This window comes from Ochotona princeps, chromosome 2 (genome assembly GCF_030435755.1).
Source record: "Ochotona princeps isolate mOchPri1 chromosome 2, mOchPri1.hap1, whole genome shotgun sequence".
Classification (NCBI taxonomy): Eukaryota; Metazoa; Chordata; class Mammalia; order Lagomorpha; family Ochotonidae; genus Ochotona; species Ochotona princeps.
The window spans coordinates 95952691-96096869 of record NC_080833.1 but is presented as its reverse complement, the minus strand read 5'-3'; the positions used below and the strand labels follow the sequence as shown (position 1 = coordinate 96096869).

The window sequence follows — 144179 nt, the reverse complement described above, 5'->3', positions numbered from 1 at the left end:
CAGGTGCAGGGTCCCAAGGCTTTGGGCCATCCTCGACTGCTTTCCCAGGCCACAAGCAGGGAGCTGGATGGGAAGTGGAGCAGCTGGGACATACACTGGAGCCCATATGGGATTTAGTGCTTGCAGGTGGAGGTTTAACCTATTGAACCATTGTGTCCCCTACCCCTACCTTGGATAGATTACTAAAAGAACATGTGATGTGCATGTATTATGTATGCTTTGATTTTTTTAAATTGCTAGCCCAAGGCATTGGTGTGTGTGGTAGACCTTGGAGAAATGACAGGGGTCTGTATTGTGGAAAGACAAACAGCTCAAAACTGAGCTTGGGGGCTGGTGCTCTGGCATTACACACTAAGCTTCTGCCTATGGCGCTGGTTCCAATCCCAGCTGCTCTATTTCTGATCCAGCTTCCTGCTAATGTGCATGGGAAAGAGAGTGGAGGATGACCCGCAGTACTTGTGGACGCCAGCACTCACGTGGGAGACCAGAAGAAGCGAAGCAGCTGGGACACAAGCTAGAGCTCTGATGTGAGACACTGGTGTTGCAAGCTGCAGCTTAACCCACCTCGCCGCCGGTGAAGCTGGAGATGCTGTTCAGAGTTTCCTAATTCACAGAAAAAAGTCAAGATGTTTAACCTCCCAGATACAGTGCTGATTCTAGCTGGGGGAAACAGGCACGGGTCGGGCGCAGAAAGAAAGCAGAATTGAGCACCAGAGTCTGGACTCCCCCTCTCTCTTCCAAGAGCCTGGCCAGACAAGCTGAGATCCCCATGTTCTTGGACAGTTCGGATGGGGAGTGAAAGGCCGCCAGAGAGACAGATCATGGACTCCCCACCCTTACAGGCTTTGTGATCTCAGGTACTCAGAGAAAAATGCATGATCACATGTAGAAGGCAGGCTAGGAATCCGCCATCCTGATTATACAACCCCAAATTGCGAGATGGCATCAGCCCAGGCCTACTGGGTCAGGACACATGCTCCTTCATCTGCATGCACACACACACACACACACACACACACACAAATCTCTCTCTCTCTCTCTCTCACACACACACACACACACACACACACCAAGGAGTCTGGGCCATCATCTCCTGGTACATGCAGCTGGCTCTGATCAGATTTCCCTTTTCGTTCCTGTCTGATTATGGCAGGAATCCTGGATGCTGTTAGCATTTCCCATTTTCCTCTCCAAGAACTCCTAACCAAGCCATTTTGTTGTGGTGCAGTGCGTTTAAATAACTGCTTGCATAGCTGGCATTCCACACAGAGACCAGTTGTAGCCCTGGCTTCTTCACTTCCCATCCAGCTCCTTGCTAATGCACCTGAGAAAGCAGTGGAGAATGGCCCAAGTGTTTGGGCTCCTGTGCCCACAAGGAAGATCCAGTTGGGGTCTTGGCTCCTGCCTTCAGCCTAGTCTAGTCCTGGATGTTATAGGCATTTGGGGAGTAAATCAGCAGATGGAAGATCTCTCTGTGTGTCTCTAATAAAATGAAACAAACAAACAAATAAACAAACCCGAACACTGCAGCTCTCTAGGGGAAAATTACCTGCTGTCATTTACCTAACACTGCTAACACTACTACCGCTCTCCGGGCTGCATCGCCCTGAGCCTGCACTCAGGCTCCACCTTCACTCCCCAAACAACACCTAAGATCCACTGGAGGGCATTGAGGAGAAGCCTGTCAGATGCATGGAGGATCACAGGAAGAACTCACACTGAAGTGAAGAGGGAAACCTGAAGTGAGGCCCCCCTGCTCGCCAGGCCACTAGTACTCACTCTGCCCAGGCTGGCTTCTTGGGCCTGTGATATGTAACTGACCGTCACATTGGACCTCACTCTTTTTTTGTTTTTTAAGATTTATTTATTTTTTTATTGCAAAGTCAGATATATAGAGAGAGGAGGAGAGACAGAGAAGAAGATCTTCCATCCGATGGTTCACTCCTCACATGACTGCAGTGGCCGGTGCTGCGCTGATCCAAAGCCAGGAGCCAGGAACTTCCTCCAGGTCTCCCACACGGATGCAGGGTTCCAAGGTGTTGGGCCATCCTTGACTGCTTTCTCAGGCCACAAGCAGGGAGCTGGATGGGAAATGGGGCCGCCGGGATTAGAACTCGCGCCTATTTGGGATCCCTGCACGTTCAAAGTGAGGACGTTAGCAGCTAGGCCGCGGCACCGGGCCCTGGACCTCACTGTTAAAATGGACTTCTGGGGAGCTAGAACATTGGCTCAACTAGCTAATCACCCATCTCCAAGTCCCAGAACCCCATATGGTACCAGCTCATGTCCTGGTTGCTCCAATTCCCATCCAGGTCCCTTAGGGCCTGGGAAAGCAGCAGAAGATGACCCACTGCCTTGGGCCCTAGTCCACATGTGGGAGGCTCAGAAGAAGTTCCTAGCTCCTAACTGCAGATGGACTCAGCTGTGACTGTTGTGACTATTTAGGGAGTGAACTAGCAGTTCGAAGATGTTTCTCTCTGTCTCTCCTTCCCTCTGGTAATCTGCCTTTCCAATAAAAAATAACAAATATTTGAATTTTTTTTTTTAATCTTCAAAAAAGAAAAAGATGATGTAGCCAGCAAAACTGCTGTGGTGCTAGTAATCCATGTAGGCTAATTGTCAAGTCCCAGCTGTTCCACTTAGAATCCAGCTCCCTGCCAATACGCCTAGGGCAATCAGTGGAAGCTAACCCAAGTGCTTGGGCCCTTGCCATATACATGGAAGACCCCAAGAAGCTCCTGGCTCCTGGCTTCCACCCAGTTCAGCACTGGCTGTTGTGGCCATCTGGGGAATGAAACAGTGGATGGAAGATTTCTCTAGCTCCCCTTTACTTTGTGTAACTCTGACTTTCAAAATAAATAAGTCTCCAAAAGGGGGGGGGGGCTTAGTTTAATATCCTGCTCTTACCCCCTTGGGGTTCTTAATTATTTTTCCCTTTTGTTGATTTCATTTAAAAGGCAGAGGTACAGAGAGGAGGACAGACAGGGGGAGATCTTCCATGGAAGTGCAGCCACTGGGATCCAAATGTGGTGCCTATATGGGGTGTCGGTGCCGCAGTCAGAGACTTAGCCTACTACACCATGGCGCCAGCCCGAGGTTCTTCATTTTTGAACACAGGCACTGTATGCGTTTATGTTTTGCACTGGGACTTGCAAATTATATAGCTGCTCTGTCTTCTAAGCATCCCTCTTTGTTACTTCACTTATGCCTGCCTTTAGGTGCAAAAACCAGACCATGTTTCCACCAGCCCAGCTGCCCACAATCCTGTCCTTTTTACTTGGGTTTAAGGTTAGGGTTAGGATCAGAAGTCTGTGAAACTGCTCCCACAGAGGGCCACCAAGTGAATGACTCACAGGCAATGAAATTGTCCTTCAAATACAGTAACCTCAAAGCAGTGTCTGAGATGCTTTGATTTTCATACGGATAGCCATTACATATTTTGCATCATACAGGCAAAAATCACTCCAGTGAGATTATCCAAAGAAGCAGGCACTTGGTGCCACTGGATAGACTAAAAAGCAAGCCAGCACATTTGTGTTCGGAGGTGTTTGGGTTGGAGGGCTCATCCTCACATAGATAGGTCACCCCCTATCTGAGCATGCTTGGGGAAAATGTTAGGGTATTTCATGAAACCAGAACATTCTGAAAAACTGGCTCTTTAGCCCTCTCTGCTTGCTCTCTCACCTCCACCCTCCAGTCTGCCCCCCAGCTCTTTGAGAGCGGTTGAAGTAATTTTCCAGATCTCCCAGCGGGAGTCCAGCCCCTCTCACTGAAGTCCCCAGGGAGGGGGCAGGGGGCATGACAGCGCTGAGTGGCCAGCTACAGTTGGGAGCTGGCTGGGGGAGGAGCCCAGGAAAGAGGTCGCAGGAAATGGGTCAGTGCCCACGGCTGGCAGGAGCAACTGCTGCGCCTGGGCTTTTCTTCTGGGAACAAATCTTTGCTCTCTTCACCAATGACCCACGTGAACAACATTCCCCGCTGCAATCAAGTGGGGCAATAAAGTTGGAAAGAAGAGCTGACTCCACAGCTGTGGAGTGAGTCGCCTGGCAGCAGAAGCAAGCCCCAAAGCCATGATGCTTTCACCGAGAGGGCCTGAGGAAAGGAGATAAACACGAGGACAGAACGAAATTCTGAGCCTGACCACGCGTCCCTCGGTGCCTGCGCACCAAAGATGCCTTTACTATTTTTTTTTCTCCTGTACCCCTCTTGGGTTACTCTTTCTGCTCCAGGTGAGGGGCAACAGGCAGACAGGCATGCGCCGAGAGGGGCTGCAGAGCTGGGGATCCTGGGAGATCTTGGCAGAACCCCAGTGTTTGATGGATGAGTCCTGGCGACGCCGCCGGCTGCGCTGGCTGCGTCCTCCTTTCCTGCAAACAAGATTCCGACACGATCCTGATACACTCGCAAAGCGTTGACTCTATCTTGGACTACGACAAGGCCTCGTCTCCACCAGGGCCCCAGGACCTCTTCCTCTCCCCTCCACTCACTCCTTGGCAAACGGCGGGCCCAGAGCGTTATTTACGGATCGGCAGCAGAGGGCGATCTGGCCCCGAGAGTGACCCGGTCAACTCCCCGCCGCCGCCCAGTGCCCTGGTTGCTAATGACTTGCAGCTTTATCCGCCTAAAGCTGAACTTTTCACAAAGGGGTATTGTCACGGAGCGCTTTCCTTTTGGTTCTGGAGGGCTCCGCTGCCTCAGCTAACCCCGGCCCCCTCCCTCCGGCCTTCATCCTGCTCTCTTTCCTCCTCCTCCCCCTCCCCCCAGCGGCAGGAAATGAACAAGGTCCACGGTGGAGCAAAAAAAACAAATCCCATGGCCCTGCTGAGGGAAACCCCAGGAAAATGAGCCAACGGCTTTCGGAGCTGCGGGAATTGCGGGCAGCTATGTATCCTATATTAGCCAAACTTTTCAAACTTTTGCCTATGAAAAAAATCACCTGGCAGACTACAGGGAGGAAAAAAAAAAGCTTCCTGGGCATGTCACCCAGAAATCCTAATTCAGTAGGGCATCCCCTCCGCTTGCAGAGAATGTCTAAACCCAGCGTTGTGAGCACGAGGCTCCCTCACGTTGACTCTGTTCTCCATCCAGTGGACGGGAGTTGGACACCACTGCATACAAAGGAAGGCCTTCCTGCCCCATCCTCCCCGTTGTGCCCAGAGCGCCGCAGAACCTCCGAAGTCACAGAGGCTGGTGGGCACGAGCTGGCAAGGATGACCTCAGCCTCTGTGTGTGAGAGGAGTTGCATGGCTATGGGGATTTGGGTGCAGCTGGATGAGGAGAGAAAGGCAGAAGCAAGCCTTGGCAGCAGACCAATGCTTGCATAGCAGGAGTCTTGCCCTTGTTCCATAACCTTGCTAGGTGGGTCCCAGCCCTTCCCAGGGGCAGCTTAGGGAAATCTCTGCCCTGACCCGCCAGACCCAATAACACGGCACTGATAAAGTCCTGGGAAGAATTTCATGAACCCCATCCCCTGAAAGCCCTCTGGGCCAGCAATACCCCACAAGACGAAGCAGCGGGCCATACCAGTGACTAGGAAAACTCCGGTCGGAATGCAAACTGGGCTCTCCGTTCTTTCCTGAGAGGCCAGCCTTGCTGGGAGGTGTTTTCATTAAATTTGGCTAGCACGCTTATTGCTACTCTCTCACGTCAGAAAGTCTTGTCTTGGGTGGAAGACAGAACCTCTTGGAACGTCTCCCCAGCCCCCGCTGGGATGGCCATCCTACTGCATGCAAATGAAGACGCTCCACCTCACCCTGTCTCCAACCCCTCAAGTCCCAAAGATCCTGACCCCTGCCCAGCACCTGCCAATCCCCACCAACTTTCTGAGTCACAGAGGCTGGTGCCATGAGCTGGTTTCCTCCAAGATCACCCAAGACACTAAGGTGGATTTACAGAGAGCCACACCCTTCTGTCGATGTGCCAAAAGCTAATAAGCCAAGGAGCAAGGGTGGTAATGGGCTGAACGTTGGTGCCCCTCCCCCCTCCCATTGCAGCTGCATCCCCAGCATGATAGGATTAATTAGCTGAGCTTTTAGGATGGACTTAGAAAAAGTGCTTCCGGAAGGAACTGGCCCCTATGGGAAATGCAATCTACTGAGACTTCACCTTGCCTTCCCAGCCTCCGTAACTGTGAGCAGTAAGTTTCTGCCGTTTGTGAATGACCCGGTCTGTGGTGATTTGAACTGCAGCCGGGAAAGAAGAAGATAGATGCTGGAAACACTTGTCACTCTCATGCCTCTATGACACAGCTGACTTCTGTAGGCTTGTCCTGTTTTCTACTCTGTTTCCCTAGAGGGCATGACATCAAAGTCAGCAATGTTTGAGCACCTGCTTTGACCATGGCTGCATTAGACACTGGGGTTGTTAAATACAAATTACAGGAAACCATGGTTTGTTGCCAAGCTCCTGGTCTAGGTCCCAGCAAGCTGGGCTAAAAAAATTGAAATGGAGGACCTGGTGTGGTAGCCTAGTAGCTAAATCCTTGCCTTGCATGAACCAGAGTTCCATATGGGCATTAATTTGTGTCCTGGCTGCTCCACTTCCCATCCAGCACCCTGCTGGAGGCCTGGGATGGCAGCAGAGAATAGCCCAAGGCCTTGGGACCCTGTACCTGCATGGGAGATCCAGAAAAGGCTCCTGGCTCCTGGTGTTAGATGGGCTTGACTATGACTGTGCAGCTACTTGGGGAGAGAATCAATGGGTGGAAGATCTTTGTTTCTCCTCTCCGTAAATCTGACTTTCCAATAAAAAATAAATCTCTAAAAAAAAAAAAAAACAAGAAGGTGGAGTCACTCACACAATAACACATCCAATCAACAGAAACAGTCTCTGTAAAAACAGCATAAGAGATATTCAGAATAAAACCTGACCGATCTAAGCTCAGGAACAATAGCTTTTAAAAAATATATGTTTAGAAGATGGTACACTGGCTCAACAGGCTATTCCTCCACCTGCAAGTGCCAACATCCCATGTGGGTGCTGGTTCATGTCCTGGCTGCTCCATCCAGCTCCCTTCCTATGGCCTGAGAAAGCAGCGAAAAATGGTCACAAGCCTGGGATCTTGCACCTGCATGAAGCTCTTTGGCTCCAGGTTTAGGGAGTGAACCAGGGGATGGAAGACCTTTCTCTGCCTCTCCTTCTCTCTGTAAATATATATGTATTTTAAAATGAATGTTTATTAATTTATATTTACTTGAAAAGCACAGTGACTGAGAGGGAGGAATACATCTACCCTGGCTGGTTCACACTTAAATGTCCACACCAACCAGGGCTGGATCTGGTTGAAGTAAGACAAACAAACAAAAAATCTGAAACTCCATCCATCCCTCCACCTGGTGTGGCAGAGACCCAGGCACTCAGACCATTGTCTCTGCTTCCCAGGATGCACGAGCAGGAAGCTGGAGTGGATGCAGACTAACTAGGACTCGGACCAGCACGCCAACGTGGGATGCAGTCATCCCAAGGCAAGGCTTAACCTGCTGTGCCACGATGCCTGTCAGCCCCACAATGTTCAGTGTTTCCAAGCAACCAAATTGAATTTCAAGCAATTTGTATTCCATGGTGGTATGTTTCCATTTATTGGGATCGTGCCTTAGCTTCGTCAGTGAGCTTTAAGTGAATGAGAAGGAATTTCTCACAGGTTGAAAATTACTTTTCTGAGAATATGACTGGTTAAAAGCACTGTCCCTGAAAAGAAGTTTACTGATTGTTTTTTTTGGGGGGTGGGGTGGGGGAGGTAAGGAACGCGGATATGAAAACGCAGGATTATCCAAGATTGCTCTAGGTAGATAAGACAAAGCAGACCCTATGTGCAATACTACCCTGTTAAACAGACCCAGTGGGTGGAATTCAGGAGGCCTCCTTAGAGGGATCTCCCTCAGTGCTTGTCCTGTATGGTTTGTAGGTTTTTTGTTACAATGTTACCATGCTATCTATCTGACTTTCTGAGAAATCAGAATTAAAACAATAACAGCTCAATATCCCCAACAGGCCAGTATCAATTGACATGATAAAGGATTCTTAGATAACTGAGATAGATGAATGGTAGCCAATCAAGTTTTTTTTTTTTTCTGTTGTTCTATCCCACTTACAAGAAAAGTAATTTTGGAAAGACCAATCTGCTGCCTGTCCCTTATTTCTGTTTGCCTCAGTCTTTCTCGGGCTCAGCCCTCAGAAGACACTGCTATGTGTATGTATGGAATGCAGGGTTGCCCAATTCTACAATCAAAGACAAGAGCAGGGGACAAGCACTTGAGCTGCCCTCGGCTGCCTCCCAGGAGGTGCATTAGCAGCAAGCTGGATCCACAGCAGAGACAGGCCTCCATTCCAGATACTCAGATGTGGGCTGTGGGCAGGCCAAGTGGCGGCTCAGCCATGCCACACCCCTCCCCGGGTTGTCATGCTCCTAGCCCCAACAGCTCTTCCTGTTTAAATCATCAAAGTGTTATAACAGAGGTTAATCCTTTAGTGGCTTCAGTGCTGTATTCCAACTAGAGATTGTATCCTGTAACATTGCCCTTTAATGTCCATGCAATTTAAAACACACTTGGGCAGATTGATACACTGTTGTTATCCGCTTGCTGGCCCTGCTTCAGCTGCTTTTTCACCTCCTACTCCTTGTGTAGATGACTCAGCAGGTTCTTCCAATTCCGCATTTTTAACTCTTCTCAAAGACCCTCAATACATTCTTCTACTGTTTTTTGTTTGTTTGTTTGTTTGTTTTAATCAGGTATATTGGTCAATTCTTCTCTACCAAGTTGGCTTGCTGTGTCAATGATTTCCCTAACTTCTCCATTCATCCCCAGGCAGCCTTTAAAAGTCACGGCTTCATTCCATACATTCGCTCTAGCAGGCACTTAACAGTTTCTGGTTTTAAAATCATTCATAGCAGCTTGAGCTATGTTATTTCAGAAACAATAGGGAATGATACTCACTGCTACATCATGTCCACGTTAGGATATGTGGGAAGCAGGCAGTTTGATCCAGTACTGAAGACACCAGTTGGGATACCTGCACCCCACAGGAGTGCCTGGGTTCATGTGGCAGCTCTGCCTTCTGATTTGAGCTTCCCGCTAGAGTGCGCATTGGGAAGTCCCAGGTAATGGCCCCAGGGTTGGGTCCCTGCCAGCCTGAGGAGACTTGTATTGAATTCCTGGCTCCTGGCTAGGTCCCAGCTGCCATAAGCATTTGGGGAGTGAATCAGGAGATTGGAACTCCCTATGTCTCTCTCTGCTTGTGTATCTTAAATAGACAAATAAAATTTAAGGAGCCAACATTCCGGTGTAGTGGATTAAGTTGCCTGTCGGCAACGCCCGCGTCGCCGCGTACCCCAAGCCGAGCGGAGGGGCTAGGGTTACAAAAAGACAACACACAAGACAACACAAGACAACACGCAGTGGGTCACTCTTGTACACAGAATGCCAAGTTTATTCCAAGTATCCTGCATCTTTTATAGTCTGCTTAGTCCCTCCCAGTATTATCCCAATGTTCAAGCAACACCTTAGCTCCCCTGGGGGCATCTTAACAAAAGGGAAGTAAGGAAGAGGGAACTTGCAGTCAAGCCAGGGGCTAAATGCATTAGGCCAAGATTTCCCACTGTGTTACCTCTTAGAAACAAGCTAAGCTGTGGAGTTAACCCTTGGGAGACCGGGGCCTACAGTTGCCATCTGTAATGCCAGCAATGCACATGGGCACCTTTTTTGAGTCCCAGCTGCTCTTTTCTCGATCTAGCTCCCTACTAATGGCCTGGAAAAGCAGTTAACTGATGGCCCAAGCACTTGGACTCCTGTATTGTGAATCAGTGGATGGAAGAGTCTCTTCTCTTTCTGTAACTCTGCCTTTCAAATAAAATAATTCAATATTTAAATAAATAAATAAGTCTTGGGCCCGGCGGCGTGGCCTAGCGGCTAAAGTCCTCGCCTTGAACGCGCTGGGATCCCATATGGGTGCCGGTTCTAATCCCGGCAGCTCCACTTCCCATCCAGCTCCCTGCTTGTGGCCTGGGAAAGCAGTCGAGGACGGCCCAAAGCCTTGGGACCCTGCACCCGCGTGGGAGACCCGGAAGAGGTTCCTGGTTCCCAGCATCAGATCGGCACAGCACCGGCCGTTGTGCTCACTTGGGGAATGAAACATCGGATGGAAGATCTTCCTCTCTGTCTCTCCTCCTCTCTGTATATCCGGCTTTCCGATAATAATAAAATCTTTAAAAATAAATAAATAAATAAGTCTTTTTTGTTTTTTAAAGCTAGAAAGTTACAGAGAGGGAGAGACTGAGATCTTCCATCTGCTGGTTTACTCCCCATATGGCCGCAACAGCAAGAGCTTGGCTGGTCTGAAGTCAGGAGCCAGAGGCTTCCTCTGGATCGCCCATGTCATGCAGCAGATACAGAAAGAGAAGAGACGCTTCCGTCCACTGATTCACTTCCCAGATGGCCACAGCGGCGGGAGTCGGGAGGTGGGAAGGCAGCTTGAGATGCTTCCGTTTCATACTGGAGTGTGCTCGATCATCCTGACTTCTCTGTTTCCCATCTATTTCCCTGCTACTGCATCCTGGGAGGGAGACAGCAGACAGTGGCTCAAGTAGGTAGATCCTGTTTATCCATATGAGAGACCAGGATAAAACTTCTGGCTCTGGGTTTTGGGGTTTGGCCCACTCTGTACAAGTACTTGGAGAGTAAATCAGTAGGTAGAAGATCTGTGTGTGTGAGAGACAGAGTGATTCTTTTAAATAAATTTTGTATTAAAAAAAAAAAGAAAGATTCTGGTCTCCCACACTGGAGCGTCTGGGGTTGACTTGTGGTTCTAGCTCCTGATGCCAATCTCCTGTCCATTCAGAAAGCTGGTTCAGGTCTTTGGGTTCTGTGGGAGCCCTGGACTGTGTCCTCAGCTCCTGGTCCCAGCCCCGCACCTCCCCAGCCACTGAGGCTTTTGAAAAATAAACCAAAGGATAGGGACACTATCTGATTCTCTTTCTCTCTCAGATAAAGAAACCAAAACTTAGGCATTGTTTATTTCTGGAATTTTTACTTAATGTCTTTAGACCACAATTCACTACGGGTAACTGAAAGCTCAGAAAGCAGCAGTCAGCAGATAAGGGGCAGCCGAGCCTGCTGCGTGCACTGCACTGTACAAGATAAACAAGATGAGCAGAAGCATAGAGGGCCAAGAAGACGAGTGTATGAGAGAGAGAAAGCACCGCCAGAGACTCTAGACTGACTCCGAAGGGCCCTGAAAAAGCCACGGGTGGTGTGGATGTGCTGGGCGAGCAGCAAAGGGCAGGGCTCAGTTAGTGCTACCACATCCTACCTGGCCTTTCTTCTAGTCAGACAGCCTGTGCAGGGGCGGGATGAGGGTGTGGGGAAGGGCAACATGCAGGTGTCAAGGGAGCCGATAGAGCTGAGACTGGTTAGTAAAGCAAATCTTCATAAAAGAGAGAGAAAATTAAATAGTTTGCAGATATAAGCATTTCAATCTTTTTGTAAAGATTTGTTTTATTTTTATTGGAAAGGAAGAGCTACGGCGAGAAGAGGAGACACGGGGGTCGTCATCCGCCGAATCACTCCCCAAATTGCTAAGACAGCAGTGATGAGCCAATCTGAAGCCAGGAGGCAAAAGCGTCTTCAGGTTCTCCCATATGGATGCAGGAACTCAAGGGCTTGAGTCGTCTTCTGTTGCCTTCCCGGGCCACAAACAAGGAGGTGGATAAGAACTGGAGCATCAGGGGTACAAACTGGAGCCCATAGGGGATGGTAGCAAAGCAGGTGGAGGCCTAGCCTAGGATGCCACGGTGCCAGCCCCCAAAGATACAATTCTAAGAATATAATCATACTTTTCTTCCTCCATATTTCTGTCCTCCTTCCTTCCTGATTTATTTTTCTTTTAATTTCTGAGATAACATTTTTCATTTCCCTGATAGTCAAAAGCTTAATTCTCCACTAAATGAAAAGTTCAAACAGGAAAAATGGAAAAGCCACCGTGAAGCAGCAATATAAACAAAAATAGTAAATGAAAACAAACAAAAATACATAATCAAATCAAAAGATGTCACTTTCATTCACATACATTAAAATGTTGGGCCTAGTGCGGTAGCCTAGTGGTTAAATTCTCGCCTTGCACTCCTGGGATCCCATATGAGGGCCAGTTTGTTTCCCAGCTGCTCCATTTTCCATCCAGCTCTCTGCTTGTGGCCTGGGAAAGCAATCGAGGACGGCCCAAAGCTTTGGGACCCTGTGCTCATGTGGGAGACCCAGAAGAAGCTCCTGGCTTCTGGCTTAGGATCAGCACAGGTTCAGCCATTGTGACTACTTGGGGAGTGTACCAGTGGATGAAAGACCTGTCTCTTCTTCACTCAGTAAATCTGACTTTCCAATAAAAATAAATTAAAATCTTTTTAAAAAGTTTTTTTAAAAGATTTATTTATTTATTTATTTTTATTTGAAAGGAGGATATACAGAAAGGAGAGACAGAGAGGAAGATCTTCCGACTGATGAGTCACTTGATCCGAAGCCAGAAGCCAGGAACCTCTTCCGGGTCTCCCACACGGGTGCAGGGTCCCAAGGCTTTGGGCCATCCTCGACTGCTTTCCCAGGCCACAAGCAGGGAGCTGGATGGGAAGTGGAGCTGCCGGGATTAGCTAAGCTTTGGCTGTTGTGGCTGCTTGGGAGTGAATCATCGAACAGAAGATCTTCCTCTCTGTCTCTACTCCTCTCTGTATATCTGACTTTCCAATAAAAATAAAATGAAAATCTTAAAAATAAATAAATGAATAAAAGTATCTGCAAATTTTTTTTTTTTTTTTAAAGATTTTATTATTACTGAAAAGCCGGATATACAGACAGGAGGAGAGACAGAGAGGAAGATCTTCCATCCGATGTTTCACTCCCCAAGTGAGCCGCAACGGGCCGGTACGCGCCAAACCGATGCCAGGAACCAGGAACTTCTTCCAGGTCTCCCACGCGGGTGCAGGGTCCCAGTGCTCTGGGCCGTCCTCGACTGCTTTCCCAGGCCACAAGCAGGGAGCTGGATGGGAAGTGGAGCTGCCTGGATTAGAACCGGCGCCCATATGGGATCCCGGGGCTTTCAAGGCGAGGACTTTAGCCGCTAGACCACGCCGCCGGGCCCTGCAAATTTAAAATGTACAAAGGAATTCATGATTAAAGAAACAAAGAAAGAAACAAACAGAACAGGGCCCAGTGTGATAGCGTAGTGGTTAAACTCCTCGCCTTGAACGTCAGGTTCCCATATGGTCCCTGGTTCTAATCCTGGATGTCCCACTTCCCATCCAGCTCCCTGCCTGTGACCTGGAATGCAGTCGAGGATCGTCTAAAGCCTTGGAACCCTGCACCCACGTGGGAGACCCGGAATTGGCTCCTGGCTCCTGGCTTCGGATTGGCTCAGCACCAACCACTGTGGTAGCTTGGGGAGTGAAGCATCGGACAGAAGATCTTCCTCTCTGTCTCCTCCACTCTGCATATCTGACTTTCCAATAAAAATAAATACATCTTTTAAAAAAACAACAACAACAGAAGAACAAAACAGCATTAAAAGACTCAGCAGGCTGCATGCCTGCCCTTCCTCCCTTGCAGCGCCCTGGGCCCGCAGTGCTACTTCTTTCCCCACTATTGCAGCTTTTTAATTTATGTAAAGTACCTTTAACCGTGCCTGGCCCTGGAAGCCATTCTCATGTACCTGAGCACTCATTGAACAGCTAAGTAAGAATGTAAGGCAGAGAGGGCAAGCTAGAGGGACAAGCTCAACGGACTCACTTCGCTGGTCAGGGGCAAAGGAGAATCCTGGCATCCTGGCAGAGAGCCCGCACACCTAGAGATTCCTGGACAGGCTTGTCTAGGCAGTGACATCATTTCTTCCATGGGCCTTGAGAAAATCCATTCTTGCGAGGTTCTTGGAAGGCCAGTGGGCACCATTCACTAAGGTCTCGTGTCTTCTATCCTTAGGGCTGAGCTTCCCTTGTAGGAGAGGAAATCAGGTGCCTCTTGGTTCACTTTAAAAATATTTATTTATTTATTTACTTTTCTTTGAAAGGCAGATTATAGAGAGAAGGAGAGCTAGAGAGAGAAAGATATTCTATCCACTTCTTCACTCCCCAAATGACTGCAATGGCTATGACCCAGTTGAACCAAAGCCAGGAGCCAGGAGCTTCCTGCGGGTCTCCCATGTTGGTGCAGGGACCTAGGCTTTGGGCTGTCCTCGACTGCTTTCCCAGACCATAAGCCAGGAGCTGGTTGAGAAGTGGTGCATCCAGGACACAAACTGGTGCCTATATGGGATCTTGGCACTCAAAAGTTGAGGCTTTAGCCATGAAGCCATCACACTGGGCCCAACAAAATAATTATCAAATGTATGTTGATTGTGAAACTTCTCATTAAGTGTACAAGTAATATATGACAAATTATCAGATTCACTTTGTATTATTTCTTCAGGACTGGGGTTTTTCAATCATTTTAAACTTGGGATCCTCCTTGGGCCCGGCGCGGTAGCCTAGCAGCAGTTAAAGTCCTCGCCTTGAATGTCCCGGGATCCCATATGGGCACTGGTTCTAATCCCAGCAGCCCCGTTTCCCATCCAGCTCCCTGCTTGTGGCCTGGGAAAGCAGTCAAGGACTACCCAAAACCCTGGGACTCTGCGCCCGCGTGGCAGACCTGGAAGAGGTTCCAGGTTCCTGGCTTTAGACTGGCTCAGCTCCAGCCACTGCGGCCGCTTGGGGAGTGAACCATCGGACGGAAGATCTTCCTCTCTCTCTCTCCTCCTCTCTGTATATCTGACTTTGCAATATAAATAAATAGATCTGCGCCTGGCGGCCTAGCGGCCTAGCGGCTAAAGTCCTCGCCTTGAACGTGCTGGGATCCCATATGGGCGCCGGTTCTAAATCCGGCTGCTCCACTTCCCATCCAGCTCCCTGCTTGTGGCCTGGGAAAGCAGTTGATGATGGCCCAATGCATTGGGACCCTGCACCCGCGTGGGAGACCTGAAAGAGGGTCCAGGTTCCTGGCATCGGATTGGCGCACACCGGCCTGTTGCGGCTCACTTGGGGAGTGAATCATCAGAGGGAAGATCTTCCTCTCTGTCTCTCCTCCTCTTTGTATATCTGACTTTGTAATAAAAATGAATCTTTTTAAAAAAAAAAAGTTAAAAAAAAAAAAAAAGAAATAGATCTTTAAAAAAACAAAGTTGGGATCCTCAAATTTGAAGGTATGGAGTGTATTCATTTCTACTTTAGCAAACAAAGGACCCTCTCCAGATCTTGCTGGTGCTCTGCACCGGCATTAGCACGCACTCCTGACGCCTGTTGCTTGTATTCTCTGATCTGGTCCACAAGGGGTTTCTGCACAGGACCAAGCTGTTACGCTGAGGTTCCTGCGCAGGTGCACTGAGACTGCAGAGCGGATGAGGGAGGAGAACCGGAAGAGCGTCGGGCTCATGGTGACCGTGCGGTACTTGCACACAGCCCCAAGCCGCCAGAGTCGCTGCTGCTACCACCGCTCCCCCAACACATTTTTAATTTAAAAATCCTTCCTTTTCTTCAGGTGAACTGAGGCAATGGTTGGGATTAAAATGTATGTCTTTTTAAAAGATTTGTTTATTTATTTATTTATTTTATTGGAAAGGCAGGTCAGATTTACAGAGGAGAGACAGAAAAGATCTTCCGTCTGCTGATTCACTCCCCAAGTGGCTGCCATGGCTGGAAATGTGCTGATCCAAAGCCAGGAGCCGGGAGCTTCTTCCGGGTCTCCCACACGGGTGCAGGGTCCCGTCCTCGACCGCTTTCCCAGGCCACAAGCAGGGAGCTGGGTGGGAAGCAGAATAGCTAGGACTCGAACCAGTTCTTACATGAGATGCTGGCACTATCAAGTGGAAGATGGAAGTGGAAGTGACTGTTAAGCCAAGGCCTTGACCCCACAATGTATGTTTTCAGTTGGCACTGATGTGTTCCCTTAGTGGACTTATGGCTGTCCCTCTTCCCACAAGCCACTCCCCTCCCACAACACACACTAACCCCACATCCCAGATGTAGGCCGCTCAGCTCTTTGAGCGTCAGGAACCTGTGCAGCCGACCACCCACTAAATCTGTGTAGAAAGAGCTGTGAGTGAGACTCCTGGGGTGGTCATGAGGTCTGACACCTGCTCCAGGAAGATGGTGGGGCAAGGGGTGGAGGTGAGGGAGTGAGAATCAGCAGGTTGGGGAGGTGAGGCGGGGCAGGGGGCCATGCCGGAGGGAACGGCGTCAGGAAAACATCACATTCTTGCTAAGTCTGCGAAATCAAGGCAGCGGAAAGATTAAGCCCTGATTGTTGGACTGGACAGAACTCTGTCCTCCTTGGGGAGCCTCCGTCTCCCCTCTTCTCGTGTTCTCTCACTTCCACCACTTCTGTTCCATGGTTGACTGCCATTTTGAACTTTTCAAATGTCTTTTCTTCAACTCCTTGCCTGTCCTGCTCCCTACTCTTTTAGGTGGTTACCTTGAAGTCCTTCTGCAAAAATTTACATGGATTGAGATGAAAGAGGCCTTCTTTATCATCTGACTCCCCCACCCACCCCCATCTGTAAGAAGTACCTTTAACCCCAGGCCTGCAGTACAAGTTGTTGAAGTAAAACCACAGGCCATTGTTTTGCACTAAGTGCTTGCACTAGGCTCCCCTGACAGACAGTGCTAAAAAACAAAAAATGGAGTCACCCAGGTGAAAATTCCATGTCACCAACCCTGTTTATCGACTTTCAAAGAACTCAAAATTGGAGAGATAACAGTCAACTATTGTAAACAGGATGGCTTCAATGGGCCTGATAATGAAGTTAATCTTACACAAAACTAACTTGAAATGGCATGATAACAGCTAAGCAGCTACTTTGCTATTGTTCTGTCTGTCCCCACCTTGCACAGAAGGTAGCTGGATTCTGTATTTGTTTCCTCTCCAACTATAAGGCCAACTTCTCCCTCTCGGGTCACCAGAGCCCTTACTCAGCTTTATGCGATGAAGTGTTGCTGAATTCTAGAATCACAAATAAAGCCAATTAGAACCCTAAATTGTGGCAATTTTGTCTTTTTTAATAAGCAAAGCCTAAACCAAGTCTCATGGAGTTATCACAAATTATATACTCTGATGTTAATGTTTTAAAAAGATGAAAGAGTTAACACAGAGAGAAGACAAAGTGAGAGGGAGAGAGCTCTTCTATCTATTGGTTTATTCTCCAAGTAGCTGCAACAGTTGGGGCTGGGCCAGTCCAGAGCCAGAAGCCAGGAACTTCATCACAATTGCTCACACAGGGGGCAGGGACTTAAGCACTTGAGCTGTCTTCTGCTGCCTTTCCTAGGCACATTAGCAGGGAGCTGGACTGCAAGTGCAGCAGCTGGTACATGATCTGTCACATGATGTTACATGGGATGCTGACCTCACAGGAAGTGGCTTAACCTTCTCTGTCACAATGTTGGCCCCTAACTTTGATTTTAAGATGCCAGTTCTAACAAACCAAATCGATGACATGGCCTACTAATGGGTGACAGCATGTATGTATGCGTTTGAGGTAGTTTATTTATTTTTGTCTTAATTGAAAGGCAAAGAGAGAGAGAGAGAGAGAGAGAGAGAGAGAGAGATCTTCTACTCACAGATTCATCCCCCCGCATGCTAAAAACCACCAGAGCTGAGCCGTGGCAAAGTCAGGAATTAGGGGTTAAATCTGGGTCCCTCATGTTGGCGCAGTGACCTCTTGCCTCCCAGTGAATTAGCAGGAAGCTCATTTTTTTTTTTTTTAATTGGAATGGCAGATTTACAGAGAGAAGGAAATACAGAGAAAGATCTTCATTTTCTGGTTCACTTCCCAGGTAGCCACAATGGCCAGAGTTGATCTGAGGCCAGGAACCAGGAGCCAGGAGCTTCTTCTGGGCCTCCCACGCGGTTCCAGGGTCCCATGACTTTGGGCAATCCTAGACTGGTTTCCCAGGCCACAAGCAGGGAGCTGGATGGGAAGTGGAGCAGCCAGGATGCAAACCGGTTCCCATATGGGATCCCGCCATATGCAAGGTGAGGACTTTAGTCACTAGTCTACTGTGCAAGGCCAAGGAAGCTTGATACTTATTGGAAAGGCAGATTTACAGAGAGAAAGGGAGATAGAGATAGATTGTCTATTTACTGGTTCACTCCCCAAATTGTTGCAACAGCCAGAGCTGAGCCAATCTGAAGCTAGGAACCAAGAACCTCCTCCAGGTCTCCCACATAGGTATAGGGTCCCAAGGCTTTCCCAGGTTATGAGCAGGGATCTGAATGGGAAGTGAAGCACTCGGTATACAAACTGTTGCCCATATGAGATTGCAGCACTTGTTTTTTTTTTTTGAAATATTTTATTTTTTATTACAAAGTCAGATATACAGAGAGGAGGAGAGACAGAGGGAAAGATCTTCCGTCCGATGATTCACTCCCCAAGTGAGCCGCAACGGCTGGTGCTATGCCGATCCGAAGTCGGAAACCAGGAGCTTCCTCCAGGTCTCCCACGCGGGTGCAGGGTCCCAAAGCATTGGGCCGTCCTCGACTGCTTTCCCAGGCCACAAGCAGGCAGCTGGATGGGAAGGGGAGCTCCCGGGATTAGAACCAGCGCCCATATGGGATCCCGGGGCGTTCAAGGTGAGGACTTTAGCTGCTAGGCCACGTTGCTGGGCCCCAGAGATTGCGGCACTTGTAAGGAGAGAATTAGTCAACTGAGCCACTGTGTCAGGCCCAAGAGGCTTGATTGGAAATGGAAGAGCTGGGCCTTGAACCAGGAGCTCTGACATTGATGCAGGTGTTCCAAGCGGTGACTTTTTTTGTTTTTGGAAGACTTCTCTCTATTTATTTTTCTATGCAGTTACATCTTGTTTAGCATTAACAGTCATAAATTGATAAAGTTTTTTGGGGAGAATCTTAAACCACAATTTAAACTTTGCAGTATATAGTGATTAAGCACAGTTTTACAGAACTTTGCATTTTAACAATTGAAGAATAGAAAAGTTTTAAGCAGGTGAGCAGGGAAATTCCCAACAACCTAGTGAGTGAAGAAGAGTTTAACTCTACATTCTACCTAGGAAAGTCCAGGAGAAGCAAACGGGGAGCCTGACCAGTAAGTACAGGCTGAGTGATTATAGGCTAGTTGACCTTTTCCCTGGCTGTTCCAGACTTTCGATGTCAGTGTCTCTCTATCTGAAAAGCCAAATGGGAAGCCTGATCGATAAGGTACAAGCTGAGTGATTATCAACTAGCCAAACTTTATTAGCCTCTGTCTATCTGAACTAATTTTGGGGCTCACAAGCAACCCTGATGGTCGGTGTGGGAGAGGGTTGGGAGCCAAGGCAAGCAGTGACTTATTAACTGAACCCCACAGGTCACATTTTAAAGCAAAACACATAGGCTGATGATGTGGGTGCTTTTTGAGTCCCAGCTGCTGCCCCACTCTGGTCCAGATCCCTGCCACCATACCTAGGAAAGCAACAGAAGATGGCCCAAGTTCTTGGGCCCCTGACACCCATGTGGGAGACCCAGATGAAGTTCCTAATTTCTGGCTTCAGCCCATCCCCGCCCTCGCTATTGTAGCAATTTTGGGAGTAAACAAGCTGTTGGAAGACTCTTTCCTCCACTACCACTTCCCTCCATTTGTCTCTGTAATTCTGCCTTTCAAATAAATAACAAAACATACACTCATTTTATAAATGAGCAAGCTGGGTCAAGGTCTGACAAGGATTGTGTACAACAGGTTAAGTGTCAGCTTATGACACCAGTGTCTCATAGCAGACGCTGGTTCAGCTGTTACACTTCAGATCCAGCTGCCTGCTGGAAGGGGAAGGGAAGGAAGGCAACCTGATTTCCAAGGAAGGAAGGGGAAGATGACTTGAGTTTTTTAGTTTTTTTCACCCATGTGGGAGACTAACACTGAGTTCCTAGTTTCTGGCTCAATGCAGTACCAGCTGTTGCGGCCATTTGGGAAGTGAACAGCAGACATGAGATCTCTCTCTGTCTCTCCTCTCTCTCTTTGCCTTTCAAATAGATGAATTATTAATTAATTAATTAACTAATTAACTTAAAATATGAAGTCAAGGGGCTGACGTTGTGGCACAGTAGGTCAAGCTTTAGCCTGTGGTGCCAGCATCCCATATAGTTGCTGCTTTGTATCCTGACTGCACTGCTTCCCGTCTAGTTCCATGTTTGTGGCCTGGGAAAGCATCTCAGGATGGCTCAACTCTTTGGGTCCCTAAATCCACATGGAAGACCCAGAAAGTACTGGCTCCTAGCTTTATATTGGCCCAGCTTTGGCCACTGAAACTATTTGGGATGTGAACCAGCAGATGGAAGATCTTTCTCTGTGTGTGTCTCTCCTTCTCTCTGGTAATTTTGCCTTGCAAATAAAAACAAAATAAAACTTTAAAATTTTAAAATAAGTATGTCTTTATTTATCTGTTTAAAACACGGCATTGCAGAAATTTAGAGACAGAGATCTTCCTTCTGCTGATTCACCCCAGAAATGGCTGCAACAGCATGGGTGGTCCAGACTAAAGCCAGGAGCCTAGATTTCCAGCTAGGTCTCCAGCATGGATGACAGGGGCCTAAGATCTTGGGCCATCTGCTGCTGTTTTATCAGGTGTATTAGCAGAGAGCTAGATCAGAAGTACAACAGTTGGAACCTGAACTAGGGTCATTATGAGATGCAGGTGTTGCAGGCAATGGTTTAACTTGCTATGCCACAACTGTGACCCCCCTAAACATTTTAAAGTCAGTCTTGGGGGCTTTTTTTTTTTTTTTTTACAGATGACAAAAGGAAGGAAGGAAAAGAGAGGAAGAAAGAAAAAAAGAGAAAAACATCTCTTGAGAAATACTTGCTCTGGAATGAGCCTCCTTGGAGTTTCGGGCCTGCAGGCAGCCCCAGGGTTGTAGGGAGTGTGGTGGAAAGGCTTCTTGGAGAGGAAGTGTCAAGCAGAGATCCTGCCCAGGGATGGTCTTGCTGCTGTGTTGAATTAGCAGAGAGTTCCTGACCAATGTTAGGGAAATCTGCCAAACGGTTGTACATTTTCAACTCCTATATCTGTGATATGCTCGAATTGGAGAAAGGTATCTGACCACCCCCAGCTGACCAAACCTGTTTCCCAAGTGTCCCTCTCTGTGGGGCCGACAGACAGCCCACATCTACCTGATACCTTCGAATGCTGAAATACATTGTAATGAAATCAGGTTGCCTAGTTTGATTAGATTCACTTTGAAACCCAAAGGCTCCCCCAAAAACTTGCAAGTGGTAATGTGAGGGAATGGCACTCCCCCAAACTTGCAGGTGGTACTGTGACAAACACAAACAGCTTACAGCAGCAGAGCAAGCACATCCCATCCCCCCTGCCTTTCCCTCATGAGCCACACCCCCAAACCTGGCTTGGTTAGAGAGCTGGAGCCTTTGTTTAGATATGCCCTGATGCTTTGGCTAGGCCTTGGGCCTCTGGCAAAGAAAACAAAACAAAACAAAAAAACAGGAAAGGGGACCAGGAGCTTGGAAGGGGAGAGTAGTGGCGGGGGTGGGGTGGAGTGGAGAACCAGACCCCTCCTGGAAGATCAGGCCTCCAACCAGAAGATCTTGGAATGAGGACTCAAAAACAGAAATAAACAACATCCATGCCTTTAGATCCAATTTGAACTAAAGTCGCTGGGTTCATTCTCCATGATTTTTCTGTTGAAAACGATTACCTTCTAAGTCTAAAAGTGCTGATGGAGATGATGTTAGAAAAAGGGATTGAAAAATCCTGACACTGTGGTGGCTTGATCAGCACCCCATCTTCTCAGAGGAGCCGTGGACTCAGCAAGGCGAGGATCTGTTGTTTGGCTCCCACTTTATCTCAACTGAAAGTATCTGAGGTCTTGCTTGGTTTATTTCAACCAGACCTGAATGTCATAAAGGAATTATGTGAATTATGCGAGTTGTGTAATTCTGGAGCCTCAAAGCAATACACAAAGGTAGCTCTCAAGACCTTCAACAATGACTATTAGGCAACACCAGGGAGTTTTTAAAACTCCCCTCTCACTTACTTAGCCACCCAGGTGGGGAGAAGCAACAGGAGTTGGAACTCAAATGCATTTCTTATGATCTTTCTTCACCACCACAGTGCCTTTCCGAGGGAACCAAGAAAGGTTGCCAGTCAGGTGGCTGAAGGCTGCAAGGTTATGCTTAGAGCCAGAGAACATGCACGCAGCTCTCTTCTCTCTTTTTCTTTCTCCACCATCCCTTCTTCCCTCTCAGGGTACTGGAGTACTCTGCTTTATCCTCCTTTTCTGAACTCCCTTCCCATCAAAAGGAGCTTTCACAAAAAAGCAATTAACAGCATTCTGACAGAAAGGGAGTGGGGTGATCTCCAACAAGGGTCCTAAAATGTCACTATCCCTCGGGACCACCATTCTGGAGGTTCTGGGAGGCGCCAGTGAAGATGTGAGGACTGAGGGTACCCTGGCATTTTTTTTAAGGGGGTAGAAAAAGGTCATACATATTCTTGATTAAATATAGAATATTTACCAAATTACTATTGAAAATGATTTTTGTTATATTCTATAACATATTGTATTCAATCATGTACCTGTTTTTGAAAATTAAGTTGTACCTAATTTGTAATGTAATAAATAATTTGTAATGTAATAAATACTTCTTTTTAAAAAGATTTATTTATTTTTATTGGAAAGGTATATGTACAGAGAGCAGGAAATACAGAAAAATCTTTCATCGCTGGTTCACTGCCCCAAGTGGCAGAAGCAGTTAGAGCTAAGCTGATCCAAAGCCAAGAGCCAGGAACCAGGAGCTTCTTCCAGGTCTCTCATGCGGGTGTAGAGTTCCAAGGCTTTGGGCCATCTTCTACTGCTCTCCCAGGCCATAAGCAGGGAGCTGAATGGGAAGTGGAGCAGCAGCCAGGACATGAACCAGCGCCCATATGGGATCCCGGCAGATGTAAAGTGAGGATTTGGCCACTAGGCTATTGTGCTGGACCCATAAATACTCCTGTAAGAAGTGATTTACCTATGTATCTTCAAATACACCTTTAATTATTTTTTAATAATAAATTCCTACATTTGGCTACCCTGGATTTTGTCAGGACTGCCAGCAAGGACATGTGATAGGTTTGGTTGCCTTAAAGCAAGAAGAATCAATACATTTAGAAATGATATTTGTTTGGTAGGCTAAAACCTTTAGAAGCATTGGGATCCATCCTCTCCCTCCTCCAGTGAAAAGTTTTGGCGTTTGACATTTGACCTCTGAATACAAAACCTAAAATCACAGGGACAAACCTAACATCCAGGACCACTGTGTTACAGAAAAGGGTGTGAATGGAAGAATTGAAGATATGTTGGTTTGATTTTAGATTCTTCTTTTGCAGGGGGGAGAATGATTTATTTTACTTGAAAGTCAAGTTATATAGAGAGAAACGGAAAGACACACAGAGTTCACCACCCAAATGATAGCAATAGCAGGAGCTGAGCTAATCCGAAGCAAAGATCCAGGAGCTTCTTCTGGGTCTCCTATGCAGGTACAGTGTCCCAAGGCTTTGGGCCGTCCTCTACTGCTTTCCCAGGGCACAGGCAGGGACCTGAATTGGAAGTGGAATAACTGGGACTTGAACTGGCAGCCATATGAGATGTCAATGGCACAAGTGGAGGATTAGTCCGACATGCCACCATGCCAGCCCCGATAGCTAGAGTCTTCAGATGCAATCAGCAGTTTATCGTGGTTCAAGAATAACAATAACAGTTGAATTTTTGAAAGATTAATTTTATTTTTATTGGAAAGTCAGATATATGAAGGAGAGACAGAGAGGAAGATCGTCCATCTGATGGTTCACTTCCCAAATGGCCACAACAGCCATAGCTGAACCAATCCAAAGCCAGGAGCCTCTTCCGGATCTCTCATGTGGGTGCAGGGTACCAAAGCTTTGGGCCATCCTCAACTGCTTTCCCAGGCCACAAGCAGGCGGCTGGATGGGAAGTGGAGCTGCCGGGATTAGAACCAGCTCCTATATGGGATCCCAGGGCGTGCAAGGTGAGGACTTTAGCTGCTAGGCCACCACGCCAAATTTTTAAAGCAAAGAAAAAGAGAGTGACATGGAAACTGGTCGTCTGCTGGGCTAGGCTCAAGCCAGGAGCCACAGTTCAGTCTGGGCTTTCCACATGGGTGCAGAGACCCATGTACTTGAGACATTACTTGTTGCCTTCCAGAGTACATTGGCAGGAAGCTGAGCTCCATGAAGCAGCTGGGACTTGAACCAGGCACTCCAATACGGATCAGGAATCCCAGCAGCCCCTTGACTGCTGTACCAAATATCTGCCCCCAAAAGAACACACTTTAACAGCAGAAAATCCTGACAATTGCCAGACATGAGCTATTTGTTGACCAAATTATTGGACTTTTCTGTGTATCAGTTTCTTAATTTTTAAAACAATAGTGGCTATTTCATAAAAGAGACAACTGCATGCAATAAGATAATGCATTTCAAGGCTTGTTCTTGACCTATAGCAGCTATTTGACAAGTGCGGTCAAGTTTTTTAAAGGATATGTGTCGCAGGAACATACATCTCATTCCTCACCTGCCTGCCAAGGAAACCCCTTTTATCTTCTGAGTTAACTGGATGTTTCAGATGTTGCTGAAAACGCTGGAACAAAAGCGGAGCCAACAACCCTTGGCTGGGAGCGGAGGTCCTGTGTCAGTCCATGCATCCTGAGTGAGGCCCACGGGGAGGCCGGAGGCAGTGTGTAGGCCCCTGGGCCTCAGCCACGGAAAGGGGGAAAGAGGGAGGAAAACAAAGGCCCTATTCTCAGGAAACTCACCCTCTGAAGGGGAGCCAGGCAGTTTTCATTCTCTCCATCTGGAATGTCCTCTGGTCTCTTTCCATCTGAAAGGTCACTCTCCCTTTGAATACTTGGTGAGAAAAGGAGACCCATGGGAAGCACACTTGCTTTAGTGCAAATCCTGAATCTGCAGGTGTGGGTCCTGCACCTTCTGAACAGCAGTGTGATGCACAGGTTCTGTGTGGGTGACCTCACCGGTCAAGGAAGACTTTAGGGTGCTCTGCCATCACCCTCATGAAAGCATGTAGGTTTTTATCCCTCCAATCTGTCCCTCCACCACCACCACACAGCTACCATACTGATTGCCCTTATGATTACGTGAATCATGTCCCTGCTCAACTAGAACACTAGTGACACTCCATTACCTAGAGAATGAGTGCAGACCCAGCCTCCTGGGGAAGAATCCAGCTTATCACCTATTGTTTCTCAGCAGGTGCCACATGGCTGTCCCCTGAACACATCCTGGACTCTGGCTGTTTACACATTTCTTTATTCTGTGCTTCTAGAATGTCCTATTGTTTCCTCCTTTCCCAAATGCTGCTTCTCCCTTTGAAGCTTCCTTCCCCTAATCTCCTCCTCCCCTCAGCATTCCCTCACCTGAAATTGAAGAATCTTAAATTTGTTGCTGCCTGGGGTTATGGTTCTTAGTAAATTTGTCTTTGACCAGTTATCAGATTGTAAACTACTGTAGGGCAGGTACAAACTCTTATTATTCCAGTATCTTCCCTCCTGGGGTGGGTATGGTGAAGGTGGGTCACTTGTTGCATGAAATCTAATCTGGGTTACCACCCACTGTTCTTTCACTTATTCTCTTCACAGCACCCCTCCAAGTTGGGACAGGAAGGATCCTTCCTATTTCATCCTGAAGCAGTAAAGTGAGGCTTGGAGAATAAAAACTATTTGTGCAGGGGGGTTGTTTCAGAGAGCAATATGGAAATTTCTAGACAAGAGCAACCTTAGTGATGACTCAACTACGCGTTCACTGTCATCTGGAAGGCTGTGGTGACAGGCCCTGAATAGCAACTGCAGTTCTCAGGCTAGCTTGAATGCATGTGGATAACTCTCTCCTGAGAGAGGATATAAAAAAGAAAAGGAGGTTTCATCCCCAGAGAAATTGACTGCAAGGCAAGGTCACACACAACTTGAATATGCAGTGTTTTTCTTCTCCGAGGATGCCCAGGACAGCTGGTCTCTGCTGCTTCTCCTCCTATAGCTTGCTTTACTTGAAGGGCAAGGTGGCGGGGTTGGGGGGGTAAATATAGCAGCAGTATTTCTGATGCAACCTTGTCTGACCTCGCCTGGACCTGCCCTTGGCACCATTGCCCTGTAGAATGGGAGGGAGAAGGGGAGCAAACGCGTCCCTGCTGCTTGCTGTGTGTCCCAGAAGCTCACACTCCAAGCCCTGATGAGGGCTCTGGGGGCAGTGACCAGCCTGAAGAACAAAAACCCGGATAGGAAGGATGCTAGCGGACTTGTCAGCACTCCAGGGCTGGGCTGTCCAGCAGGAGGGCCAGCGCCAGGGCCCGTTAGTCAACACCATTCACGGAGGCAAAGGTGGCCACATGCCCTGTATTGGAAACCACGGGCAGCTCAGATGGCAGCTGTGCCTGCTGCATTTTGAAAAGGTTCAGGTCAAAAATGATTTGTAGGTTACCGAATCCTAATTTCTCTGTCCTCTTTTCAGAGTTTCTTTTTCTCTTTAAGAGGACAATTTAAGGATGGCAATAATGAACCTTTCATTAGGAAAAACAAAATGTCCTGGAATATACATCAGAATGATCTCTGATGGCTCACTCTGGTGGGAAGGATGGAGAATGAAGTGAGGGGCCAGAGGTTGGGAGAATCAGAGTAGAGAGTGGCTGTTAAGGTTTTGCTCTGTATTGTTGATTCTTTCTTAATAAGGGTGATCTAGAAAGTTCCACATAAAAGTGTTCTGCCTCTCTAAGATGGACTATGTCAATCAGTGGATTCTTCAGCGACCTCATCGTGCTTGGAATGGTGAGACTGGCAGCAATTCATAACTGTTGAACTATCAAAACCACTTGAGCAAGACCCTCCGAGCATGCCCCACATCAGGGACCTGGGATGGGTGGGAGACTGGGTGGGGCTTTTCCCTTTATCTCCCCCTTTACCCCAGATACATGACAAAAACAATGTGGAAATAATAGTCTTACCCACTTTCCTGTAGCTCTTGAACCTTTTTGCCCTAATTATGTAAAGAATGTCAAAAATAAAGAAAAAAATATGAAAAAAAAAGTGTTCTGCCTAGGGAAGACACATGTGTGCAGAGAAACGAGACCTGAAATTGTGACCCTATTGTTGCCAGGTAAATGTCTGTGTCTTCGTAGGTGTACTGCAGTTATCTCATTCCCAGTGTCTAGCGTGTCCTAGTGTATCTTTTCTCTTAATTTTGTGCTCATAATGTAAATTTTTTAAAAGGTCATTATTTATGTTATAGAAGGATACCCACCACCACCACCATCAATGCCTGGTATATGGAATTAAAGTGAAGACCACTTGAATGTAAAAAATGTTTGAGGGGAAGGCATTCCTGACACAGTGGGGTGAGGTGCTGCATGGGGCACTCCCACTCTGTATCAGCACACAGGTTTGAGTCCTGGCTAATGCACTTCCAATCCAGCTTCATGCTGGGAGACAAGAAATGGAGGCTCACGTACTACTGGAAGACCCAGATGGAATTCCTGGCTTTTGGCTTCTGCTGGCTTTAGGCAAGATATTGTTGGAATGTGTGGAGTGAACCAGATGATGGAAGATCTCTCTGTGTCATTCTCCTTAAGTTCATGAAACTAAATTAAACGTTTAAAAATAATTTCGCAACCCATGCATAGCTTTTATCCCATAATATACACTTTCTATAAATATTTTGAGGACTTGTTTGTGTTTTTTTCTTAAACTGTCATTCATTATCTTTTAAAAAATATTTATCTGGGGCCTGGCACTATAGTGTAGCGGCTAAAGTCCTCACACTGAATGCGCCAGAATCCTATATGGGTGCTAGTTCTAATCCCGGCAGCCCTGCTTCCCATCCAGCTCCCTGCCTGTGGCCTGGGAAAGCAGTCGAGGACGGCCCAAAGATTTGTCCCCCTGCACCTGTGTGGGAGAACCGGAAGAAGCTCTTGGTTCCTGGCTTCAGATCGGCGCAGCACTGGCCATTGCGGTCACTTGGGAAGTGAATCATCGGACAGAAGATCTTCCTCTCTGTCTCTCCTCCTCTCTATATATCTGACTTTGTAATAAAAAATAAATAAATCTTTGAAGAAAAAAAAAGTTAATCTGTTTGAAAGGCAGAGGGACAGAGAGAGAGCCAGAGAGATTTTTCCATATACTAATTCACTCCTCAAATTCCTGTAGTAACTGGGGCTGGGCCTGGACAAATTTAGAAGCCAGTAACTCCATGTGGGGTTCCTGGTGGATGGCAGAAACCCAAGCACTTGAGTCATCACTTGTGGCTTCCCAGAGTATGCATTTAGCAGGAAGCTGGATCCAAAATGGGGAGGGGATATGAACCCAGGAACCCCAGCGTGGGATGCCTAACTTGCCGCACCACAGTCCCACTCCTCTTGTTTCTTTAAGGAGGTGAAAAATTGAGAGAATTGTGCAGGTGTCCCTGGCATGCACGCTGTACACTCCTCTGACTGTCACTCAGCCAAGTGAGCAGAGATATGCTGTGCTGGGGGTAGAACTCCACTGAGTCCCTCACCCAGGGCCTGTGACAGGCTGGTGGCTCTATCCTTGCCTGAGGAAGAGGCTAGGGTCCACACTGGACACTTGCGGTTTACAAGCATGGGGTCTGGGAAAGTTCATGCTAGAGTTTGCCTTTCAGTACTGTACATGTAAGGAGCGACTCAAATAGCAATCCCAAGACTGACCCTGCCATCCTGGACCCAGTGGCCACATCGAATACCTGCTTGAATATCTGCTTACTCAGCACTACCTTAAATACCCTAGGTCTTGTATCCTTAAGGTCCACTTGCGTGAGTAAGCTGCGTGCTCCATCAATCCCCTTAGGCCTTTATCCCTGACCCGTATACTCACCCACCTGGAGGCTATAAAGGTGCCTCTACCCTTTGTTCTCTTTCTCACTCTCTCTACTTCCTCTTTCTCCCTGCCACATGCTCATTCCCCCACTGAAATAAAGACCTCTCCTGTGGTTCACTTACTGTGTGTCTTGGGTTTGTGGTGGGGAAAAAAAGAAAAAGCTAACAGCACAGCAATGGCTGAGGTCCAGCTTCGGAGGTGTCAGCTGACGGCCAAATGGTGTGTGGTGTCTCCAGGTCCCTCTTCCAGCAGCACCATCACAATTTCTCTATAGGGCTGCCCTGGTGATCTCATTCACTCCTGATCACCTCCCCAGCGCCCTGCCTCTGAACTCCAAGGCTGGCTGCAGTTGCTACCCTTTGAATGCCACACAATGGGAGTTGGATGGCTACCACGGGAACTCTTGGGAGACATACCGACACCACAGTCCTCACCACTTCTCATCTCAAGCGAGGACATGGAGGCCCAGGAGGCGTCACTTAATAACTGGCTACAGAGTGCTAAGCAGGAGCACGCAGCAATCGAACACTTCCAGCCGTCCACAGCTACCTCTGGCTCGATTCCAAACTAATTAAAAGACTATAATTGCTAGTTTGTAGGTTAACTGTCTTCTCTCTTCTCCTTTCTTAATGTGGCCGGTTTGGAACTTTTATTTCAGATCTGGCACAGTAGCCTAATGACTAAATTCTCACATTGCAGCCACCCAGGATCTCATATGGGCACCAGTTCATGTTCTGGCTGCTCTACTTCCCATCCAGCTCCCTACTTTAGAGGAGACAGAAAATGCACTAAAATCTTTCAAATCAAAGTATTGGGAGGGGGTGGGAAATGGTATTTGTAGTGCAGCAGGTAAAGCCACAGTCCGCAATGGCAACATCCCCCTATGGGTCTGAGCTGCTCCATTTCCCATCCAGTTCTTTGTTAATGACCTGGAAAAAACAGGGGAATTGCTTGGATCCCTGTCACCCAGGTGGGAAACAAGTATGGAGTTCCAGGCGCTTGGCTTCAGCTTGGTCCAGTCCCAGCCTTTGCAATCATTTGGAGAGATGAAATAGCTCTCCCTTTCTGCGTCTCCCTCTGTCTCTGTAACTCTAACTTTATAAATAACTAAACAGATACTTTTTAAAAGATTTATTTATTTTTATTGGAAAGGCAGAGTTACAGAGGGGAGAGACAAAGAGAAAGATCTTTCATCTGCTGGTTCACTCCCCAAATGGCTGCAATGGTCAGAGCTGAGCTGATCTGAAACCAGGAGCCAGGAGCTTCTTTCAGGCCTCTCACTGGGGTGCAGCGTTCCAAGGCTTTGGGTAGTCCTCTACTGCTTTTCCAGGCCACAGGTATGGAGCTGAAAGCGAGGTAGAGCAGCCAGGATATGAACCAGCGCCCAAATGGGATCCTGGCACATGCAAGTTAGGACTTTAGTCACTAGACTATGGCTCTCGCCTCTACCCCTCCCCCCACTTTTTTCAGTATTAAGCTAAAGCCATTCTGACTTCTCACAGAGCACAGTATTTGACCAGTAAGTGTGGTTTACTATTATCATTATTACCGTTACTACTTTCATCAATGTCGTCATGAACATCCTTGTCTGTTTCGCCTTCCATTGTCAGTGAGTTTCAAAGGCTAGAGCATGCGCCAGCATTACGGCACTAATTGCAACAGCAGCCTTCCATATCAGAGTTTCAATTCAAGTCCTGGCTCCTCTGCTTCTGGTCCAGCTCCTTGCTACTGTGCGTAGGAAGGTAACAAAAGACGACCTAAGTGCTTGGTGGTCCCTGAGACCCACATAGAGTTCTTGGCTTTTGGCTTCAGGCTGTCAGATCTGGTTGTTTTGGCCATCTGGGAGAGTGAACCAGTAGGTAAAACAGATCTCTGTGTTGTTCTTTTAAATAAACAGGAACAGCTTGCCTAATCCCGGCGGAGCCTTACACAGCTCTCCTCTGGAACACAAGCGCCCTTTACAGAGGTCAGAGACACAGGACCACATGCTTTGCTTCCTGTTTACAGTTCTGTCAATCACTAGGAGAGGCAGAGGATCCGCATCCTAAGCAGAATTTTACGGCGGGTCACTCACCTTGCCCAATTCACCAAGTGAAACTCCAGAGTCCCGGGAAACTGAAGGTCCAGAAGGAAGAGAAGGTCCAGCAGAAGAGAGCGCATGTCCTAGACCCACCTTCACAGCCTCTGTGCCAGGAAACACCACCTGCGTTTTTATAGCCGCTGATATCCCCAGCGCCAGCAGCAGGCCCCAAATGACACAATAACAGACAGGAAAGCGCCAGAGGTGAGGCACCCCTTTGACCCCTGCTGCAGTCCATGTCTCAGGAGACCAAATTCCCAAGCGTTCACTGCCCTGCAGAAGGTCATGCAGCTGGTAAACAGCAGGGCTGGCTCACCACCATCATTCCCACGGCAGGCCCGAATCAAGCATGGTCTGTTTTCACAAGGTAGTTGGTTTGCTGAGGGGAAGAAAACAGGAGCTCAGGCCTCAGTGGATCTGCTTGGATTCCGTCAGGGGGACTTGGACTGGGGGGCTAGGGGACAGTGAGAGGGAGCATTCTAAACTGAAAGTGAAGCGCACAGTTGAATGTTGTGGGCTGTGGAGCTGATTTACATTCCTTAAGCTGAGCACTCAGGAATCGGGCCTAGGGCAGTAGCACCTAGCCTTTGCAGACTCATTGGCGTCCTATTGTCCTGTTGATGGGCTTGGGGGAAAGAGGAGGTAATATGGTAATAAAGAGGCTTGTGGAGGACGGCTCGAGAGAGTCGGGTCCCGGCACTTGTAACACCATCATGGTCTCCGGGTGTCGGTGCTTTTCGCTCGGACATTCGCCGTGCCTACTACGCCGGCTCAGCTAGCCGCGACAGTTGAATGTGCCAAGAAGTAAGAATCCCAAGGCCTGCCCCCTGTGTAGACCTGAACTCAATTTTAAATTTCTCTTCTAGATCTCACCTATAACATTATTGGAATAAACACTACATCCCTGAATACAAAATCCAAAAAGTAGAAAAAATAAAACATGCAAAGTCACTTTCCCTCACTCTGGCATCTCTTCCCCACCCCCACTGATTATTTAGAGATGCTTGACTCCTGAAGAAAGAAGGGTCTAGGCTCCCATAATGTGCTCTTGACAGGAGTGGGGAGAGTCTAATGCTTGGTCCAAAACATGTCTCTTCCAGCTTGGTACCAGTTACCAGCAGGAAATCCCCCTGGTCACCCCTGCAAGCAAAGATGGGAGCATTCCTTCCAGAACTATCCTGGAAAAGTGTAACTGTCAAACTCAATAATGCTGCCTAAAGGCCTTACAAAAAAAAAAAAAAAAGATTTATTTATTTATTTTTTTATTGGAAAGGAAGATATACAGAGAGGAGGAGAGACAGAGAGGAAGATCTTCCCCCCGATAGTTCACTCTTCAAGCAGCCGCAACGGCTGGAGCTGAGCCAATCCGAAGTGAGGAGCCAGAAACTCTTCCGGAGGGTGCAGCATCCCAAGGTTTTGGGCCGTCCTCGACTGCTTTCCCAGGCCACAAGCAGGGAGCTGGATGGGAAGTGGAGCTGCCGGGATTAGAACCGGTGCCCACATGGGATGCCGGGGCTTTTAAGGTGAGGACTTTAGCCGCTAGGCCACACCGCCGGGCCCCCTAAAGGCCTTTTAAAGAATTATCCACTTGACAGACAGAGAGAGACATTTTCCATCTGCTGGTTTACTCCACAAATGGCTGCAATGGCCAGGCCTGGGCTAGGCTAAAGCCATTCAGATATCCCACACGGGAGGCAGGGACACAGGTTCTTGGGCTACCATCTGCTGCTTTCCCAATTGCATTAGCAGGGAGCTGGACTGGAAGCAGAGCATCTACAACTTGAAACATCATACTGATGTCTGATACTGCTGTTGCCAATAGCAGTTTAACCTGCCATGCCACAATATTGTATTGCCCCTGAATGTATTTTTGTTCATCAAGTTCATTATTAGCCTCTGTCCTTCCTCGAAGGAGACGCTCAGGCACCTGCCACCAAGGCTAATCTGATTTCAGGATTTCATCTTATTTTTACTTTTGTTTCCATCTTGTTCCTTTTGTGACACACTTAGTGAATCATTGTTAGGTTGAAATCAACAGTTAGAAATGGAATCCTCCTAAAGATCAGGTGCTGGCTTGGTGAGCTTACCTGGGTGGCAATGTTCTATGTCACATGAAGAAGCCAGGTTGAGGGTGAGGGGGATGGAGCCTTGATGGATTCTACCTGCATGCTTTCCATATAATAAGCTATAACCTTGAAGAAAAAAAAATAGTGTTAGTATATAAATATAAGGTAACATGAGAAAAAGTTAGAGAAAACAATCTAATTTTAAACTGGGACTAGAGTTATTAACGCCACTTAGCCTTTGATTTCAGGGTTTTAACTGTGAAAAATTTTCCCATAAACTCCCTAATTGGCATAAGTCAGGTTGACACACAATAGGTTTTGCTTAGAAATGCAATGTTAAAAAGTTGTTGTCGCTTTGAGCATTCAGCATAGCAGAGAATATGCTGGCTTGGACATTCATTTTCCATGATTGAGTGCTTGGGTTCAAGTCCCGGCTCCAGGCCCTGCGAACATGGATCCTGGGAAGGCAGTGGTGATGACACAAATACTTGAGCATGAACCAGCAGGCGGGAGCTCCCTCTCCTCTCTTTCTCAAATAAAAAAATTTTTAACTTGAAGTAAAAAGAAAAAGAATGTATACAGTCAAGTGACTTCCTCTGTTTTTCAATGTCTTGTCACTAATCCCTTAGGAATAAAATTCAGGGACAAGCACTGTGGGTTACCATCTTAGGCAACCACCTGCAACGCTGGCATCCCACATGAGCACTGCTTTACTGTCCATCTAGCTCCCTGTGAATGTGCAGGGTCCAAAGGCTGTGTGTCATGCTCCACTGTTTGCCCAAGTCACAATCAGGGAGCTGATGGGAAGTTGAGCAGCCTGAACTCAAACCAGTGCCCATATGGGACGCTGGCACTTGGAGATGGAGGATCAGCCAATTGAGCCATCACACTGGAACTAGTAGACTTCCAATAAACACTTCTTATTGAATGATACTGCAAATGGCTAGTATTTTAGCTAGTTGAACAACTTTACCCAGATAATATGTATTAGGGTATGTAGGCTAACCTGAAGAGAGATCCTTCTAGTTGGCTTACATAAGTCTGGTCCTGTTTAAATAGCTAAATGTCAGTGGAATGTTCTAATCATCCATATTTCTGATGACACAAGCTTGGGAGCCCTCATGACTTACATACTAGATGAGAGGTTTCGGAGTCACAAGAATCTAAAAGCCCATTAACAACAGAATGGCTATTGCTTCCACTACATCATTCCCACAGCAAGCTGTATAGCACAGCAACAACAACAAGTGAACTACTGTTGTGGGAAACTCCAAGAAGCCTCTCGAAGATAACATTCAGGGCAATAAGCCAGAAACACATCACAATAGACTATATGGTTCAATTTGTGCATATTTCAGAACCAAGCAGAATTCTCCTGTGGTCTGCAGGTTCAGGGCTGTGGTCCTCTTTAGGAAGGAGAAAAAACACCAAGGACTAGGAGGGAGCATTAAGGCCTCGGAGGTACCGGTAACATCTGCATCTTGACCTGGGTGGTGGTTATACGAATGTGCCTATTTTGGGTGTGCGTTATACATCCACGTTAAAGAGTGATGATTTCTGATTTCAAAGAAAAGAATAATTAGGATTCTCAGGATTATACTTGCTGTTGGATTATACTTAACTGTCATTCACTTAGGCTAAATAATCTTAATTATAGATAAGTAAATTTCTTTGATATCTTGTTTTAGATTTTCTTTTTATAAGAGAGGCTGATGAAGAGGCAACACTATTGCTGCAAAAATATGTGCTACAGGGCATGTTCGTGTGTTGCTTAAAATACAGCGTTACAGTCTTTTCTGAGAGCAATTTAGCAATGGCTGCTATTTTAAAAATGCATTTACCCCTTGACCCAGCAGTCTCAGCCGTAGGAATGCATCCTATTGATATAAAACAACTGGTTGTTGGGGCCCAACAAGGTAGCTTATTGGATGGAGTCCTCGCCTTGCACTCACCAGGATCCCTTGTGGGTGCCCGTTCATATCCCAGCTGCTCCACTTCCCATCCAGCTCCCTGATTGTGGCCTGGGAAAGCAGTCGAGGACAGTCCAAAGCCTTGGGACCCTGCACCCGCGTGGGAGACCTGGAAGAGGTTCCTGGTTCCTGGTTTCAGATCACCTCAACTCTGCCTGTGGCAGCCACCTGGGTAGAAATCAGCAAAGGGAAGATCTTCCTCTCTGTCCTTCCTCCTCTCTGTATATCTGCCTTTCCAATAAAGATAAATAAATCTTTTTTAAAAATCTGTTTGTCTTTTTTTTTAATAAAAGAGAATCTACTGGAATCTACTGGAACGTAAACTGCATAGAACATATGTAAAGGGAATATTTATGGCAGCAGTGTTTGAGTGGTAACACTCACTCCCCCACAGACAAAATCGTAACTACTTGTGTATGTCCATCATGTAAAAAATCAAATTGTAAATGCTACTGTATATGCATCAACGGAGTAACAGTTGTAAAAGTTAGAGAATACATCTGCATTTTAGAACATCCATTAAAAAATAGACTTAATTAAATTTTTTTTTTAAATTCACATGGCAGAGTTACAGAAAGAAGGACAGAGAGATCTTCCATCCACTGATTCACTCCCTAAACAGCTGCAATGGCTGGAACTTGGCCAGTCTGAAGCCAGGAGCCAGGAACTTCTTCTGGATCTCCCAGGACTTGGGCCATCTTTCACTGCTTTCCCAGGCACAATAGGAGGAAACTGGATCAGAAGTAGAGCAGTCAGGACTTGAACCAAGCCCATTTGGGATGCCAGTGCTGCAGACAGAGGCTTAACCAACCATACCACAATACCAGCCTAAGGAATTGAATTTTTTTTTACATGAGAAACTGTTTTGGGTAAAAGAAGCAAAATAATCATTTTAAAATTTTTGATTGGCAAGGAAGATATACAGAGAGAAGATATAGAGAGAAAGTTCTTCTGTCTTCTGTATCACTCCCCCAAGTGGCCGCAATGACCAATGCTGAGCTGGTCCGAAGCCAGGAGCCAGGAGCTTCTTCCTGCTCTCCCACGTGGGTGCAGGGTCCCAAGGCTTTTGGGCTATCTATTGCTTTTTTGGGCCATAACCAGGGAGCTGGATTGGAAATGGAGCAGCCGGGATATGGACTGGCACCCATATGGAATTTGGACTGATGCAAGGTGAGGATTTAGCCACTAGGTTATCACACAGGGTCTAAAATAGTCACTTTTAAAATGACAACAAAATGTGTATTAAATGTATGTATATTTCTGTTTTCTACTTGTGACTGCATGAACATGAAGAAAAATGGCAACGATTGGGTTGATAAATTGGTTATGGGGAGTTGACATTGTTGGTGGAAGAAAAGAAGGAAAGAAAGTAGAATCAAGGAAAAAGAAAGAAAAATAAAATAAAAACCAGAGGAATTTTTAAAAAAGATTTATTTATTTTTATTACAAAGTCAGATATACAGAAAGGAGGAGAGACAGAGAGGAAGATCTTCCCTCCAGTGTTCACTCCCCAAGTGACTGCAATGGCTGGAGCTGAGCCAATCCAAAGCCAGGAGCCCAGATCCTCCTCCAGGTCTGCCGCACGGGTGCGGAGTCCCAAGGCTTTGGGCCATCCTCAACTGCTTTCCCAGGCCACAAGGCAGGGAGCTGGATGGGAAGTGGAGCTGCTGGGATTAGAACTGGATGGGAAACAGGCCGCCGGGATCAGAACTGGTGTCCATATGGGATCCCAAGCACATTCAAGGCGAGGACTTTAACCGCTACGCTATCACACCGGGCCCCAGAAGAATTTTTTAATAAGCTGTATTGAGTCAAAAAACTCATATCACAGGTAAAAATAAAATGCCGTCCTTGGGTCATTAAAGGAACATATTATGTCTAAACCAAATGATGTAATAATCGCAGGTGTATTTATACTGCTCAGACTAGACCCAATATTAATTTCTGGACACCACATGAAAAATGAAACAATTACATTCCTAATCTAACACCAAAAGAAATTATCTTGTTGTAGGAGAAATGCATCATCCTCACCCCCATGCAATGATCACTCAATGGTTAAATCCTCACCTTGCAAGAGCCAGGATCCCATATGGGTGCTGGTGCATGTCCCAGCTGCTCCACTTCCCATCCAATACCCTGCTTGTAGCCTGGTAAAACAATCAAGGATGGCCCAAAGTCTTGGGGCCTTGCACCTGTGTGGGAGACCCTGAGGAGGCTCCTGGCTTCAGATCAGCTCAGTTTTCGTCATTTCGGCCATTTGGGAGTAAACCATTAGATGGAAAATCTTTCCCTCTGTCTTTCCTTGTCTTTGTAAATCTGCCGTCCTAACAAAAATATATAAAATCTAAAGAGAGAGCAAAAGAGAGAGAGAAATGGCTTAGGTAAACCTGGATTCCAATGTATTTTTAGTCATTTACTTAGTTGTGTGAACTTGACCCTGTTTTTCTCAACTGTGCAGCAGGGATCATTTTAATTGCTATCTTTCCAGGCTACAGTGGGGTAGTTAGGTACACACAATAGGCACTGGGACCTAGAAGAAACTGAAAAGTAATTAATATCATTAATACTAAAGTGGATCAATCGCTCTGAAGATCAGAATTGACCTGTAAGTCAGAAGGAGAAAAACTAGAAGCATAGTCTTACCTTCTAGGTGCTAACCCCTGTTAACTTTTGGGTGTTTGGGAAGCTGCATACTCTGATGCGATAAACCATTATGAAACCTGGCGACAGCTTCGGCATGAGGTAGCAGCTCACAGCTTGTGAAGAAGGCTTGTTGTGTTGAAAGGCAATAGACAGAGCTATCGGCAGAAGCCAGAGTCCTGTGAGAGCTGTCCAGCAGTGGCATGGGCTACTTGCAACCACAAGGAGCTCTTTGTTGCTACAAATGACCACTCTGGCTGCTAGTCATTTGTCAGAAAAGTTATGGAAGAGTGGAAGAATGGGCAGGTTGAATGACCACCAGAACTCTGCCCGACTGGAACAGTTGATCTCTATGAAAACACTTGCTGGATGGATCCAGACCTCGTCCAACGCCGGCCCACCTAGCACAGCCTGTGTGGTTCTTACTGCACTGTGGTGAGCATGCTTCCTCATGGATTCCGTGAACATTACTAGAAATTCCTAGCATGGAGCAGGTGCAGGAGCATGGGGTAAGCTGAGGACATGCAAGGCCACCAAGAATCCCCTTCCCTGTGGAGACAGAAATCAAAGCAAGGGGTGGGCCTGGAGGGAGTTCACAGCTCATCTCTCTGGGTATTGTTTGTCTGCTTTCTTTTTATTATTCAGGGTTTCTTCCTGGGAAAAATTCCTGACCTGGCAAAAATTCACAGTAATTACTCAGGAGAAAGGAAAAAAAAGAAACAAACCAACAAAAAATACATTAACGTGGTTTGAGAGGGGGACTCTAAGAACGTGATGTTGGTGGTAGAGAAGACGAAGGTCTGTGGAAGGCCCACCCACGCGCTTTTGATGTCTGATCAGTTAGTATCTTATTATTCTTCCTGCTATAGATGCAGCTGCAATTTATGTAACAGGATGTTTAAAAAGATTAAAGAGAAGCATAGTGGGGTTCTGAAGCGATAAAGAGGCCCTAGAATATGTATTTATGGACGTTTTGAATATAAGTTCCTGTACATTCTTAGAACAAACCATCTATTTGTTTTTCTTCGTTTTAAAGAAACAAGTAAAATTTGAATTTCAACATGGCTGCTTCCTGCCAGCCGGTGATATAGAACTAATGCAGCAAAGCGAGCAAACAATGCAGTGAAGACACATTGGTGGTGACTCCATTTCTGGCCCAGGCTGGCTCTTCATTGGCTTTGCGCTTTGAGTCCAAAATACTGTACCTACGTATTCCACAGGTGTCTGGAATTTATTGGAAATTGATGTGTTCTTCAGAAAATGGACTCTGCTATTATTCATGCTAGAGAGTCATGTGGAATTCATGACTGCAATCACTCAAGAGGAAGATGAACGTTAAAAACTATGGATAATAATTTGCCAGGGAAGTTGTCTCAACTGGAGTTGAAGGAACTTAAATGGACACTGGGCTGAGGCATGCTCCGTGGGTTAATCAGACACACAGCAGTGACTCACTCATGAGTATTCAGGACTTTCTGCCGTGGGTGCTGCTACTTTATCTAACATCAAAAGCTGGCAATGGGTATCCAACAGAAAGGTTTTATGGCTGTATGCTCAGAATTTCTGAAGTTAGTCATGATTTCCTGTTAGGTTTGAGTGTTTTGCTTAGCAATCTAGGTTCATGCTTTGTAAAGACTTGCTCGTTTTCATGTTCCCTCCCTCTCTATCTGTTTCTCTCCCTCTGTGTGTGTGTGTGTGAGTGTAATGTTTTTCTCTGAACTGTCTTCTGTTTGAGTAATAGTTGTAGATATTATGCTCCTTTCTCCTGAGTTCTTAAATATCTCGTTGCTAAAAGAAGACAGTCTCTGTTATAGCCACAGCACAATTACGGAGATTATAATTAAATCAATATAGATTCAATAGTATTTTCTAATCTACAGACCTCATTCAAGTTTTGTCTTAATAGTATTCATTTATCCATTGCAGTTACAAAAAATTGCAGCTCATTCATTGCGCTCAGTTGTCACGTATATTTAGTACATTTTTTAAAGATTTATTTGTTTTTATTGAAAGTCAGATTTACAGAGAGAAGGAGAGAAAAAGATCTTCCGTCCACTGGTTCAATCCCCACGTGGCCACAATAGCTGGAGCTGAACCGGTCTGAAACCAGGAGCCAGGGGCTTCTTATAGGGTGCCATGGCTTTGGGCCATCCCCTACTGCTTTCCCAGGCCACAAACCAGGAGCTGGAAGGGAAGTGGAGCAGATAGGATATGAACCAGCACCCGTATGAGATTTGCGCGCATGCAAGGCAAGGATGTTAACCACTGGGTTACCACATGGGGCATTTAGTATATATATATATTTTTAAGAAGATTTATGTATTTTAAAGGCAGAGTGACAAAGAGAGAAAGAGACACACAGCAATGTCTTGCATGTGCTGCTTTTGTCTCCAAACACCCACAGCAGCCAGAACGGGCCTGGCTGAAGCCAAGTATCTGTAACCCCATTCAGGTCTGCTATGGAGATGGCAGGGCTCAAGCAGATGGGCCATCATCGAACGCCTCTCACGGTGTGTATCAGTAGGAGACTGGATTGTAGAGCCCTGCAGACGCACCCGCAAAGCAGCAGAATATGGCCCACATACGTTCATGTTTACACCCGTGTGGGGACCTGGTTCACTCTGAGGAGTGAATCAGTAGCTGGAAACACTCGCTATCTCTCCCCCTTCATTCTTCTCTCTTTCTCTCTCTCTCTCTCTCTTCCTCTCTCTCTCTCTCCTTGTCACTGTGCCTTTCAAATGAAAATAAAGAACTCTGAAATAAAATTATAGCCCCTAGTTTTTGTGTCCATTGATGATTCTTGACTGAATCAATTATTACTATGATGGTTATGAAATGATGATTCTTTTTATAAAAAAGATTAATTTTATTTATTTGAAAGGCAGAATGACAGAAAGAGATCTTCCATCTTCTGCTTCACTCTCCAGAATTCTGCTATGTCACCATCAAAGTTGGTGGCTTGGGCCTGGCACGGTAACCTAGTGGCTGAAGTCCTTGCCTTGCATACACCAGGATTCCATATGGACGCTGGTTCGTGTCCTGGCCAACCTGCTTCCAATCCAGCTCTCTGCTTGTGACCTGGGAAAGCAATCAAGGATGGTCCAAATCCTTAGGACCCTGCACCTGCGTGGGAGACCCGGAAGAAGCTCCTGGACTCCTGGCTTCGGATTACCTGAGCTCCTGCCATTGTAGCCACTTGGGGAGTAAATCAATGGACAGAAGCTCTTCCTTTCTCTTCCTCTCTGTATATCTGACTTTCCAAAATAAATAAACATAAACAAACAAACAAACAAACAAACAAATAAATCCGGGTCTCCCATGAAGGTACAGGGTCCCAATGCTTTGGGTCATCCTTGACTACTTTCCCAGGCCATTACGAGGGAGCTAGATGAGAAGCCCATATGGGATCCCGGTGTGTGTAAGGCTAGGACTTTAGCCACTAGGCTACTGCACTGGGCCCATGGACTCATATATTTTCAATTTATTGTATGTATTATAATTTGCTGTTGGCAGTATTTATATGTCAAATTGTCCCTTTTTTGGTTTGTGGAAGTTCACTTAAATTGTCCATTGGATCTAAAAATGCTTTGAGTTTCCTAACTTTATGACACCATAAGTTATTCCAGACTTATCTTGTGTTTTCTGAGCACTAATTCTGAAATCAGTCATGAAGCCCTGGTTCCATTAAGTATATATATATACATATATATATATGTATATATATATTTAAAAGATACGTTTATTTATCTGAAAGTCAGAGTTACAGAGAGGAAGACACACACACACACACACAGGTCATCCATTCACTGATTTACTCCCCAAGTAGCTGCAATGTCTAAGGCTGGGCCATCTTGAAGCCAGGAGCCAGGTACTTCTTCCGGGTCTCCCACATAGAAAGCAGGAACTCAGACATTAGGGTCATCTTCTGCTGCTTTTCCAAGGCTCATTACCAGAGAGCTGGATTGAAAGTAGGACAGCCAGGACTTGAACTGGTGCCCATGTGGGATGCCAGCATCATAGGTGGGGACTATACCCACAACACCACAATACTGACCCTGAGAACAGTATTTTTTTTTAAGCGTATTTATTTATTTGAAGAAACACAGTGAGAGAGGAAAAGACAGGGAGAGAGAAAGATCTTCCATATGCTTGTTCATTCCCCTGACAGCCACAATGACTGCAACTAGGCTAGGCCAAACTTAGGACCCAAGAGCCGCTTCCGGGTTTCCCACATGGTGACAAGGATCCAAGCATTGGTGCCATCTACCATTGTTTTTCTGTGTGTATTAGCAGAGTACTGGATCAGAAGTGGAGCAGCTGGGACTTGAACCAGCACCCATATGGAATGCTGATGTTGCAGGCAGTGGTGTAGTTTGCTGTGCCACAAATGTTGGCCCCAAGAACAGTGTGGATTTCTTTTTCTCTCTCTCTCTTTTAAAGATTTATTTCTTTTTATTGCAAAGTCAGACATACAGAGAGGAGGAGAGACAAAGAGGAAGATCCTCCCTCTGATGATTCAGTTTCCAAGTGACTGCAACGGCCGGAGCTGTACCGATCTAAAGCCAGAGGCCAGGAGCCTCCTCCAGGTCTCCCACACGGGCACAGAGTCCCAAGACTTTGGGCTGTCCTCGATTGCCATCCCAGGCCACAAACAGGGAGCTGGATGGGAAGCAGGGCTGCCGGGACCAGAACTGGCGCCCATATGGGATCCCAGCACATTCAAAGTGAGGACCTAGCCACTAGGTCACTGCGCCAGACCCTCTTTTTTTCTTCCTTTTTTTTTCTAAAGATTTACTCATTTTTATTCGAAAGACAGATTTATAAAGAGAAGATGAGACTGAGAGAGAGATATGTTCCATCTGCTGATTCACTCCCCAGATGACTGCGATGGTCAGAGCTGAGCTGAACCAAAGGCAGGAGCAAGGCGTTTCTTCGAGGTCACCCATGTGTGCGCAGGGTCCCAAGAACTTGAGCCATCCTTTACTGCTTTTCCATGTCATAAACAGAGAGCTGCATGGGAAGTGAAGCAGCCACTATGAACCAGCACCTATGTGGGATTCTGGCACTTGCAGGGGCAGGATTAGCCAATGGAGCCATTGTACTGAGCCCCCTTTTCTTTTTTGACATATCTGGATTCTGAGTGCTGGATGTTCTAATTTGCACCACAGTATCACTGCATGCAGGTCCTCTCAGGGTAGCTCCCACAACCCATGCTTGCATTGGTATTTCCAAATCTGACCCAGTACTACAGCATCCATTCTAACCTTTCCCCATCCCTACTGTGAGAAATCCGTGGGAGCACACACTTCCCCACAGCACCCCACTACGGTTACATGTACTTTTTCTCCACTTTCTCTTCAGGGGAGTCCCCATCTTTATGGAGCCAAAATGTACGCATGCGCGCGCGCGCACACACACACACACACACACACACACACACAGATTAGGACAAAAACACTCGAAGCCACTGATGTCCAGGGCACTCAGCCAGTGTGCACTCACGTGTGCTGCTGCCTGCTTCTTTCAGGGCCACATGCTGGCTGCTTCACCTGCCATGCCTTCATTAGAAAGTCCAACTGGCCAAATCCCCCTTCGCCCAACTTCATTGCAAACACACCATCGGCCCATCTGAGGCTCAATGAGTCATAGTGTTTTATGGAAACGACTTTCTAGGAGTTCACTGGCCCTCTTATATTATTATAGCCTCTGAACCTTAGGAGTTCACACATGTTTGATCTGCGTCCAGATTCTCCTCTCCCTTCCTACTTTGCCTTAGGGTCAGTTCTTCTCAATCCTAAACCAACACCAAACCTTGGCAGGCCGGCCCTGCAGGCATGTCTGAACATCAGAGTATGTTGGCTTAACTTCTCACGGCATCTCCACACCCATTTCTTATTCTCTTAAGCTTCCATGAGTAAACAGTTAATTTGGAAATGAAGATGGAGGATTATATCACAGTAGAAGCACGGAGAGGACCGCAGCCCCACTTCTAGTGATCTGATCCAAGAGAAAGAATTGGGATTCAAGAAAAAAAAAAAAAAAACTTTATGATCTTCCTGACTGGCAAGGAGAGACAGAAGTCCGCAGAACTGTCCATATGAGGGCTGTCCTGAGACAGTGACATTGATCCAGGATGCCCACTAAAGCGCCACCCACCCGGATGTAGATGTTAAGTTCTTCTGCCAGGGTCTTCACCTGCACCTAATATATTGTTCTCATGTTCCTCTTACTTCCATTGTAGGCATCTGAATGTTAGCAAAGCCATCTCTGGCTTTGAGACTGGAGGGCATCAACTTATTTGACCTAGAGTAAGTCCAAGCATTAGTAACCATGTGGCCATTAATATTCTCCCTTAATTACTGAGCTAATAACTAACTAATCATACACCAGTTGTGTTTGAACATTTTATTACTAAATGGATAATTAATAATATAGAGTTACTTTATTTGAGTTGAGATAAAAATCTCCTATTTATAAGACAAACATGCATGATTACATGCAAGACAGATAATACTGAATTTAAGCCAGTGTATATTAAATTTTAAGCACTGCATGCACTAATAGGCTGTCTGTTGTGGTTATCAACTAGAGTGTAAGAAAGCTTCATAAGGGACAGCTTTGATTTCCTTCATTGCTCTATTCCCACATATAGTAGGTGCTCAACAAATATTTGCTGAACTAGTGTCTGTGTTGTGGCATATAGCAGTTAAGCTGCCATGTGCAAGGCCAGCATACCATATTGGAGTGGTGGCTCAAGTCCCAGGGGCTCTGTTTTCCATTCCAGCTTCCTTTAATGTACCTGGGTAGGCAGTGGAGGATGGCCCAAGTACTCGAGTGTTTGGGAGACCAGGATGAAGTCCGTCACTCAGATTTCAGCCTGGCTCAGGTCTGGCTGTTGTAGTCATTTGGGAGAGTGAATCAAAGATAAAACACGGGTTTCTCTTCTCTCCCTTCTGAATAAATAAATAAGCTTTAAAAAAAAAAAATCTGTTGACTAGGGTCCAGCGCAGTAGCCTGGTAGATAAAGTCCTCGCCTTGTATGCACCAGGATTCTACATGGGCTCCGGTTTGTATCCTGGTGGCCCTGCTTCCCATTCAGCTCCCTGCTTGTGGTCTGGGAAAGCAATGGAGGACAGTCCAAAGCCTTGGGACTTGCGTGACAGACCGGAAAGGGTCTCCAGACTTTTGACTTTGGGTCGGTTCAGCTCCGGCCATTGTGGCCACTTGGGGAGTGATTCAGTAGATGGAAGATTTCCTCTCTGTCTTTCCCTCTCTCTGTTTATCTGACTTTCCAATAATAAAGGAACACATCTTTTTAAAAAAATCTGTTGAATAAATGAAAATATTAGGTGGCATAATAGGAAACTAAAATTTATTCAACTAGGAAAAGGTGTTGTGAAACAATAGGTTTGGGCCTGGCGGCGTGGCCTAGTGGCTAAAGTCCTCGCCCTGAATGTGCTGGGATCCCATATGGGCACCGGTTGTAATCCCGGCAGCTCCACTTCCCATCCAGCTCTCTGCTTGTGGCCTGGGAAAGCAGTTGAGGACGGGCCAAGGCTTTGGGACCCTGCACCCGTGTGGGAGACCTGGAGGAGGTTCCTGGTTCCCAGCTTCAGATCAGCACAGTACCAGCCATTGCACTCACTTGGGGAGTGAATCATCAGACGGAAGATCTTCCTCTCTGTCTTTCCTCCTCTCTGTATATCTGACTTTGTAATAAAATAAATAAATAAATAAATCTTTAAAAAAAAAAAAGAAACAATAGGTTAAATTACTGCTTGGGACACCCACATCTCATATTGACAGCCCTATTCAAGTTCTGGCTTTTTTGATTCAGCTTCCTGCTATTGCACATCCTAAGGAGGTGTAGATGACGGTTCAAGTGCACGAATCCCTGCCAAGAATCTAGACCTCTCACTCCTGGCTTCAGCCTCACCCAGTCCTAGCTATTGCAGGCATTTGGGAAGTGAACCAGCAGATGGAAGATCTCTCTCAGTCACTCTCTCTCTCTCTCTCTCTACATATATATATATATCTTTCAAATAAAAAAAATCTTTAAACTTATTTTTTTGCTGGCAGTGATAACCTCTCCATGCAAAAAGGCTCCCACAAAGGCTCTCCCCCATCCCTTCCTAGAAGAAAAGAGGAGGTGTCTGTTGCAGGACTGCCATTCCTGCTGTATGGATGTGAAGTGCTCCAGTGCCATGCAATCGTTAGTTGTTAGCCTTGAACAGGTTGGAGTTCTGGGTGCTGGCTGCTCTACCGTCCTCTGCCAGCCCACGAAAGCAAATCAGGGCTGACAAAACAATGTTCCTTCAGAAGGAAGTAGCACCAGAAGGACCCCGATTCAAGAGAAGTAGGACATCTTCCCAATAAACACATTTTGAATAATAAAAAAAAAAAAGACAGTTTAAAGAGGATGGCATTGTGGCATGGCTCATTACACCAACTCTTTTGATGCCAGCATCTTTATTAGAGCATTGGTTCAAGTCCTGGCCACTCGACGTCTGATGCAGCTCCCTGCTAATGTGTCTGGGTAAGCAGCAGGGCATGGTGTGAGGACTTGGGCCCCTGTCCCCCAAGTGGGAGACCTAGATGTAGTCCCAGGGTCCTGGCTTGCACCAGGCCCAGCCTTAGCCGTTGAACAGCTAGGAGCCGGGAACTCAGTCTGGGTGACCCACACAGGTGGCAGGGTGTCATGCACTGAAGCCATTCCAGGATGTATCTTAGCAACCCACTAGATTGGCGGCAGAGATGCCAGAACTCAAACCTGGAACTCCAGTATGGGATGTAGGTTATTCCAAATGACAACTCAACTGCTATCTCAAATACCTGCCCCTGCATGGACACTTTTCAGAAGAAAGAAGTACCTCTCCTACTTGCAATGATGAGACTTACCAAGGCCTCCCGCATGGAGAGCCAGCATACCGGCTGGACTGCTCCAGGGGTTGCAACACCAAAGGCTGCAACTGGTCTGCAGGAGCTCTTTGAGGTGGTTGGTGTTTTTTCTGACAGAGTAACTCAGACTCTGAGAATGAACGACTGGGAAGGGAGGAAGAGAACATGACTGAGACGAGACAAACCTGTGGACAAGGGTGGGCTTTGCAAAGTCAGGTGGGTGCTCACAAGGCAAAGGTTAAAGAAGGCAGGCCTACCAGACCCGACTATAAAGGAGCAAGATTATCAATTGAGTTATCCATCAGGCAGCCTCCTGGGAAGGGTATCATGTCATGATAGCTTTCCTGGAATGATCAGAGGAATCATTTAGTAGGAATTACACTGGCACACCAAAAAAAAAAAGTACGTTTTGATCCTTAATATTGCTAATCTTATTTTTCTTGCCAGTCCTTGAATTCTGATGAAGGTTTGGGGTCAAGGGGTGGGTGGTGGTCAAGGGACTCATTTTGCTGGGTTCCCATGTAGTCCTTTATGGGTGAAAGTTCACAAGGCTAAACCATTGTGATGTAGGAAATTGAAGAGTGGAGTATGGACTTCATTCTTGAAGCCATCAGTCCATGTGACCATGAGTCAAAGTTTATAGTTAATGACACTAAGTGGAAGTCTTGACAGGACCTTTAGGAAGGCCACTTAAATCAAGTTCCTGCCTAGTAAATGCATTCTGAGTTAGTTGAACAATGACAGAATAGCTTGCATTCAGTTTCATCCTCCTACTCTGTACTGTTATTTCCTGACATTACCCTGGCCATTCACTAAATCTCAAAGCCCAGTGCTGCCCTGTGCAGTGGAGGTGTTGAGAATAAAGCAAGGAAACTGAAGAGAAGTGGGTTCTGCCTCCCATTAACTCTTATGCTGTATACCAATTAAAAATAAAAGATGCATTTCATTTATTAGAGAGTTAAAGCTACACAGAGAGAGTGAGCAAGTCAGAGATTTTCCATCTACTCGTCCACTCCCCAAATGGCCACAACAGCCTGGAATTCCATCTGGTTCTCCCACTTGGGGGTATGAGACCAAGCAGTTAGGTTATTGTCCACTGCCTTCTCAGGGGCCTTAGGAGAAAGCTGGATCATAAGTGGAACAGCTGGGACTTGAACCAGTACACATATGGGATGCCAGCACCATAGGTGATGGCTTAGCCCACTGCACCACAACACTAGGCCTGCTATCTACCCATTGCAGGGAACAATATACTGTAAGAAAACTTGTCTAAGAGAAGAGGACAGTGATTTGCAATGAAGGGCACAGGGACCCATTATGGAGTCTGCATCTGATGAAGAGTATATGATGTAGTGGACACATGAGATGAGCATGTAGTTTCTACCCAGCAAAGGGACATCTTAGAGGGGGCATAAACCAGCACACCCTCCTTTTATCTCCACCAAGTACAGCAGGGAGAGGAATAGGTTATTCTATCAGTAATCGCAAGTCTTTTGGTTTTCTGTGTGCATTAAGATCATACAAAGGATATGACTTACTTTGTTTGGTTCTTGATTTATTTGAAGGCACAGTCACAGAGAAAGAGAATGAGAGAGAGAGAGAGAAAGAGAGAGATTTAGCTTCCATTAGCTGGTTCACTTCCCCAGATGACTGCTTAGGCCAGGGCTGACAAGCCAAACCCAAGATTCAGAAGCTTCTTTCAGGTCTCTCATGTGGGTTCAAACACTTGGGCCATCTTTCACTGCTTTCTTCAGGCCATTAGCAGGGAAGTTGATTGGAAGCTGCTGGGAAACAAGCTCGTGTCTATGTGGCATATCAGCATTACAGGCAGTAACTTTGCGTGCTATGCCACACTGCCGGGAGGGTAAGACCTGTCATGAGGAGGTGGAAGATGACACCAAGATGACACTTGGCCTTGCCTAAAATAGCTTTGTACATGTTAACAGAGCTTATAAGACTAGCAAAAGTCAGATTTTCCAAAATAAAAAATTTCTGAAGGTCACAATCTGTGGGATAACAGACTTGGGAGATAAGACATGTGAAATCTGGAACTTCGAAAATCATGGTGCACATATGGCTGTCCCATATACATATATATATGTATATATATGTAAAACATATACATATATAAAATACATATATGTGAATATACAATTGCCTGCTCACGCTTCAAATAGTCATTGCTAATGTTCTTCTGTCTTCAGAGTGAAGGTTAAGAAGTAAACTTTGAATCAAAGCACATGTCAGGTTGTGCTACCTTTTCCTTTTCAATTCAATTCTGGTTGGCTTTTACAGTAACATGTAGCAAGATGGACCCAGAGTCGGGGTGGGAAGGTTTCTCCTATTGTTCCTTTCTTTTTTGTAATCATTAAAGTTAATTTGGGAGGTTATTTGCCAAGTCTAGACCAACCCTCTTAAAATATGTTCCCATTTTTTTCTGGAGCTAGATAAATGCTCAATTGTGGAAGCCATCACCTTCTGGTTGGCTCTTCTCATATGAAGGAGCAATGATTCACCTATCCCGAGAGGCAGCCACACTGCATCCACATCCTGCACACCCTCCCATGAAGGCAACCAGCCAAGGTGCGCTGGGGCGCCAGCTCCGACTGGTAGGGGAGTCCTCCTTCTACTCTGAGAAGTTTCCATTGTTTCAGCCTCATGAACTTTCACCTACAGAGTCCTTCTTTGAACGGTCTGATCAAAAACAAGGTCTTTAAATATTTTTTTTAAGGTTGTTTACTTATAGCTAAACCTTTAGACAGGAGGCCAACTCTCAGTGGTCAGTTTCAAATAGGTTACCTTTGGACCCAAGATTTTTTTTTTTTTTTAAGTCTGCAACTTTCAAATAGACATGTGCGGGATGCCTATGTGCTTGATTTTATCTGTTCTTCTGAAGTGTTTCCTCTTTCTCAGGGAACACCTTACGGGAACACTGTGGGTTTAGGAGAGTAATTTGAAGGAAAAGTCTTTGTCTTCTGGAAGTGAGGAGTGCAGTTGAGCAGGTGGTGACTGTCAGACTGGAGCTGGAATGGCCATGTCTGCACGTGGGAGGAGGGGAAGGAAGGATATGGAAAATCAGTAAGCTGGGTTCATGTGTGTTACCTGCTTAGCAGCTTCCCTTGACAATTACCGATGCATGTTTGCCTGCACCTCTGGCACTGTAGGATCCAGCATAAAGCTATAAGGTGACGTATTTGTGATCTTGAAAGTCTCTTCCTCATGTTTTCTGAATGTTCCTCTCCTGGGTGTCTCTCTGCAAATGAAGTTCAGGTGCTAGTTTTTGTCCAAATGGTCCTTCATGATTTAAGGAGAACAAAGATTTGCTGAACAAAATGAGTCATGAAACAAAGAGAAGAGCTTTGTAAAGTTAGGTTTGAAAATTATTACTTTTAAAAATTACTTTTATTTTCGATGATTTTTACAGTTGATTAGGATGATAAGGGTCAAGGACTACAGGAAGGTGGGTGAGATCACCATTTCCACATTCTCTTTTTTTTTCACTTTCTTATATCTGGAGGAACGAGGGAGATAAGGGGAGAAGCCACACCCAGCCTCCCAACCATCCCGGGGTCTCCAATGTAGGGCACACTCTGAGGGTCTTGCTCAAGAGGTTTCGGCAGTCCAACAGTTCTGAATTAGTGCCAATTTCGCCACTCCAAGCATGATGAAATCTCTCCAGAATCCACTGGTTGACATAGTCCACCTTAGAGTCTCCATTTGATCAGATATTCACTGCCAACACTTGGCTGAGGTAGTTGATCAATTTGTTTTGTTGCTCCTCCCCCTATTGTGGTACCAGGTGTTCTCTGCAGACTCCAACATACTGCCAAATCCTCCGTGTGCACTCAGACATGCTATCCACTGCTCTAAGCCACAGAGGAGGCCCAGGTCAGACACATGCATTCTACTGTCAGACCATGGATCCCGCAGTTCTCTCCATGGTTGGAGCTCTGAGCCCAGCAATTCAGCTGGGGGGATCCCCAAAGAAACTTAACCTGACTCTTGTGTGTGCTTGCCAATACTGGATTCGGCACAGTCTGTCGCCCAAATCAGCCTATGGACACACTGGTAGTTGCAATCGCTGGGTCAATTCTGCCTGTAGCCCTGTCTTCTACACAAACCAATGGGTGTTGTAGTCCAGCCCGACCCTGCCCACCACACACTCAGCCCTCATGCAAACTAGTGGGAGCTATACAGTCTAGTCAGAGTGACACACAATAACCCCCACCAGGCCCGCCCCCTGCCCTGGTTCCCGTGCTTGTCAGTATGTACAGCAGACTGGTCCAGTCTGGCCCACATCCCATTCAGCTCTCATACATGCCAATGGGCCTTGAAGCCTAGTTCAACCCAACCAGTCCCACTGTCCAAGCCCACATGTGCTGGTGGGTGTCACTCTCTGTCTAGCTGTGCTTGCCCCTGTCCTGGTTCTCATGCTCACCAGTGAAAATGGCAACCCAAGAGGGAGGTACCCACTATTCCCTGCTGGGTCCACTCCCACTCCTGAATCCTGCACTCTCCAGGTGGTTCTACAGTTTGACTTGACAGAATTAGCCCCCGTGCTAGCATCTGTCAGCTGATGTGGTGGCAAAGCCCAACCAACCCTCAGCCACTCTGGCTTGTGCATACATCAGTAGGAACAGTCAACCTAGCCTGGCTTTCTCCTGATCCAGCTCCATGTGGCCCACAGGTGTTGTAGCCCTGCCCGGCCTGATCTTCCCCCAACCCAACTCATGCTCTCCAGTGGAAGTGGTGGCCCATCAAGGGAGCCCCATGTAGCCACACTACCGGCTTTGCTCCCTCCCTCACTGGGTCTCACGTGTGCTGGTTGGGTGCTGCGGCCCAGTCTAGCATGGCCTGCCTCACCTTGGCATTTGCCAATGGGTGCTGTAGCCTGGCTGGGCCCAGCCCACCCCCAATTCCAGCTCACACTGGTGGGGGCTATAGTCTAGCCCAGCCCAGCCAGCCCCCAGTCCTGGCCCTCATGTGAACTGGCATGTGTTGAGACCCAACCCGACCCGACCTGACCCGGCCTGATCTTCACTCCATTTTGGTGCTCAGATTCTCCAGTGGGTTATGTGAACTGGTCCAGCCTGGTTCACCCCTGACCTGTGCCAAATGTATGCTTATGGGTACCATTTCCTGGCCTGGTATGGACTGTTCCCTATTGTAGTTCTTGCGCTCACCTGAGGGACTGTGTCCCAACAGAGGAGTTCCCTAAACTCCTCCATCAGAACCTCTTCCAATGCAAGATCTCGTACCCATCGGGGTCCATGGGCCAGTCCTACTTAGTCTACCGCTTTTCCTAACAGGATATTTTATATCACATCACTGGTAAAACTGGCAGATCCAATGGTTTTCATGATACCACATTCTTAAATAGGTAATGTTTCCAGAAAATCCAAGTATTTGGAATAGATCCTAAGTGGCAAAGAGCACTCAGGCACCAAAAAGCACCTGTTGCTGTTGTTGTTGTTGTGTTTTAAGATTTATTTATTTAGGGGGCAGTGCGTTATGGTTAGACTCTGCCTTGCATGTGCCAGGATCCCATATGGGCTCCGGTTCATGTCCCAGCAGCTCCACTTCCCATCCAGCTCCCTGCTTGTGGCCTGGGAAAGCAGTTGAGGACGGCCCAAAGCCTTGGGACCCTGTATCCGTGTGGGAGCCCCAGAAAGAAGCTCCTGGTTCTTGGCTTCAGATCGGCTTAGATCCAGCTGTTCTGGCCACTTAAGTAGTGAACCAGTGGACAGATCTTTCTGTCTTTCCTTCTCTCTGTAAATCTGCCTTTCCAATAAAAAGGAATTATTATTATTATTATTATTATTATTATTGATGATGTTTACATAGTTGATCAGGGTGGTAAGGGTCAAGGATCAGGGGAAAGTGGCTAAGACCATTATTTACAAATTTAATTTTTCTTCTTCCGTATGTGGGGGAGAGGGGAGAAGGGGAGACACTACTCCCAGCCTCCCATCGGCCTCAGCAACCCGAGGATGGGGAATGACCAGCTGATGTTATCCAGTGTTCCCTGATGTGGAGCATGTTTCAAGGGTTCAGCTCAAGTGATTTTGATAGTTCTGAAATGCTATTGATCTTGTAGATCCAAGGATGATGCTATCCTTCCAAGGTCCATTGGCTGACATAGTACAGCTCACAGTCTCCGTTTGTCCAGAATTTTGCTGTCACGCTTCACTGGAGTAGTTGACCAACTTGTTTTGCCTTCCTTCCTCTGCTATGGTACCAGATGTCCTCTGCAGGCTCTAATGATCTGATATTTCCTCTATGTGATTCTGGGTATTCCATCCATTGCTCCACCAAAGCCACTGAGGAGGCCCTGTTATGACATATGCTTTCCACTGTCAGATCTCAGGGCCTGGCACTCTCCCCATGGTTGGAGTTCTGAGTCCAGCAGTTTCGTTGTGGGGACTCTCAAATCTTGTCCAAGGTGATCTCAGACCTATCTCTTGTGCATGTCCACCTCTACGGTGTCTGGCTCATTTTGTCACCCACATCAGCCTACATCTACACTGGTAGTTACAACTGCTAGATCAGATCTATCTCCAGCCCCATCTCTTATGCAAAATGATGGGTGCTGTGGCCCAGCCCAAACCTGCCCTCCACACACTCAGCCCTCATGTACACCATCAGGAGCTGTAGCCAATCAGCAACCCCCAATAACACACACTGGGCTGGCCCCCAGCTCTGTTTCTATGTCTGCCAGCATATGCAGTAGACTGGTCCGGTCTGTCCCACATTTCATTCAGCTCACATACACATCACTGCGCATTAAAGCCTAACTCAACCCAACTGACTCCACCCTCCAGCCCACGCTCATGCCAGCAGCTGCCACAGCCTGTCTAGCTTGACCTGTCCCCAGTCCTAGTTTTCATGCTCACCAGTGAAAGTTTCAGTCCATCAGAGAGATGCCACCATTTCCCTACTAGACCCACTCCGTGCCCCAGATCTTGCATTCTCCACGTGGTTCTGCAGTTTAGCTTGACAGGACTTGCCCCCAGTCTTAGCACTTGCCAGCTGATGCTGTGGGAAAGCCCAACAAGCCTGCCCTTACTCTGGCTTATACATGCACCAGTGTATACAATTGGCAGCCCAGTCTAGCTCTCTCCTTAACCCCGTTCACATGCATGCCAACAGGTGTTATAGCCTTGCCCAGCCTCGTTTGCCCCCAGTCCTAGCTCTCAGGCTCACCAGCTGGAGCTGTGGCCCAACAGGGGAGTCCCCACCACTCCCCTATCGGGGTTGCAGTCCTCCCTCTGCCGTGCTCCCTGGGTCTCACGTGTGCTGGTGCTAGAGGCCAGTGTGGCATGGCTCTCCTCACTTTGGCATTTGCCAGCAGATACTGTAGCCTGGCCAGGCTCGGTCTGCCCCCTATTCCAGCTCACACTGGCAGGTGCTGCTGCCCAACCCAGCCCAGCCATCCCTCAGTCCTGGCCCTAATGTGAACTGGCTAGTGCTACAGCCTGACTCAGCCTGTCTTGCACCCTGTCCTGGTTCTCAGATCTGCTGGTGGGTTTTATGAACCGGGCTAGCCCGGCCTTCTCCAAGACCTGACTCACATGTATGCTGACGGGTACTGTAACTTGGCCTACTTACATAAATAAATCTCAATAATAATAATAGCAACAATAATAAAAAAGATCTCTTCCTGTTTCTCTGCCTCCCAAATAAAAAGAGTCTTTTAAAAACATTTATTTACTTATTTGAAAGTCAGAGTTACATAGAGAGGGAGAAACAAAGATCTTCCATTCACTGATTTATACCCCAGTTAGTTATAATGACTAGGCTTGGACCTAAGCCTAGAGCTTTATTGGATTCTCCTACATGGGTAGCAGAGGCCAAAGCACTTGGATCATCTTCTGTTGGTTTTCCTAGGCTGCTAGCAGGGAGCTAGATCAGAAGTGAAATAGCTGGGACACAAACTAACGCTTACATGGGATTCCAGCATCACAGGCGGCGGCTTTACCCACTACTTCATAATGCATGTCCTAAAGCACCCGTCTTTTATGTTTGTGTCAACCATGCCCTACGGAACCAATTTTGCCTAAAGCTCTCTCAACTGTCCTGAGCGAATCAGGATGGTTGGTCCTCCCAGCCTCAGCACAGACAGGCACCTTGCAGCACTTACCAAGCATCTACATGTGCTAGTTACCACATGAAGAGCCTGACATGCTGCTTTATTTTCCCCCAAGCAATCCGGAGAAGTAGAGATTTTGACATTCCCAATTTGCAGGTGAAAAGATCAAGGCACAGAAGGATTAGGCAGTTTGCTTAAGTATAAACAGAAGAAAGGAAGCACATCAAGTCTGTCTAACTCCAGATTAGGACTCAAACACAGTTCTGATCTGTTGGTCTCTATATAAAGACAGAACCCTCACCAAGCCTGATAACTTTAGAAATGTGAGTATGGGGTTGGGGCTGTAGTGTAGAGAGTCAATCTGCCTCCTGTGATGTCGGTATTCCATATGGGCATTGGAGCAAGTCTTAGCTGCTCCATTTCCAACCCAGTTTCCTGCTAATATACTTGGGAAAGCAACAGAGAATGACTGCTTCTCCACCCTGTTGGCTTAGAAATATAGTCTACTAACACATAGGTTGGGGATACTTCTCCCATAGCAGACTCAAGCCCCAACGGTTGGTACTCAAAACCAGAACACTGTTATTCATAAAATTATAGACAGAAGTAGAGGGAGGTGTGGGTGTCTGGCACAGTGAGGTGAGCCACCACTTGGGACTTCTGCATCCCATAGCAGAATGCTGGGTTCAATCCCACCTGTGGCTTCCAAACTACTTGCTAAATGCATCCTAGGAGGCAGCCGAGGATGTATCAAGTTCTTGAGTTCCTGTCATCCACAGGGGAGACCTGGCTGACGCTCCTGGCTCGTGGCTTCAGCCTGGTGCAGCTCTGGCTAAGACAGGGCATTGAGGGAATGAACCAGCAGATGGAAGACTTTTCTGTCACTCTGCCTTTTAAATAAATAAATCTTTTTTTTTTCAAAGATTCATTTTTTTTTTTATTACAAAGTCAGATATACAGAGAGGAGGAGAGACAGAGAGGAAGATCTTCCCTCTGTCCAATGATTCACTCTCCAAGTGACCACAACGGCTGGTGCTGCACCGATCTGAAGCCAGGAACCTGGAACCTCTTCCAGGTCTCCCATGCAGATGCAGGGTCCCAAGGTTTTGGGCCATCCTCGACTGCTTTCCCAGGCCACAAGCAGGGAGCTGGATGGGAAGTGGAGCTGCTGGGATTAGAACCGGTGCCCACATGGGATCCGGGCACGTTCAAGGCAAGGACTTAAGCTGCTAGGCCACTGCGCCAGGCCCTCAAATAAATAAATCTAAACAAGAAAGAAAGAAAGAAAGAAAGAAAGAAAGAAAAGAAAAGGAAAGGAAAGGAAAGGAAAGGAAAGGAAAGGAAAGGAAAGGAAAGGAAAGGAAAGGAAAGGAAAGGAAAGGAAAGGAAAGGAAAGGAAAGGAAAGGAAAAAGGAAAGAAAAGAATTCTAGAAGCTAAGGACCAAAGCATTGGAGTCCTGTGGCCAGCAGTTGGGAAGTGAGGTGGTAAGAGCAGAGTGCTGGCAGTGCATCAGACACAAAGGCCGTCATAGGCACCGAAACTGCTGTTCACCTTCCCCCAAATTGGAAGAGGCCGGTGCACCCCCTCATTGACAAACACTTGAATAAACACCCCAGCATTGACCTTTGAGACCCTCTTTCCTCCTAAGCCTACAGGAGGAAGCTTACAAGGCCCTGCGCCTGTTTTCTTGAATTTAGGTTGATTTCCTACCTCCCGACCCTGCCGCCCAACCCCCAGGATACAGCGTAATCTTACTGGCAAGGGAGCTATTCTTCCTCTTTGCTAAAACTTTGCATAATTATGCTTTGATTCAGCATGCATTGAACTTAGGGTTTTCACGTGAAAGGGTGACTTCGTTCCAAGTTCTTGCGGGGGGGTGGTCCTCTCATTGAGGCCCCAGAGCTCAGGCAGCAGCCTTGGGAGACAGAACCCCTCTGGTGGCTGTTGCTTGTTCACTTCTGATTGGCTCTCGGGCTTCAGCAACGGAGACTGTCGCCATCCAATTTTCGCCTGTCTACTGCAAACGAAAGGATAACAAACACTGTTTCTGTAGCTACCGAAGAGACAGGCCATGCAGAGAAAGATTTACAAAGCTCTGCAGACGCCGTGGCTGTGCCAGCGTTGGGGGAGTCGGCGCACACAGCGTGAGGCAACTTTGCTCTTGGCACTCTGCCTTGGAGCCAGGCGGGTTCCAGCAGCAGCAGCGGTTCTGACTTTCCCGGGCGAGGCTTTCAGAATGCCTGATAGTCTCTTGCTGATAACGGACAGGGCAAGAGAAGGTTAGAAGTCCTACCAGCTGGGGCAGCCAAGGCCACAAGGACATTTACCCCTTGTCCCTTGAGCCTCAGCGTTAACTCCAGAGTTTAAGGTCAAGCACAGGCTGTGCATGGCCTGTAGGGACACAGGACACCTTGCACAGCAGATGAGTGAGAAAGAACGGAGAGGACCAGCTCCTTGCTTCTCCTCCACGGTCAGGGGCATATTTTCTCAGCACTAACGGGAAAGAATGAAGAGAACTGAATCCCCTATCTCATTTTTCTTTCTTTCTTTTTTATGTTTAAGATTTATTTATTTATTTATTTATTTATTTATTTATTAAGATTTATTTTATTTTTATTACAAAGTCAGATATACTGAGAGGAGGAGAGATAGAGTGGGAGTGGAGCTGCCGGGATTAGAACCAGCAGCCATATGGGATCAAGGCGAGGACCTTAGCCACTAGGCCACGCTGCGGAGCCCAAGATTTATTTATTTTTATTGGAAAGGCAGGTATACGGAGAGGAGGAGAGACAGACAGGAAGATCTTTTGTCTGCTGATTGACTCCCCACCTAGTCACAATGGCCAGAGCTGAGCCGATCTGAAGCCAGGAGCCAGAAGCTTCTTCCAGGTTTCCCATTTGGGTGCAGGGTCCTAAGGCTTTGGGCCTTCCTTTACTGCTTTCCCAGACCACAAGTAGGGAGCTTGATGGGAAGCAGAGCTGCTGGGATACGAACTGGTGTCCATACGGAAGGCGAGAAACAGATCTTTCATCTGCCGGCTCACTTCCCAAATGGCCACAATGGCCAGAGCTGGGCCCATCTGAAGCTAGGAGCCAGGAGCCTCTCTTGGGTCTCCCATGTAGATTTAGGGTCCTATGGGCTTGGGCCAACCTCTGTTGCTTTCCCAGGCCATAAGCAGAGAACTGGATCAAAACTGGAGCAGCCGGGACACGATCTGGTGTGCATAAGGGATACTGACACTACAGCTGGAGGATTAGTCTGCAGGTCACAACACCAACCCCTATTTTGCAAAGCCCACTACTCCTCCTGGCAATGTTCTGTATGAGGTAGATCCAAGCTCTTGGGCCAGAACACAGAATACTGGGTGCATTGACTGTACCCACAGCCTCTTTCTGGCAAAATCTCTACGTGTTGCCAGCAGAGAAGCAGAGGGCTGTTCAAGGACCAATACACCACAGCTACTGATTGTCTTCCTGAAGGTTAATCGGGGTTCAGGGTTGCCCTGGCCCCTTGCTCAAGACACCAAGCGATCTTACCAGGCCTCTCTCTCTCCCCATCACTGCCACGTGGAATTCAAGCTTTCCCACCCGTGTTCAAGTATTCACTGGAAAGGATGACCTGGCCTTTTTCTGACTCCAGATTCTTGTAAGAGGTTTGGTTTCTGCACATTCCCCACTGTGCACTCCTGATGTCAGAATGGGCCGTACCCGTGGAGGTCAATTCCAGCTCTGTCTCCTATATCTTTGGCTTGGCTCAAGCCTCAGTTCCTTCCACGGCAGAATGTAAACGCAGGGTGATGGCCAAAATAGGCAGTCAGGGAAGAACACCAGCATTCCTGTTGCGCCTGCTCAGCCTCTCAGCCATCTGCTAGGCAGGAACCCTCTCAAGGTTACCGCTGGGGGCCGGGGAAGGTTTTCTTCCTCACCTGCCCCGCAACCCCGTTGGAGAACAGGGTGAGCCAGGAGCAGGGTCCTTGACAGTGCAAGGCCAACTGCTGCGGCTGAAGGTCAGAGAGCGTGATTGTCTTCTGTGGACTCCATTCCGGATACTGTGCCTGCCAGCTACGCCCTGGGGCTGCCTGCACTGGGCTCTGGACAAGCGCATCCCAACAAGGCTGCATGATCTTCCATAGGTTATCACTGACCAACAGGAGAGGTGCGGTTTATGGCTGCCACAAGGAACTGCTATTGTTCTTGTATTAGAGGTATCTTTTCCCGAAGATTTGTTAACTATTTGAAAGGCAGAGTGACACAGAGGGAGAGATAGAGAAAAAGAGAAAATTCCCATCTGCTGGTTTTTATTACCCAAATGACCACAACAGTCAGGGCCTGTCCAGGCTACAGCCAGAAGCCAGAAACTCCATCTGGTCCTCTCACATGGGTGGCAGGGGCACAAACACTTGGGTCAGTTTTTCACTGCTTTCCCAGATGCATTAGCAGGGAGCTGGATCAGAGGTGGAGCAGCCAGGACTTGAACCAGTGCCCATACGGGAATGCCAGTCTTGCTGGCAGTGGCTTAACCTGACATGCCACAACACCAGCCCCACTAACATTATTTTTGACACATGGCAAGCTACTATACAGAGCTGAAAGACCTTAACAAAGCCATGCCATGGTGGCAGGCTGCCATTTCAGCAAGGTTTGATTGATTGGCAAGTCTGTTTGAACACCCGCATGTGCATCATTTGAAAATGTGAAAGGGAACAAAGAGAAATGAGAAAATGGAATCTGTTCTCTGCAAGGCTGCAGTTTGTTGGAGACATGGGTACAAACAAAAACTACCAGAATAGAAAGTGAGCACGGACAGGCTAGCTACAGTTACGGCCTCCCAAAGCAGAGGTCACCAGGCAGGGGTGCTTGCTCTCCCAGGGTAGCCCGAGTCTGGTTTTGCCTGGGAAGCCAACACCAAGGTTAATAAAGGTAGCTGTAACACAGCCAACTCTGGAGTCAATAAAACAACTGCCACACGCTAAGCATCACCTAGTGAATGCTTCGTTGTGCCCCACGTGTGCAGAACAGGAGCTCAGTGTAGTATCGCTTTCTTTTCAACCAATCTCCTGTCAATTCGTGACTCAGGTTCACTGCCAAGCACTTCCCTATAATAGCAGGGGGAGTGGAAGTGCATCTCTTCCCTGTTCCTTAGGGCAACTCGCACAAGAACAAACAGGGTTCACTACCAAGAATAAAGCTGACTCATACTCTTCGGCTTTTTCTCCTTTTAGAACACATTGATTGAAGACTTGGAAGGAGCTGACATTCATGCTCCTGGGGCAACAGATGAGGTTGGCAGGGGAGGGAGACTTGGGAGGGAACTTGAGGTGAAGGAACAGGAGGCGGGAGCGAATGAGCTGCTTTTGACAGCGTCAGTCTCTTTCTCTGACACCAGGGCTCTTCCCAGAAGGTGGCATTCCAGGCAGGGAGGTGAGGATGAAAAGATGTCCTATTCGGGCTCAGCCCCTGAGCAAGTGGCAACAACATGAATAGTGTCTTTGTGAGGGGGATCGGTTCAAGATTCCCAGAGCCCAGGACATTTCAAATGGACAAAAGTAGGCGCTGTAATGCACAGAATGAATAGGAAAGGGAGGAGGAGTGCTCAAGTCAACTCAGATTGAGAGATGAGAACCTAAAACTCTGGGACAAGTAGCCCAAGACACAGGATTTTTTAAAAAGACTTGTTATTGGAAAGGCAGGTTTTACATAGAAGGAGAGTCAGAGGGAAGGTCTTACACCTGCTGGTTCACTCCCTAAATGGCTGCCATGCCAGAGCTGAGCTGATCCGAAGTCAGGAGTCAGGAGCTTCTCCCAGGTCTCCCAAGCGGGTGTCGGAGTTCAAGGAATTGAACTGTCCTCCACTGCCTGGTAACAGCAGGCAGAGGATTAGTCTACCATGCCACAGCGCCAGCCCCAAGATTTTTAAGAGACATCATACTTTCCCTCAAAGTTTACTTTAAAACAAACAAAACAAAACAACAACAACAACAACAAAAATGGCATGAAGGAAGAGTGAGCTTCTCGACTGGGCTCCTGGCCTCTTAGGTCAGAAGGGTAGAGTTGGTATCTCGCTCTAGTGAGTTGTTATAGACATTTCCCTCCCCTCTGTATTGTGCTTTGGCCGTCTCTACTATTGTTTGTGTCCGTGAGTTCTAACCTGCCTTTTAAATATTAACATGCTTGTCTTTAGGTAAAGTCGAAACTATCTGGAAGCAAAAATCATGTTTTCGTAGCTTCCATGGCAACTAACTCAGTGCCTGCTTCTTTAGGTCATTAGGAAATGCTGCTTGATTTAATGTTATAGGAGAATTGGACTTCAAGAATCAACAGCTGTGAGGTCTGGCAATCCATAGGTCTGGCCAAGAGTTTCCAGGAGGCAAGGCAACATTTGGCAATTACAACCGCATTCCAGTGAAGTGAAGAGGAGTGTCAGATGTTGCAATAGTTCTGCAAATAAAATAGATTTTCTGCAGTGTCTAGGTTCTTGGAAAAAACATGTACTGAGTGACAAAAAATAATGTGAATCCTCCACCTTCATAGAGAACACGCCAGATCAAATCTTTGCCGGATGTGAATAGGAAGAGGTGACATTCAGAGTATTTCTGAGTATTATTTGACATTGTGCTAGGTATTGCACGTGCAGAATATTTTTAAAAGTAGGATGCTATTACAGCTCTCTGACGATGTTAATGCAGAGTCAATGTGTATGCCTGTAAAATAATTAGAGGGTGATAGCAATGTTAGATTCAGTTACAAATTCAGCATTACAATATTGCTGTGGAGAAAGGTATCCTAAAAATACCTGAAGATCAAGAAGGCAGCCTGAGGGAGGTATTCAGAGTGCTCAAGTTTTTGTGTATTTTTAGTCCTCCCTCCTGTGGATGTTTTAAACATAGTAACATTGATTTGCCTCAACCTCCTCTTACTCCTTGTACCTGCTGGTGGGTATTGCAAGGTAACATTGGATTTTCCTGGTGCAGCAATGTGCATTGTATTCCTCTAGGCTCTGAGTTTGGGGTCCATAGCCTAACTTATAGATTAGGCTTCACTCCATCTCAAGAAGTTTTATTTTTATTGGAAAGGCAGACTTACAGAGAGAAGGACACACACACACACAGAGAAAGAGAGAGAGAGAGAGACTGAGAGAGATCTTCCATCTGCTGGTTCATTCCCCAAATGACTGCAATGGGCAGAGCTGAGCCAATCTGAAGCACAGAGCCAGGAGTTTCTCCAGGTCTCCCACGCGTACAGGATCCCAAGGCTTTGGACCCATCCCCTCACCACTTTCCCAATTCATAGCTGAATCAGATGTGGAGCATCTGGGACTCCAACTGGTGCCCATATGGGATGACAGCACTGCAACCTGGGGATTAGCCTGTTGAACCAATGTACCAGCTCCCAAGAACTCCAGTTCTTCATACTAGAGGAACATGGGAGTGGATACGTTTAAGGGATCAGTCTTTAAGATAATCATGCTTTGGTGGGTGGAAGTGGGATCCTGCCTTATACTTCTATTCCTTATACTAGATTTCTTGCCAATAATGTCTTCCCAAATATCTCCTTGCTACTGATGTCTCTGGTTTCTATGGATACCAACTTTCTGCACACTTGAATCCGTATAAATTACCTAATGCCTGCTTAGATCAACAGTGAGTTTTAGACTCATATTTGTTCTTTTCAATGTAAGTATGCTCTTATCACCACAATCCTGGGGAGCTAAGGCTGGCTTGAGTCACAGGAACAGCACAGTAGTAACCCAAGGATCTCCTATTTTAAACATTTCTGGCTGTGAGGCAAGAGAGGCTGTAGCTCTGTGATGGATTCATTGTCATCCATGTGTTTCTGATAGAGAAGTAGGGAGAGAAGACTTCTGCTACGAGGCTGAGACAATGAAAGGGGTGTTTCAGGAAGAGAGAGGAACAAAACAAAATCCTGGCTTAGACTGTATCAGCTGGCACAGTGACCATTAAGGCACTAAATGCTTTAGCATTTACATCAGATTGAGTAAGATAATGCCTGCCAAGTATCTGGCCCAGTTCTTGACACTCAACAAATATTAGTTCTCTTCCACTTGCACATAAACTGAACATTAAAAAGTGCTTTTGGGCTCGGCAGCGTGGCCTAGTGGCTAAGGTCCTTGCCTTGATCCCATATGGCTGCTGGTTCTAATCCCGGCAGCTCCACTTCCTCTCTATCTCTCCTCCTCTCAGTATATCTGACTTTGCAATAAAAATAAAAATTTTAAAAAAAGTGCTTTTGCATATAGTAAGACTCTTCCACATCGGCCAAATGAGTAGCAGTTCATGTTCAGGCTGCTCCACTTTCCCAGCTCCCTGTTAATGGCCTGGGAAAAGCAATACAAGATGGCTCAAATGGTTGGGCCTCTGCCACACCTGGGGGAGGCCTGGATGAAGCTCCTGAATCCTATCTTTGGCCTGGTGTGCTGCTGTTTGGGGAGTGAACCAATGGATAGGAGATATGATGTCTCTCTCTCTCTCTCTCTCTCTGTAATCCTGACTTTCAAACAAATGCATTTTTGCCAAAAACAAACAACAAACAAACCACACACACACGAAACATAAAAAAACCAAAATCAAAAACAAAGCAAGAAACCATACAACCCCCTCCAATCCCTTCTGAATCAGATATTTGCCACCAAGTAGTGCCCTGGTCTCCTCAAAACAGTCAATCTGGAAAAACAACAAGGTCAAGCCCACAGACACTGGAGCCCGGTCCCTTTCCTCCACGCCCTGATCCTTTAATTGCTTCATTCTCAATTCGAGGTTGTGAAGACTTAGATTAGGGTGCCAACAACAAAAATGGAAATCAAAGAATGACTTGGGCGCTTCTGGGTAGCAAAGGTTCCTGAGGACTTATTGTATCTTTACACGTAAAAATAATGTTGCATTTTACCTAGTCCAAGACACACACATTATCATATTTTAACATCCCTGAAAGTGAGCCATGTTTAAACCCATGGTGTTCCACTCTTGTTTCTGCTGTGATTGTCACTGTCTGCTCACGCACAAATGTGGCTGTTATTCTTGGTGACATGACTTCACCTAGAAGCCAGGCGCATTTCAATGTGTTAATTTAAACATCACTTGAGCAAGGAATAGAATGCTTAGTTCTCACCTGAAAACCTTCCATGCATATCCTTTCATAAAGATCTAGAAAGTTCCAGCTGTAAAACCTCAGGTAAAAAAAAAAAAATATTGGTGGGTGGCCCTGTGCGCCTGTGCGGTAGCCTAGCAGCTGAGGTCTTCACCTTGCATGGGTTGGGATCCCATATGGGAGCTGGTTCTGATCCCAGCGGCCCCGCTTCCCATCCAGCTCCCTGCTTGTGGCCTGGGAAAACAGTCAAGAATGTCCTGGCTCCTGGCTTCAGATCGGCTCAGCTCTAGCCGTTGCAGCCACATGGGGAGTGAATCAATGGAAGGAAGAGCTTCCTTTCTGTCTCTCCTCCTCTGTGTATATCTGATTTTCCGGTAAAAATATATAAAATATTTTAAAAATGGTGTTGAGCTACATTAACAATGCTGCCACACCCGCACCCTGTGGAAGGCATGGGGAAGGCTGTGCTGGAAAACATAAGCGTCCGTGACTCCGAGTCAGAAGTGAGTCAGCACACATACTCAACAGGGAGAACCATTTGGAACTACCCTAACCCAATTGTTTCCTTCATATTTTCCTCTTATTCTTGCACAAGTGTGGTATGAGCTCAAAGTCGATAGTCAAACAAAGGTAAATCAACCCTTTCTGTAGGAACTGAGTGGTAAGAGATCACTGCACCGTGGACTGACTTGCAGCCTCGTTTTCTTTGCTGATCTATATCTGTGTACCTTACAAGTGGCAATGTCTTAGACCTAGTGAGAATGGTCGTGTTTGTATACATACTCTGTGGTTTAGACAGTAACTCATTTCGACTATCCCAATAATCTTGGGGACATTAGAAAAACAGTTTTATTCCCAATTTTACTTCAGGGAAAATAAGGCGGGTTAAATAGCAATCAAAACAGAACAAGGACTCACCTTGATTCAGTCTTTCAGAATAAGCCTCAAAATATAAATATATATATTATATATAAATATATATATTTATATATAAACCTCTCCCTAATCTTAGAGCTTACATTAAAAAAAAAAAAGGTGTGTGGGAGGGCCTGGTGCCAAGGCCTAGCGGCTAAAGTCCTGCCTTGAATGTGCCAGGATCCCATATGGGTGCCGGCTCTAATCCCGGCAGCCCTGGTTCCCATCCAGCTCCCTGCTTGTGGCCTGGGAAAGCAGTCGAGGATGGCCCAAAGCCTTGGGACCCTACACCCGTGTGGGAGACCCGGAAGAGCTCCTGGCTCCTGATCAGCACAGCACAGCACTGGCCATTGTGGTCACTTGGGGAGTGAATCATCAGACGGAAGATAGTTTTATCTGTCTTTCTTCCTCTCTTTATGTATCTGGCTTACCAATAAAAATAAATAAATCTTAAAAAAAAAAAGAAGAACAGGTTTAGTGAAACTGATTATAATTGTTTGGAATGGACAGTGAGCATGCCAACCTTTTGGCAAGGAAGGCAAGTTGGCAGGATTTTAACAACAAATCAGGATTACAGCAGCCTAGTACAGTGCCTGGCATGTAAAGGCTTATATGAATAGCAGGTGTGTAACTCAGGACACTTGTTGCTAGCTATCTCAGAAGTCAAATTCTGAACCTTCAGTGGACTGCACTGCCTCTCACACCTGGCGTGTGTCCTGCACAGGTGAGCCAGCAGCAAACGCTGTGTGTGGTACCTCTCACCTTCCCTCAGCACTGTGGCTGAATGTTTGTGTCACCTCCAGAATTCAGGCTGGAACTTACTCTTTAATGGGAGAGCCTAAAGAGCTAGGCCCTTGAGAGGTGATGGTCTTGTGGAATCTGCCCTGATGAACGGGGCTGATACCTTACAAAAGAGGCTTCATTCTCTGATTTTTGTCCATGTCTGCCCTCTTGCACATAAGAAAAAGGAAACGCCTTGGCTGCAAGTCTGACCCTCTTCAAACCCTGAACTAGCCAGCACTGTGCTCCTGGGCTCCCAAACCCCAAGACTGTAAGAAATACATTTCTATTATTGAAAGATTTGTTTGTTTACTTAGTTCAAAGGCTGTGTGTGGGAGAAAGAGAGAGCCCTTCCATCCAAATGGTTCACTCCCCAAATGTGTGCAACTCTTAAGGTTGACCAGGCCAAAGCTAGGAGCCATGACCTCTGTGTTTTCCATGTGGCCAGCAGGACCCAGGCAATTGGGCCATCTTCCATTGTTTTCCCAAGTACATTGGAAGTTGGATCTGAAATAGAGTAATCAGGACTTTTTAAAAAAGATTTACTTATTTTTATTGGAAAGACAGATTTATAGAGAAAAGTGTTGTAGGACTTTTCCACCCAAAATACGGCAGCAGCCTCAATTCTTGTCTTGAGGCAAGGAGAATTTTCTTGTGGATGCAGTTTAGTTTTAAAGCAAGGTTTATTAGAAGAGAGGAGAAAAGAAGCTCCTGTCCTAGGGACGGGAAGGGGCTTCAAGAGAGAAGAGACCCTAGATCCCCTGCTGTAAGAGGCGTTTTGGGTAGTAGGCAGTTAGGGTATTCTGGGTCCCCAGTCATCATTTTTTTGTCAAATATAAAAGGGTATTTTCTCTACCATGTCTTGAATTCACCAGAGCATGTTTTTCCCAAGACAACTGAATATTTTAATATATCAAAATATGCTTCCCCAAGAGGCAGAGCACATTACATATCAAGTTCCCCACCTAAAGCGCCAGCCCAGTTTCGGCTCCAGCCATTGCCAAGGGGGTAGTTTCAGATTGGCCTTCTTTATCATTAAGAAGGGACTGAGGAAGTTGGCCGGTGACACTTTTGGGGCCTTTTGTCCCAAGGCCAGGTATCATGGAAAACCAGGAATTCTCCTTTGTTTATGGAGAAACTCCTTGGAGGTGAACTTTTAAAAGATGCTATCCCCACCATTAACACGGGTCGTTCTTTTTTTCCTCCTCCTGCCACTGGTCCTTTCTCTCTCGAAGCTCCCTCCCATCACTAGGAAGGGGCTCCTTTCCCCAGCTTTCCTAATAAATCTTGCTTTTTTTTTTTTAAAGATTTATTTATTTTTATTACAAAGTCAGATATACAGAGAGGAGGAGAGACAGAGAGGAAGATCTTCTGTCCAATGATTCACTCCCCAAGTGTCCACAACGGCTGGTGCTGTGCCGATCCGAAGCCGGGAACCTGGAACCTCTTCCGGGTCTCCCACGTGGGTGCAGGGTCCCAAAGCTTTAGGCCATCCTCCACTGCTTTCCCAGGCCACAAGCAGGGAGCTGGATGGGAAGTGGAGCTGCTGGGATTAGAACCGGTGCCATATGGGACCCCGGCGCGTTCAAGGAGAGGGCTTTAGCTGCTAGGCCATGCTGCCGGGCCCAATAAATATTGCTTTAAAACTAAACTGTGTCTGCATGAAAATTCTTTCTGCGAGAAAGAATTGAGATTGCTGCCATACTCGGGGTGGAAAAGCCTACAGCACTGCCCCCGTGGCAGGAGAAAGAGAGAGAAAAAAAAAACCCAAGTTAACAGTGGAAATGGTGTCTTTTATGCACCATTTCAGGGAGGGTGGTTACATGAATCACCCCCAAGGGCAGAAACAATTTTTACTGCCTTGTCCCAAAACAAAAGGTGAGGTCAGTAGCTTCCTTTCCTCACCCTGAAGATAAACTGAGGTGGTACCATTCCTTTGACAGTGACCAAAGTGGGCCAGTCGGCTTGTTAAGGGATGGGATTGAGATATTAATTCTAGGAAACCCTGTTCTTTTGCATTTTAAAAGATAATTTTACCAGAGGAGCACAATTAACAGGGACCAGAAAAAAAAAATAAACTGCCTGCAATCCTTACCCAGTCTGACTCCTCACACAGAAGGACAGAGAGAAAAGATCTTCCATCTGCTGATTCACTCCCCAAGAGGTTGCAACAGGAGCTGAGCTGATCTGAAGCCAGAAGCTTCTTCCAGGTCTCCCATGTGGGTGAGAGGTTCACTAGACTTTGGGTCTTCTTCTACTGCTTTTCCAGGCCATAAACAGGGATAGGAAATGGAGCAGCCAGAACATGAACTGGCATCCATTCAGGTGCCTGAAGGGGGAAGATTAGCTAACTGAGCCATTGTGCTGGGCCCAGAGCAGCCAGGGACCTCTGGTTTAACAGGTTCTCTGATAGGGGATGCTGGGATTGAGAAAGCAGTGGCTTAACGTGCTGTGCTACAACACCAGCCCTGTCTTTTTTTTCTCCATAGCTGCACAAATAGATTACTGTAGAAATTGGAACTGAGTGGGATTTTGTGGAGGGTTGTTCCAGAGCACTGTGAAAGTCCCAAAACAAAGGGTAGTGGAAGCTTCCAAACTCCACCCAGAAATGTGAATCAACTAACTAGGAAAACCTGTTGAATCATGGAAAAACTGACCCTTGCACGTGTCCCCTTTGGCCTACAGTCCACATCATGGTGGTTGTTAGTTCCTAGCTGTCCTGGCTGCCCCACTGCTCGCTTGCAGCATGTTCAATAAATCTCACTGTGACTACTCTGACATTTTTTCACACTCATAATGCTGGCTTCCATGAGTTGCTTCAGGTATTGCTATAATAAATATCTGAAATATGGAATCGGCTTTGGACATGGGTTGGAGGCTTTGAAGGTGCATACCAGCAAAAGCCCAGACCACCATGAATGGCCCATTGAAGGCATTTCTGGTGAGAGCTCCAAAAAGAACTGTAGAGAGCCTAGATCTCAAACGACTTAAATGGCCAGCGTGAGAATAATGGCAGAAACATAGATAGTACAGACAATCCAGATGACCTGTCAGATGGAAAGGAGGACTGAAGGAAAGGCTGTTCTTGTTAAGTGGCAAAGAACTAGGAGGAATTGAATCTATATCTCAGTACTTTGTAGAAGGCAGAATGTGTGAACAATGAGTTAAGTCTACTGGAGAGTTCGAAATTTCTACACAAAGTGGCTTCTTTTGACCGTTTACTACAGTTAAATGTGAAAAAAGAAAAATGAATCAAAAGAGGAATGCATAATTCAAAGGGAAGCAGAGCTTACAGATTTAGAAAATTCCTAGCCTGGGTCAACACCTAAAAGCTGTTTAAGGGGAGAATACCGTGGGAGTAGTCAACCGGCCATTTGATAAGGAGATTAGTCTGACCAGAATGAGGCCAGATGCTATTCATGGGAACAATGGAGGAATAACCCCAAAGGCATTTCAGAGGTCTTTGAGGCTGCCAAAGCTATCACAACCCCAGGGTGCTAGGCCCTGGTAGGAGGGGCCCAGAGCATCCCTGGGGACTTGAGATTTGCTGCCTAGCACTGCCTCTGCTCCCTGCTTTAGAGCATAACACTCCTTGGGCAATCCCAAGGTATGGCTCTAGTGGGTCCAGATGTGGCTTGTGCTGATGCTCTAGAAAGTGTGAGCAATAAACCTCTACCAGTGGGGGCATGGCTATTTCCAACTGGATAGCAACGGCTGCCATGGAAAGCCTCAGAGGCCAGACAGATAGCCAGGGGGTGGCACCACCAGTAGAGTTAATCCTCTGGCAGTGTTGACCAGAACTTTGGGGTCAGGCCCACTGCAGAACCCCAGCAAAGGCTATGTCTGGTGGGCTCTTGGTGTCAGGGTTGCCACCTAAGAATCTCAACTGGCAGACACACAAGCCCCTTGTGCAGGTCTGGGAGTCACAGGCACCCAGCTCTAATGCCTGAGAGCTGCAACCTGGGCTGCCCTCAGCAAGGTTCTAGAGGTGAGGCTGCCCATGCCTCGGGGCCCAGTCTCCACACCATCACGTCCACAAGGTGGGACTTGGTCAAAAGAGGTGATTCTCCAGCGCGAGATTTCATGCTGTTTGCCTTGTTGGGTTTGGACTTACTTAACACCTGTTGTACTTTCTTCCTACCTCTTGCTCTTCTTTGAAATTGAAGTGTCTATCCCACAGTTCTATTTTGGAAGCACACAGCTTGTTTGATTTTATAGGCTCACAGGTGGACACGAATGTGCCTCAGGGTGAACCAAGCCTAGATTCTTGCCCATATCTGACTTAAATAATATTTTAATGAGACTCAGATTTAGACTGTAAATTGATGCTGGAACAACATTTTGGAGCCTACTGGGGCAAAAATATGTCTTGTATGTAAGATGGCCATAAACGGGGGCAAGAGAGACCTGGGGAGGAATGCTGCAGTTTGAGAGTTTGGGAGAAGGCCCACCCAATTTCCCACCCTCCCCAGGTCCCGGATGTAGGGCATGCTCCAAGGTTCTTGCTCAATTGGTTTATGAATCGTTGCCAATCTTGCCACTCCAAGCACAATGAGGTAGCTCGTTGAAGAATCCACTGATTGGGCCCGGCAGCGTGGCCTAGCAGCTAAAGTCCTCGCCTTGAAAGCCCTGGGATCCCATATGGGCGCCGGTTCTAGTCCCGGCAGCTCCACTTCCCATCCAGCTCCCTGCTTGTGGCCTGGGAAAGCAGTCGAGGACGGCCCATTGCATTGGGACCCTGCACCTGCGTGGGAGACCTGGAGGAGGTTCCAGGTTTCTGGCTTCGGATCGGCGCGCATCGGCCCGTTGCGGCTCACTTGGGGAGTGAAACATCGGATGGAAGATCTTCCTCTCTGTCTCTCCTCCTCTCTGTATATCCGGCTTTCCAATAATAATAAAATTTTTAAAAAAAAAAAAAAAAAAGAATCCACTGATTGACATAGTCCATCATAGAGTCTCCATTTGTCCAGTATTTCGCTGCCAACATATAGCTGAGATGGTTGATTGACTTGTTCTGTCCTCTGTCTTTTCTTGGTTAGGGTTCTGAGTCCAGCATTTCGATTGGGGAGATCTCCAAAGAAACTTTGTCTGAGGTGTTCTCAGACCAGATTCTTGTATGTGCTAGCAAGTACAGGGCCCGGCACAGTCCATCACCACGATCAGCTGGTGGTTGCGATCGTTGGGTTGGTTCTGTTTTCAGCCCCAACTTCCACTGGAACCAATGGGTGTTGCAGTCCAGCCTGCTTCTGCCCAGCACATACTCGGCCCTCACATAAACCAGTGGGAGCTGCAGCCTAGTCAGAGCGATCCACAATAACCCCCACCAGGCCCGCCCCCTACCCTGGTTTGCCAGTATGTATAGCAGACTAGTCCAGTCTGTCCCACATCCCATTCAGCTCTCATATATGTCAATGGGTATTAAAGCTTTGTTCCATCTAACCGGCTCCACTATGCAGCCCACACAGATGCTGTTGGGTATCTGTCTAGCCACCCCAGCCCGTCCCGACAGCTTTCGTGCCCTCCCGTGGAAGTGGTAACCCAAGAGGGAGGAGCCCACTATTTCCCTCCCAGGCCTCTCCCACTCCCGGATTATGCACTCTCCAGGTAGTTCTGTGGTTTGACTTGACAGAATTAGACCCCAGTGCCAGCTTCTGCCAGCTGATGCTGCGGATAAGCCCAAACAACCCTCACCTATTCTAATTTTGTTTGCACCAGTAGGAATAATCCACCCAGCCTGGCTTTTCCCTGGTCTGGTCCACATGAGGCACACAGGTGTTGTAGCCCTGACCTGTCTGGTCTGTCCCCATCCCAGTCCACGCTCTCCAGTGGGAGTAGCTGTCTGGCGAGGGGACCAGCCCCTTAATCCCCCTGCCAGCTCTGCCCCCTCCCTTCCTGGTTCTCACGTGTGCTGGTTGGGTGCTATAGTCACATCTGGTACAGGCAAACTTCACCCTGGCATTCCCTATTGTGCACTGGTTTTTGTTGCGAGCGAACCCGGCTCGACCCACACTGTTCTGGTGCTTGGATTTGCCAGTGGATGACATGAACTGATTCAGCCTGGTCTTCCCCCAACCTATGCCTAATGTATGCTAGTGGGTAACTTTCCATGGCCTGTTCTAGGCTGTTTCCTATCATGCTTCTTGCACTTACTTGCAGGAACTGTGTCCTGCCAGAGGAGTTACCCAGGCTCCTCCATCAGAACCCCTCCCAATGCCAGATTTTGTGCATTCCAGGGGATCCATGAGCCAGCCCTACTCAGTTCATCTCCTGTCCTAGCAGGAACAGTGGGTTTTCCTGACTGGCCTTCAACCCAAACTGGTCCTTGCTGTCGGATGTTTTAGCCCAGCCATGGCTCGTCCATACCCACATATGGCTCACACATGGCTCAGTAGGGGTTGAGACCTAGCCTAATCCATCCCACATCTACCGTGGTCCTCTAGGACACCAGACAGTGCTGGGGTCTGGCCTGGCCTGGTGCATCCAATCCCAGTCCACACTAGTGCCAAGGGAGACTACGACTGTTTGCTGGTTAGAACGCAGCCCCCATTCCAGCCCACGCACCCTTGGTGGGAACCTCCACCCAGCTAGGGTTGTCCCCTTAGCTCCACAACTGGACCTGTTCCCAGCCATAGATCACGCGCATGCCAGTGGTTGCTCTGACTCAGCTTGGCTCAGCCCCTCACCTGTCCCAACTTCTGCCTTAGACACTGTGATTTAGCGTTCCTGGCTCATGCAGACCAGTAGGTGCAAGAGCCTAGCTTGGCATGACCTGTGTTCCATCCTGGTCTCTAGTTTTGCTTGTGGGCTAAGGTTTGCTCAGTCCTGCCCAGTACATCCTGTTCCATTACCAAATGACACATTACCCAGCTGTTGGAGCTACTTTACCCAACTTGTCTGACCCCCAGGTCTGGACCACGTGTTCACCAGCGGGAGCTATGACTCGCCAAGAGAGTTTCCCAAGTTCTTCCACTTAATCCCCTCCCAGACCCAGTTCTCATACATGCCATTGGGTTTAGGCCAGTGCCCGGCGCAGTCTGGCCTTCCATTTGGCCTTGTATGAGCTGGTGAATGTTGCAGCCCAGCCCATCCCACACCCTATTCGGGATGCACATTCGGGTGCTGCTGCCTTGACCAGTCCAGACTGTTGCGGGTTCCTTTACCTGTGATTGATGGAAGGCTCCTTGGTCACACCTAGCTTAGTCCATCACCACCCCAACCCTCGAGCTAACCAGTGGGGCTAGAATTTCCAGAGTTTTGTCCACACAACTTTCACAGAATCTACCCCCGGATATGGTTCTCGAGTGCTAGTTAATGTAATGGCCCTGCTTAATGTGACTCTTCTCCTGTGGATCAGTTTCCTGTAACAGAGCTTGAGGAGGTGAGTTTGCCTCTGCCCTCTCAATATTTGTCCCTTCCAGGAGAGGCAGCAGAGAGATGCTGCCTAAGGAGCAGAGAGCAGCCCTCAGGTTATTGTTGGCACTTCAATCTTGGACCTCCAGCTTTCAGAGCTGCAAGACGTGAACTTCTGTCCTCTATAAATTACCTAGTCTGGGGTTTAATATTTTGAAGATGTATTTTTTTTTTTAAATTTGAAAGACAGGTTTCCAGAGAGAGCTTTTTGTTTGTTTGTTTTTGGAGGGGGATGTTCAGATTTATTCCTTTTTGTTGGAAAGGCAGATTTACAGAGAGAAGGAGAGACAGACAGAGCTCTTCCATCTGCTGGTCCACTCTCCAAATGTCCTTAAGGACCATACCCGAGCTGCCCCAAAGCCAGGAATTCTTCTGGGTCTCCCGTGCAGGTGCAGGAGCCCAAGAACTTGAGTCATCCTCCACTGCTTTGCCAGGTATAAGCAGGGATATAGATCAGAACCAGAGCAGCTGAAACTTGAACTGGTGCCCATATAGGATGCCATTTCTGGCAGAGGAGGCTTAGCCTATTGAGGTACTACACCAGCTCCTTGGAAGTATTTTGTTATAGCAACAAAAGCAAACTAGCAGATTCATTGCCCAAGATGTCTAAGATTAGCTCTTGCAGCAGAGCCAGAATCTCTATCTCTGAGGTTGCTGTGCTAGGAGAAGAGGGGTGAGTAGAAAACATGAGCTTCTGTCTTCCACAGCCTGAGAAGGATCACCTTGTTAACAATTGCTGAGTCAGTGAATCCATGACTTTGTAAAGGATATCTGAAGTTGATTTCCCTCCCTCTGACTATAAATCTACTCTGATAGTTTCTGGATAGAATTATGTACTCATCAGGCCCAGCACAATGACTCATTTGATTAATCTTCCCCCTCAATCTCCAGGATATGGGTGCTGCTTCACATCCCTGCTGTTCCACTTCTCATCCAGCTCCCTGCTTATGGCCTGGGAGAGGAGCGGAGAACGGCCAAAGGCCTTACGACCCTGCACCCGCATGAGAAACCTGGAAGAAGCTCCTGGCTCTGGGCTTCGGATCTGTCTAGTTCTGGTTATTGTGGCCATTTGGGGAGTGAACAAGTGGATGGAAGATCTTTCTCTCTGACTCTCCTCCTTAGAACTCTTCCTTTCCAATAAAAAGAAATAAATCTTATTTAAAAATTAAAAATTATATACTCATTATGATCTACATCAAAGAATTGTAAAACCTAATGCACTTGTAAGACCCCATGATACTTGGAAATGGGGAGGGACAGCAGAGAAATCTTAATCACCCTAGAAGGTGTGAGGAAGATGGGAAATATAACCTATCAGGATCATAACTGGTAACTCATAGACAACAGACTCGAATTAGCATTAGACAATAGCAAAACTACAAAGGCAAATGGGGGAATCAGGAGTAATCCTAACAACCTCTTAACAGGAGGTCATGCGCATAGAGCAGGGAGGGGTCCCCAGAGTGGAGCAGGCGGACAGGAGGAGGCTTTTATCCCAAACCTGAAGACTCCTAGATCCTCACCAAGGACTATCGGTATGAGCACCGAGGACTACATCCCTACTGCCAAGGAGACCACGGGGAACTGGAGTGCGTTTGGAGGCCAAGAACTCTGAGGTCACCCACACCCAATTGGATCTACCACATGGGATGGAAGAAGCCCAAATCCTGCCTTGCAGGATCCAAGGACATTGGAACAACAACCAGGATCCCTGAGCGGTCCGCAGAAACAGAAGAACAGTTAACTTCCTTCAGGACTAGGGAGAGGAGCTTTCTCTGGTCCTTATCTGCTTCCAATTTTGGGTCCCCACCCCCTCTCGTAATAACCATCAGGAGCGCTCCAGAAACCCCTCAAAACAAACAAACAAACAAACAAACAAAACTAGAATAGATAGACAACAACAAGGAAAGCTTAGAAACAGACAGGAAATGGTCAGCGGGGATGCACTTATAACTCACTGGGTGGGACACAAAGATTAGTTACTCTTCACTGGGGTATGGAAGATTTCTCTGCACACCCCTCCTACACATGCTCACCTAAACTGTTGACATATATCCTGTTAGAATTATAGAGTTAGACCACCCGAAAAACAGCCAGGTTCAGCGAAAACGTGCTTCAATGCTATAAACTGCTAAATACTAAAATTAAAATAGGCATGAGACAGCTGAATAGCAATCTAAGCCATTTTAAGGTGTATAGAACACGGTTGAATATAAACCAAAATTGAAATGTCTATGAAGAAGTCACAGGTTGTGGTTGAGAACCTGCATTTTCCTATTAACATATTGGTTAATCAATACCATGTCAATTAATGCCACAATGTTGTAAATGGTTGGAAATATTATGTTGGGGCTTTTAATTGATTGGAATGATACTCTGCCGGCTCTACCTTCAGACCAGAGATGGTCTCACCAAGAAACCATTGAACTTACCAGGACAATAAGATGCTGGACTTTATGCTTGGTAAATACCTCCAATGAAAGAATGTCAACTGAATTTGAACTATGGAAATGCAACAAGGTGGAGCAATCCGCCGTGGGGGGAGGGTGTGGGGAGGGGCGGGGGGAATCCCAGTGCATAAAAAATGTATCACATAATGCAATGTAATTAATTTAAAAAAATGAAATGCAATAAAAATGTTTAAAAAAAAAGAAAAAAAATTATATACTCATGTTCAGGTGGGCATGTTAGAAACAACTAGAGTTAAGGGTTTTTTGGTAGAAATTTATTTAAGCTGGCAAACTTGTCCTCAAATTTAATTAGAGATTATATGAAATCTTCTCTATGGGAGCTCGGTAGTTCTTTCACTAAATAATTAACTGATATGACACAACTCTAAAAAGCAAGTCTGGGCATTTTATTTCATTTTAAAATGAACAGGCTACCCTCTTCCTAGAAATGATCACTGGGGAGTCGGGAACACTTTGTCATGCCATGAAGCATCTAGATGTGGTGATAGGGAAAGGGGAGGTGCAGTCAGGCATTGGGAACTACTCAATAGGTAGCGGTACTTTTGGCTCTAATTCAGCATCTGCTCTCTGTCTTACCTGCATGACCAGAGGGAGGCACAAAGAATTAAAAAAAAAATCCACCTAAGTTTCTTTTTTTTTTTTTTTTTCATTTTTTTAAAGATTTATTCATTTTATTACAGTCAGATATACAAAGAGGAGGAGAGACAGAGAGGAAGATCTTCCATCCGATGATTCACTCCCCAAGTGAGCCGCAACGGGCTGATGCGCGCCGATCCAATGCCAGGAACCAGGAACCTCTTCCGGGTCTCCCACGCGGGTGCAGGATCCCAATGCATTGGGCCGTCCCCAACTGCTTTCCCAGGCCACAAGCAGGGAACTGGATGGGAAGTGGAGCTGCCGGGATTAGAACCGGCGCCCATATGGGATCCCAGGGCTTTCAAGGCGAGGACTTTAGCCGCTAGGCCACTGCGCTGGGCCCAGTTTCTTCATTTTTTATTTGAAAAGCAAAGTGACACAAAGTGAAATCATCCACCTGCTGATTTATTCCCTAAGTGTGTTCAACAACCAAGGCTAGGCCATGCTGAAGCCAGGAATTCATCTAGGTCTCTCACATGGGTGTCAGGAATCTAAATATTAGCGCAAACCCTGGCTGCATCCCCAGGTGTGCATTAGTAGGAAGTTAGATAAGAAGTGGACACGGGACCCAAATACTAGGCATTCTGATATGGGACACAGACATCTCAGGCAGTGGCTTAGCCCATGATGCCACAACATCCATGTCCCAATATTGTTCTTTTTTTTTTTTTAAATGGAATCTTAAGGTGATGAATGCAATATAATTTATCATTCATTCATTTAACAGGTGTTTACTTATAAAGCATCAAGTACGACTGACAGCCAATGCCTAGATCTGGAAATTCAGTGCAAAAGACAGATACAATTTCTACTCTGGTGGAAATAACAGTCCAGGGAAGACAGATATTGAACAACTATTATAAGAATGTTACTGTTGTCATAAGAAGTACCATGTGCTATTAAATGAAGGACTGTGGGAGACTACTCCCAATTTTAAGTAATAGGAAAAGAGGGTCAGGAAAGATCTTCTCAATAAATTGAGGTTTGGGGTATAGCAAGATGGCTCAACTGACTAATCCTCTACCTTCAAGCACTGGCATCTGGGAACTGATTCATTTCTTAGATCTAGCTCCTGCTTATAGCCTGGGAAAGCAACATAGGATGGCCCAAAGCCTTGGGACTCTGTACCTGTGTGAGAAACCCATAAGAAGTGCCTAGGGCCCGGCGCAGTGGCCTTGCGGCTAAAGTCCTCACCTTGAAAGCCCCGGGATCCCATATGGGCGCCGGTTCTAATCCCGGCAGCTCCACTTCCCATCCAGCTCCCTGCTTGTGGCCTGGGGAAGCAGTTGAGGACGGCCCAAGGCTTTGGGACCCTGCACCTGCGTGGGAGACCCGGAAGAGGTTCCAGGTTCCCGGCATTGGATCGGCGCGCATCGGCCCGTTGCGGCTCACTTGGGGAGTGAATCATCGGATGGAAGATCTTCCTCTCTGTCTCTCCTCCTCTGTGTATATCTGGCTGTAATAAAATGAATAAATCTTTTTAAAAAAAAAAAAAAGTGCCTAGAGCCTGGCTTTGGATCCAATTGGTTCGACTCTGGTCATTGTGGCCATGTGGGTAGTGAGCCAGCAGATGGAAGATCTTTCTATGTCTCTCTTCTCTGTAAATCTGCCTTTCCAATAAAAATAAATCAAAAAAAAAAAAAAAAAAAAAAAAAAGAAAGAAAGAAATTGAGGTTTCATCTTTAATCCAAAGGATAGGGGAGATCTGACAATGGAAAGTGAAGGCAATAAAATTTCAGATGGGTGGCATGGCTTGTCCCACTTGAATCCACATAGAAGTTGATGCTTCACTCTACAACTGGAAAAGTGGCAGAAGAGGAAAGCAACTTGTTCAAGGGACACTGTGGAGCCAAGAGCTTCCTCGAACCACAGGCCCTCTCCTCATTTTCAGGGCAGGGCCCAGGGTTCTCTCTTCAGTGAGGCTTTTCTGACTGAGGCAGCCGCATCAGTCCCAGCTGGGAGCTAGTCATGTGACAGAGACCCATTTCCAGCCAGTCTCCCTGTAGGCAGGATGAGAACTAAATGTCTCTCAAGACGAAAAAGGAGGGACGAAAAAGGAGGGGACGCAGTAGCAGAGCAGGAAAGCTTCAGCTCCTGGGGCCAAGCGCTACAAGCAGCTGCATGTGACATTTCCATCAACAGCCCTCCCTCCTGCCCTCATGTGTATGAGACACGCATCAGATGTTCTGGTTTATGATTTCAGTTTCAGAACGCATACCTTCTGAGATCAAGCTCACATATCTCTCCCGGTGGCATGGTGCCTGCTCGCTAGCTGGGTTAGGAATGCAGAGCACATGAGGAGCTCTTCAAGGCCTCAGAAAGATCCCAGGCACCCGTGGACAGATGGAGACTCCGGCCTCTCTCTGTACTTGCTACTTTGTGTACCTTGCTACTAGAAGGTAACAAAGCACAGGCTTACCAAGAAGATACTGTACAGGAGCCAGGAATGTGTCAGAACACAAGGTCACATATTGCTACTCTCTTCCCCAATTTCCATCAGCCCAAAGGCAATCCATTCTTTGTCACACATAAGCCAACTCTTGGAAATGCCAGGTAAGCTCCACTTGATCCGTTAGGTAGATCAGACATAAGCAGAGCCAAGTCTTTGCCTGTTCATTCTGTTTTTACTTCCTCAGAAAAAAATCAAAGTAGGAAAAAAAAAAGCCTAATGTTCTTGGGTGAGATAACAGGAGGAAATCCTATAGGCTGTTGCTTCTTTGATTCCAAAGTATTCATCCTGATTTGAGGGAGTGTGACCGAATGAAAAGATATAGATACAGATTGATTGTTTACAAAATGCTAAAGAGTTTTGAATATTTTGCTTATTTAAAAATGATATTAAGGGTCCTGGCACAATGGTTTGATTGGCTAATCTTCAATCTCCAAGCACTGGGATTCCATATGGGTACCAGTTCGTGTCCCAGCTTCCGATCCAATTACCTACTTGTGGCTTGGAAAAGCAGTCAAGGATGGGCCAAAGCCTTGGGATCCTGCACCCACATAAGAGACCAGAAGTTCCTAGCTCCTGGCTCCTGTCTTTGGATTGGCTCAGTTCCAGCTGTTGCGGCATTTGGGGAGTGAGCCCATGGATTGAAAATCTTTCTCTCCTTCTGCTCGAAAATCTGCCTTTCCAATAAAAGTAAATAAATCTTTTAAAAGACAAATATACTGTGGTAGAGTCCTCTGTTAAGTGTCTGTGTTCAATTCTGTTCCATTCTTCCCAAAGTGCTGGGTTACATAATCTCTTTAGTCAAGTCTCCAAATTATCAAATGCAACCAAGAAAATCACTTAAAATTAAATTAAATATCAAGCAATTTTTTTTTCTTTTAAAGAGCGAAATTGCAGGGACAGTGGCAGCAATCTGCTCTGATCTAAATGTCAGCAGCGTCTGTGTGCCCCGGGTGCTTGTTCTCTCATAGGGTGGCCATGTTTCAATGAGTTCTGCATCATGAATTTTCTCATAACCACACATCAGATCCAATTTTGCATGACTCAAAAAATGCACTGACTTTGGAAGAACAGCGAGGGTCTGTCAGTGCTTCTGAGTCCTCGTTATTTTCAAGCCCATGCTCTGGACATGGCCAGGGTTGTAGTAACTACTTCTTAGCTTATGGCAAATTAATTCAACTGAATGTAAGTTTCAGATAGCCAAAGAAAACCTATGCTGATTATACTGATGAATAAGACAAGGCTCCTGCCTTATCACTGGCAATTTATCAGAAGATGCTATGTACCAGATAGCATTGCAAGTTCAAAGAGTGCAACTGTTCTGATTGCCTTTTTACAGCCAAGTATAGCAAAGATGTGGTTTCACGGCAAGACCAATAACGTTGGTTGAATGTCTAAGGCTATGAACAAAATGGACATGAGGTTGCCTAATACAAGAATGTATTACATCTCTTTTTAGAACAGATTTATTTATTTGAAAGGCAGGATGAGAGACAGAGAAAGGTACAGAGGAGACAGACAGAAAGAGAAAGGAGGGGCCAGTGCTATTGTGCAGCAAGTTAAGCTACCCGTGCTGCTGGTATCCCACATAGGCACAGGTTCCTGTCCCAGCTACTCCACTCCCAACCTACCTACCTGCTAACGTGACTAGGGAAAAAAGCAGTGGCAGAAGTGCTTTGGCCCCTGCTCCGGCATGGGAGATCTAGAAGGAGCTCCTGGCGCCCAGAATTGGCCTGATGCACCCGTGGTGATTGCACACATTTGAGCAGACAACCAGAGGATGGAAGATCTCTGGCATTCTTTCTCTATGTATCTGTTATCAAATAAATAAACAAATCTTAAGAAAGAGACAGACTGATCTTTCCTCTATTGGGTCACTCCTCAAATATCCACAACAGCTAAGGCAGAGGCAGGCTGAAATCAAAGCCGGGAACTCCACTGGGATTCTGCACACTGGCAGCAGGGACCCAAATACTGGGGCCATTACATGCTGCCCCTCAGAGTGCACACCAGCAGAAAGCTAAATCTGAAGTGAAGCAGCTGGGCCTGAAACCAGTGCTCCTACACGGGATATGAGTGTGCAAAGCATCAGCTTAACCCACTGTGCCACAATACCTCCCTGGCATCACATTTCTTGACAACCAAATTATATACTGACAATCAGATATGGAGATCTTAGCTGGGCCTGTGGTAAGTTAATTTTAATTTTTATTTCTTGGAAGGGTATTCAGTCTGTGGCCTTCAGGGAGGTTTATATTGCAGAGGTTTCGGGAGAGAGGATGTTAGAGATGAATATTTAAGTCAGCATCATAATTTATTTAGAGATCCTATTTCAAATAGGCTATTCTGAAGATAACTACAAAGTGGCTTTTCTTTTTGGCAAATGTCAGTTCCAAAATAGGGAGAAAGGCTACATTACCACGTTATTTAAAATATAACTTCAATCTTTATCCTAACATTTTCCATCTCTCTTTTTCAAAATGGAAAGAACTCAGTTGTCAGCTACTACACTGTAAATAAGCAGAAACGAAGCAAGAGGAGCTAAATGTCCTGAATATTCTAAATATCAGAGTCAATTATTGTTCAGAATTTTAAACATCAGCTGTGTGGCCTTAGATAAATCTGAACTTTTTCACCTGTAAAATACAAGTAGTTAGATTAAATTGTTACTTGCCCTTCATTTTTTTTTCTTGAGATTTATTTAATTCTTAAAGCAGAAGGATAGAGAAAGAGGGGGACACACACACACAGGGTATGGGGGAGGGGGAGAGAAAGAGAGATCTTCCATTTGCTGATTCACTCTCCAAATATCCACAATAGACAAGGTAGGGCCAGGCTGGAGCCCAGAACTTCACCAGAGTCTTCCACATGGGTGCAGGGACCCAAGCTCTCGGGCCATCCTCTGCTGCTCTCCCAGGTGCATTAGTAGGGAGCTGGATGGGAAGTGAAATCGCTGTGAGTAAACCAGCTTCCCAAGCAGCAGCTTAACGCACTAAGTCATAATGCTAACCCCATCCCTATACTTGTTGAATAATCTGATTTCTTCTTTTTTAAAAAGTTTTTTTCTTTTTAAAAATTTGTCATTTTTATTAAAAAGCAGATCTACAGAGAGAAGGAGATAAAGATTTTCCATCTGTTGGTTTACTGCCCAAGTGACTGCAACAACTGGAGCTGAGCTGATCTCAAACCAGGAGCCAGGAGCTTCTTCTGGGTCTCCCACACAAGTGCAGGTTCCAAGGCTTTGGGTCATCCTCCACTGTTTTCCCAGACCACAAGCAGGGATCTGGATGGGAAGTGGAACAGTTGGGATATGAAGTGACACTCATATGGGATCCTGGCACAAGCAAAGTGAGGACTTCAGCCACTAGGCTATCATGCTGGGCCCTATAATACATTATTCCCTTTAAAAATTAATTGCAATCACTTTGTACTTAGTGTTTGGAAACCTGAATTTTGTTTTTAAAAAGATTCATTCATTTATTCATGTGAAAGGCAGAGCTGACAGAGAGAAAAAGGTATCTTATAAATAAAAACACAGTGGCTCAAGAGGCTAAGCCTCCACCCTGGAAGCACCAGCATCCTTTAAGGGCACCAGCTCCTGCCCGGCTGCTTCACTTTTGATCCAGGTCTTTGTGGCCTGAGAAAGCAACAGAGGATGGCCCAAAGCCTTGGGCATCTGCACCTGCATGGGAGATCTGGAAGAAGCTCCTGGCTCCTGGCTTCAGATTGGCCCTGGCAACTGTGGCCATGTAGGAAGTGAACCAGCAGATAAAAGATTTTTTTTCTCTGTGTCTCTCCTCTCTCTGTAATTTCACCTTTCCAGGTGTATTTTCTTATTTTAAAAAAAATGCATGAGAATGCTATTTCCAGACACTCATGAGGTGTAAGGTTTATTTAATTCCAAGAAATTATCAATAGGTCAAATGAAACATCTTTGAGGAACCAGGCTTCTTATCTAGAAAATTCCTCATCTATGTGAATGTTTGCTATTGGACACTTTCCTGTATTTTGTTTTGGTCATTTGTATTTTATTGTTCTTTCCTTTTGTTTGTTTGCTGAAGTATTTGTTCCTTAACTTTGCCCATTTTTTTCATTTTCTTTTAAGATATCTCAAATGACTAATTTGAAAAGATTTGTTTATTTATTTGAAAGGCAAAGTTGGGGTTTGTGGAAAGTGGAAAAAGAGATCTTCCATTTGTTGGTTCATTCTTCAAATGCCTGTAACAGCCAGGACTGGGTTAGGCCAAAGCCAGGAGGCTGGAACTTCAGTGGGCTCTCCCATGTGGGTGGCAGGGGTCCAGGCACTTGGGCCGTCATCTGTTGCCTCCCCAGCATGTTAGTGGGAGACAGATCAGAAGCAGAGCAGCCTGGACTTGAACTGGATCTCTGATATGCGATTCTGGTATCATAGGCAGCACCTTAACCTTTGTTTCACTAGTTTTGATGATGGCTTTTATAAGGTGTCCTGATGATTCAGGGAGACTCAAAACCCCTTTTGAAAATCGAAATCACCCTAATTACGATCCCAGACCTAAACTACAGTTAATGTTCTTTGTTTTACAGTTTTTCATTGGCCTCGCCATCAATAATTTTTGTGATTTTGCTTTTCAATTCCAAAACTTACCAGTAAATTATTTTATTGTAGCCTTCCTCAAAAATATGGCAGATTTTATGCACTGAGACAACATTAATCTTAAATATTGGTAGGTCCATATTGGATAAACTGGAAGAGCATTGATACACTGTAAGTAATCAATTGATAAATGTAGATCCTAACAGAGTAAATATCAACATTGTGTGGCAAAGGACTCACATTCATTGGCATGTCCCTACAGTTTGAACCATACGATTCTGTGGTTGGACTACATAGGCACATGCAAGCTAAACATTGTGAAGTGATTACTTTCATTAGAATGCTTAAAGAAATAAAAAGTTTTCAGCAGTCCTGGAAAATGGGATGCCCTTCAGGGCCTTTAGAAAACAAGCTAAGCCAGGCACCCTGGGAATGCACAGAATCCGTTGTGGGCTCTGACTTACTGGATAAACAGGTTATGGTGAATAGCTGATCACAAAGAACAACCTGTACCATTCTGGCCATGCGTGGTGTAACAAGGCACATCCTATGTGATTCATGGCTCCTTTTCCTTTCTGTGAGCCTTCATCTTTCTCTGCACCTGTAGCTACTATTACTTATGTTTTTTAAAGATTTATTCATTTTATTACAGCCAGATATACACAGAGGAGGAGAGACAGAGAGGAAGATCTTCTGTCCGATGATTCACTCCCCAAGTGAGCCGCAACGGGCCAATGCGTGCCGATCCGATGCAGGGAACCTGGAACCTCTTCTGGGTCTCCCATGCGGGTGCAGGATCCCAATGCATTGGGCCGTCCTCAACTGCTTCCCCAGGCCACAAGCAGGGAGCTGGATGGGAAGTGGAGCTACCGGGATTAGAACCGGCACCCATATGGGATCCCGGGGCTTTCAAGGTGAGGACTTTAGCCGCAAGGCCACGCCACTATTACTCTTTAATTGCTGTTTTGGTTTTGTTTTGATTGTTTTGTTATATTTATTGTGTATAATAATGCATGTTTTATAAACAGTGAAAGATCATGTTACTTCCTTTAAAATATTTTTTTCTTAAGATTTATTTATTTTTATTGAAATGACAGATTTACAGAGAGAAGGAGAGACGGAGAGGTCTTTCATCGCTAGTTCACTCTCCAAAAGCCCCCAGTGGCCAGAGCTGAGCTGATTCAAAATCAGGAGCCAGGAGCTTCTTCCAGATCTCCCACATGGGTGCAGGATCCCAAGGCTTTGGGCTAGTTTTGGGCTGCTGCTTTCCCAGTCCACAGGCAGGACCTAGGCGGGAAGTAGAACATCAGGAATATGAATCAGGTGCTTGCAAGGGGAGGATTAGCCAGTTGAGCCATCTCGCTGGACCTGGTGTTAGTTAACTCTTTGATTCTGAGATAAACACTGCCCTCACTGATTTTTGGGAAAATGCTTCAGGGTCTTCAGTATATTCACACACACATACCCTAAACATATTTTAACCAAGCAGCTCTTGCTTGCTACGTTTTTGAAATTTCATTTATTATTTGAAAAAGTGACAGAAAAAGGAGAGTGAAAAAGAGAGATCTTCCATCTGTTGGTTGACTCCCCAGATGGTTGCAAAAGCTGAGTCTGCACCCGGCCAAACCCAGGAGTGAGGAACTCCATCTTGGTCTCCCATGTGGATGGCAGGGAGTCAAGTACTTGGGCCATCATCTACTTATTTCTCAGGTGCATTAGTAGGAATCTGGGTTAGAAAACCAATACAGCCAGGCCTCAAATCTAATACTTCAATGTAGGATGTGGGAATCCCATGCCGCAACTTAAATCTTAAAAATAAATTATGCCCAAACTGTATCAAACTTCCAGACAATAAATAGTATTTGGGGACTGGTGTTGTGGTATTGTATATTAAGACATTGCTTGTGGCCCAGTGCGATAGCCTTGGTGGCTAAAGTCCTCCCCTCTCACACGCAGGGATCCCAAATCGGTGCTGGTTGCAAACCTGGCAGCCTCGCTTGCCATCCAGCTCCCTGCTTGTGGCCTGGGAAAGCAGTTGAGGACAGACCAAAGCCTTGGGATCTTGCACCCATGTGGGAGACCCAGAACAGGCTCTGGACTCTTGGCTTCAGATTGGCTCAGCTCCAGCCCTGTGGCCATTTGGGAAGTGAATCATCAGACGGAAGATCTTCCTCTCTGTCTCTCCTCCTCTCGTATATCTGCCTTTCCAATAAAAATAAATCTTAACAACAACAACAACAACAACAACAGAAAGACATTGCCTGCAATGCCACCATCCATATGGCCATTGGTTGGTGTCCTGGCTGCTCCATTTCACATCTAGCTCTTCATTAATGCACGTGGGAAATCAGTGGAAAATGGCCGGAGTACCCAGACTGCTTCCACACACATGACAGACTTGTAAGAAGCACCTGGCTCCTGGCTTTGGCTCCACACAGCCCTGGCCATTGCAGCCATTTGGAGAGTGAACTAGCAGACAAAAAAAAAAATCTCTCTTCTAACTCTATCTTTCAAACAAAAACAAATAAATGTTAAAAAAAAAAAGTCAACATTTGAAAATATCTTCAGAAATGGCAGCCTGGTGATAATTTAGGGAAGCAAAGAGATCTGGTTGATGTGTAAGAAGAATATTTTTATAGTTGGTTCTACGTTAAGGTTTCAACAAATTCCAAAAACAACAACAACAACAAAGCCAGATTAAATCTATGGAAGAATTACTACTCACTGCTTAAAATAGCTTCTGTGGTCTAAAAGAACATGCACTGACTCTATTTATTATTAATAAATCAGGCCCCAAGTTGGCCTAATGGCAGATTTATCATCCTTTCCTGTCACTGCTGAAGAGTGAAATTTCATAATTGCATGAGACTAAATGTCTGTCTTTAACACAATTTAAATTAAAAAAAAAATTGCTAGAGTGGCAGAGAAAGAGTACACACTGCAATCCATTTATCATCTCCACAAATGAAAGCAACAGCAAGAGCTGGGCTCCTGGGCAGGCCAAAGCCAGAGTCAGGAGCTCCATCCTGGTCTCCCACGAGGGAGGCAGGGAGTCAAGTACTTGGCCCATTATCCTGTGGGTTACAGGACCTGCTACCTGAGCCATCACACTTGCTTCTTACAGTCTATATTAGTAACAAGGTGGGGTTGGGAATTGAAGGTAGCCATCGAACCAAAGTATTCTGGAATGGGAACAAGGCACTTCAACTGACAATTTAACTGCTAGGAAAGATGTCTGCTCTGAGATTTATTTGTTTATTAGAGACATTAAGTAATGGACATCCCATATAAGCACCAGTTTGAGTCCTGGCTGCTCCGCTTTGATTCAGTTCCCTGATAATGTGCCTGGGAAAGCAGCAGAACATGGTCCTAATACTTGAATCCTTGCCAACATGTGCAAGACTTAAGATAGAGCTGTAGGTTCATGTCTTTGGCTTGGCCCATCCTTGTCTCTTGGCAGCCATTTTGAAAGTGAACCTGGAGTAGGAAAGTCTCTCTGTTTCTGTAACTCTTCCTTTAAGTAAATACATCTTTAAAAGAAGTAGTTCCTGGCTCCTGGCTTGGATCTGCTCAGCTCTGGCTATTGTGGTCACTTGGGGACTGAATCAGGCCCCAAAATAAAAGGTCTTTCTGTCTCTTCTTTTCTCTGTAAATCTGATTTTCTAATAAAAATAAATAAATCTTTTTAAAAAATAATTAGGAGAAAAGCAGGTATAGAGCCAGAGATTGAGGGAGAAAGAGAGAGAGAGATTCTCTATCTGCCAGTTCACTCCCCAAATGATTCCGATGGCTAGAGGCTGGAATCAAGCTCCAGGAACTCCATCTGGGATTCCTACATGTGTGGCATGAACCCAAGTACTTGGGCTGTCTTCTGCTGCCACATCAGCAGGGAGCTGGATCGTAAGAGGAGCAGTAACCAGCACTACCATATATGGGAAACCAGTATTTCAATCAGCAACTTAATCTACTGATCCAGAATGTAGGTTTCCAGCCTGCCCCTCCCCCTAAGAGTAAGTGTCTTTTTAAGAAATCTGAATTAGAAGAAAAAAAAAATCAGTTATCATTTTGACAGATGTCTAAATTGACCTAACTCATTACTTCTGATGATATCATAAGGGAAAGGAGGTAGTTATCTACATAAGCCTACACTGAGAAGCAGCTGCTGATCAGTATTTTTCAGATAATGGCAGGTAGAGCAGGCTTTTGATTAGTATTTTTCATTGCATCTCTTTCTTTATGAAGCTAAAAATCAAGGGCCTTGAGGCAGTACCACTCTTTTCTACCTTAAAATATACTGTGCCACACACTAGCCCCTTCCCCCCAACCTCACCACTCGCCTTCTCCCTTAAGACAGAAGAAATTTGTTTTGCCAACCTGAGGGGACGTTTCCTGCAAGTAAAATACATAAATTAGACCCCAAAATGCTTAACAGTTTTCAGATATAATTTTTGAATTTTATGGCTTTTGAATTCATAGCAGTACAAAAGATTTGGTTTTGCTCACTGCTGTCTCTCCTAAGATAAAACAGCTACCTGCTGTGTATTCAGATCAAGTATTGGAAACTAGCATGCATCTAAAAAGTCGACAGCTTCTTGGAACCAAAATAGTAAAGGGAAAACACTGGAATTCAAGCTATTTTTGTTGGGAGGTGCAGAATAAATTGTGGAATTTATTGCAGCATAGATTCTTAAAGGGTTTTGCCAGGAAAATAAAGACAACCAGATAAAACTGGTTTTGCGTTGAGCAACTCTATGTAAAATGTTTACGACCCAGCTTGGCACGGAGGACACACTGGTAAGTGTCTGCTGCTCCTTATCATCGTTTTTCTGTCACCTAACACATTGAATTAATCAGTAAATATTTATTAGCCACACAGGCACAACCATACAACTCAATGCATATGCTACCAAACGAAGAAAAAGCCATCTGTAAGAGATTGATAGTGATACATTGTAGAGAAGAGATAAAAGCTAAATTATTGAAGACAAAAAAGTATTCTTTAGAAAGATTGTATGCTTTGTAACTGGAGCTCTCCATCAAAAGCTGAGGAAATTTCATACTTCAATGTTTTACAAATGAATTAAAAACACATTATTAATGTTTCAGGTAACAAATTACACCGTAATAATTCTTTTTAATTCTAACTTTGTTTTTAACAGATTCAATATAGTTAATAGATACAATTTTTAAAATATATCTTTCCTCCCTTCCTCTCCCTCACATTTGAGATAATATCTTCCTAAACTAATTGGAAGAGTTAGAGCGAGAAGAAAGAGAATCTTCCATTTGCTAGTTTATTCCTCCAAGTGGCTGCAAAAACCAGGGTGAATTCAGACCAAAGTCAGGAGCTTCTGCCAGGTATTCCATGTGAGTAATAGGGGCCCAAGCCTTGAGCCATCTTCTACTGCTTTTCCTAGGTATGTCAACAGGGAGCTGGATCGGAAGGGTGAAGCCAAGACATGAACGGGCACCCATATGGGACTGCACTGCAGGTGCTGCCTTTACTCACCAAGACACAAGGCTGGCCCCAAGACAATGAATTATTAATTTACACAACAGTCAAGGACTTAATGCTCCTAAATCTTGTTTTTCAACATTTTATAAGGCAGAATGGCAGAGAGCACTGATTCACACCCAAAATGCCCACAACACCCTGGGCTAGCCAAAGTCATAGCTAGAAGCCTGAATCAGAAGTGCGGAGAATCTGTGACACAACTGCTATTCTGACATAGGATGTGGACCTGTCAAGTGGTGGCACAACCGGCTTTGTAACAAAGCCTGCCCCATCCTCATCTTCTGAAATCAAGAATCTAATTACCAAAGGAAGCCTATACTGCAGTTACCAATACCAACACCTTTTTTCCCCCCTGATGAAGGTAGAACATCAACAGATTCCAGGAGAAACACTGAATAACCAGTTGCCTGGGGACCTGGCTCCATCTCTGAATGCCTTTATTTTTGAATAGCTCCCAGTGCACAAAAGCAAGGGGTAAAAGGAGCTGCATGGCAGTTGTACTGCATAATGGAGTGGTAGGGAATGCTCCTTATTGAAACTGTGTTTCAATCTCTCTGAAAAGCAATAGAAATCATGAAAAGAAAAGCCCAAATTGCTTGGTGGAAATTATTTTAGAAAGATTAGCTTGCTAAGTTTGGCAGAAAGTTATACCAAATACCAACACACAATGTCAATTTTCTTCTAATATATAGATCCATTAATCTCTCCTTGGACCATTAGCACCCCCCTCCTTTTAAAAACAATTTATTTGAAAGGTAGAGTTGGAGAGAGGGAGAGAAATCTTCCATCCACTGGTTCACTCCACAAATAGCCACAGCAGCCAGAGCTCAGTCAGGCGTAAGTCAGGAGCTTCATCTGGTCTTCTATGTGGGTGACAGAGGTCCCAGCACCTGGGGCATCTTCTTCTGCTTTTCCTAGGCCATTAATTAACTAGCACAGGGCTGGATCAGAGGCAGATTAGATTAGCTGGGACTTGAGTTGGTGTTCATATTGGTTGTTGGCAACATATGGGTGGAGGCGGGCCCGGCAGCGTGGACTAGCGGCTAAAGTCCTCGTCTTGAACGCGCCAGGATCCCATATGGGCGCCGGTTCTAATCCCAGCAGCTCCACTTCCCATCCAGCTCCCTGCTTGTGGCCTGGGAAAGCAGTTGAGGACGGCCCAAAGCCTTGGGATCCTGCACCCACATGGGAGACCCGGAAGAGGTTCCTGGCTCCTGGCTTCGGATCGGCGCAGCACCGGCCACTGCGGTTACTTGGGGAGTGAATCATTGGACAGAAGATCTTCCCCTCTGTCTCTCCTCCTCTCTGTATATTTGACTTTGTAATAAAAAATAAACAAATCTTAAAAAAAACACATATGGGTGGAGGCAACAGCTTAATCCACTTTGCCATAATACTGGTCCTTAGCCCTTTCTGATCCACTACAAATATATAATCTCTCTAACACTTGCCCCTTCTAAGAAAAGCAGAAATTTGCTTTGCTCATATGTATGAGGAAAAGCCTTCATTTTAACAAGTTTATTTGAAAGATACAGCAACAAGAAACATCTTCTGTTTTGTTCACTCTCCAAATGCCTGCAATTGTGGGGCTGGACCAAGCCTAAACCAAGAGCCTGAAACTCATTCCCCATCCCCCATGGGGAAGGCAGTGACCACAGTAGCTGAGTCATCACCTGCTGCTTCTCTAGGTGCTCATCAGCAGGAAGCTGGGCTGGGTTCACTCCTCAAACACCTGCAGTAGCCAAGGGTACGCTGGCTAAGGGACAAGAACCTGACTCTTGTCTGGGTCTCTGTGTGGGTGGCAAGGATCCAAGTACCATTGAGTACCATTGAGTAACCATTGCTGCTCCAGGGTGTACATTTGCAGGACGCTAGACTCAGCAGTGGAGCTGCAACTGATTTCTTAGCTACCCCTAATGCCTGATTTTTTTCAACTATATACTCTTTAAAAGGCAGAGTGATACACAGGCAGGAACCATAGATCTTCCACTCACAGATTCACTCCCTAAATAGCTGTAATGATCAGGGCTGGGTCAAGTTGAAGTCAGGACCTCGCTTTTGTTCCCCCATGTGGATGACAAGGATACAAGTATTTGGGCCATCTTCTTCTGCCTTGCCAGGGGCATTGGCAGGGAGCTGGGTTGAAATGGCACTCTGATATGGGATGCCAGTGTCACAAGTATCAGCTTAACGCATCATACCATAATGCTGGCCCCCTTAGGCCTGAATTTTGAAGTAGAAAGACTGTATACATTTTTGCTTGCAGGTTCTTAATATTTTAATAGATCTACTAGTAGCCTTAAGGAGTCCTTTCCATGAATTAGTGAGCATATGAATATGTAGTGTTCAAAAACAATTAGGAAAGAGATGCAGGTTTTCCAGAGGAGGTATAGCAAGATGAAGAATTAAATTTGTAAGCCAATGCATTTCCCAAAATAATGAGCCCCTGGGAAGGAAATAGGAAATGAATTACACATAATTTGGATTTGGAGACAATCCTCCTAAGCAATTTGTCAGAGGGCAAACAATAATTAGATACAAAGAACCTAGCTGGTGAGTATAATGATGAAGTCTTATTAACTCACATTAATTAGCAGAAAAGCGAAATTGAATTATGCTGAACTGTTATTATGAAAGAGAATTACTCAGGCTGTTCCCTTGTTAATCTACCTGCCTCACCTTCATTTCCATGGTATTGTGCACAGAGCTCACCAGTTAAAGAAGTGTACTCTCTGAAACATTATAGGCCCAGTCTATGGCAATAGCACCCTGAATGCGCCCAATCTCGTCTGAAACATTACAGGCCCAAAGGATAGAGGCTCAGGGCTGGGTCTGTGAAACAGCCCTGTATTGGGCCTGGTGCAGTAGCCTAGTGGCTAAAGTCCTTATCTTGCAGGTGCCAGGATCCCATATGGGCACTGATTCATATCCCGGCTGCTCCACTTCCTTTCCAGCTCCCTGCTTGTGGCCTGGGAAAGCAGTTGAGGACGGCCCAAAACTTTGGGACCCCATACCTGAGTGGGAGACATAGAAGAAGCTCCTGGCTTGGTATCGGCTCAGCTCCAGCCATTGTGGCCACTTGGGGAGTGAGCCAAAGAATGGAAGATCTTTCTCTCTTTATCTCCTTCTCTCTGTAGATCTGACTTTCCAATAAAAATAAATAAATCTTAGAAAGAAAGAAAGAAAGAAAGAAAGAAAGAAAGAAAGAAAGAAAGAAAGAAAGAAAGAAAGAAAAAGAAAAGAGCCCTGTACTGTCCTGCCTTGTATCTTTCTCTGCATCCTTCTCTGTGAGTTCAGCATTTTGGATCAATTGGCCTAGCATTTAAGAACACAGGCTATGAGTTAAGCAGACTCTCATAAGCCAAAAATTACCCTCAAAGCATTACAAAGCATCATAAGCTTGGTAACACACCTATAAGTTTGGGGCAACAGAATTGGATTGTATTTGTTTCTCAGTGGAAGGTGTGGTTGCAATAACCAAATAACCAAAACATCCCCCAATAACTCCTGGAGGCCTCACCTTCCTCATTTTCGAGCCTGTGAGGCATCTTTGTAAGTCATCAGAGCCTGAAGTATATATTCTTATGACATAGTTAGAGCATATTTGGGTTTTCTTTCATTTTTAAAAAAAATATTTGAAAGGCAGATTGAAAGGGAGAGACAGATTATCACTTTCCAAATGGCTGTCATGGCTGGGCTGGGCCAGGCTGAAGCCAGGAGCGAGGAGCTTCATCCAGGTCTCCTATGTGGGTGAAAGGGACTCAAGCACTTCGTCCATCCTCTGCTGCCTTCCCAGGCACCATTAGCAGGGAGACAGATAGGAAGCAGAGTAGTGGGGACTCCCGTGTTACCCATATGGGATGCCAGGACTGCAGGTAATAGCTCAACCCTTGGAATTCCTGGGTTTCCTGGGTGATGTGGTCTCCTCTCTGTTGATCAAATTAATGACTACTGAAACAGAGGAAATATACAATAATTTTTTTAGAATATTACCCAACTTACTTTTAAATTTGAAACAAGAAGAAAAACCCATTATATATCCTGAGCCTCAGGGAGCATGAAATGAAGTCTATATCTAGTCCTCTACTTGGAAGACCATACTAATATGTGATGTCTTATTTGCAATTTTTGGTTCTGTGTTACTCAATGGCCTCTTGTGTGGCATGTAACTCTGCAGATTCTAATACCTAGTGCGGTCATGGCAAATGTACCTTAAAGTAGTATGTGTAAGGGAGAATGAGTGAGTGGTGAAAGCGGTGGTTGCAGTAGAACGGCATGGTCTGAGCTTATTGAGTTAGCATGCTTCTGGCTTCAGGGTAACTGACTTCACTGGCTGTCTTGGGGCCAAAGAGCAAGTAACAAAGGGCATTCTCCTACTACAAAATTTCCATTTATTTACTGCTACCAACATAGATGCAAGAGCTATATAATGCACATCTCAAAGACTTTAGACACTGTTCTGCCAAAGCAGGATACACTGCAAGCCCTCCATGTGAAAGCATAAATTCTGAGAAAGAGAAAAGAATTGTCCACTTGATTGCAGAGCCTGGGACTGAAGGCTCTCTACATCTGGTACAAAAGGTGAAATGGGTCATTTCCGTCACTGTGGTCATGGTGATCAACATTTAATCAGGGGTCAAGGATAGGGAAAGATTATGAAGTTGCAAGGAAATTTACCAGGTCTTCTAAGCCTGAATCCCAAACTGCGGAAGATGACAAAGAGAAGGAGCATCTCCAGAGGGGTAGACCTGCCAAACCCTGTGTCCATGAGCCTTATTCTGATAAAACCTTTCCTTGGGGATCTTCCCTAAGCCATCACCAGCACCACAATCTAAACACAGGGGAAGCAAACCCTTTTCGCTTATTCATTAAATATTGTGGTAGAGAGCATGTTGGGGCAGACAACCCTGTGGCACAGAGCAAAAGCCTGAGTTATGACTCAAGCCACCTGCCCACTTGGCTGGTGAGTCTGGGGCTGAGACCTTTCTTGTATAAAGGGAGCAGTGCGTTGTTCAATCACTCTACTTGCCTGCTCTTCACACTATAGTTAGAAGTTTTATGAATTATTTTCCTACGAATTACTGTGTACTGAGCAAACTTGGACTATGGTTACTGCTGTAGTGGGAAGTACTTCACACTTTATCTTCTAGATGCTGGAATTTGGACATCTAGAAGGGTGTGGACTCCTCCTGCATCACTCATCACTCATGATCCCAATATTGGGCTAATTAATTAACCTAGTCCTTAAAAGCCTTCCAGCTTGAATCTTTGACTTAGATTACACTCGGAAGTTCAGGAATAACTAGATTAATGCAATGATAAGCACTTACAAAATAAGAATGTTTTCCTTTATTTTGAGGGGTTCTGGGAACAGACATTGTGTGGCAAAGACCATTTTCCCCTACCAGTGAGATGGGTTTTCAACAATTCCTTATTTTTAAATCTAGATCTTTAAACAATATATCCCAAAGTGCCACTTCTTTTATGTTCCAAATCCCTCTGCATTAGGATTTTTTTTTAAAAGATTTATTCATTTTATTACAGCCAGATATATACAGAGGAGGAGAGACAGAGAGGAAGATCTTCCGTCCGATGATTCACTCCCCAAGTGAGCCGCAACGTCCGGTGCGCACCGATCCGAAGCCGGGAACCTGAAACCTCTTCCGGGTCTCCCACGCGGGTGCAGTGTCCCAATGCATTGGGCCGTCCTCAACTGCTTTCCCAGGCCACAAGCAGGGAGCTGGATGGGAAGTGGAGCTGCCGGGATTAGAACCGGCGCCCATATGGGATCCCGGGGCTTTCAAGGCGAGGACTTTAGCCGCTAGGCCACGCCGCCGGGCCCTGCATTAGGATTTTAAAATATATTTATTTTTATTTGAAAGTCAGATTTATAGAGAAGGCGAAATGGCTGTAACGGCCAGAGCTGAGCCAATCTGAAGCCAGGAGCTTCTTCCAGGTCTCCCACATGGATGCAGGGGCCCAGGAACCTGAGCCATCCTTCACTGCCTTCCCAGGCCATAATCAGGGAATTAAAAGGGAAATGGAGCAGCTGGGACACAAAGCAGCACACACATGGGATGCTGCAGCTTGTGCAGAGACTAACCATGGCAGCCCCTGGGATTCTCCTCACATGATTGGTGATATGAAAATCTATTTTATCTGGGGAAGTTTCATACTCTATTACAGGAGTATAACCACCGATGACATCAGAGTGCAAAGACAGGCATACATTCTGAACCCATGGTTAGTGCTCAAGTTAGGATGGGGTGACCTCTGTCAATTAATGCACAAAGTAGGTTTGGCAGCCCCTGGACTGCTCACCTGGGCACAGGATCCCAAGACTTGTGGCAGATTTGGAACTCTCAGAGGCCATCATTTACTGAGTTGTGTGCTGTTTTCTTTCTTTCTTTCTTTTTTTTTTTTTTTTTGAGATTTATTTATTTTTATTATAAAGGCAGATTTTACAGAGATGTGGGACACAGAGAAAGATCTTCTGTCCATTGGTTCACTCCACAAGCAGATGCAACGGGAAGAGCTGTGTCCATTCAAAGCCAGGAGCTTTTTCTGGGTCTCCCATGCAGTTGCAGGGTCCCAAAGCTTTGGGCCGTCTTCTGCTGATTTCCTAGGCCATAAGCAGCAGTTAGATTGGAAATGGAACAGCTGGGACATAAACTGGCTGCTGCCCAGTGCTTGCAAGGTGAAGAATTAACCATTGAGCCATTGTGCTGGTGGGCCCTGTTCTGTGCTTTCTTCTTTTTTTTTTATTGGAAAGCTAGATCTACAGAGAGGAGAGACAGAAAGATCTTCCATCTGCTGGTTCAATTCCCAGGTGGCTGCAATGGTCAGAGCTGAGCTGATCCAAAGCCAGGAACCAGAGCTTCTTCTGGGTCTTCCATGCAGGTGCAGGACCAGTGCCCCAATGGGATCCTGGCACATGCAAGGCGAGGACTTTAGCCGCTAGGCTACCACGCAGGGTCCTCTTGTGTTTTCTTTAAGCTTCACCTGGTTCATTAGTATCTAGGTCCAGGTAAAATACCCAGATCCAGCTTCCCAGAAAGGCAGATCTATACACATGGTATTTAGGATCTGAGATGCTTCTCTCATGGCACGTACACGCCCCCACCAGTCACCCTGGGTTTGATACCTGGCTGCTCAGGAATCCCACTGTCTGCTGCTACTAAGTGATGGTCTTTAAGACCTAGTTCTTTGCTGATCTCAGAACCCAACCATGAAGAGCCTATGTCAGCCAGTGGATTTGGAACAGATTTCATCGTGCTTGGAATGGCGAGATTGGCAGCAAATCAGAACTATCAAAACTGCTTGGGCCCGGCGGCGTGGCCTAGCGGCTAAAGTCCTCGCCTTGAACGCCCCGGGATCCCATATGGGCACCGGTTCTAATCCCGGCAGCTCCACTTCCCATCCAGCTCCCTGCTTGTGGCCTGGGAAAGCAGTCGAGGACGGCCCAAAGCTTTGGGACCCTGTACCCGCGTGGGAGACCCGGAAGAGGTTCCAGGTTCCCCGCATCGGATCGGCGCGCACCGGACGTTGCAGCTCACTTGGGGAGTGAATCATCGGAGGGAAGATCTTCCTCTCTGTCTCTCCTCCTCTCTGTATATCTGACTTTGTAATAAAATGAATAAATCTTTAAAAAAAAAAAAACTGCTTGAGCAGGACCCTCAGAGAATGCCCTACATCGGCGTAGGAGGTTGGGTGGGGCTTCTCCCTTTGTTTCTCCCCTGACCCTAGATACAAGGGGAAAAATAACGATATTAGTGTGGAAACAATGGTCTTACCCACTTTCCTATAGCCCTTGACCCTTTTTAGCCTAATCAACTACGTAAGATTATTTTTAAAAAGTCTCACAGCACTGAATATGGACACCTGGTTCTAGAAGTTATAGGTGATCTTAAAATTAAGCTGCTGAAAAAAAAAAAGTCCTAACAGCTCTGTTCTCAAATTAGTTGCCCAGAGGCTTACAACCACCCAACAGATAAGCAGTGGGCCGGTCCCTGCAGCGCATTTTCTGGTTTTAAAGGAAGTTTTCAGGGCCAACAGTTCTTGTAATAGTTCTTTGGTGCTACCAAGGGCAAAAGGAATCTAAAGCAAAGCATTTTAAAGTCCGAATGGTTTCAAATACACGCATAAATTTTCTACGTGGGCAACGGCAATAAATGATCACTTCTACCCGCAGATTTTGGTGAAGATGACATGATTGCTTCCTGTTGACACCAGACAGTATTGGTTATGTGACCTTGAGGACAGACACTGCAACGTTATCTGACTGTAGAACAAGCATTATTTAGTACAGCATTTTTCTGAGTTCATGAGTTAATACACGTGAAGTGCTCAGAAATGCACGGCAAAAAATGAGCTGTCATCGAGTAGTTAAACCTCTTCCTCACAGCGCCTCCCCTTCCCCATTCTGTCTGCCTAAAATACTTAGATCAGGAAGGGAGGAGAAAGCGGAAGAGGCTCAGGGTCAGGACTTTAGAAAACTGGCCTGGCAAAAATGCTGGCTCATGTACAGAACAGATATTTACTAGGGAAGATCCCAAGGACATATGATCGAAGTTAGAAAAAGTCTGGGCCTAAACTGCCCTGTGCTGGCAGAGACAAGGAGCAGATGAGGCCCATCAAAGCACAGAACCAAGCTCTGGGGATTGGACAGCCACAGACAGGTGATGTGGCTGCAAAGCAACTGAAGTGGAGGATAAATAGGTCAAAAACAGATAGACTCAGCTACTTATTTCCGTGTGAACTGCTTTGCCACCTTGAATGTCTTCAACATTACTGTCAGTTTCTGCTTTCTATCTTCAGACTTTCAACTTCTCTGTTTTTTAAAAATAAGTTTTTAGCTTTAATACAATGTGGAGGCTGGTATCCTATTTCAGGAGTGCCAACTGGATGGAATTCCGAACTCCTGTCTTAGGACCGGACCAGTCCTGGCCCATGAGGCCATTTGGGGAATGAAACAGCATATGGGAGACCTTTCTCTTTCCCTCTTTATTGCTCTACTTTTCAAGTAAATTTTAAATACTTTAATTCAAAAGGTCCTTCCATACTATCAAGCTATTGCAAATATAAACAACGCAGAAAGCAGTATGCATGAGTTCTTGAATAATTCGTAAGTACAAGTGTACTTGAAAAAGTAGAATATGGAATTAAAACTTTATTTCGGTACAAAAGTTTTAAAGTGTATGTATAGGAACTTCAGAGTTATAGGACATTCCTATTATAAAGAAACCTCATGGATTTCAAGTATTTTTTCATCAATATAAATTTTTTAATTACACTTCAAAGAAACCTTGCATGTGCACAAAAAAATACTTCAAAGACCCCAAAAAAAACCAATAAAGGGAATCCTTGGCCACTAAAAATACAAAGAAAACAAATAAAAACAACCAAAAACCTGGTAGTAATTTTTTACTAACCTATAGTGAAAATTTTATTGCAAGCAATTTGTTTTCTACCAAACCGTTTTGACTAAGTTATCTCACACTGCCAGGGAGCCTGAGAAGCAACTGATTAGAATGCCAGACTGGTACAGTCTGGTGAAGTAAGCCAAGGGGCAAAACATGAAGGGGAAGCTGGCAAGTGACAGGGCGTGGCCAGGGCGGGGTCTGGAGTGTCTCTTCCCCACACCAGGTTGTTCTTCATAAAGTGACAAGTTCACCTTAGCTACAGACAGACCCAGGCTTTGGGAAGCCGGTGGACTCCACTTGACATATGAAGTTAGCAAAGCTTTACTTTATATGTGGGTCTAAAAAACAAATTTCATTTCCCATACCCCCCAGTAAATGATTATGAATTGAGTGTGCTCTTAACTGACCAAATGGTTTTAAAGAGATTCCTCCCCTGTACTGTTTGTTAGTGACGTGGGGATGACAGCACCTTCCTATTTCCTATACCAAAACGATGAGGTAACGGAGGTCACCCAAGCAAAGCAGGTCAATTTTACACAAAACACACTGCAAATTTTATTTTTCTCCTCTTCCAGGAAAAGCCACTGAGCAATTTATTCAGCTTTAAGAGCACCTATATTGTTTGTTAACATTTAAAAATTTTGCATTTGCGTTTCTATTCCATTATGAATATCTGAAATTACAACTTTTACTTGAAATCTCCAGAAGTTTTGTCCATGCAACAAGCTTGCAAACAGCCCAACACAGAAGATCGTTGAGGTGGATTCCAAGAGCATCATGTAGCCCATTAACCCTGAGAACCCAAGTGCTGAATCCTGGCAGTTCTGTCGTAAACGTGAAAAGCCAGTAGGCCAGCATCTAGCTTTCTCTGGCTTGCACTGGAGAACTTGGAATACTGGAGCTTTTTATCTTCTGGTCAAGCCAGTCGTGACCAAAAGTGATTCCGCTTATGAGGACTGTGCTGCATGGTCAATCTTCACCAGCTCTGAATTTCTGAGTAAATCTGCCAATTTACTTCTTCAGTGTCTTATGATGTAAATCAGAGAAAAAATTATGTAAATCAGAGAAAAAATCTGTAAGAGCAAGACTTTTCTTGTTTATTAATTAATATATTTGAAAGGCACAGCTACAGAGAGGGGATAGAAAGAGAAAGAGATCTTCTACCGACTAGCTCATTCCTCAAATGGTCACAACAGCTGAGGCTGGGCCAGGCCAAAGCCAGGAGCCAGGAACTGCATCCAGTGGGTGGCAGGGTCCCAAATACTAGGGATGGCTTTTGTTGCCTTTCCAGATGCATTACCAGGGAACTGGATCAGAAGTGGTACAGCCAGGAATCAAACCTGTTTTAAAATGGAGATTTTGGGCCCGGCGGCGTGGCCTAGCGGCTAAAGTCCTCGCCTTGGAGGCCCCGGGATCCCATATGGGCACCGGTTCTTATCCCGGCAGCTCCACTTCCCATCCAGCTCCCTGCTTGTGGCCTGGGAAAGCAGTCGGGAACGGCCCAATGCATTGGGATCCTGCACCCGCGTGGGAGACCCGGAAGAGGTTCCTGGTTCCCGGCTTCGGATCGGCGCGCATCGGCCCGTTGCGGCTCACTTGGGGAGTGAATCATCGGACGGAGGATCTTCCTCTCTGTCTCTCCTCCTCTCTGTATATCTGGCTGTAATTAAAAAATGAATAAATCTTTAAAAAAAAATGGAGATTTTAAAACTGTAGATAGTGACTTAATCTACTCTATTACAACTTTGGTCCCAAGAACAAGAACTTTACCTGTATCATTTCATAATTTTAAAAAAAATATTTATATTTGAAAGGTAGTTACAGAAAGGAGACCCGCAGAGGGGGAGAATCTTCCATTCATTGTTTCATGCCCCAGTGGTGGAAACTGAGCTGACCCAAAACCAGGAGCTTCCTCTGGGTCTCCCACATTGGTGCAAGGCCCAACCACTGGAGCCTTCAGCCACTGCTTTTCCAGGCCAATAAGTCGGCAGCTGGATTGGAAGTGGTGCAGCTGGGACTCGAATCATGGCCAGATGGGATGCCAGTGCTGAAGGCAGAGGCTTGGCCTACGACACAACAGCACCAGCCCCGATCCCATCATTTTTATCAGCTCACTCACTGTTTCTGCTTTTCCAGTCAAGAAACTTAATAGCTGGCTTTTGACTTTCTGTCTTAAGGTACTTTATAGAGAAATTATAATATTATTAATCCATGAACACTTGCAGAGGATTTTCCAAGCTTCATCCATAATTTTGGCAAGCACTATCTCATTTGATTATCACAACAGTTCAGGCTTGTGTAAACTATCTTCAACATACCTGATGAAAAAACTGAAGTCCAGAAGAAATCAGATAATTAATTGCCCAGACTAACACAGGGGAAAGTTATGGGATTACATCCTGTGATTCCCAAGGCTATTTTTCATGACACTGAAGTCCTTGTTAGTGGCAGATCCAAGTTGCCTTCCTTCCTTTTTTTTTTTTTTTAAGATTTATTTATTTTTATTTTTATTGCAAGTCAGATATACAGAGAGGAGGAGAGACAGAGGAAGATCTTCCACCCGATGATTCACTCCCCAAGTGGCCAGTGCTGCATCAATCTAAGCCCAGGAGCCAGGAACTTCTTCCAGGTCTCCCACGCAGGTACAGGGTCCCAAGGCTTTGGAGATGTCCTTGACTGCTTTCCGACCACAGGCAGGGGGCTGGATGGGAAGTGGAGCTGCTGGGATTAGAACTAGTGCCCATATGGGATCCCAGCGCATTCAAGGTGAGGAATTCAGCTGCCAGGCCACTGCGCCGGGCCCCCCTTTTCTCTCTTTTCCCTTTCTTCCTTCCTTTTTCTCTTTCCCTCCATCCTCACCCCTTCCCTTTTTTCTATCCTTCCTCATCACCTCCTGCTTGCTTTACTTGCTTTCAAGATTTATTTATTTATTTGAGAGAGATCTCGTATTTCCTGATTCACCCCCCACATACAACAGCTTGGGCTAGGCCAGGGAACTCCAACCATGTTTCCCATGTGAGTGGCAGGAACCCAAGGACTTGGGCCACCTTCTGCCACCTCTCAGGCACATCAGCAGCAAGCTGGATCAAATGCAGAGCAGTGGGAGGGGACTCCAACTAAAGGCCTTCCGGGGACGTGGGCATTCCAAGTACAGCTTAACCCACACAGCCACAATAGTCACCTCAGACCAGGTTTTGTAGGGCCTAAATGTCTACAATTTGATGGCTATTTTCAAGAAAAAGAATTTAAAAAATTATACTGAAACACAAAGGCTGATTCTGGTGAACACACTACACTGCTGAAGCCCCTCTTGGTGCCTTGGAAGGGGTCTATTCATAAATCTTTTTATTTGTTTATTTACTTATTTTATTGGAAAGGTAGATGTACAGAGAGGAGGAGAGACAGAGAGGAAGATCTTCCATCTGATGATTCACTCCCCAAGTGAGCGCAACGGCTGGTGCTGCTCTGATCCAAAGCCAGGAGCCAGGAACTTCTTCCCAGGTCTCCCACGCGGGTGCAAGATCCCAAGGCTTTGTGCCATCCTCAACTGCCTTCCCAGGCCACAAGCAGGGAGCTAGATGGGAAGTGGTGCTACTGGGATTAGAACCGGCACCCATATGGGATCCCGGCACGTTCAAGGTGAGGACCTTAACCATTACGCTATTGCGCCGGGCCCAGAACGAGTCTATTCAAACCAGGGCCCTTTCACAAGTTTCACTGAAAACCTAGTCTCCCAGATTGAGTGCTTTCCACACGGCAGTCATTGACGTGGTAACCTCTGAAGCAAGCATTAGCCCTTGCTACCAAGTGGGGTTCAGAGGGCAAAGGGAACTTGCCTCAGGACACAATACTACTTTGTGCCAACTATGAACGTTGGCACTCAAGAGCTCCGGCTGCCAGGCCCATCCCGGGAATCAGCTTCACTATGCCGGTCAATATTCTTTCTTTTGAGATTTCCTAGGAATTATCTTCCACTTCCACTTCCCACTGCCATCCATACTGCAAAATCACATCTAAACCACAGCCTCCATCAACCTGAAGGGTGCTGCCAAGTACCCGACACCCCTAAGGCATGGCGGGCCCAAACCCCCCGGTGTGTGCGATCTTCTGCCTCTACACTTAGCAAACACAAGAGTGTGGCTTGACCACGGAGTCCACGCGGTCTCCCACAAACACACTGAACCGTTACAGGAAACTTGGTCCTACCAAACAGGCACAGAAGAGGAAAGCGCCTGGGACCTCTTCCTCCATCTCAAGCAAAAATGAAACTGCAGGGCCCTCCTCACAGGGTCGCCCTGAGAACCAGGCGGGGCCAGGGGCCAGGTGGCTGCAGGTACTCCTCAATCCATCTCTTTGTACCTCAGTCTCCCCAGGGTCCTTGCACGCTCTTTGGGGGCAACTTCCCGGATTCCTGACCTTGCTGACTTCAAGAGAGCCTCTGGTTAACGGGCCTAGGTCCTGGCTCTTAGGGCAGAATTCAGATCTGGCCGCTGAGTGACCTCTGGGAAATGACTTCACCTCTCTGAGCCTCAGGCCTCCTTTGTAGCAGAGCTCTGCAGCTGTGAGCTCATCCAGGTGAAGGGCTTTGCACGCCATCAGCCTCCGCCCCCCACTCCTGTCCCCCAACCTCGTGGGCGACACTTCTTTTTTGTCCCCTGTCCTGAAACATCCGGTGTCCACAGGCCCGCGGCCTCTGCCTCCTCCTGGCCATCTCCCCACCTCTTACCTTGCTCTTCTTCCCGATTTGGCCTTAGAAGCCACTACTGGGCCAACGCCTCGGGCCAGGCTCTGGGGGAGGAAGCGTCACACTCGGAGAAACCTACTCAGTCGGCTCCGGTACGGCTGCCCTGGGAGGCGGACGCCAGACCCAGGGGCTTCGGGCAACTGCCCCGGTGCCACCAAGCGGCCGCGTCCGCAGGAAGGGCCAGGAGCATCCGAGCTCCGCAGCCCGGGCCCCCGAGCGCCGGTCTCGGGGCGCCTTCCCGGCCGCACCCGCGTGCATTCAAACACCGCCCGGAGCCCCTCAGCTTCCAAAGTCACTTCCCCCCGTACCCCCCGCGCGCCTGTCAGGACCGGGTGTCCCCCCTTCCTCCCCTCACCCCTCGGTCAGACACTGAGAGGTGACAACGACATCCGAGTCCCGGACGCGAGAGGGCGGTGAGGTCCTCCGACTGGGGCGCCTGGGGTGGCGGTAGCCGGGTCGGAGCCACACACAGCAGGGGCGCAGCGCGCGGGGCTCGCCGCGCTGCCGGTCACGTGTCGGGGAGGGGGCGCCGGGGCGCGCGCGCGGACGGGAGCGCGCGGCCCGGAGCGTGCGGCCCGGAGCGTGTGGTGGCGCGAGCTGCCGTTCGCGTGTGTATGGCGGGGAGGAGGGGGCGGCGGCCCGGCGCCCGGCTCCGCCCCCTGTGCGCATGCTCCGGCCCCGGCGGGTTATAAGGCGGCCGTGCTGGCCTCACCAGACAAAGTGGTGAGGTGCTACGTGACTGGCGGCCGCGTGGGTGCTCAGACCGGCGAGCCTGTGAGGCGCGGGCGACGGACGCGCTGGAAGCCGGGCCCGCGGGAACTCCGCCGCGCCGCCTCACACACACACACTTCGGAGCCGCGCGCATAACGGTTAGTGGGTCGCGGCTGGCGGTGCTGCGGGAGGACGGCGCCACTGCTCTGTTTTGCCTTAGCGGGGTCCGAGGGAAGCCCCCCCACCCCCGGGCGTACTAGAGCCTTTGCTGGACTGGGGACGTGGATGCGGCGGGACCGAGGGCATCGTGGCCGCGGGCGGCCGCGGAGCCCCGGAGCGCAGCGATGCTGAAGGGGACCTTGAGGCGTTGGGGGGACATCTCTGTGCATCTGAGCCGCTGGCTTCGTAGTCCGGTTCCGGCCACCGGCCTGGCCGAGGAGTTGGGTCGTGGTGCCAGGTGACCTTGGGGAAGTCGCTCTTCCCCCCTCTGATCATCTCTGGAAGCGCTCTAGGCTGCTGGAGAGATGCTTGGGTCCGGAAAAGGGACGCCGTGGGGGCCGACTCACGTGGTGCGTCCGGACTCCGGGTGCCTCCTCTGCTAACTGGAAAGGCGCTGGGGCGGGCGTTATTTTGGAGTCGTGGCATGCCCGCCCCAGGCTCCCCGGCCTGCCCTCCATGTCCCACCTGGTGAGTGGCGGGCGCGGTGCGCGGGGCTACCTCCCCGCAGCTGGGGCGTGCGCGCCGGCCGGGTTCCGCGTGGACCTGGCGGAAGGGGATGGGCAAGGCGGCTGGCCCCAGGTGGGCGCTGGCCCCAGGTGGGCGCTGGCCGGGGTCTCAGTGGTTCGACCCGTGGCCTCCCGCGGCGCCCTGGGCCCTGCGCCTCAGGCGGCCCTGCGTGGTGGAATCTAGAAGGAGGCACGTTTCTTCTTCTTCTTTTTTTTTTTTTTTTTTCTTTTTTGTTCCAAGACTGTCCTGGTTTCCACGTGCGTTTTCGTTCGGTTTCATTGACGTGACATATTTGGTGCGACAGGCAGTTAAAACAAGTGTGCCACTCATCGAAACCAGGAAACAAACGTGTTACTACTTTAGTCTTTGCCTGGGTTTCCAGTGGTTGATTAGGAGCCCGGCGGCTCACTGATAATAAGAAAATGTGTTCAGGCTGCTTACCAACTGTAGGTCTGGATTCCCCCCACCCCCAGTCACTCCGATTGTGACCTGCTTGTGCGTCGGTGCCTTGGGTAAGGCATGTATGGGATTAGTGACTCCTGGAATTCCGGGATGGGGTGAACTGGGAATTATGTGAGAGTTTGGAAGAATGTGAGTAGGAATGAAGCCACCAACACTTTGAGACTAAAGCTCTCGGGCCAATGAGATCTAACAGAGGAGCCTTCAGGCTTTTTATTTTTTCTTAAGCTTGCTGTTAAGTAATATGCACACGTGCAAGCTTCATACAACTTTATCTTCAGAAACTGTCAAGAATTCAAGACAGGAAGCCCTAAAACTGGGAGGGAGTGAGACTCTAAATAAAAGTGAAGAATAACCTCAGTAATTCATCCTGGGTTTAAATAGGTGCTGTTGTTTTATTAGATTGCAATGACTCTTGTTAAAATGGAAGTTAATGATCTGAGCAGCAGTTCGTGAGGTTTTTACAGGTGAACAGGTTTAAGGGTTTAGTTGTAAGCTTAACATAAGAGGCTGTGGTGTCCTTAAACAGATTGCAAGGCAAAAAAAAAAAAAAAAAAAAAGATCCTATCCCGGTAGGATGAGACCCACTGGTTGGTGTTTTGTTTTCCCCGTCTTGGTCTGTTAAATGGTAGGGCATATTGGGGTGGTTCTGAGATGGGACTTAACGATGAAATTGAGGCCGCAGAGTAAGTGATTTGACACTATGATCTTAAACCCCACTAATGGTGGGTGAGAATTGTGCATGTCTGCTGACTTCCATTTTGTCAGTTTGTCCCTACTGACTTTTCTCTGAAGTTGTACTTGTATATGCAGATCATTCTCAAACTGAAAATAGATTTTTGAGGTCAATAACTTTGCACCACCGATGCCCTTAATTCCCATCGTGTTTTCAGTTCCCTGCATAATACACATTCCGACGCAGGATTCAGCTCCCAGGACAAATGTCTACAAGGCTGTCTGTATTGCACATGAGGTCTAGGCAGCACCTGGCTATGAGGGAGACAGTCCTGAAAGCTGTGAGAGTTGTATACTCAGCAGTTTGTTGTTGGCTACCAGCCCCCAAGAAAGGATTCTGCAGTGCATGAATTACAGAACTTGCTCTCCCGGAGTTTATAGTCTAACAGGAGGATAGATAGATATATGATCATCACAACAAGTACCTTTTATGAACAGGTGTTGAGATTATGATGGGGACAGTTGTAGGTTCCTATGGGAACACATGCTGTATGGTTAGGTGTGAGAAGACACTCAAACCATCTGGGTAAGTCTCTGGGATTTGCCACTTGACTCACGGTTTTGAAGGAGCCAGCTAGGTGGCAGAAAGAGCATGCAGAGGACAGGAGTGTTAAAGCTGCGGTACAAGGTGCAGTGCAGGAACGGAAGGCAAGAAGGTCACCCAGCCAAAGCATAAAGGGCAGAGGATGAGAAGGTCATTCTGGGCACAGAGTGGAAAACTGGCCCAAGATGGCGGCTGGAATGATGGGAGGCCTCACCTCAGTGCTGGCCCAGATGGACCAGGAGAGGCTGGAAGAGAGGGAGTGACAGATGGGGAGGCCAGAGGCCTTAAGGGTATCAACCAGCTTTTTAGCTTGATATTTGCTTATTGGGTGGTGTTTACCTCCATTTAACCAGTGGGCACACCAAGAAGTTACGTGATAAATAGGGCTGCTCAGCGCTTAAAGCTTGCAAACAAAGTTCACAGCCATTTCTGTTCTGTGTGTGTGGGTGATACTGAAGGTGGTATGTAATGTTTTTTCAGTTTTAAACAAACACAGTTGACCACTGATGTTTTATCTTTTTTCAGCCTCTATTAGATTATTGTCTATGCAAATAGTAGGTAGTTATTTAATCAATAAATGCTATTTCAGAATCTGTCTCTGAAAGGGAAATGTTTAACTCTTTAGGAGCCATAATTACAGTTGCTATTATCTTACCACATATCTAGTCAGTTTTTGAATTTTTCTAAGTTGCTTTTGAATCATTAGTTGATTTTGCTTGGGATCTAAACAGTTGGATGTCATGCAGTTTATTTGTTGATGGAACCAGATCAGTTTCCTTCCAGTTTCCCGCCTTGGGGATTCTGATGGTGTGGCTTTAACCTGTCAGTCCTACCCCGTGTGTTTCCCAGCTAAATTAGATAGTTGCACTGAAGACTTTTCTTCCACCTCGGGTTGGCTCAGGGTTGATTTCTAGATGGTGAGCTGAGCAGAGAGGCCAAGTTTAATTCCAGGGTGGTGGTTTGTACTTGTATCAAGCACATCTGATGTTTAGTTGTCCATTCTGCTGTAATAACAACCTGTTTCTGTTAATTCCCTGGTGGTTTGCAAATAGCTGTAATTTGAGTGCGCCTTTAATTCTACCATCCATTCTTAATGTATTTACTAGAATACCTTTATATAGAGAAATACAGTTAAAACAGGCAGGCCAAATTAAAGCTTGTTTTTATACAATAATGGTATTAAGACTAAGACCCATCTTTTTGGAGAAATGTGTTTAAATGTATCAAGTTGCTCCTCTTAAGACTTAAGTTGTGAATGTGTTTTAGCATTTCATGAAATGGACATTGGTATTTGGAGTATTTAAATATTCTGCTCTTAAATTTATGTATTTCTCTTGGTGTCTTTTCTCTTTGTTGGAGAGCTTTGCTATTCCTACTGCTTTGGGGGGAAATACTTGGTAGGCTTGCTTCCAAAGCTGATCCAGCTGTAACCAGAGTCCAAATTCTAGCTTCCTTGAGAGTGGGGGTTGCCTACTCTGCTTTCCTGGTCACCATCTTTGTTCTTGACTTCCCTTCCTCCCCCAGACGTGTTGTAATGGCCTCTCTGCCCTTCCCTGGAGGGCCCCCTGGCCCTGCTGCAGCTGTAAGGTGCTAATTCTGTTCCCCCTTTGTTGTCTCTTACATTCCAGTCCCCATTCCCACTGCTTTTCCATTTGCATTATGGTTTCCTCTGCAGCCTGGATGCCTGCTGGGGTTGTCATACAACCCTTTCTCTAGTCAACTTTACCTTGTGCTGCCAGTTCCTGCTGATGTCTTAGTTCTAATCTGTCCAGTGTATTGCTCTGAGTTTCCCTCTTAAGTTCTATATGTTAAATACTTCCCTTAATTTAACAGTTATTTCTTTTGGGGCAGTGGGTTGTAGGAGATAATTATAGTGGATCCATGTGTCAGAGAGACTAACATAGGTGACGTGTTTTGAGCTCCACAACCATACAGAGAAGGAGTTAAAACAGTAGCAGTCTTGGGAAGCTGTGAGTGGTCTTCCAGGACCCCAGACCCCACCCTGAGAAGATGGAGTCCCATCTAGCACTAGGTAAGACCAGCTGCACCCTTCTCCTCTGCAGCAGGACCCAGACCCTCCGGGGTCCATGTCACCTAATGCTAATCACAAGAATTCCTGCCACCATTGAGTCTGGTTGGACCGCAGAAGCCGTCTTCACACAATGGAGAAGCTCCTCAAAAAGGACTGGCATTGTAACCTGGTTGAAAATGCCTTCCCTTTTCTTCTGCTTCCTCCCATCAGGGGGTTTTAAGCTAAGGGTGTGCAGATTGTCCCTTAACATGCATGGGATTTAGAAAATTGGTAAATTTGGAGAGGGAAAAATTACATTTTCAGAAATAAAATTACATGTTAAAATTAATGTCTAACCAAACTTTGTAATTTTTGAAGTTATCAGTGTGGTACCTTATGACTTTGTCCATGGAAATGTTTTGCGTCATAATACAGTTATAGCTGCATGTGTAAGCTTATTATTTCAGTTATTGTGATATGGCTAGATATATTTATTGTTTTTAGAAAGCACATTACTGTAACTGGGGTCCTTTAGGCTTTGCCACACTGTCAAGAGTCTGTGGGCCAAAAACTTAAGCTGAGGAATTTCCTACTTCCAGCTCCTACAGTTCAGTTAACCAGAGCCTGAGGCAGCCTGGCACACCAGGCGATCATGGTCCTGCTGATCCAGGATTGTATAATGCTGACATCACAGGTTAAGTAAATTCTCTGGTCATTGACTTTTGTGTACTAATTGCCATAAGCTCATCTCACAAATAAGAGAAAACAAAAAGCTTATGTGAATACTAAGGGAGAATAAAGTTACTTTCATAGATTATTGGCAGCATAATTTCCCCTTGTATTCAGGAAGTATATTTATGCTTCCAAAGTGAGTGCCATTAAATTTAATGCAAAAGTGAGTGTTTTCATCAACTTGATTTGCTTGCCCCATTTTGCATATACTCACATCCATCTGTGTCCTGAGTGGCTCACTGATTTTGTGCAAGCCTTTGTTTTAGATCAAGTTGAGCCCCTAAAGAAGTCTGTGGAAAATCCTGCTTCACGGGCACAAAATGCACACCCTCTTTGTGGTTGTGTAATGCTACTGTTAGCATTTGCTCTGTCATCTAGAAAACTTTTTGATGGACTCATTTGAGGATTTCTTATTTCTGATGAAAGAGCGAAAGGTTCTTTCTGGTAACAGTTTTTAAGAATTTTATTGTTGGTGACTAAGTTGAACTGCAATAAATTTGAAGGTATTACTGTTAACTTTTTAAGATACATTTTTAGTGTGTATGAATGGATATAGCATCCATCTTCCCTTCATGGTTCTCACATTGGTAATTATTTATAAAATGCAAAATAGTCCATATTTAGGTGTTCTTATCCAGGCCTTCCCTACCCCAAAAGTGAACATGTGAAAGTGACACAGGACTCGGCCAGTTTTTCAGTCTGTCAGAAAGCAAAGTGGGGGAGACTACATAGTGGCTCAGCTGGCTAATCCTTTGCCTGCAGTGCCAGCCTGCCAGTTCTGGTCATTAAATTTCTGAACCAGTGCTCTGCTTGTGGCCTGGGAAAGCAGCAGAAGATGGGTCAAATCACTGGCACCCTGTACCCACGTTCGAGACCCAGAAAGAAGCAGCTTTGGATCAGCTCCGCTCCAACCATTGTAGCCATTTGGGGAGGATGGAAAAGCTATCTCCTCTATGTAAAATCTTCCTTTCAAATAAAAAATTAAAAAAGCAAAACTAAGACACTAAAAAAATGCAGATTTTTTTTCTGCTATAATAATTTACTCTGGAAGAAAGGATGATCAGACAGGTTCTATGTGACTAAAGTATGCAGCTGATTTTTTTATTTTGGAAATATAAATAATCTTTGCACCTCTGACTGTAGAGGGCGCTAGGTCCAAAAAACCTATTAGCACTCAAGAATGGTGATTTGTCTCCCCTCCCTCACTTCCAGAGCATTTCCTATCTTGGGTTAGTCATACAACTGAGATGCGAAAATCCTGTATGCCTACAATATAGTCTTGAAAACAGCAATGTTACTAAAGCAAAAATGAGATCAAGTCACTTTAGTTCTGGAGCTACACATCAAGTGCACTCACTGATGGGGATAAGGAAGCAAATGAGAATGCCTAAAGCATAGCTGATGACTGGCTGTATCAAAGCTTTAAGAGAGTGGAACCAATTCTTCCACAAAAGAGCATTCTTACAAATTTTTTCTTTATATTGCTGTATCATTAACATGTGTCATATTTACTAGAAGCCTTGTCTTATAAATCAGAAGAAAGGAAAGGGGAAAAGAAGAGATTCTGGTAAGGCTTACCGTTTTAAACAGCTGGAAGAAGAGAAAGGCAAAAAAAAAAAAGGGAGGGTTCTAGGGGCTGTTGTAGCATGGCATAGCTACTCCACTTTTAATCCAGCTAACTGCTAACAGCCTGGGAAGGCAGGAGACAGTGGATGCCTGCCACACACTTGGGAGAACTGGATGAAGTTCCTAGCTTCAGCCAGCCCAGCACTGACTTTCAGCCACCTGGTGAACGAGCAGTGGGAGAAATATCTCTTCTCCTTAACTGCTTCAATAAGTTCTCTCAAGTCACCTTTCCTCAGCAGTTAATTCTAACTCAGTACTTCCTGGGTAGCACTTTAAAAATTCTAACAACTTGAATGTCTGCATTTTTTTTTTGTACTTAAGAGTTTGCAAAACAGGCTTTAAAAAGTAAGTATAAATTTCTAATTTTGAAAATTTTTGTTTTCAATTTAAATGCATATTATTTAACATATGCCAATATTATGTGTTTTGTAAGTCTACAGATGGATCACTCACTTTAAAAAGTTGAGAGTCCAAAGTGATAGAAAAAGACACACAAGAGAAAAACAGATCTTCATGCGCTGCTGATTCGCTGCCATTCACTGATTCATCCACAAATGGCTAAAAAATACTAGGCCCAATCCAAGAGTCAGGAACTCCATCCTGGTCTCCCGTGTGGGTAGCTGGATCCAAGGACTGGGGTAGTCTTCTGCTGCCTTCCCAGGCACATCAGCAGGAAACTGGTTTGGAAGTGGAGCACCCAGTCCCAGACCGTCACTCTGATGTGACATTAAACACAGAGATAAAGAGAAAGAGAAAAAAGATGTCTTCCACCTGCCTACATGGCCTCAAGGGCTGGAGCTGAGCTGATCAGAAGCCAGGAGCTGCTGGTTCTTCCACAGGGGTGCAAATCCCCCTCCTTGCACCCCAGGACTTGAGCCATCCTCTGCTGGTTTTCTACACCACAAGCAGAGAGCTGGATTGGAAGTGGGGAGCAGCTGGGACTAGAACTGGCACCCATATGAGATAGCAGCACTGGCAGGCCAAGTATTTTAGCCTGTAAAGCCTGCACTACCACCCACACTCCCAAACACTTAACTCTTAAATAGTACTAATAGTAGGGGGAGATAAATTTTAAAAATTTTTTAATTTATCCTCAGTAAAGAAAATAGAACCTACAATTGAGAGTTCCTGCACATTACTGAGGGAGTTTGCCACCACCAGCCCCCTTTCTGTGTGAAATCAGGTTTATTCGCTGATCAGGTTTCATAAGACAGTAAAGTGTCTTCCAACAATAGCCAAGAGTATTTGCTGCAGATTCAGATTATTGAACATGACTTTGGCTAGAATGGCAACAGAGGATTGAATAAGTGAATATATACATACATTGTGTACTTACAGTCACTTTTTAATTAGCTTGCTAATTTGTCCATTTGCAGATATGATCTCTACATCAGTTCAATGTACTACTGTAATCATCATTTCTAAAATAACTGCAAAAAAAGTAGGATGGACAATTGTAGGGGCCTCTTGTAGTGTATTGCACAAAAACCAAGGTAAATTGACTAGAATTGTGCACCTATAAATGCCTAGTAAAGTGGAAATTCTTGTGAAAATTTACTTTTATTGGGACATACTATTTTCTTAAGTGAGGTATAGTTGGAATTTCAAATTGAAAATTAAACTTTTTTTTAATGTATTTTCTTCACTGAAATAAGTTGGGTCTAGCCCAATGGTTCAATTGACTAATCCTCCATCTGCAAGTTGCTTATGCTGCAGAAAACTCCCCTTCACTCTTTCCTGCTGTCCTGCCTTATTTGGGAAAGGGCTGAGAGGTCAGGAAAATGCCCTCCGTGCTCCATGTCATTATGTATCCTTTAATGTGATCTTGTACACGAAGCCGAGTACACCTTTCTTGTTCACAGTATGATTGAGGGCAGCCACCTTTGTTGGACTTTTTTAAACTAAAAATTTATTTGTTTTTATTGGAAAATCAGATTTACAGGGAGGAGGAGAGACAGAGCAAAAGATCTTTCATCTGCTAGTTCACTCCCCAAGTGGCTGCAATGGCCAGAGCGGAGCCAATCCAAATCCAGGAACCAGGAGCTTCTTGTGGGTCTCCCATGTGGGTGCAGAGTCCCAAGGCTTTGGGCCATTCTTCAGTGCTTTCCCAGGCCACAAGCAGGAAGCTGAATGGGAAGTGGAGCAGCTGAGGCACAAATCGGCGCCCCTCTGGGATCCCGGCGCATGTAAGACAAGGACTTCAGCTACTAAGCCACCATGATGGGCCCTGACTTATTTATTGTTAAGATTTATGTATTTTACTTGTTTAATCAGTGTTAATAGAGAGATCTTCCATCTACCGGTTTACTCCCCAAATGGCTGCAGTGGCCAGGAGCTTAAGAGCTTCATTTGAGTCTCCCACCTGGGTGCAGGGGTCCAAAGACTTGAGAGAGGAAGAAAGAGGAGGGAGGGTTGGACAAGGCTGAAACTAAGGAGAATTGAACTCCAACTGTCCCAAAGCACTTGGGCCTATCTTCCACTGTTTTCTCAGGCTCAATAAACAGGGATCAGAAGTAGAGTAGCTTGAACTTGAACTAGCACCCATGTAAGATTCCCATTCACATGCCACAAGATGTACCTCAATATGATGGTTTGAAAACACCAGCCATGGGCCCAACGCCCAAGTCCTTACCTTGTACCTGCCGGGATCCCATATGCGCCATTTCTGATCCTGGCGGCTTCACTTCCTATCCAACTTCCTGCTTGTGGCCTGGGAAAGCAGTGGAGGACAGCCCAAGGGCTTGAGACCCGGCACCCACATGGGAGACCTGGAAGAGGCTCCTAGCTGCCCCGGCTTTGGATCGGCACAGCTGCGGCCATTGCTGCTGCTTGGGGAGAGAATCAAAGGACAGAAGATCTAACTGTCTCAACCCCTCATGTCTGTATATCTGACTTTCCAATTTAAAAAACAAGTTACTGCTAATCAGATCACGTACCTGTCACATACCACGCAGTGTGCTACAGGTGCTGGAAGAGTGTTTAAAAAAAAAGCCATGTCATTTGTGGAATCCCTTCGAGGAGCTTAAGACTGTCAGGATTCTTGGGTTCTACCTTTTTATTAATTGTTAGTTAAGAAACTATCCAGACCAGTTCTGTGGTGTAATGGATAAAAGTTGACACTTATGATGCTGATGTTCCATGGTCACTGATGATAGAGTCCCTGCTGCTTTACTTCACTCCAGCTCTCTGCCAATGAGCCTGTGAACAAAGTAAAAGATGGCCTAAGATGGGTCCCTGCACACATATGAGAGGCCCAGAAAAAATCCCCTGGCTTCTGGGTTTCTTTTTCTGCTGCTCTCTGTATAAATCTGTCTTGAGTCCATTTGGGGAGTGAACAGCCAATGACAGGTCTGCTTCCACCCCCTCCTTGATTCTTTCAATCATTCTGTCTTTCAGAAATGAAAGTTTTTGCACCAAAATTAACTTGCCTTTTAAGTTCCTTTTTTTTTTTCACAAACTCAGTCCCCTCACTCATTTTTAACTACTTGTTAAAATAGTGGCTAGCATTTTCCTGGAGTAGTTACACAGAGTTGGAAGTAGTTGCACAGAGAGTTGGAAGTTTAGGGGCAGCTTTTCAATATTTTTTTAGTTTCTCTATGTAGTTTGAGTAAAGAACTGTATTTCTTAATCATTAAGTATTTGGTTAGCCAAGTAGTTTTATTCTACTTTCATTCATGCTTTCTGTTTGATTTTTTTGTTTGTTATGTTTCTTCACTCCTTGGTTTCAAAGCAGAAGAGAAGGTGAGGCTTTTTAGTCCTTGAATCTTGGAACTTAATTTGAGGCAGGTGATTCTGCAAGCCATGGACTTGAATTAGGGCCAGCTACAAAGAGCAGGAGCTTAGCAACTTCAGCAGTGCCTTGAGCAAGTCCTTTTTGGGTTTGAATGTCTCCATGTGCTTGTGAAACCTCAAAGCAATTTACCTTTAGTAACATTTTTTTTCTTAAGATTGTTAACTTTTAGGGCAGGACAAGTGGCCTAGTGGCTTAAGTCCTTGCCTTGAACGTGCCAGAATCCCAGATGGGCGCCAGGTCTAATCCCGGGAGCTCCACTTCCCATCCAGCTCCCTGCTTGTGGCCTGGGAAAGCAGTCGAGGATATCCCAAAGCCTTGGGACTCTGCAGCTGGGTGGGAGACCCGGAAGAGGATCTAGGCTCCTGGTTTCGGATTGGCTGTTGTGGTCACTCGGGGAGTGAATCATTGGGTGGAAGATCTTCCTCTCTGTCTCTCCTTCTCTCTGTATATCTGACTTTGCAATAAAAATAATAAATCTTTAAAACATTATTAACTTTTAGATACTTTCTGTCTCTTTTTAAGTCACAATCTGGCCACTGTCGTTTTAGGAATTGACAGTGGCTTTGTTGTAAATGTTGATGGGGAAAGTAAACTCAGAGAACAGAATGAGTAGTGTCCGAGGGCTTTTGTAGCCCTTCTGTGCTGGAGTGGGGCCAGGGCATGGGCAGGAGAAAGCACAACTTGGAGTTTCCAGTTAACCCTAGTGCAATTCCTGAGAACTGCCAGGGAAAGGCAGACCAACAATCTAGAAAGGTATTCCCACCGCCGTTATTGCCAAGAAAAGTGAGGTGTTCTTGTTTTCTGCCATCCTTTACAGGGGAATGGAAGAAGGACGTTCTCACCGTCCTGTCAGCTATTTTGTTTAATCCCCCTATCGCTTTGAGGCCATAATAGCCAGGCTCATAGTTAGGCCACTGTGCACACTGTAAGGATTAAAATCTTTAGCATTTAGTCCCTTTTAGCCTCTGGACTTTAGCATACAAAGCATAAATGTGCTGTCCCTGTTTCAACAGGATTGTGCTTACTGTGTGAGAGAGCTTGGTCTTCTAATTTGCTTTTGGAATGAGTCTTTTTGTTTGATAGCAGAGATTTGCCAATTTAGAAGGAAATGATGCTCATGTGCTTAGATACTGGTATTCATAATATTGGGGGGGTTATATTCCATGAGAATTTTTACTTAGTGGAGACAACTTTGTCAGGGTAGCAGAATTGTATTGAATCTGTGTTTAGTTTCTTCTAATGTTTTTTTTTTTTTTTTTTTTTAATGATGTTGGGCACACTCATGTCTTTAAAGTTCCTGTTGAATCTGTTTTGCAGGCCTCTTAAGTTGTAAGTCTAGTGTTGGTACTATGGAATAAGGTATTATTAACTTGATGAGGCAAGTCTCAGTGACTAAAAATTGTAACTGCTTTAATTGGAATGACAAATCATAGCTGGCAGCTAAGCTCAAAGTTTAATCACGTCCAACACGTATTAGCTATTCCTGTCAGAGCTTGATGTGCTAAACAGCTCTGCAGCCTGTGTGTGGCTGTCATTCTGTGTATGTAAATATTCCTGAGGTGAATTAATCTTTTTAGTAGTTTTTTTGGAGGGGGCATTTAAATTTCTTCAAGTGTTCTGTTTTCAATGCCATAGGACAGAAATCCTTAATTTTTAAATTGGGTTGCATTTTTAAGGCACTTAACTGCATACTTGGATTCAGATGTAGCCTGAACTAAAAATAACATTTCATAAGAATTCTGGGATTTTTTTGTTTGTTTGTTTCTCTTTATCCAGAGCCCTCCCTCTCCCCCCTCCCCAACTAAAGGAAGGTGTAACTGTGACTCATCCTGTTTCTTACCGTGATTTACTGCCCTAAGCAATAAAAATCTAGATCCTCACAGGAAGGGAGTATTCCAGGGTACATGGTCCTAGACTGAGTACCATGGCAGACATCCAAAGAGCAGTTAGGTTACAAACATTTGTGGAGTTATGACTTTATTGCCTCTAAACTACAAACGCCTGCCTTCTCTGCTGTAAGTTAGAATGGATATTTAAAAATTCCAGTGGTTAGGGGCTAGCCCTGTGCTGTAATAGGCTAAGCCTCCTCCTGCATAGCCACAATCCCATATGGTGCCAGTCCATATCCCCGCTGCTCCACTTCCCATCCAGCTCCCTGCTTGTGGCCTGGGAAAGCAGTCGAGGATGACCCTGTACCCATGTGGGAGACCTGGAGGAAGGTCCTGGCTCCTGGCTTCAGGTCAGCTTCGGTCATTATGGCCACATGGGGAGTGAACCAGGGGATGGAAGATCTCTGTGTGTCTTTCTGCAACTCTGCCTTTCAAATAAACACAAAATAAATTTTTAAAAATCCCAATGCTCGGGCCCAGCACAATAACATAGTGGTTAAAGTCCTCGCCTTGCGCGCCTGGGATCCCATGTGGGCACTAGTTTTAATCCCAGCTGCTCCGTTTCCCATCCAGCTCCCTGCTTGTGGCCTGGGAAAGCAGTTGAGGACGGCCCAGAATCTTGGGACCCTGCACCCACGTGGGAGACCTGGAAGAAGCTCCAGGATCCTGGCTTCAGATTGGCTCAGCACCAGCCGTTGCGGCCACTTGGGGAGAGAATCATCGGATGGAAGATCTTGCTCTCTCTCTCCTTCTCTCTGTACATCTGCCTTTCCAATAAAAATTTAAAAAATCTTAAAAAAAATCCCAATGTTCTATTAACGCATTTATTTCATTTAAAATGAAGTGTGGTGTGTGTTTGTTTAAGGATTTATTTCCGTTAGAAAGACAGCCGTTCAGAGAGGAAATACAAAGGGTGGCTTTGAGCCATCCTCTATCTACCACCTTCCCAGGCCACAACCAGGAAGTTAGATGGGAAGTGAAACAGTCGGACACGAACTGGCACCCAGATGGAATCCCGAAGGATGCTAAGTGAGAATTTAGCCACTAGGCTGTCGCACTGGGCCCTGAAGTGTGGTTTTGTGGGATGGAAATCTGTTTGGCTTGATTGGCTTACAAGTGAGGCCTGGTCCACTTGTGGATTATTTCCAATGAATGGAAAACATGCATTCAGAAAGAATTAGAATTACAAAGGATGGAAAGCAGAAAGGGAGCAAGAGTAGCTAAATGCCAGCTACAGTCTCAGAATGGAAAGGACATGGGAAAAGCAATGTTTGAGACATACTTGGCAGCAGAATCGGTGAACGTTTTGTCAGCATGGTTTCTGCTAGTCATATAATATATTTTGTCGATAGTTGATTTTTAATGAGGTTTGTCTTTGTTTCTTATGAGGATTCATATTGTTTGTCAAATCTATAGTTTCCTTAGTCTGCAAAATTGCTTCTTCTCTGCTCTTCTAATAAGTGTTAGATCCTCCCATTCTTTTCCTTTTCCTCATTGCTTCAAAATGATGTTCTTGCCTGAATCCTGGCTAATTAGTTATCTTTGTTTTTAACTGACTGACATGTAGTTATACACATCTGGGATAGGATGTGATATTTTGAGTACACCAAATGGTCAAACACCAAATGGTCCCACCAGATCCTTTTGCTTTTGTGTTGTCTTTGTGACACTAAACACATTTCCCCTTTGCTGTTGTCCTTGAACTTGTTTTCTTTAGATCAGCTTTATTCAGTAAAATTCACCACGTTAAATGTATGGTTTGGTGGCTGATTACTGCTACAGTCATGATAATAAAGCATTCTCCTCATGCCCAAGACATTCTCGCATGTCCCTTGGCAGTCAGTCTCCTCTCCCGACCCTGGGTGGCTGATAGGCTGTTTCCCACTACCAGGACTTGGCCCTTTTGTAGAATTCAAATCTAACCATATAGAAAATGGTCTCCTGCCTGGTTTTTTCAGGTACCATAATGCTGTAACAATGCATCCATGCTGTATCCCACATCAATCATTTGTTCCATTTTATTGCTGGGTAATAGTCCCTTAGTGTACAGCTAGCTGTACTGCTCTGTTTTTCCATTCACTTACTGATGAACAATGAGTAGTTCTCTGTTTGGGGGCTGTTACGAATTACACTACTAGAAGATTAATCCTGTGAGTCTTTGTAAAGATGTATGTCTTCATTCTTCTAGGTAATAGTTAGACCTGCAACGACCAACTCTGTTAAACATGCATGACTTTAGAAGAAATTTAGAATTTCATTTTGCTTTTCTACCAGCTATGTTTAAGTTTGATTTGTTTCATGTACTCATGAACTTTTGCTACTATTGGTTTTAATTTTAGAGTGTATATACCAGTATCTACTACTTTTTCCAGTGTGCATCTTTTAAAAAGATTTATTTATTCATTTGTTTATTTAAAAGGCAGCACTCCTGTTGGCTACTTGTATCACACGCAGCGGCTTAGGGTTTTAAGCTGCAAAGCTGGCCCCTCTGTCTGCATTTAGTAGTTGACTAACAGTTTGGAGCATCTTTTCATTTATCAATGTATCTTTGAAATATCTTTGTATTTTGACCACTTTTAAATTGGATTGTCGGGCCCGGCGGCGTGGTCTAGCGGCTAAAGTCCTCGCCTTGAAAGCCCCGGGATCCCATATGGGCGCCGGTTCTAATCCCGGCAGCTCCACTTCCCATCCAGCTCCCTGCTTGTGGCCTGGGAAAGCAGTTGAGGACGGCCCAATGCATTGGGACACTGCACCCGCGTGGGAGACCCGGAGGGGGTTCCTGGTTCCCGGCTTCGGATCGGCGCGCATCGGCCGTTGCGGCTCACTTGGGGAGTGAAACATCGGATGGAAGATCTTCCTCTCTGTCTCTCCTCCTCTGTGTATATCTGGCTGTAATAAAAATGAATAAATCTTAAAAAAAAAAAATTGGATTGTCTATTTGCTATTGAGTTGTGGTTATGCCTTACGTCAGGTAAATATTTTATATAAATCTTGTTTTAGTAGTTGGTGCCTTATGTGCCTATCTTAAATACTAAGTCTTACTCCATGAGGATAGTCTATCTAGTTAGTCTTTTTTTTTTTTTCCAGATTTAATTGTCGCTTTCAGATAGCCACATTAGGGACCCTGGGATGACATTGAGTAGCCATTCTGCACCCCCTGGTACTGAAGCAGTTGGGACGCTGGGGTGGCTTCTCCCTTTATCTCCCGTCTTCCCCCAGATACAGGAAGAAGGAAGAAGGAAAATAGGGAGACAGTGGTTTCACCCACTTTTCCCTAGCCCTTGACCCTTCCTATGCTAATCAACTGTGTAAAACTCACCTGAAATAAAATATTTAAAAATTTTTTCAACTTGAAGTTGCTCGTTGCTGGCCAATAGGAATGTGGCTTGTTTTTGTTTCTTAATTTTGTATTCTGAGATCTACTTAAACTGTCATTAGTTATAGTCCCTTTGTTGCATGTCCCTTTGAGGTTTTGTTTATAGATTCCTATCATCTGTGAATAAAACCAGTTTCACTTCTTCCTTCCCAGTTTCTATGCCTGTAACTTTTCTTTCCTGCATGTACTAGCTAGCACTTCTGCAGCACTAAGAAAAACCATTGAGCACATCCTTGCTTTCAGGAAAGCGTTCAGTGTGGGGCTGTTTCTTCCTGTTCCCATAAAATTGTACATCCTAAGTTGTATTTGAAGTGTTGAGGAGGATTGGAAAAATTTAAGAATTGACTACTATCATTAAGACGCTATGCTTTGTTTTCGCGCAAAGCGCACGGTGGTAGTTAGGAGTGAGTTGCTGCTGATCCCTGAGGAAGCTTCATGTCCTAAATCAGGCTGGTTGTTAGTACTAGGTAACTTCAAGGTAAAGGGATTCTTTAAAATTCAAAACCTCTGTCTTTTGCCATCAATTGGTGAGTATCACAGGATTGACTAGCCGTTTGGGAGTTTGCTTTTCTTATAGTGGGGAGAACACCTTTGATTGAAACACTAAGATAAGAGGAAGCTTTTCTGAGATAATTTTCCAGCCCATTAAGTGAAAAAATCTTGTGCGTTCAGAATGAGCCTCTGTTTTGCAAGCTGCTACTTACCTAGTAAGTCAGGTACCTACCTCTGTTATCAGTAAGCCTTGAGTAAGAAAAGAAAATTACTGAGGAATTTGAGGAAAGGAGGAAAAACTTACAAATGCTTTATTAAAACCTGAAACATTCATAGGGCATGTATTCTGTGAACTTTGCAAGTAGGTAGGTCAAATGAATCCTTTTGTCTATAGCAATTTGAGGATTAACAGAATTAACTGCTAAAACAAGAAGTGTATTTGAGGTACAAAGATAACATTTATAGAAAAGACGTTATTTTAGTTATGATTGCTTAAATGGTGAAAGCTCTTTTCCTTTAAGCTAAAAAAATGATGAGCAATGCCATGACTCAGATTGTGCCTGAGAATGTCTTTGAGCAATGGTTCCTTTACTTGAGGGAAAAACAGCAGCCCTGTCTTCTCTTAGACAGTCATATGGTCTCACAGTCCAGAAGCAGAAGCCTTCTGGGACCGGATGCAGGATCCCCTGAGACCAGAACACGGAAGCACGTGGATACAGACGTGTGCCGCACACTTGGGGGGAGCAATCTAGCTGACTTCCAGTAATTCAGTTGAGTTCTGGTCCTAGCTAGCTGAGGTAGTAGAATCAGACCACACCGATGGGAATTGCAGTCACCAACAGTAGGTTGTCTCATGAACTTCTGACTGATCTCTCTTGCACTGAACTTTGCTAGAACTCAGTCAAACGCTTAGGTTTATTTATTCTGTTATTGTAAAGGACTTGGTGACAGGGAGCAACTGTCTAAAGAAGGGTAGAGTGTCCTGAGCTTGGGAGCCTCTCTGTTCACATGGAGTGGGGTATGCCAATGGATACAGTCGCCGACCAGGAAGCTCTTTTTGTTTGTTTTTGTTTGAGGGTTTATGTTGAAAATGGGAATAAGCTGAGTTCTTATAGAGCTTGGCCTCCACTCACCCTCTCCTAGAGGTTGGTGGGGGTACTGAAAGTTCCAAACTGTAAGCTTCAAATCACTGGTCTGTGTGGTGATTGCCACCAGGCAGATATTGACTGTCCCCCAGGTACCCCAGTAGCATGAACTTGGGGTGATGGAGAAGCTTGTGAGGGTGATGATAGGCCTTTGTATCTGTTAGGAAACTTCTAAGGTCTTGGGAAGACTCCAGAAGCTCTGTGCTAAGACCTGGGGACACATAACAATTGTGAGGTATCACTATACAAGAGAGTTTTGTAGAAGTGCTTCATTGTTGACATTACTGTTTTCCCCCCATTTCCTTCTTCTTTAGATATTTGGATTTGAACTGCAGATTGGAACCTATCCGCACTTGAAATGCCACCAGCGGTTGGAGGGCCTGTTGGTTACACCCCGCCAGATGGAGGCTGGGGGTGGGCCGTGGTTGTCGGAGCTTTCATTTCCATCGGCTTCTCTTATGCATTTGCCAAATCTATTACTGTCTTCTTCAAAGAGATCGAAGGGATCTTCCATGCCAGCACCAGTGAGGTGTCTTGGATATCCTCCATCATGCTGGCAGTCATGTATGGGGGTGGTAAGTACCCACCTTGGCCTGCTCCTGATTTTCATAAGGCAGTCAGAGCCCCTGCAGATACCGGTCTGTTTATTTGATGTGTTATTCAGTGAAATGTCCTGAAATGTTATTTCTTGAAGTCTTGTTGCTCCAACTTCTTGTTTTTATTATTGTTATTATTAAAGATTTATTTATTGGAAAGGTAAATTGAGAGAAAAGGAGAAATAACTACAACAGCCAATCCAAGAGTCAGGAGCTTCTTCCAGGTCCCCCACCTGGTATAGGGTCCCAAGGCTTTGAGCCATTTTCTGCTTCTTTCCCAGACCACAAGCAGGGAATTGGATCAGAAGTGGAGCAACCGGGACACGAACTGATGCCCGTTTTTAAAACTCAAAAGGAACTGGTTTTGCTTGTTATCCTGGGCTAGACTTTTGCAATGTAAACAAATAAAAATTAGGGTTGGAAGAATTAAAATTAATTGGGCTAACTTGGCATGAAATAATTTAAGATCTCTAGGTAAAATATTTTTATGGTGTTAGAATTGAACTGAATTGAGCCTCTTCCTTGCTCCTTAATGTCATGAGTCCTAAAAACATTTAAATCTTGTAATTCCTTTCCTTAATGTTGTCTTTGGCATGTTACGAAGAAAATGTAGAGAGTAAATTGCTTACTTATCATTTAAAGCACCGTTTATGGGGCTGGCACAGCAGGTGGTTATTTGGGCTCTTGCCATCCTTATGGGAGACCAGGGTGGAATTCCTGGCTCTTGATTTCAGCCTGGCCCAGCCCTATTACAGGTGTGAACCAGCAACTGGACGATCTGTATACCTCCCTCTCCTCCCTGGCCATTCAAATAAATAAATCTTTGAAAGTAATGTTTATTTTACCTTGGAGCACCAAACCACAGTTTAATAGCCAAATGTCAGAACTACCATGTACTTATTCATGAGGAATTCTAAAGTCAAGTGTATTTATTTCTGAGATTGATAGTGTCCTTTAAAAAAGTAAAAGGTGTCATGTTGCTGATCTAACCAAGATTTTACTTCTACAATCTTAGGTTTGGTGGCAATTTAATATTCCCACAGGTAGCTCTTTTTTTTTTTTTTTTTTTTTTTTGGTATGTTTTAATATTTGAAACAGAGGAGGGACTGAGAGAGATACAGAGAGAATTTCCATCCTCTGGCTCTCACCAGATGCCCACAGCAACCAGGCTAAGACCAGCCGGGAACAGGAGCCAGGGCCCTCCATCTTGTTCTCCTCCATGGGTGGCAGGGGCCCAAATACTTAAGTTATTTGCTGCCTTCCACAGGGCTTTAGTGGGAAGCAGTATTGTTTTGTTTGTCGGGGGAGTCTGTATTGGCAGCACATAATAGGATTCCACTGTGTGAATCCAGTGTCTGGAGCAGCAGCTAGTGTGGTATAGTTTCCTCTGCTTGCAGATCTTTATTAGCCGCATAAGGATTCTGCATTTCAGCAGTAAGTGAATCAACCTTAGATTGCCAGTACATGAGCCTGATGAATATATTCAGTGCCAGGCTACCTGTCACAAATGACGGCGAACGCTGATCCTGACCCCTCCCTTTGAGAAGTTTATAATTCTTTTGAGACAATAATAATAGAAGCTCCCACAACAGCAAAACATAGTTGAAAGCATAATTTAATTATCCTGCTTCTGAGACTAATCAGTTTGCAGTCTTTTGAACGCCAGTCTGCCAGGGTCTCTAATCAGATTTTGATAGTGGCATAAAGAAGTGGCTGAAAATGTTATTCAGAAGTAATGCAGGTGCTCAGCGTTTCCTTAGGCTGACTACAAACCAAAGGGTCATTACCAGCTGCTGAAGAGCTGAAAGCAGTTTGCATTTTTTGCATCAGAAGTAAGTGATGACAGTTGTGCTAATTGCACCTGACACTTGCTTTGGGGAAACAGTTTCTTCTTTGTCCTCACCCAGTTAGGGAAATAACTAGCACATTTCTCTGAGTTCATCCATCATATGCCTGTACTCCTCTATTTTTATTAATAGCTAATTAGCGCTGTCGTCCCTGAAATAACTAAAAGGCAAACTGCTACCATGAACCATGAAAAATTTTTACTAAATGAGTTTTGTTTTTATTTTAATAAATACCTTAAGAGTCTTCATTACTTTTCCAACTATTGTAGTGTTTTTATTTTTAAAACTTTTAAAATCTGCATTCACAATATCAGTGTTTTTAAAGATTTATTTATTTGCTTAAAAAGCAAAACATCAGAGAGATGGAGACAGAGCAATATCTTTCATCTGCTGGTTCACTCCCCAAATGGTCCCAGCTGCTGGGATGGACCACGGTAAAGCCAGGAGCCCAAACCTTCTTTGGAGTCTCCTGCATAGGTACAATAGCCAGAGCTGGGGCTCTCTGAAGTCAGGAGCTAGGAGCCTCCCACATGCGTGCCAGGGGCCTGAGGCCTTGGGCTGTCTTTTGCTGCTTTCCCAGGCACTTTAGGGAGCTGGATCAAAAGTGAGATAGCCAGGACTCAAACTATAGTCCATATGGGATGCTGGCATTGCTGCAGGTTGCTTATCAACTATGCCACAACACCAGATGGTTCACTTCTGCTGCTGCTGCTGCTTTTTTTTTTTTTTTTTTTTGTTAAGATTTATTTATTTTGATTGGAAAGTCAGATATACAGAGAAGGGGAGAGACAGAGAGGAAGATCTGACCGCAACGGCTGGAGCTAAGCCAATCCAAAGCCAGGAACCTGGAGCTTCCTCCAGGTCTCCCACACATGGGTGCAGGGTCCCAAAGTTCTGAGCTGTCCTCGACTGCTTTCCCAGGCCACAATCAGAGCTGGATGGGAAGCAGGGCTGCTGGGATTAGAACCAGCGCCCATATGGGATCCTAGGGCGCATTCAAGACTAGGACTTCAATCACTACACTGTCATGCCGGGCCTACTGCTTCAGTTCTGATCCACCTCTTTGTTAGTATGCACAGGAAGGCAGAGTGGCATTTGGCTCAAGTACTTGGGCCTCTGCCACCCACATGGGATCCCCTGCATGGTGCTCCGGGCTCCTGGCTTGGCCTGGTCTAGCCCCAGTCATTGTGACCATTTGGGACATGAACCAGCACATGGAAGAAATCTCTCCTTCTCCTTCGTTGTGTCACTCTGCCTTTCAAATAAATACAACAAATCTTTAAAAACAAAAAGAAGGTATGTGTATTTTTGAGAGAACTACTTTGCCTGCTTTATTTTCCCCTTTTAGGAAACATTTAGGAATAAACACATTTTGAGGTCAACCCTTGGCTTGGAATTTCAAATACTGCATATTTTAACATGTACTTCATAAACTATGACAGTCTGTAATTCTGACTGTGAAGTCACATGATTAATTTATATGGAAATATTTTACAAATACTCAGTATCATCTTACATAAAATATAAAATAAAAGAACAAATTGCTGTATTTGAAAGACAGAATTTATAAGACAATCTTCCATCCTTTGGCTTGTCCTCCAAATTGTCAAGGCTGTCTGGGTCAGAGTCAGGAGTTCCATCCAGATTCTCCCATGTGGTTTCAGGGTCCCAAGCACTTGAGCCATCCTCTGCTGCTTTTTCTAGGCGTGTTAGCAAGGAGCTTAACTGAAAGTGAAGCTGCCAGGACTTGAACTAGTACTCTAAAGGAATGCCTGTACCACAGACAGTGGCTTAATCCAGTGCACCACGATGCAGGACCCAAATTCAAATCCTTTCCTGTTCTCATGAAGTAGCTATGTTACTCCATAAGGCTATTCTAGCCAAGCCTCTTAGACCAGGTACTTTATCAACAGTAAAAGTGTGTTGCTTCTTGTAAAGGCAGGGAAGCTTCATTATCTCTGGTCAGGGCTGGTTCCTCATACGTGGTGCCTTCTAGCCACTTCCTCATGTGGTGCGGAAGATGGCTCCCTGCAGCACACTAATCCATACTGGAGGGCTCCGCCCTGCGTGACCTCCTAAGGACCCTGCCTCTTCATAACATTACTTTGGGGTTAAGTCAATACATGAACTTTGGAGAAATACCATATTCAGACCATAGAAATGATGTAGAAAGTAGTAATAGAATTACTTTATGAAAATTGTAGGGTTCAGCCTTTAGTTTTTCTTTGCAACTTTTAAAAATTCTTTTGAAAGACAGACAGATGGAACTCCCCATTTGCTGATTTACTCCCCAAATATCCACAGCAACCTGGGCATAGCCAAGCCAAAGAGAGGAGCAGAGACCTCAAGCCATGTCTCCTATACGGATGGGCAGGACCCAGGTAGTTGAGCCATCACCTACCTGCTGCCCAGCAGAATACACATTAGCAGGAAGCTGGATTCTGGGTGTACACATCCTAAAAAATGTCTTTTTTTTTTTTTAAAGATTTATGGATTTTTATTGCAAAGTCAGATATACAGAGAGGAGAGAGAGGAAGATCTTTTGTCCGATGGTTCACTCCCCAAGTGACCGCAGTGGCCGTTGTTGCGCCAGTCTGGAGCCAGGAACATCCTCCAGGTCTCCCACGTGGGTGCAGGATCCTAAGGCCTTGGGCTGTCCTCAACTGCCTACCCAGGCCACACGCAGGGAGCTGGATGGGAAGTGGAGCTGCCAGGATTAGAACCGGCACCCGTATGGGATCCTGGTGCGTGCAAGGCGAGGACTTCAACTACTACGCTATCACACCGGGCCCCCCTTTTAAGATATTAGAGAGAGAAGGAAAGAGAGAATGATCTTCCCATCTGCTGATTCACTCCCCAAGGACCACAATGACCAGAAGCTTAGCTGAGCCAGAGCCAGGAGCCTCTTCCAGGTCTCCCACGCAGGTGCAGGTGCCCAAAACTTTGGGCCATGCTCCACTGCTTTCCCTGGCCACAAGCAGGGAGCAGGATGGAAAGTGAAGCAACCAAGTCACAAAACTGCACCCATATGGGATCCCTACAAAACTGCATGCTGAAACAAGCAAGGGCCATTCCAAAAGATGATCTAAACAACTCCTAGCCATGCCAGTCTTAAGATTTTTCATGGACATTATCTTATATTAGAGCAGACATGTGGTATCTGACCTTTTGGAATTGGCTCATTTCACTTGACATAATTGTCTGCAGTTCAGCCCATTTGGCTGCAAACAATTGTATTTCATTCTTTTAGCTGAGTAGAACTCCATAGACTAGATGAACCACAGTTTCTTTATGTAGTCTTCCATTTTAAAAGTTGGGTTATACCAAGCATTGTTGGTTATATACCAACTTTTATAAAATACTCTTGGATTAGCCTTTAGGAGTTATAAATTTGCAAAAGCCATTTTACAGATTGTACTTATTTGTATTCATTGAGTAAAGAGGCCATTGATTTCTGTATTTAAAAACAGATCTATGATATACTTTAAAATCTTTTCCTGTTTCTTAAAATGCTTCACTTTGTTTTTCTTTCACGTTCAAGAAAAACTAATATTTTCTTATGCGTTTATTGAGCCGAGGAATTTGACCTGGTTTTCCTGAGTAATATTTCATTTCCTGTACACTCAAGTTTTAAGACCCAAAGTAACATGGATGGTTATCCAACTTCGCCTTCTAAATTAAAATAGAGCAGACTTTCTAAATATGTGTTGATCCTATCCCAGATAAACCAAGAACACTCTGAAGAGCCACTACTTTGTAAGCTGTAGCCTGTCTTGCCTTAGAAAAAAGAAAGACTTGTAACAGGAAAGGGTTTTTTATATTTTGGTATGATTCTATTCAGTATATTCAGTATTTCCAGATGTGGAGCATGCCTAGTTAATGGTTGTTTTTCACTTTGTATTTAGTAACTTTGTTTTCTAGTACATATACTTATGACTCTGAAAAAATATAGAAAGCAATCATCCTATAATTGTTTTCTTGTTTTGTTTGCTTGTTTACGGGATATATCACTTGTTGTCATTCATGAATCATCCTCTGGTTTCCTTGTTGTGTGCTAGGTCCTATCAGCAGCATCCTGGTGAATAAATACGGCAGCCGCCCCGTCATGATCCTCGGTGGTTGCCTCTCCGGCGCTGGGTTGATCGCAGCCTCCTTCTGTAACACAGTCCAGGAACTTTACTTCTGTATTGGTGTCGTTGGAGGTGAGCTGCTGCCAATGATGGTTTTCAAGCACCGATTCATTGTTTGTTACTGGGTGTTCACCTTTCTGATCTTTTGGGGTGACATTTTTTACTTTTAGATATGACTGTTTTGTTCATCTGATATAAACTAATGAACTAGAGAAACTTTTTTTCAAGTTTTTTTAAAACTTTTTTTTCCATTGGAAAGACAGATTAACAGAGGAGAGACAGAAAAATATCTTCCCCTTCCCTGGTTCACTCACCAAGTGGCTGCATTGGGCAGAGTTGAACCAGTCTGAAGCCAGGAGCTTCTTTGGGTCTTCCATGCAGGTGCAGGGTCTCAAGGCTTTGGGCCATTCTATACTGCTTTCCCAGGCCACATCAGGGAGCTAGATGGAAAAACAGAGCAGCTGGGACATGTACAAACACCCATATGGGATGCTGACACTTTGCAAGGGAAGGATTAGTCAGTTAAGCCATCACACCAGCCCTGAAAAACAAACTTTTAGAAGAAATTGCTGTCATATAGTATGTGTTCATTTGTTGAAAACATGAATGAATTGGAAGATCATTTCATCTCCGGTCCTAAATGCATGTGGCCGTGCAGTGCCAGAGTGGTGATTGGTAATTTTCCCTTGTTATTCCTTGCTCCAAAGCCCAGGCCATCATCCGCACTGTCTTCCCAGGTACATTCACAGGGAACAGGGTCCAAAGCCGAGAAGCTGACCTTTGACCCCACCTCTCTGATACAGGATGCCAACCTCACAGGTGACGTCGTAGCACAGTATGCCACAACACAGGCCTCCTATGGCTCTTTATACAGAATATAATATGAATGGCAGCCATCTGACTGTTTCGAGGTGGTACCGTTAACCCATCTCCCATGGTCTCCCTTCCCTCCAGTAAATGTTTTTCATTTCTTTCTTTCTTTCTTTCTTTCTTTGCAAATGCTTTTTGGGCTACTTTTGTTGATTCCATTTTTAAAAAATTGGTGTAGGAATCATGTATAACAGCTTCACAGTAGTTCATTATTCCTTTGCATAACAAGTGGGGTTTTCTGTTAAATCTAGAGTTTTTAATTGTAATAAATTCACCATGTTCAATGTTTTGAGTGTGCAGCTCAGTAGCATTAAGCACACTTGCAGTGTCGTACAACTGTTATCACCACCCTTCTCCAGAATCCTTTCATCTTATGGAAGAAACTCCCTCACCCACTAGACAGTAACTTCCTGTTCCTCCCTCCCACACCCAGCTCCTGGCAGCCACCATTCTCCATCTTGTGTCAGTGAATTTGTGACAAATGTCGCAGATACCTCAGGTCATGGGATCATGCAGTGTTCAGGTTTCCCAGAGCACAATGTCCTCAGGGGAACCGACTGTCCCAGCCCCCTCCTGGTTAGGGCTGAGTGGTGTTCTGTTGTGGATGGATCCCGTTTTGCTTCTGCGTTCTTCTGTTGACAAACCCATGGGTTACTCAAAGCTTCTGGGTATTGTGAACAGTGCTGCTATGAACTAATGCCTGTTTTTCCATTCATTGTTTGCTGTTGAATTTTATTGGAAATGTGTATTTTTAAATTCAGTGTTTTCTACTTTTCCTTAAGCAGCTAAAATTTTTCAGATATTCAAAACCCTCCTGTGTGACTTCTGTCCTGTTTTTGTTCTTAAAGTCCTTCTTCAGTCTAAGATTGTGAAAATACTCTTCTTTTTAGTATATATCTTTTTGTTGTTTTTCTACATTGAACAACTCTAGGAGGAAGAAAACATAACCGTTTGCTCTCTTAAGGTTCATCATTGATACACTTCCTCTTAAGTCACACAAAGTGCTTACTGAGCCACAACCATATGTATATCAAGAACTATTTTAGATGTTGTGGAGACACAGATCACACAGTCCTGCTCTGAGCAGGAGGCACCAACACCGCAACTCACCAGTGTATGTCAGAAAAATAACAGATGGTGCTGACAGCTACACTGAGGGAGCCTTCACATGGAGTGTCCTCATAGCGAAGGGCAGGGTCCATCGGATGACCCAAGACACACAGGCAGCTTTGCGAAAGTCTTCAGGAACTTGCAGCTCTTGACAGCAGCACTCAGTGAGGTCAGAGAGGTCAGGGCTCTGCTAAAGGCTGCAGCTAGGAAGCCATGCCAGCTCTGAGGTAGTGGAGTGACCTTAGTGGAAGGTGAAGGTCGGGGGGACACTGAGAGGTTCTTTGAATATTCACTTCTACTAGCACTATTTATTGAATAGTTTGTAATTTATTCCTTAATTTTAAGATGTTACCTTTATCTGACAGTCAGTATTTACCTATATACTTCAGGTCTGTTCCTGGGCTGGACCTGGGCTTTGTCCATTTTCACAGATAGTTACCTATTCACTGAGGCAGGACCCTGCTCCTCGGACAGTGCATGGCTTTCTCAAAGCCATTGAGATATTTGTTATGGTTAGTCCCTCTCCTAGACCACTCCAAACCTTCTGAATTAGTTCTTCAAGTATGATGTCTTAGAATCACTTGTCTGAAGAGACAGGCGATGTAAATACATATCTTATCAGAGGAAGAGAGTGGGCCAGCGGGCACCATCATACACAGCTTGCCTGAAACTGGGTGTAATGGTTAATTCTCTGACCTCTCAGAAAGTTGTACAAGTTGGCCCCTGTAAATCATACATTTTTCGTTTTGGGTGCTGTTGCTAAAGTGATCATCTTGTGTTACCTTTTCTGTAGTGCTATCTCTGCTACTTGACAGGCAAGCCATCCACCAAGTGATCTTGTTTAGTTGTAATAACCCTTCATCCGATGGTGGTCATTTTGACAAAAGACATGTTGACCTTCAACTACTAGACACAGCAGTGATAACAGGACATCTGTTGAGTGCTCCCCTCCATGCGAGGCTCTATTCTGCGTGCTTCACTGATCTTCATTACCACAGTGCCACATGCCTGCATTGCATGCTAGGAGACAGTAACAAAAGGGTTTACATGACTGATTTTACACAGCCATACACCGCAATGATGAGATTTGAAGCTTTGTAGTTGTTTTAGAACCCACACTTTACAACCACTGTACAACATGCTTGTCAGCAATGAGGATTTTGTCTCTTTTTATGCCCTTTATTTTACTCTTGTTGCTGGTTAAATGATTGCTCAAATGTTTCTGGTGTTCACAGTGTGTGGTTTTTCTTCCTCTGCCTTCTCCAGGTCTCGGGCTTGCCTTCAACCTGAATCCTGCATTGACCATGATTGGCAAGTATTTCTACAAGAAGCGACCGTTGGCCAATGGACTGGCCATGGCAGGCAGTCCTGTGTTTCTCTCTACCCTGGCCCCCCTCAATCAGGCTTTCTTTGATATCTTTGGCTGGAGAGGAAGCTTCCTCATTCTAGGGGGGTGCCTCCTAAACTGCTGTGTAGCTGGATCCCTGATGCGACCCATAGGGCCCAAGCCAACCAAGCCTGGGAAAGTGAAGTCGAAAGAATCCCTTCAGGAAGCTGGAAAGTCTGATGCACAGAAGGGTGCAGGCGATGCAAATACAGATCTTATCAGAGGGAACCGCAAGGAGAAGTCGTCAGTGTTTCAGACCATCAATAAGTTCCTGGACTTGTCCTTGTTCACCCACAGAGGCTTTTTACTGTACCTCTCTGGAAATGTGCTCATGTTTTTTGGACTCTTTACACCCTTGGTCTTTCTTAGTAATTATGGCAAGAGCCAGCATTATTCTAACGAGAAGTCTGCCTTCCTTCTTTCCATCCTGGCTTTTGTTGACATGGTAGCCAGACCTTCCATGGGACTGGTGGCCAACACAAAGTGGATAAGGCCTCGGGTTCAGTATTTTTTCGCCGCTTCTATCATTGCAAATGGTGTGTGTCATTTGCTCGCACCTTTGTCCAGCAGCTACGTCGGGTTCTGTATCTACGCCGGATTCTTTGGATTCGCCTTTGGGTGGCTCAGCTCCGTGTTGTTTGAGACCCTGATGGACCTCGTTGGACCCCAGAGGTTCTCAAGCGCTGTGGGCTTGGTGACCATTGTGGAGTGCTGTCCTGTCCTCCTGGGCCCACCTCTTCTAGGTATGGTATATTCCCCTGCCTCTTCCCTACCTCTGGGTTCAGGTGGTCATGAAACACGATTGGGGGCATGATAGCGATGAAAGCTGTGGCAAAGCTTTCTCACTTTTGTACCCTTGGTGCTGGTTCTGTAAATGCCCAGCTACTTAGAGATTTAATTACATTTTATTTTCTTCTATCACTGACTTATTTTTACAAACTATGCCATGATAAAACATGACAAAAATTGTTCATGTAGAACATTTACCTTTAACATGTTATAAGTTAATCAAGTGAGACTTGAATTAAACCATTAAAGGTGAAAGGGAGATGGTATATTGTCACAGATGTCACTGTTTTTAGAAATTTTGTTTTTAGAAATTTTTGTTTTATAATCTGTCCGTTTTACTCCATCACAGTTCTACCTTTATCCAAAGCTCCTATCACCTATGTGGGCTGCTGTGAACAATAGCTTCCTAATTAGTCCGCCTGTGTGCCACTCGTGCTGTTCTTTAATCTCCTAGAACTTTCCAGCTGTTTCCCACTGCAGTGTGGCTTCTGAGGCACTACATGCTGTGGCCCGCCCAGGTCTCCAGGCCCCATTTCCCCTCTCCCTGCACGACTTTGGCTGTTGGCTCCCTGCCTGTGGCCCATCTTCCTTCCCCTCTCACAGGCCGTACTTTGTCCTGCTACTACACTTTCACTCTTGCTGCTCTGCCTGGATCCTTGGACCATCGCCTGCTGCCCCTCAGGTGCAGTAGCAGGTGCCTGGATTGGAAGTGCAGTAGCTGGACCTTGCACATCCATATGAGATGAAGTGCAGGCATTGTAAGCTGTAGTTTAACCCAATGCATCACAATACTGGCCCCTTAATTATTCCTTTTATACATGTTTGTCATTGGTGGGCCCTTTGAGAACTTCCTTGATGTCTTTCTGAGTGGATCCTAAAGCTGTGTTTGCTCAGATACCCTGGTTGACTCTTGCCTGCATAACTTTGTTTTATTTTCATCTGTAGGTCGTCTCAATGACATTTATGGAGACTACAAATACACATACTGGGCGTGTGGCGTAATCCTAATTTTCGCAGGCATCTTTCTCTTCATTGGCATGGGCATTAATTACCGACTTGTAGCAAAAGAACAGAAAGCTGAGGAGAAGCAACAAAAGGAAAGCAAAGAGGAGGAGACCAGCGCGGATATTGATGAGAAGCCCAGGGAAGCCCTCAACACAGCCGAATCCCCAGAGCAGAAGAGCACAGACGCCGACCCCAAGGAGGCTGAGAGCCCCGTCTGAGCCCGGAGCCGTAGGGTGGGAAGCAGCCCACAGCCCGAGGTGTTTGGAATTACTCTACTGGCCTGCAGTCTCCCTGCAGTCTCCAGTGGTGCTCAGAGCAGATGGTGGGCTTTGGTGTGGAAATTATACCAGGTGTTTGATGGGATTCTTGTTCTCACTCCTTACCACTAGCCTGAGTGGAAAATTGTCATATTCTTTGGGAGGGAGTGGTGGACAAAGGATGAGGGAAGGAAGTAGATTTTGTTTTGTTTTTAATCTTACTTAGCTTTTAATGTTCTCATGAAGATTATGATACGTGCCTTAAGTTTTAGTCTTTAGAACTCTTTAGAGAGCCTTAACTTTTTAAAGCCTTCTGCTGAATTCATCTACTTTATGTGTCACATGGACAGGAAAAAGAGCAACTACCTTGTCTGAGGCCAGTCTAGAATTGGAAATTGATCTTGCCGCACGCTTGTTTGTAATGTACCCTCAGACAATGGCGTGGTCACGGGAACACAGAAAAATACTAGCTCAGAGTCGGAAGTTTTATATAAAATGCTGACTTAAATATTTTTCTAGCATCAGTAATTGCCTGGCACATGTGCCTGCTAGCTGTCTTTAGGAAACTTTGAGCAGATCCTTGTCTAGGCCTCCTGGGTGCCGTTCTCCGGATGCATTCTGGAAGCCACAGTGCTGAGTTTTACTGTCTCTAAATCCCCATACCTCTTGCTCCCTGTTCAGAGACACATTTTGAGTGGTTTTCGACCCTTGCCCCTTCTGAAATCACTTGATTTGATTTTTTAATACCTGCAAAAGTTAGTATTCAAATCTACAAAACTATAAGGTTGTGCCTCCATAGTAAATACAACACAATTAAATGTAGGCAGATATCTGCAACATAAGCTGAATTTGTTTTTGTTTTTCCAAACCCTCAGTTAAACTGTGAGACTATTAGTATTTTTCCTTTTTCCTGGAATATTTCATTTATACCTGCTTCTAGTATAGAGAGCTGTGTGTGAGATTTATAGCCTCTGTGTGTGTGGTGGGTTTTGGGAATTTTTTTAACCCCTCCCAATTGAAGACGGCCTAGAAAAATCTGCCCCAGGCCAGCCAATAACAGTAAGATTGGAAGGGCAGTTGCTAACTGTGCTTTAGGTTAGATCATTAATTCCTTTTCTTTTTTTTCTGAGAAGGCCTTAAAGAAAATTATGTTACTTAGAATTATTGAACATATTCATACTCTCCACTCAAATCACCCTTTTCACAAAACTGATTAGAGAAATGGGTTCAGTATGAGGATACGAGGGAGGGTAGGCCAGAATGAAAAACTGTAAATATTTTTTTTAGCATATCTTTTAAATTGAGGCAGAAAGATATATTCAATAAATTATATTCAATGCATTAAAATACCACTGTAATTGAGAGTGAAAGTATATACAAAACCTTGTGTAAGAGGCTGACTTTTCCAAATAAACTTTTTTTTAGAAAATATTTCTTCCTCCAAATGTTTATTTTCTTGAGGACAAATATTGTTGTATCTTTGTTTACAGTATCAAGTTTCAGTTTGGCCTTTGCTAATCTTAAATCCCCCAGTTTATGTGCCTTGAAGTTTGTATATTTGGTTTCCACCTCTTGAAGGGGGAACCTCAAGCAATTGAAAACTCCCCTTGGGGTGGCTGAGTGTAGGGGGGAGCCTGCTAAAGAGAATTAACAACGGAGGCCCCAGTTCTGTAGCCTTTGTGTATCTGCATTTCCTTCTAAACAATGGGGATTCCTATTGATGAGGGAGATGAAGGAACGGGCCGGTGCGCGCCGATCCGAAACCGGGAACCAGGAACCTCTTCCAGGTCTCCCACGCGGGTGCAGTGTCCCAATGCATTGGGCCGTCCTCGACCGCTTTCCCAGGCCACAAGCAGGGAGCTGGATGGGAAGTGGAGCCTCCGGGATTAGAACCGGCGCCCACATGGGACCCCGGGGCTTCCAAGGCGAGGACTTCAGCCGCCAGGCCACGCCGCCGGGCCCTAAAAATGTTTTTAAAGGATTAAATCGTTAATATTTTTTACATATAGAAGACCATTTGATTTGTATTCAGCAATAGATCCTTGGGGCCTCTGTGGTAGTACAGTAGGTTAGGCTGCCGCTGGAGACACCTGTATGCCTGGTCAGGGTGCCTGCTTGGAATCTGATCCAGCCTCTGCTAATGCACATCCGGGATGGCTCAAGGGCTCAGGTCCCTGTCAGCCTCCTGAGACCTGAGTGAAGTTCATAATCCCTGGCCTTGGCCTACTGTTGTACTGGCTGTTGTGGGTGTTTGGGGAATGAGCCAAGAAATGGGAGATCTGTTGGGGGTGGGAAGTGTGGGTGTGTATTTTCAAATAAAGAGATTCTTTCAGAAATGGTTGAATCTTGTTTGTGATGCAAATTGACCACAGTCTTCCAGAATGGGGAACTTTTTTTTTTTCTGCTGAGGGCCATTTGGATATTTACATCACTGACCAGCCACACAAGGCTTAGAGACTTCTTCAGCTACTCATTGTTGCAGAGAGAATTAAAATTGCTGCTTATATGTCAGAATCCTATATGGGCACCTGTTTGAGTCCCGTTCCCTGTCAAGGTGCCTAGGGAAGCCAGCAGAGGATGGCCCAAATGCTTGGGCCCTTGCACCCACAGAGGAAACCCTCATGGACTTCCAAGTCCCTGGCTTCAGTTTGGCCCACCATTTCAGCCATCTGGGGAGTGAACCAGCAGATGGAAGATATCTATTTTTCCTTTTCAAATAAAGTAAATCTTATTTTTAAAAAGTAGGCTGCTGTAGATCTATTGGATTTCAAGTCCCACCTGCTGGTGCCCTGACAGGATTACACCAAATGATTTTGTGGGTATGTGGGCCACATGTTCCCCATGCTTAGTTTTATTGGCTGCTTTGGGAAGTACCTGCATGTGTAGAGCACCAGCAAGACAAGTCTGAAATAGGATCCAAGCCAAAGTGGCAAAAAATGACGTCAGCTGTGATGTTGGGCACCTGTAGAAGATCGTGGTAACAAACTGAATGTATTGTGCTCGGGTCTGGTGAGAATTTAGCTAGCACAAAAGACTAGTTTGTGCAAAAAGCATTCAGGAAAGGATGATGCTAAAATAAGTTATGGAGAACCCAGAAATATTGTCCCTGATTTAGTTACATTGGTGAACAAAGTCTAAATTCCTTGATTGTTTGAACTTAGTTTTTAAAATGCATGTACACACACACTTTTTTTTTAATTTATTTTTGAGATTTTATTGGTAAGGCAGATCTACAGAGAGAGATCTCTGTCTGTTGGTTCACTTCCCCCCACCCCGTGAACACCATGGCTGAAGCTGAACCAATCTGAAGCCAGGAGTCATGAGCTTCCTCCTGGTCTCCCACTCTGATACAGGATCCCAAGGTTTTGGGCCATCCTCTGCTGCTTTCCCAGGCCACAGGCAGGGAACTGAATGGGAAGTGGAGCAGCCAGGATTAGAACCAGTGCCCATAGGAGGTCTTGGTGCTTGATAGGGGAGGATTAGCCAATCCAGCCATTGAGTTGGGCTCTGCCCTGTGCTTTTAAAATGAAAAAATGAAGAACCATGTAAAGATTGATCAGTTTGGGTATTTGTTGCATCTCTGGGTTTTAACCTGAGTGGATGGTTTGCAGTTTAGTTAGCTTAATCAGTGCAGCTACACATACATACACACTTTGCCTTGGAAAGGTGAGTAAATTTCCACCTTTGTAATGTAGCCGTCTTTAAAAATCAAGTCAGGCATTTGCCTCGAAGACATGAAGAAAGAGGTTAATAATAGACTTGTGTAACTGAACGTTCTTTCAGTCCTGGACAGGAAGTGACAGCCCAAGCTTGCCTGGCTTGCTGGAATGAGCAATTGGGTGGAGCTGCTCCAACAGAAGCTGCTGGTGGGCTGGGCCACCTGGCCCTGCCAAAAGATGTCACTTTCTGTTACCTTCTGGTCCAGTCTGGACTGTAGTGGCAAATTCAGCGTGAGCCCCTGTGAACAAGAGCAAGGCTGTCAGTCTGACTGTGCTGACGCTCGCCAGGGCGAACGTTGGCGAAGGAGTCCAGTCTACTGGTTGCTTCACAAGGACAGCTGCCTGTGTTCAGTCAGAGGTTGTGTGACCTCAAACAAATTAGGAGTGCTCCCTTAGCCGTAGATTTTTTTCTTACGTAAGATGTTAGTGGTTAGTGCCCCAGGCTTCATCAGAGTGAAGGCCTAAGGAAAAAAAGAAGCTGTTAGAAATCCCAAAGTTGGTCATTACTTGCAGAGGATATTTTCAGTGTGATCTATAACATTAAGTGGTCAAATCTTCGGTTTTGATCAGTTCCTCCTTTGAGGTTTTTATGTATATTTGAAAGGCAAAGCAACAGAAAGAGATCCATCCGCTCCCAAAAGCTGAGCTCCCAAAGCTGAGCTGTAGCCATGCTGGAATGAGGAGGCAGAAACTCCCCTGTGGTGGCAGGGTGACTTCAACATTTATAATCTTTAACGTAGCATTTATTACACAGGGAGATACTGCATTTGATCTAGCAGATTCAGGTGGGATTCTTGTCTCCAAAGATGAAGCTAATGATTATTACAAGCATTTTTTTTTTTTCTGCTTCTCTAAGAGCTGCCCTCTGGTGCAACGGAGCAGAGTGTGACAGAATAGCAGTCTCCCTTGGAATCTTGCTGGTGCTGGACAAGGTTGCAGGGTGCATTGCGCACGGGACAGCTGGGCCAGCCGCCAGAGTCTGCGGCCAGCTGGCAATGCACTTGTGGACAGCGTTCCTGAGCACCTGTCAGCTGCAGGTGAATGTTTAACTCCAGGAGCCCACTCCCCCAGTTCGCAGGGTTTCCATTGATCTACTGCGTTCTTCACTCAGCACCAAAGAATGATGTTACTGTGTCCCAGGAAGCAGCCTCCAAGAATCCCAGCAGAAAACGCCACACAATAACGTATTCGACATCAAACATCTTAGACTGATAGGTGGAAGCAGATGGTTAGCACTGCGTTATAAAGAAGAGTTTCATTCAGTTGAAGATTCTTTTTTGGGGGTTGGGGGAAGCATCTTCTAGGTAACCTGGCTGCTTTTATGCGATGGAGAGAACATAGCAATGAACCAAATATAATCTTAGTACCCAAAGTGTCTCGTCTTGTGGGAATGAGTATGTAGTAACTGCTGTATAGCAGGGCAGCACATGGAGAAACCTGCATGCGTTGTTGGAAAGATCAAAAATTATTTTGGATCAAGTTAAATTCTGAGTCTTTCTGATAAACAGGATAAAATGATTGTGAGGATTGAGTCTGGAGGTACATAGCACACCATGCTTCAAAAATCTGAATTCTCAAATATTCTACAATGCAGTGTAGCAAATCTGTTAAGTCACTAAGCAGAGCAACGATGACTAAAGGACAGCTGGTAATGGCATAGCTCACAGTTTACAAAGACCTCTCCATTCCATTCTATCATCTGACCTGTGCGAATTCCTGAGGTGGGTCTAACTGAAAAGACGTTCTAGCTGGGCACTCCTCCTGGCAGGATGTCTACCTGTGCCATCAGAAGAGCACACAGCAAGAATGCAAGCCGCTCTGCCAGTGGTCCTGGAGGGAAGCTTTGAAGACAATGGGAGAAGCCTGGGTGATTCTGAACGTGAATCTTGGCCAAGCCAACCATAGCACCACAAGGAGGAAAATGGTTCCCCTCCCCCAAGTTCGCAGCCTGATTTCCAGTCCGTTCCCTTGGCTTTGACTCTCATAATGTTTTTTTTTTTTTTTCACTTGTGGATTTCCTTTCCTAATATGCTTTACTGATTCCAGAATTAAAAGTTTGCATTTCCTGAGCTTACTCGGGCTAGATCCCAAGAGGAAGTGGCCAGAAGCCATTAAGAGGGCCAGGAGGGGAATTGGACTGGGATTAAAAATCACCTGGTGTGCTAACAATCTGTATTGTGCATGGTGATCGAGGCAAGACTTACAAGGCTGGATTTTGTTGTTTAATGTATTTTGTGCTTTTGCTTTAGTTGCTTTTCATCTTCTGAATATCTGGATCCATTGGTCTATGCTTTTCATAGTGGGAGCCGTAGAGACTTGTGATAGCAGTCGTCTTCCTTTCCAATTCCTGGTGCCATCTTGCTTCTCTGGTGCTAAGAATGAGGAAACATGCCCACAGCAGGACTTGCTGAGCTAGCCGTTGTGTCCTGCCCCCCTGCTCTGGCAGCTGCCGAGTTCATCACTGCTCACCTTCCCTTCCCTCCCCTCCTCTGCTCCTTACTTGGTTTTCTACTCGTTCACCACATCCAAACCAGTCTCACAACTGCCAAAATGACTTCTCCAAAAAGGCCAAATCTCTTAACGTTAAAAATAAAAGCACATTTATACTGGTCTTCGTAATCTCCAAAGCAATAAAGATAAAAATAATAAAACTCAAGTTCATTCAGGTTGTTGTTCTGCTTAAAATCCTGTAGTCTGAGGGTAAGGTCCAAGCTCCTTGACCCCCAGGGACCTCCTTGCTCTGTTCATCTCCATCTCCGTCCACCCATACCCAGCTCTCCATCAGACCTAACTGCCTAAGTGCAGACCTGCGTTCTGACCGCACTGCTCTCCCACCTGCTGACCTGTACCTGCAAAGCCTTCCAGTATTGCTCCTCTGTACCAGTTCCTACTCTCCCTTTGAAGTTTGGCTCATGCCCCCTTTTAGGGGAAACCTTCTCTGAACCCTCCATTTCATTTTCATTGCCTTGTCTAAAAGTGCAGCTAGAAGATGACTCTGTCAAGTCCCAGGTCTTAGGACAAATTCCAGATAGGTTGCTTACAAACTCTGGGTTCTTAGATGAGTTGCTAAACCTCCTGGGGGATCTCAGTTTTCTAGATCTGTAAAATGGGATGAATAAAAACACTAACACTTCTGGGTTGCCCTGGGGATTAAATAGGGTAATGTCCATAAAACCCTCAAGTTTTATTACTACCTCTGCTATAGATGCTGCTGTTAAAGGGTACTTGTTGAGATGGTAAAATCATGACTCATGCAGGTATAAGAATGGACCCCCCTTACCTGATTCATTCAGAAGGGAACCAGTACGATTTTACAACTGCTTCAAATGAGAATTAGGTTTCCAAAGATTCATCCTGCATTGGGTGGGCACAATGCACTTTCATCATCACGAGCAGGAACCACGTATGTCTTGCAACACACTTCAACCGGCAAGCTGCCTGCCGGCATCAGCCCCTCCCAGGTTAACTTTCATTTTTGTAGGGTTGTCACACAGCCGGGCCTGTGGCTGTATCGGGTAAGCTAGAACCCTAGACAAATCTTGAGCATTCTGTTGAAATGACACCGTGACTGCTCACCTCACTGAAAGTCATTATAGGTTTTTCTGGCACGCTGCACTTGCTAATTTGCTTTCTTAATTCCCTACCAGCCTTGGAGCTTCTTGAGGGGAAGGAAACAGCATGGCAAATGAGAGCTGCTTGTTCCTTCTAATGTCTGGCACAGCTTTTGCAGAGAGCAGAGCAAGCTGCATGTCCCCTGAACACCCGAGACAGCGGTGTGGGGCCATCACTGAGCCCACTCCCAAGCATATATGGGAGGTGGATTATGAGCCCTGTCCTGGACTACCTGAGGAGGGTTCAGAGCTGAGCAGGGGCAGACATCCAAGCTGACAGGTGGAGATATCCATGTCCCACACTGGAGTGCCTAAGTTCAATACTTGGCTCTTGATACTAGTGCTATGTTAAGCCAGCCCTTGGGTGAGATCCAGACCCACTTTTGATCCAGCTTCCTGCTAATATACCTGGGAAGTCAGCAGAAGATGGCCCAAGTGCTTGGGCTCCTGCCACCCACATGGAGTTCCTGGATCCTAACAGGTTTAGACCTGGCTCCTGTGGCTGTTTGGGGAGTGAATCAATAGATGGAAGAACTGTGTGTGTGTGTGCACGCACGCACGTGTTCCCCTTCCTCTGGCTTTCAAATTAGCTAGTTGCACAAAAGTTAAACCCTTAGGCCAATAAATTTGCTTCTTACATTTGTATGCCCTCATCAAATTCTTGAGCTCAGAGCTCAGCATGCTTAGGCCTGGCATAGAAAGTGCTTTGTCAGCTGCGTGTTAATGGGCTCCACCCTGAACTCAGTAATCTGGTTATAAGCACAAGCTAAGTTAGAAAGTGCCTATCTAACTGCATTAGTAAACTCAAAAGTTCAGGAGTGTCTTCGGGAAACTTGATCTTTCTGTTTAACTGGGGGAGAAGAGGAAAAAGTGACCAATGAAAGACTTCTGCCTTTTTAACCACATGAGCAAGTGGCTTTAACTGGTCTCATTTTTTGTCAGATAAACAGTTTGAATAAAAACATAGTAATTCATAATGAAAATTTTGTTTTAAAAGTTTTTTAATTTGAAATGCAAATGGCAGACAGAGGGGTTGGAGAGAGGGCGAGATCTCTCATCCAATGGTTCACTCTCAAGTGCCCACAATGGCCAGGACTGGCCCACACCAGAGTGAGGAATGCCAACTGGGTTTCCCACATGGGTAGCAGAAACCCAAGCACTTGAGCCATCATCTGCTGCCTCCTACACACATTATCAGGAAGCTGGGTCAGACTCAGAGATGAGATACAATCCAGGGTACTCAAATATAGAATCCAGGGGCCCAAGTGGTGACTTGACTGCTGTGCCACAGTGCCTGTCCCAGCAAAATTTAGAATGATACTGTCATTGTGGTGTAGCTAGTACAGCCTCCATCTGCAATACCGACATCACATATGGGCACCAGTTCATGTCCCAGCTGTTCCATTTCTGCTCCAGCTCTCTGTTAATGCGCCTGGGAAAGCAGCAGAACATGGCCCAGGTACATGCCCACTGCCGCCAGGGGACGGAATTCCTGGCTACTGGGTTTGGCCTTGCCCAACCCCAGCAGTTGAGGCCATTTGGGAAGTGAACCAATGGACAGAAGATCTCTGTGTCTCTTCCTCTCTCTCTCTGTAACTCTGACTTTGAAATAAATAGAAAAATCATTTTACAAAAAGTTTTTAGAATGAAGTGCTAAGATTTTTGTTTCTGTGTGTATGTTTATACATACTTGAATGTGTGTGTGAGTTTGTATTATGTAATAGGTTATTTTCTATATCCAAATAGTATTACTAATTTATCAAATAAATTCCTTTGAAAAGCAGCTCTAGTCAAAGTGGCTTTGAGATAATGAGCTCTCATACAAATCAAGAATTACTAAAACTCTCAGAAATACAGGAACTAACCCAAGTACCTTTTAGTTCATATGATCTGGATACTTTTTGGTAAATAAAGCTAGCCCTAAGTCACTGGTGAGCACTCATATGGGATGTCAGCACTAGCACCAGACACCACGGTTTAACCTAACCCAACAGTTGTCTGATTTGTCAACAAAAATGAAATAATGTGAGGTGGTAGCTAGTTTTGTTACAAGAAATTTTCATGAAAAGTTGATGCATAATTTTTTATAATTACTTTTTATTTTTTCCATTTTTAAATTATATTTTTGACAATCTTTACATAGTTAATTACAACATAAAGGTTCAAGGGCTTCAGGAAAGTGGGGAAGACTATCATTCCCACACATTTTTTGTCATGTATCTGGGGTAAAGGGGGAGGTAAAGGGAGAAGCCCCACCCAGTCTCCCACCCATCCCAGGTCCCTGATGTGGGGCATGCTCCGAGGGTCTTGCTCAAGAGGTTTTGATAGTTCAACGGTTATGAATCGCTGCCAATCTCGCCATTCCAAGCAAGAAGAAATCACTGCAGAACCCACTGGTTAACATAGTTCATCTTAGAGTCTCCGTTTGCCCTGTTTTTCACTGCCAACATATGGTTGGAGTAGTTGATTGACTTATTCTGTCCTCTGTCTTTTCATGGTTAGCATCTGAGTCTGACAGTTCGATTGATGGGATCCTTAAAGAAACTGTCTGAAGTGAACCCAGACCAGGTTCTTGTGTGTACTTGCAAGTACGGGGCCCGGTACAGTCCATCGCCTCAGTCAGCTGGTAGCTAAAATCACTGGGTCAGTTCTGTTTCCAGCCCTGTATTCCACTGGACCAATGGGTGTTGCAGTCCAGCCTGATTCTGCCCAGAGCACACTCAGCCCTCACATAAACCAGTGGGAGCTGCAGCCTAGTCGGAGCAACCCACAATAACCCCACCAGACCTGCCTCTTATCCTGGTCCCCGTGTTTGCCATTATGTGCATCATACTAGTCCTGTCTGTCCCATATCCCATTCAGCTCTCATACATGTCAATGGGCATTGAAGCCTAGTTCCATCTAACCAGCTCCACTATCCAGCCCACACATGCTGTTGGGTGCGCCCTTTTCTAGCCACCCCAGCCCCTGTCCTGGTTTTCATGTCCTCCAGTGGGAGTGGTAACCCAAGAGGAAGGAGCCCACTATTTCCCTTCTAGGCCCCTCCCACTCCCGGATTATGCACTCTCCAGGTGGTTCTGCAGTTTAACTTGACAGAATTAGTCCCCAGTGCCAGCTTCTGCCAGCTGATGCTGTGGCAAAGCCCAACCAACCCTCACCCACTCTATTTTTTGGTGAAGCATAATTTTTCACAAATGAATTAGATAAGGGTAAGTGAATAATTTGTGCTGCAAAATATTTACAGTTTCTTTTTAATTTTTATTACCAAGTCAGATATACAGAGAGGAGGAGAGACAGAGAGGAAGACCTTCCATCTGATGGTTCACTCCCCAAGTGAGTGCGACAGCCGGTGCTGCACCAATCCGAAGCCAGGAACCAGGAACTTTTTCTGGGTCTCCCATGCAGGTGCAGGATCCCAAAGCTTTGGGCTGTCCTTGACTGCTTTCCCAGGCCACAAGCGGGGAGCTGGATGGGAAGTGGAGCTGCCAGGATTAGAACCGGCGCCCATATAGGATCCCGGCACGTTCAGGGTGAGGACTTTAGCCGCTAGGCCATGCAGCCAGACCCCAAAATATTTAAAAGTTTCAAAAATCTTTCTACATATCTTGCGAGCTTGTGCGGTCAGTGCTGTGACATAGCGGATAAAGCTGCCACCTAGGACACCAGCATCTCCATGTAAGTGTCTGTTCGAGCCCTGTCTGTTCCATTTCCAACCCAGTCCCCTACTAATGTTTCTGGGTAAAGCAAAGGCTAGCCCAGGTACTTGCGCCCCAGCACCTACATGAAAGATGGAAATGAAGCTCCTGGCTTTGGCTTTTGCCAGTCCCAGTCCTGGTCATTGCAGGTCTTTAGGGAGTTAAACCAACAGATGGAAGATCTCTCTATAACTCACTACTCCTTCCTCCTTCCCTCCCTCCCTCTCTCTCTGTCTCTGTCTCTGTCTCTCTTTCTTTC

The 144179-nt window shown here is 45.7% G+C and overlaps 1 protein-coding gene and 1 long non-coding RNA gene across 3 annotated transcripts; one reads left to right on the top strand and one right to left on the bottom strand.

Moving 5' to 3' along the window:
* Window positions 1-49105: 49105 nt before the first annotated feature.
* Window positions 49106-102807, bottom strand: LOC131479493 (uncharacterized). The gene is made up of 3 exons (XR_009244896.1): window positions 102648-102807; window positions 49687-49850; window positions 49106-49594 (listed from the first exon to the last, which is right to left on the bottom strand). It is a non-coding gene; the product is annotated as an uncharacterized LOC131479493 (long non-coding RNA).
* A 559-nt stretch (window positions 102808-103366) lies between these two features.
* SLC16A1 (solute carrier family 16 member 1) lies at window positions 103367-134318 on the top strand. Of its 2 annotated transcripts, none has more exons than XM_004581912.2 (5): window positions 103367-103534; window positions 121219-121479; window positions 127406-127549; window positions 130724-131587; window positions 132579-134318. In XM_004581912.2, exons 2-5 carry the CDS (start codon window positions 121263-121265, stop codon window positions 132854-132856), a joined length of 1503 nt encoding a protein of 500 aa, XP_004581969.1. In that variant the 5' UTR covers window positions 103367-103534; window positions 121219-121262; the 3' UTR covers window positions 132857-134318. The 2 variants fall into 2 exon arrangements, with proteins under 2 accessions (XP_004581969.1, XP_058516047.1); XM_058660064.1 differs by lacking the exon at window positions 103367-103534 and adding an exon at window positions 104468-104614.
* Window positions 134319-144179: the final 9861 nt, after the last annotated feature.

Bases quoted from the DNA above. Each gene is read 5' to 3' on its own strand.
- SLC16A1 (XM_004581912.2), top strand. From the start codon at position 121,263: ATGCCACCAGCGGTTGGAGGGCCTGTTGGTTACACCCCGCCAGATGGA. The intron at 121,480-127,405 runs GTAAGTACCCAC...GTTGTGTGCTAG, and splicing joins GGCAGTCATGTATGGGGGTG to GTCCTATCAGCAGCATCCTG. The intron at 127,550-130,723 runs GTGAGCTGCTGC...TGCCTTCTCCAG, and splicing joins CTGTATTGGTGTCGTTGGAG to GTCTCGGGCTTGCCTTCAAC.